At 46.3% G+C, this 144,179-nt stretch overlaps 1 protein-coding gene across 2 annotated transcripts; it reads right to left on the bottom strand.

Moving 5' to 3' along the window:
- Window positions 1–42,376: 42,376 nt before the first annotated feature.
- On the bottom strand, window positions 42,377–121,035 carry DORIP1 (dopamine receptor interacting protein 1). Of its 2 annotated transcripts, none has more exons than XM_086937341.1 (6): window positions 120,874–121,035; window positions 114,576–114,715; window positions 111,085–111,612; window positions 84,696–84,785; window positions 58,746–58,880; window positions 42,377–42,797 (listed from the first exon to the last, which is right to left on the bottom strand). In XM_086937341.1, the coding sequence occupies exons 3-6, from the start codon at window positions 111,603–111,605 to the stop codon at window positions 42,614–42,616; spliced, it is 930 nt and encodes a 309-aa protein (XP_086793467.1). In that variant the 5' UTR covers window positions 111,606–111,612; window positions 114,576–114,715; window positions 120,874–121,035; the 3' UTR covers window positions 42,377–42,613. The 2 variants fall into 2 exon arrangements, with proteins under 2 accessions (XP_086793467.1, XP_086793468.1); XM_086937342.1 differs by having other exon boundaries at window positions 114,576–114,712.
- Between the last annotated feature and the right edge of the window lie 23,144 nt (window positions 121,036–144,179).

Below are 144,179 nucleotides of genomic sequence, written 5' to 3'. Positions count from 1 at the left end.
ATTTAATTAATTGTGCCTTGTGGTGTGTTTATTCATTTTCGTTCCGCCTCGCGCTGCACTTATTTAATTAATTGTGCCTTGTGGTGTGTTTATTCATTTTCGTTCCGCCTCGCGCTGCACTTATTTAATTAATTGTGCCTTGTGGTGTGCTTATTCATTTTCGTTCCGCCTCGCGCTGCACTTATTTAATTAATTCTGCCTTGCGGTGTGTTTCATTTATTTATTTCAGCCTCGCGCTGTGTTGGTTTAAGAAATTTTGCCTTTAGCCCCCGGTGCCCTGTGACCCTCCATCTTGTTGTGTGTCCCCTGGCCCGCCCCTCCTCCCTGCTACCGCCTCCCAGCTGCTGCCCCTCCCACCCACGAACAGAGTGCTCCCTACCTCCTCTGACGCGCTGTGATCACCTGGACCTCCTCCAGCACGGTCGCTCCCCCCATGCTCCCTGATCCCAGCTCCTGCTGACGATCTGACCGAGACTACAGAGCTGTAACTGCATTTATTTAATTAATTCCGCCTTGCGGTGTGTTTATTTGTTTATTTATTTCCGTTCCGCCTCGCGCTGCACTTATTTAATTAATTGTGCCTTGTGGTGTGTTTATTCATTTTCGTTCCGCCTCGCGCTGCACTTATTTAATTAATTGTGCCTTGTGGTGTGTTTATTCATTTTCGTTCCACCTCGCGCTGCACTTATTTAATTAATTGTGCCTTGTGGTGTGCTTATTCATTTTCGTTCCGCCTCGCGCTGCACTTATTTAATTAATTCTGCCTTGCGGTGTGTTTCATTTATTTATTTCAGCCTCGCGCTGTGTTGGTTTAAGAAATTTTGCCTTTAGCCCCCGGTGCCCTGTGACCCTCCATCTTGTTGTGTGTCCCCTGGCCCGCCCCTCCTCCCTGCTACCGCCTCCCAGCTGCTGCCCCTCCCACCCACGAACAGAGTGCTCCCTACCTCCTCTGGCGCGCTGTGATCACCTGGACCTCCTCCAGCACGGTCGCTCCCCCCATGCTCCCTGATCCCAGCTCCTGCTGACGATCTGACCGAGACTACAGAGCTGTAACTGCATTTATTTAATTAATTCCGCCTTGCGGTGTGTTTATTTGTTTATTTATTTCCGTTCCGCCTCGCGCTGCACTTATTTAATTAATTGTGCCTTGTGGTGTGTTTATTCATTTTCGTTCCGCCTCGCGCTGCACTTATTTTAATTAATTGTGCCTTGTGGTGTGTTTATTCATTTTCGTTCCGCCTCGCGCTGCACTTATTTAATTAATTGTGCCTTGTGGTGTGCTTATTCATTTTCGTTCCGCCTCGCGCTGCACTTATTTAATTAATTCTGCCTTGCGGTGTGTTTCATTTATTTATTTCAGCCTCGCGCTGTGTTGGTTTAAGAAATTTTGCCTTTAGCCCCCGGTGCCCTGTGACCCTCCATCTTGTTGTGTGTCCCCTGGCCCGCCCCTCCTCCCTGCTACCGCCTCCCAGCTGCTGCCCCTCCCACCCACGAACAGAGTGCTCCCTACCTCCTCTGACGCGCTGTGATCACCTGGACCTCCTCCAGCACGGTCGCTCCCCCCATGCTCCCTGATCCCAGCTCCTGCTGACGATCTGACCGAGACTACAGAGCTGTAACTGCATTTATTTAATTAATTCCGCCTTGCGGTGTGTTTATTTGTTTATTTATTTCCGTTCCGCCTCGCGCTGCACTTATTTAATTAATTGTGCCTTGTGGTGTGTTTATTCATTTTCGTTCCGCCTCGCGCTGCACTTATTTAATTAATTGTGCCTTGTGGTGTGTTTATTCATTTTCGTTCCGCCTCGCGCTGCACTTATTTAATTAATTGTGCCTTGTGGTGTGCTTATTCATTTTCGTTCCGCCTCGCGCTGCACTTATTTAATTAATTCTGCCTTGCGGTGTGTTTCATTTATTTATTTCAGCCTCGCGCTGTGTTGGTTTAAGAAATTTTGCCTTTAGCCCCCGGTGCCCTGTGACCCTCCATCTTGTTGTGTGTCCCCTGGCCCGCCCCTCCTCCCTGCTACCGCCTCCCAGCTGCTGCCCCTCCCACCCACGAACAGAGTGCTCCCTACCTCCTCTGACGCGCTGTGATCACCTGGACCTCCTCCAGCACGGTCGCTCTCCCCATGCTCCCTGATCCCAGCTCCTGCTGACGATCTGACCGAGACTACAGAGCTGTAACTGCATTTATTTAATTAATTCCGCCTTGCGGTGTGTTTATTTGTTTATTTATTTCCGTTCCGCCTCGCGCTGCACTTATTTAATTAATTGTGCCTTGTGGTGTGTTTATTCATTTTCGTTCCGCCTCGCGCTGCACTTATTTAATTAATTGTGCCTTGTGGTGTGTTTATTCATTTTCGTTCCGCCTCGCGCTGCACTTATTTAATTAATTGTGCCTTGTGGTGTGCTTATTCATTTTCGTTCCGCCTCGCGCTGCACTTATTTAATTAATTCTGCCTTGCGGTGTGTTTCATTTATTTATTTCAGCCTCGCGCTGTGTTGGTTTAAGAAATTTTGCCTTTAGCCCCCGGTGCCCTGTGACCCTCCATCTTGTTGTGTGTCCCCTGGCCCGCCCCTCCTCCCTGCTACCGCCTCCCAGCTGCTGCCCCTCCCACCCACGAACAGAGTGCTCCCTACCTCCTCTGACGCGCTGTGATCACCTGGACCTCCTCCAGCACGGTCGCTCCCCCCATGCTCCCTGATCCCAGCTCCTGCTGACGATCTGACCGAGACTACAGAGCTGTAACTGCATTTATTTAATTAATTCCGCCTTGCGGTGTGTTTATTTGTTTATTTATTTCCGTTCCGCCTCGCGCTGCACTTATTTAATTAATTGTGCCTTGTGGTGTGTTTATTCATTTTCGTTCCGCCTCGCGCTGCACTTATTTAATTAATTGTGCCTTGTGGTGTGTTTATTCATTTTCGTTCCGCCTCGCGCTGCACTTATTTAATTAATTGTGCCTTGTGGTGTGCTTATTCATTTTCGTTCCGCCTCGCGCTGCACTTATTTAATTAATTCTGCCTTGCGGTGTGTTTCATTTATTTATTTCAGCCTCGCGCTGTGTTGGTTTAAGAAATTTTGCCTTTAGCCCCCGGTGCCCTGTGACCCTCCATCTTGTTGTGTGTCCCCTGGCCCGCCCCTCCTCCCTGCTACCGCCTCCCAGCTGCTGCCCCTCCCACCCACGAACAGAGTGCTCCCTACCTCCTCTGACGCGCTGTGATCACCTGGACCTCCTCCAGCACGGTCGCTCCCCCCATGCTCCCTGATCCCAGCTCCTGCTGACGATCTGACCGAGACTACAGAGCTGTAACTGCATTTATTTAATTAATTCCGCCTTGCGGTGTGTTTATTTGTTTATTTATTTCCGTTCCGCCTCGCGCTGCACTTATTTAATTAATTGTGCCTTGTGGTGTGTTTATTCATTTTCGTTCCGCCTCGCGCTGCACTTATTTAATTAATTGTGCCTTGTGGTGTGTTTATTCATTTTCGTTCCGCCTCGCGCTGCACTTATTTAATTAATTGTGCCTTGTGGTGTGCTTATTCACTTTCGTTCCGCCTCGCGCTGCACTTATTTAATTAATTCTGCCTTGCGGTGTGTTTCATTTATTTATTTCAGCCTCGCGCTGTGTTGGTTTAAGAAATTTTGCCTTTAGCCCCCGGTGCCCTGTGACCCTCCATCTTGTTGTGTGTCCCCTGGCCCGCCCCTCCTCCCTGCTACCGCCTCCCAGCTGCTGCCCCTCCCACCCACGAACAGAGTGCTCCCTACCTCCTCTGGCGCGCTGTGATCACCTGGACCTCCTCCAGCACGGTCGCTCCCCCCATGCTCCCTGATCCCAGCTCCTGCTGACGATCTGACCGAGACTACAGAGCTGTAACTGCATTTATTTAATTAATTCCGCCTTGCGGTGTGTTTATTTGTTTATTTATTTCCGTTCCGCCTCGCGCTGCACTTATTTAATTAATTGTGCCTTGTGGTGTGTTTATTCATTTTCGTTCCGCCTCGCGCTGCACTTATTTAATTAATTGTGCCTTGTGGTGTGTTTATTCATTTTCGTTCCGCCTCGCGCTGCACTTATTTAATTAATTGTGCCTTGTGGTGTGCTTATTCATTTTCGTTCCGCCTCGCGCTGCACTTATTTAATTAATTCTGCCTTGCGGTGTGTTTCATTTATTTATTTCAGCCTCGCGCTGTGTTGGTTTAAGAAATTTTGCCTTTAGCCCCCGGTGCCCATGACCCTCCATCTTGTTGTGTGTCCCCTGGCCCGCCCCTCCTCCCTGCTACCGCCTCCCAGCTGCTGCCCCTCCCACCCACGAACAGAGTGCTCCCTACCTCCTCTGGCGCGCTGTGATCACCTGGACCTCCTCCAGCACGGTCGCTCCCCCCATGCTCCCTGATCCCAGCTCCTGCTGACGATCTGACCGAGACTACAGAGCTGTAACTGCATTTATTTAATTAATTCCGCCTTGCGGTGTGTTTATTTGTTTATTTATTTCCGTTCCGCCTCGCGCTGCACTTATTTAATTAATTGTGCCTTGTGGTGTGTTTATTCATTTTCGTTCCGCCTCGCGCTGCACTTATTTAATTAATTGTGCCTTGTGGTGTGTTTATTCATTTTCGTTCCACCTCGCGCTGCACTTATTTAATTAATTGTGCCTTGTGGTGTGCTTATTCATTTTCGTTCCGCCTCGCGCTGCACTTATTTAATTAATTCTGCCTTGCGGTGTGTTTCATTTATTTATTTCAGCCTCGCGCTGTGTTGGTTTAAGAAATTTTGCCTTTAGCCCCCGGTGCCCTGTGACCCTCCATCTTGTTGTGTGTCCCCTGGCCCGCCCCTCCTCCCTGCTACCGCCTCCCAGCTGCTGCCCCTCCCACCCACGAACAGAGTGCTCCCTACCTCCTCTGGCGCGCTGTGATCACCTGGACCTCCTCTGGACTGACCACAGCTGCGTTCACTTCACCTACAACAAGCCGAAACCCATCATCCACCTCCAACCAACTCTACAAAGAAACTGGAACAAAATCACCACAGAGCAGATCTCCACATCACTCCTTCAAACCTCCCCAGCCCTCTCTTCTAAAGCCAACGAAGCCGCCTCCAACCTAACCCTTTGGTTATCCAACACCGCCGACACATTAGCACCACTGAAAAAACGTCAACACAAACTTGGCATCAAGAAGGCTTCATGGTTCAACGACGACCTCAAGAAATCCAAGAAACTGTGCCGCTCCCTTGAAAAGGCCTGGAAAAAAGACCCATCCACCAGCAACAAGGACGCCTTCAAAAACGCCATCCGTACTCACCACCAACTGATCCGAAAAGCCAAGAAAACAGCATTCAAAGATCGACTTGACAACAACGCCCACAACAGCAAGGAACTTTTCAACATCGTCAAGGAATTTTCCAACCCTCGGCCAACTCCAACGACATCACCCCCTCTCAAACCCTCTGCGATTCCCTAGCCTCTTTTTTCCACAACAAGATTGCTGACATCCACAACAGCTTTGACAACCAACCCGGAAGCCAACCCACCCCACCATCAACTGACCATCTTCCCCCCGTTAACACCCTTAACGCATGGAACCCAATCTCCACTGAGGACACCATCCGCCTGATGAATTCCATCCACTCTGGATCCCCCACAGACCCATGCCCCCACCACATCTTCAACAAAGCAGACTCCGTCATAGCTCCGCACCTCCGAGACGTCATCAACTGCTCCTTCAACTCCGCTACCTTCCCAGAAGATTGGAAACACGCTGAACTCACCGCCCTTCTGAAAAAACCAACAGCAGACCCCACCGAACTCAAAAACTACCGCCCCATCTCGCTTCTTCCATTCCCGGCCAAAGTCATCGAGAAAGCTGTCAACAACCAGCTCGCCGCCTTCCTCGAAGACAACAAATCACTCGACCCCTCACAATCTGGCTTCCGAGCCAAACACAGCACTGAGACCGCCCTTATCGCAGCAACAGACGACATTCGAACTCTACTGGACAATGGAGACACAGTCGCCCTCATCCTCCTCGACCTCTCTGCAGCCTTCGACACAGTCTGCCACAGCACCCTTTTACAACGCCTCAGAAACATCGGAATCCAAGGTAAGGCACTGGAATGGATCACCTCGTTCCTCACCGGAAGAACCCAGAGAGTCCGCCTCCCACCATTCAAGTCCGAGGCCTCCGAAATCATCTGCGGCGTACCACAAGGATCCTCACTCAGTCCCACCCTCTTCAACGTATACATGAGCCCCCTCGCGGCCATCGCCCGCCAACACAACCTCAACATCATCTCTTACGCGGATGACACTCAACTGATCCTATCTCTCACCAAGGACCCCAGCACCGCTAAAACTAACCTACACGAAGGAATGAAAGAAGTCGCCGAATGGATGAAACAAAGCCGTCTGAAACTGAACTCAGACAAAACAGAAGTCCTCATCTTAGGTAAATCCCCCTCTGCATGGGACAACTCCTGGTGGCCGGAAGCCCTCGGAAATGCACCCATCCCGACAGACCACGCACGGAACCTTGGCGTCATCCTGGATTCTTCACTCTCAATGAACAGACAAGTCAGCGCCGTATCCTCTTCCTGCTTTAACATTCTTTGCATGCTCAGAAAAACATTTCGCTGGATCCCCCCCGAAACAAGGAAAACAGTCACCCACGCTCTAGTCACGAGCCGACTGGACTACGGAAACACCCTCTACGCAGGTACCACCGCGAAACTCCAGAAGAAACTACAACGAATCCAAAACGCCTCAGCCAGGCTCATATTAGACATCCCACGCAACGAACACATCTCCGGTCACCTTAAAGACCTCCACTGGCTACCCGTCAATAAGAGGATCACTTTCCGACTGCTTACCCACGCACACAAATCACTCTACGACATCGGACCAGATTGCCTCAACTCTCGACTGTCCTTCTACACCCCCTCCCGCCAACTCCGCTCTTCCAGCCAAGCCTTCGCCACTGTACCTCGCATCAACAAGACCACCATGGGAGGCAGATCCTTCTCATACCTGGCTGCCAAAACATGGAACTCACTCCCCGCTTACCTTCGCCTCACCCAGAATCACCTAGCGTTCAGAAAGCAGCTTAAAACGTGGTTATTTGACAAATAATCCACCTCCCCTTCCTAAGCGCCTTGAAACCCTCTGGGTATGTAGTGCGCTATATAAATGTTTTGACTTGACTTGACTTGACGCTCTAAGCCACGTCTCTACACGTCCAAATTCTTAATGTGTTTACATCTATTATTCAGGGATAGTGAGGTGTGTTTTCAATATCGTAAAACTGGAGCAGCTCACTAATATTACAGCAAAAAAATCTATGTGATCCACCCCCCCCCCCCCCCCTACTTCTCATATGTGAGGTCCTGTTTTGGTCTAAAAGGAACTTTTTTTGTATGGATGTTGCATGAAAAATACACTTTCTCTGCAAAATTTCTGTAATAGACTCTCATACATTAATTACCCAATTAGTAAAGGTCATCAGGGCCAGACTGCAGCACAGAGCTGGCTCTATCAGGTGGCTCCTGAAAACCTGAGGCCCTGCGCCATAGCCCACATTGCCCTTGCCTTAAACGTCTCTGCCCCCGCCCTCCCCTCGACCCCGGGAGGCTAGCCAACCAAGCATAGATCTTGCCATAGGGACTCCCCTTAACTGAGTCTGTGAGAAAGAAGTGGCCAGATTCCTGAGACTAAGAAAGAGGTAGGGTCTGCGATGTCTCGTGTAGGCTGGGCAGTGAGTGGAGAAAATGCTGGTGGGGCACTAGTAGTTTGGGCTCTTCTCTTTTTTGGGGATGGGATAAAGCTGGAGTTTCTCCAGTATCTGCTCTCTTATCTTGAGAATTGCCGGTACTCTCCCTCTCAAAATAAAAAAGTGTTTCGAACCACTGGTTAGTTGAGGGTTCTCCTCAGGACGTGGACTGGGTACATCCTTATCTGTAAAACATGGGGTTCGGTGTAAATATTGTGTTGCGGTGACATTATGCTATGCTCTCTGACTCACTGGGGTTTATGGAAAAGAGATAGTACCTGCAGAGGTCGCGCAGGAACTGCAGGGGTGTTGGATGGCTTCACACAGTGTTGAATTTCTGAAAGAAATACATGGATAGTGGTGGCGGTAAGGGCTGCTGGGCCTGGCCTAGTAGATCAAATTGAACATATAAAATGAATGCTTCTGGTCCTACCTGGACTTGAAAAGAGTCGGGAAGAGTCGAAGACATGTTGGTGGCAACGCTCACAGGTAAGTCATAAATCGAAGGGAATTGAGGGAGGGAGGCTGCTGACCTTTACTCCGTCACTGAGTGAGACATAATGGGCAAAGATTTTTTTAGCCAGCGTACGGAGCCTAGAACTCGCATAAAGTGACGGGGTGGGAACAAATACTCACTCAGACCAGAGCTCGAATGAATCTGCTCCGCAGTCTCCGGCGTGTGGTGGGCAACTCCTCAAGCCATGAGTGTTTGTTTATGCGGAGCGGGTTGAGTTTCCTGAAACAATGGAAAGAGAAAACGGACCCTTCCGGGGGGGAAATAGTAGCCGATGCTGGTACTTGTAGTTCAATATCGGCATGACTATAAACTGAGTCTTTCAGTGCCAGGGTGACATGAAGTACAGTCTGTCAAGGGTAGCATATGGTGGCATATTAGATTAGCGCACTCCTGAATATATCATACGGAAAAATCCTCCGATAGGTACATTGGGGCTGCACAGGAAGAAGCTTTAGGGCAGCTTGGACTAGATCCGTGGAGACGGGCCAGATTAAAAAAAAGTATTTTAGCAAATTGAAACTGGAATGATATTGATGGCTCAGTATGTAGCATTTGGACGAACCATGTACTGAACATAAAGTAGGTTTGAACTTATTCAGAAGTGGCTAGGCAGAGCCGCGGTGGGAGGTATTTAAAAACTAGAACGCCACAGCAGCGCAGCATTGGTTCATACACGGACAAAATCCATGAATGAGGGAAAAGTACTGATGCCAAATTGACTAGTGGGGGATAGATTGATCTGCAGTACGGCCAAAGCAGCTAAAAATTAGCACAGACAAACCGTGGACCAAGGGACCACAAGGCATAGATCGGTGACAGAAGGGGAAGGTTACAGGTTGTCCAATTCAGATAGTTTGTTCAGGCCCGAATTGGCTGTGTCAAATTTAAGAATCAGATAGGCTTCTTTCTGGGATAGGCGTGTGTCTTGGTCTCCACTCCCGCCTCTGATAACTGCCAAAACAGTCCATCTAATGTCATTCCCAGAGTGCTTGTATTGTAGAAAATGGGACACCAACGGTGCTGTCATGGTCTTGTTGTTGATTCTGGATCGATGCTGAATGATCCTCTGTCGGACCTCCTGAGTGGTCTATCCAATGTACACCTTTTTGCAGGGACACTGAATGGCGTATACCGCGTTTTTTGCTTTACAGTTCGTATGTTCGTCATGATGCCAAAATTTTGAGCCATCTGTGAAGAGGGTGCCCTCCATTGTGAGGTTGCAGACCGTGCACGTACCGCATTTGCGGTGTCCTTTGACTGGACTGGCACCGGAGATGGTACTTTGATTGTCCTTTTTGGCAGGTGGACGTGTAGATGTTATCAGCTGACCGATACTACGGTTCTTTTTCAAAGCAAAGAGTGGTGGACCAACATCAGGCAGGATTTCCTCGACAAGGTGCCAGCTCTTCCTGATGATTTTCTGGAGAGGATAGGTGTGAGGGCCGAAGGTTGACACACACACCATACGTTGAGTTGGTAATCTGGATCTTTTTTCCAAAAGATGCTCCCTAGGAGTCCATCTTGCTCTTTTCATAGAGTGCTTCAGCAACTTGCGGGGATATCCTCTTTCCTGCAATTTAGCGGTCAACGCATGGCCGTGAACCTCAAAGTCTTGCACTCTCGAGCAATTCCGCCTCACCCTCCGGAACTGCCCGTAGGGGAGATTGTTCCTGAGGCTCCTGGGGTGATAGCTCCTGTAGTGCAGTGCATTGTTCTTGTCGGTCTTTTTTTAGTAAAGGGAGCAAGACAGACCATCAGATGTTGCTGTGATTTCCACGTCCAAAAATGGCAAAGATTTGGGGTCGTAGCAAAGGCTAAACTTGATGTCAGGACTTCTATTGTTTAGCGACACGTGAAACTCCTCTAGCAGTTGTGGTGCCCCACTCCAGACGCACCACACATCGTCTATATATCGGAGCCACTGCTCAATGTGATCTCGATATGGATTGGTGTTATACAGGAACTTTTCTTCGTATTGGCCCATGTATAGAATAGCCATTTCAGGTGCGAAAGGGCAGCCCATCGCTGAACCCTTAACTTGCAGGAACATTTCATCCTCAAAGGTGAAGAAGTTTCTTCTGATTGCCAATGATGCGAAGGAAACAATGAGGTCGGTTGGGACCCTATGCGGACGGGGTCTGGTTTGCAGGTACATGTCGATGACATAGAGGCCATCTTGCTGAGGGATTTGCGTGTACAATGAAGACACGTCCATTGTGGCCAATAGTTGGATCGAAGGGTCAAACTTGAGGCCTTCCACTTTATTGATAAAGTCCATAGTATCCCTCAGGTAGGATGGGACCTGGACGATGAGGGGTTTTAAGAAAATGTCAACGAATTGAGAAATAGGCTCAAGGATTGAGTCACACAAAGACACAATGGGTCGTTCAGGTGGTCTGTTGGTATCCTTGTGAACTTTCGGCAGAAAGTACAGGTGGGGAGTCCGTGGATGTTTTTTCACAAGGTATTGTGACTCCTTGGGTCCCATTATTCCCATGTCTCTAGCATCATTCACCAGTGCGGATATTTCGCTCATTATCTGTGGTGTGGGATCTTGTGTGATGCAACTGTACCATTCCTGGTTATAGACATGGCTTCGTCCTTCTGTTCTGTAAAGATCTTTGGACCATAGGACCACTGCACCTCCCTTATCTACATGTCTTATAATAGCATCCTGCTAATTCTTTAGCTCCTGAATAGCTCATCAATAGAGCATTGCCTTGGGTGTACGTCTCTGGAGACAAAGTTTGTGTATTTTATGTTGTTGTTGCCGGTCAGTCTGTGTGAGGCAGCCCAATGCTGGAAGTGATTATGAAATGCAGGAGGAGTTCCTACTTTTGGCCTTGTTGATGCATCCTGCTCGACAGGTCCACAAAGTTATTGGTGTAAGTTGTGACAAATTGCCCTGTGCTGTATCCGTTCCACGAGTGCTAACAGTAGGGGAGATTGTGTATCACCGTGCTGCTGGAGGTTATGTGGTCTGTCTTAATGCCCTGAATTTTCTCCAGGAAAGCTTTGTGAGTGAGGCATGTGACCAAGAGCTAGAGGCAGTTGATGTGGAGTCCACAGTATTGAGAGGGCCACAACCCATGTATTGTCATATTGTCTAGATATGCCCCCAGCCGGAGAGAGAGGCATCCCTGGTAATGGTCACCACAGCACTAGGCCGGAGAAAGGCTTGCCCAGTAACAAGTTTTTGCTTTACCAGCACTGCAGAGAGTGATGGGCGCTGGACTTTAACATCCTTAGATCTTCCTGATAACCTTCTGGTTGGGACTATTGCGCTGAGACGCCTTCCTGCAATGGACACACTTGGACCCTGGCCTTGAGCGCTATTTTGATGCATGAGGCCGCCATACCCAGGATGCATATTACAACCTGAACATAAGTTGACGATTGGCCTGAAACAGGAAATAACTACTGAAATACCACAAGCTTCTCTTGGTTTGGTTGCCTGTAATGATGTTTACGATGAGCTAAAGGAAAAGCTGGACCTGTAGGGGTTGAAGGTTGGACTTGGTGGCATTTATGGTGATTCCCAGACTGGGGAGCAGAGAGATTGCAGATTGAGTGTGGGCTAGGAATTGCTTTCTGGTTGGGGTCATGATCAGCCAATCATTAAGGATGGGGAAAACTTCAGTGCCACCATTTCTTAGATGAGTGGCCATCATCGCCAGGCTCTTTGTGAACACCCTTGGGGCAGTAGTAACTCTAAAGGGCAGTAATTTGATTTGGTAGAGTTGTGCACTGACCACAGAGCAGACTTATTGCTGGTGGGCATGCTAGACTTGGCTTTTACAGCGGGTTCACCCCAAGACATTTTGTTTTTGACCTTGTGTTTGTTGGTTTTAGGACTCTGGGCACATTACCACTGCTATTCAGTGCTAAAATGCATATTCTTTCCATGAAAATTGTGTTTATGGATTGGTGTTTCCATGATTGGCTTATTTGATTTACTACTAAGTCCCTAGTACAGTGCACTGTGTGTGCCCAGGGCCTATAAATCAAATGTGGATAGTAGGCTTGCAGCACTGATTGTGCCACCCACACAGGCAGCCTTTCAAAAGTGTCTCAGACCTGCCACTGTAGCGTCTCTGCAAAGATTTTATTGCCATGTCGACCTGGCAATTGCACCCACTTAACATGCCCTACCCATCCCTTTTCATATAAGTAAGACACCCCTCAGGTGGGCCCAAGGTACCCCTATGGGCAGGGTGAAGTGTATGTGAAAGGTGGGACATGTACTGGTGTGCTGTACATGTCCTGACTGAAATACTGTGCATTTCGTTTTCACTGTTGAAAGGCTATCTCTCCCATAGGCCAACATGGTGGCTGCTTTGTTAACACTTTTACAAATGTAGCTGGCCAATGGGAGCTGATAGAAAAGTGAACTTTAGTATGCCTGAACTCAGGATTTAAAAATGAATCTTTTAGTAAAGATGATTTTTATATTGTGTGGTTGAAAATACCACTTTTAGAAAGTGGGCATTTTCTTGCTTAACCATCTCTTATGCCTCTGCCACTTGTGTATTCGCTGCCTGGGTTTTAAACTGACAGGGGCTGGTTTGTGCATTCATACTAGGCAGACACAAGTTGGTTTGAGGTGTGTCCTGCCTTTCCTGGGGGACTCATTGCCAGGCTGAATTGACCTGGCTGCATTTAGAGAAGTGGGAGGAGTTGTTGCTTGCACCTGAATGGACTGTGTCTGTCTTCCACAGTGCTGTCTCCCCCTCCTGGTATGAACCAGGCCTGAGCCAGGCTTAACTGGATTATGTTTGCCAGTGAAACTTTGTTTGTGCCAACTTCAAAGGGAAAAGTGGTATAAATATTTGGCCATTGACTCTAGAACTTTAGATTACTGCTGGATTAAGGAATCTTCCAGGAAGAAGAGCTGGAAGAGCTGTGAGGAGAGACTACCACTTTGCTGGGTTGGCCTGCAGTGGCTGCTTCTGTCTGGGGCAGGGGAAGGACTGAACTGTTCTTTCTGCACACTAAGGGGCATATTTACAATCCCCTATCGCCACCACAATGTCCCTTTACACAGTGTTGTGGTAGCAATAGGGGCTTTGCCTTATTTACTAGGTAACTTTAAGCCACTTACGTGGCTTAACTCTCCCTTGTAAATAAGGCACCCTTTCACGCTACACATATCGTGAAGGGGGGGAAATGGGTGTTGAGGTGGGCGCTCCACCACAACACCCATTGATTTTGATGCTGCCCCTTATTTACAAGGGTGCCGTAAATATGGGACATCGCCAAAATTAAAGACCAGGGAAAACCTGGTCTTACCATGGCGCAATGGGAAGAAATTTTTAATTTCTCCTCGTTTCTGCTGTTTCCATGTGTGCTTAGCAAGCAACAAGTTCTCAACAGATATTATTAAAGGGCAATTTTCCTTAAAGAAAGCATGTACAAAAAAGTTGCAAAAAGGAGGAGACGGGGAGACATTAATAGTTGAGGCAAATAAATACAAGAAATGGTCTGTATTCAAACAGAAATAATAACGGCACTCAGTTACGTTGAATGTCCATTTACATTCAATATAACCGAGTGCCGTCATTATTATCCTTCTTTTTTCTTATTTCTGTTAATTTTAGATAAATATTGCATGAAGAATGCAGTCTTCTCCTTTGCATTTGGTGCCAAAGCAGTCTGCAGTCTACCAATATTCCCTAGTCCGATCCAAGGTGCTCAAATACTTTTGCAGAACCTAACTAATCCACAAGCTCATCTGCTATTGGGATTGGATGGGCATCAGTTTTGGTTTCTTGATAGAGTGTTTGGTAGTCGGCACACAACCACGAGTCAGTAGACCCTTGCTTTGGAACTAGTCTACAAGTCTAGCCCACAACTACAAGTTATTTCAATGACTCCGAGGTACAAGATTTTAGCAAATTCTGCCTTAATGCATCCCTGAACCGAGTCAGACATTATGCCCTCCCTGGCAGATTGTCACCAGTGTCATGCACACAGACAGGTGTCAGCCCTGGAGTCAATGAGAAGAGGTTGACAAACCATCCCAACACTTCTCTACACTCCTTCTGTGACTCACGCACTAGCTGAACACCTTCCACTGTGCCATTACTCATGTCATAAAGCAACAGGTCACTGTCTTCCTCAACTTTCTCTTCCAATGCTATGACATCTCTGGAGTTAATGCTTCAGCAAGTTCACATGGAACACCCTCTTGGGTTACCTTGTGGAACCTGTGTCCACCAAGTAGTTAAACTCAGAAATCTTTTGAACAACCTTGTAAAGCCCACCACATTTGTTCTCCAAAGCTCTTAGACAAGTGGGCTTCAGCACCAACACCTCCTGACCTTCCCGAAACCCAGTCAGTGTAGCTTTCCGGTCATGCCATTCCTTCATCAGTGCTTGGCTAGCCTGAAGGCTTTACTTTGCCTGACTCATGTATTGTGCCATCAACTTTCTGAGGCCAATTACATAGTCCATCACATCCTTCTTTGGAAACTTTGAGGTTCCTTCCTACCCTTCTCTGACTCAGGTGAGTAAACACTGCATTCGGAGTTCATACAGAAGCTCTAAGGGACTGGACCATACTCTCTTCTGTGGGATCTCTGTGAAATCGCTCAGTAGGCAAACAGGAGACATTGAAGGAAAATATCCCACTACCTCCTGAGGTTCTCTGGTAGAGTTTTCTTCATGCTCCTTAGTGTCCTGTTAAACCACTACACCAAACCATTGGTCTGTGGTTAATAATCCACGGAGAAGTGGTATGACACACTGGCTTGATCCCACATCTTTCTCATATAAAAGGAGATGGAGTTGGTTGCTTGGTTAAAAATTACCATCCTAGGAAATCTAACCCCAGAAAAGATCCCCAGGAGAGCTCTTGCTACTACTTGTACAGTAAAGCTCCTCAGCATTACAACTGATGGGATGATTCACCACAGCCAAGATACTTGTTGCTTGACTCTGGTGGAGGGGGTCAAATTGACCAATTATGTCTTTGCCTCAAACGGAACACCTACAACTTAAAGAACTACCAACTGTGCCTTAATCCTCCTTCCTTTTTCCCCATTCACCTGGCAAGTGGGACAGGTTCTACAGAACCTCTCTGTTTCTATGCGCACCTCTAGCCAGTAGAACAGAGCGTCCAACCTTTCCTGGGTCTTCCTAATCCCTAAGTGCTCTGCTAAAGGCACTTCATGGGCTAGTGACAACAGTAAGTTCTTGTGCACTAATGGAACCACTAGCCTCTTGCTATTTCCTAGCTCAGAATTCACTGGCTCTCTATACAGTGGGCCATTCTCCCATCCAACGTAATGTTTCCACAACCACTCCTTTGCTGACCTGTTCCTGGGCTTCTTTCTGAAGTCCAACAAGCATAGGGCACTCCTCCTGTGCCTTGCGGAAATCGTCCGGGGCAGGCCCTCTAGCAGCTAGCAAACCCTGCTGCTCTGGAATCAACTCAGACTCCAGCACCTGGTCCTCTGCAGGAGCCTCATCCTCCATTCCTTCTGGAGCAAAAGTGATTAACTTCATGGTTATTGCCTTCCTGGAGTCTGCCTTTTCTTGCATACTGCCTTGCCCTGAACCCTGAAAATATCAAATAACCCCAGTCCTTTTCTGAGACTGATGTGCAGCAGCCTGTGCTCTGGTCAACAGAGCTGAAGCGACCCAAGCCATAGAGGGTTCTGGTCCTGGCACCAAACCAGAGGCAATCAAGTTATTGCTCAACAGACATCAATAATGGCCACCTTGCCACCTAGCTCAATCTCATCCCTTGCAATTCCATAGTCCATGACCCCTCCACTAGCTACCAAACCTATATCCTTGGTACCAGGGAGTATCTCCTCATTCTTTAAGTATTTCCACTCAACCATAGTGCAGAAGGCTCCTGTATCTATCAGGGCAGGCACTATTCTATCATTTATACTAAGTTCCTGCACAAACCCCATCGTGTTAGGGTGAATGTGCTTCAGAGCATCTGCAACCCTCTACAAATTTCCTTTGCTACTAGGTTGAGAGCAACCATGCTCTTGTGGGTCCCTTCACCCATATGTATAATGCTTGCTATCATGGGTGTTGACTGGTCAGGGTTTTTTTTAAATCTGACAATCCCTCTTGAAGTGTCCCACCTGATGGCACTTGCAACACTCTGGACTTATAAGAACTTCTCTGTCCTCCCTTCTCATGATGTACCTTCCTGAACACACCATTCCCATTTTTCTTGGGCCCTCCTTAAGTCCCATGGGAAATTCCCTTACCCTCTGGTTTGGAACCAGTCTGTGAAGGACTCATCTACACCTTTGGCTTAAAACTGTGCTGTTCTAGCCCTTTGTGAACCTTGTTAGCTATGTGTCAGCCAACAGTAAAAGCTTCTCTGGATCCCTCTCTGTCAAATCAGGCAGGCAGTGCCTAAATAGGGTAGAGCACTCTTCCTTGAGTCACTCGGTCACCATCAACTTGTTAGGGACTGAAAGTCCTTGGCTTCCATTCCTCCCACCCACTCATTCCAATCCCCAATACACCATGAATCCAAGTCTCAAAAGGAACACCATACACTATCTTGAAGTCCCAGAATCTCTGAGGGTACTGAGCTGGCTTCAACCCAAACGTCTAATCAGAGCCTCCTTCATTGACCATCTAGTCTGAAACAGGCATCTTTCCAATGACAGATGTCCCTTCCAATGGCATGCGCCCATGAAGACAGCTGCCTTGGACACCTCATTCAAGACCTGCACCTTACAAGTGAGCTCACAGGTACCAAACCCTTCCAAGATGTCCTGACCATCCACATACATATGTACAAAATCCTTTGGAACCTTGGCTACAACTGGGCCTGAATTGGATGTACAGTTTCTTTTCCCAGAAGGGGTTGTCATTGCTGCCATCCCACATTTTTCTCCCTCAAGAGCTATTTTTTCCCTTTCCAGCTCTTTCTTTCCTTTTCCATCTGTTTCTCCTCCCACTCTCTCTGTTTCACCTCCGTTTCTCTTCCCTCTCTCACAATTTCTCTTCCTGGGCCCATTCATCCTATCTCTCCTGCTTCCTTTCCTCTTGTTCCCATTGAGCTAGTCTTAGCTTCTCCCTTTCGAACTCTCTGGCCTTCACTTCTTCCTCAGACTTAACTTTCTGAAGCGCCAGTTGCGAGATCAGGGTCTCTGCTAGACTCAACCCAATCAAGGGATTTATGTCTGGATTTGGTAACAGCAGTACCATAGAAATTCCAAGTGATGTACACATCTGGAGCATTTTGGAAACTACGGGCCTGAAGTAATTTTAAGGGTGTAAAGTTAAAATGTGACAATTTGTGACAGCAAAATGGCTTATTTAAATATATCAAACACATTGCAAATCATGTAACAAGTTACTGAATCACAATTTGGGTTTTAGAATAAACACAGAATCTATATTTGGAAGGGACATGTGAAGGGAGTCCATTCCAAATACAGATTCTCTGGCTTATGCATTCGTGTTTTGTGACCAAAATATGTTTGCAAAACATCAATTTTTTACCATCGAATCAAAAGTGGTGGCGAGCATTCGTAAACGGGTAGGGGTCCCCAAGGGGCACCTTTTCCTTTATGAGTGTCAACAAACACATTTTTTACAAATAGGCAGTGGTCTTTCAGACCACTGCCTGCTCGTAAAAAATGTTTGACATTTGTATTACAAGCATTTTGCTTTCTCGTAATTAAAAAAAAAAAGTATGAATTTTCTTTTGTAATTGCAGCCCATTTTCCTTTTAGGAAATGAGGATGCATTAAAAAAAGATTGCTTTATTTAAAAGCAATCACAGACATGGTGGTCTGCTGACCCCTGCAGGCCACCATGCCTGTGACTTTAACCAATCGTAGAGGGTATTAATTTACAGCCCACCTCATGAATAATAATGAGGTAGGTAAATTAAATTAAATTAGAAGTCAGTGTGCAAATTGCACCCACATCTACCAAATGCATTTTAATAGATTCCTCTTGAACAAATTGCTTAACTTTGGTAACACCTCATTTGGTATACACTCTATCAAGCCACAGATTCCTTACCATAGAATATTCCCAGGTGTCGGACTGGATCCGGAAACTCTCCATGAGCAGTTCCCCATCCGTGCTGCAAGGTGGCTTCATTCAGCTCCAGGTGGCGTCATCCGCTCCAGAAGTGACGTGCGGTGTGCATATTTAGGCGCCACCCCAGCGCGCTGACATCAGTTTAGTTTTGCAACTTTTCACACTAGAAGTGTAGAGGCGTGAGGACCAGTGGCCACTGGTGTGCCAAGCTAGTGCCTTTAGAAGGGGTAAACCCTATACTCTGAAGAATGTTTGCAGAGCATGGAAGATAGGACGGTCCATAAGAAATCTGCAGCTAGGTAGAGCCTCGACCAGATAACGTGGTACTGATGGTAAGTTAGACTTCTGGCTACAGATTCCTTGCTTCAGGATAGTTTCCCAAGCAACACCTCTTCAGAGGTGTGGCTGCAATGTGGATTAGACTAAAAATTCCTGTAGGAGCAAATGGGGAAAGTGACTGTCACGCCGGGCCTGACTATCCAGGCAGTAGTGCTTCGTAAATTTGTCCAAGGAAGCCCACATTGCTGCCTGACAGATATCCAGGACAGGATTTCCGCACGCTAACTCAGTGGTCGCTGCCTTGGCCCTGGTTGAGTCAGCTCACAAGCCCTCAGGCGGGTGCTTTCTGGCCAATGCGTAGCAGATTTTGATGCAGAGGACTATCCATCTTGAGATTCCCTTCTTTGGCCCTGAAGTAACCACCTGGTAGAAAGACAATGCTTTTTTTGTGACAAGCCAGTGGAGTCTTGCCTCTTGTTCAGAGGGTTGAGATGGAGCATAGAAGGTAGGCAGAGTGATAGATTAACCTATGTGAAAGGGTGTTCCCACTTTCAGTAAAAAGGATGCTCAATTCCGAAGGACCAGTTGTCTGGGCAGATGGTAAGGTATGGAGGATGTTCAGACAGTGCCTGTAACTCATTGACCCTCCGGGCAGACATTATCGCCACCAGAAAGGCCGTCTTGATGGTTAGGGCATTTGTGGAGTGGCTTAAAATGAATGCACATCTGGAACGTAAGACCTAAATTCAAGTCCCACTGTGGTATAAAGAAAGGTGCTAGTAGAAACATATATTTGGAGACCTTTCAAGAACTTAAGTACAATAGGGGATTTAAAGAGGGATTGCTGGTCTGGCAGCACCAAAAATGCTGAGAGGGCAGAAAGATAACCTTTCAAAATGTCCACAACAGAACCCTGCTGGCAAAGGAAAGAATAATCAGGAAAACCTGGGAAAGCGGTGCAGACAAACTGTCTGCAGATGAGCTGCGACCACCATCATCACTTTTGGAAACACCTAGGGGCGTCGGTAAGGCCAAAGGGGACTATAGCAAACTGAAAGTACTCTTGTCCCACTATGAACCGCAGATACAGCTGTGGAAAGGCAGGATGGGGATGTGGAAATATGCATCCTGCAAGTCTAATGCTACTATCAGTGGGCGACATGGGTGGAAAGGTAGTCACAAAGAGGAGGGAGTAGCCCCTTTGGATGAACTTTAAAACCCAGCAGTTGGATGTTATTGACCTACAGTGGTGTAGGTGATGGTGTATCCTGCCCCTACTGGATGCCCAGGACAGTCAGAGGGCAAACTAAGGGAGTTTGGAGGATTTGGCAGCTGGGGGATGGTGGACTGGACTGACTTCTGTCTGCCTGCCCCATGTGGTCTGGGGCACCACATCCTTTGCCATGAAAAAACTAGGAAACTTGCTAACTGTGGTGGCTGGTATAGACATGGTTGAAAGCCCATTCAATGGCCAAGAAAGAAGCGGATGGCAGACTGGGGTTAGCCAGGGGCCATAGAAAGGCTCAAGGACCTGGCTGTAGCCCTGCTATCCTTAAAGTGCTCCAGCGTTAAGTCTGTCTTCTCTCCAAACCGATGGGAGCCATCAAAGGACATGTCCATGAGCGAGACCTGGACATAAACCATAAATCCTGGGAGGAGGAAAGACTGCAACTGCCCTTGCGGAGGTCTCGAAGGACGCGGAGCCGCAAGCGGAAGACCAACAAACCTACGGTCTCACAGACAGAGAGCGAACGGAAGGCCGCACTGCAAGCAGTGATTGACTTATCGGGGGCTGTCTTGACCCAATCGGAGAGGGCCTCGGGATCAGAAACTCGAGCTACAGAATCTGAAACTGAACTGTCGGAATTCGGAGGCTCGAAGGGTCCAGAGATTACTCCGCAAACTTCGGGGGAGATTGTCGAGGGATAGGGGGGCTCTGCCGGCCCAGAATGGCCCTACGATGATGGACTTTGACTGACCTGCTGACCGGAGCAGGCTGACCTTGGGACACTGATACTGTGAGTAATACTGTTTGGTGGGCGGGGGGGAAGGAGACTGAAATCCACCCCGGTAGCCAACTCGTGCCTCTTAGGGCCCATAAGGCCTCCGCAGTGCAGAATGCGGATTAGGTGGGGACAAGGGCACAGTTGCCCGCGTATGGTTTGGATGGGAGCGACTCTAGCACAGTTGGGTCCTGTTCTGGGGGAGGGGGGGGGGAGCCGAGGGCGCAGTTACGAGTGGGGGGAGGGGGGCTGTTGTTGTGGGGAGGTGGGTTTGTGTCATCATGAGTGATCGGGTGTACGGACATTGCGGAAAGTACCATACTGCATGGGACAATGACTAATACAGGAACGATAAAATGTGTAACCTGGAATGTGAAGGGGCTCCACACCATGTCCAGACGCCACAAAATACACGCCTACTTGGTTCGAAGGGGGGTCCACATTGCGCTACTGCAGGAGACACATCTAACGAAACAGGAGGGGATAGCACTGCAACGCAGGTGGAGGGGCCACTTGTTTAACACTACATATTCGGCCTTCGCTAGAGGGGCTTTGATCTGGATTAGAGCGGGTACCCCATTCCAAATTACCCGTCAGGTTGCGGATCCAGAGGGAAGGTTTGTGGCGGTGGAGGGGACCCTTAGAGGGCGCCACATAGTGCTTTGCAGCGCGTATGCACCTAATGTAGACCAGACTGCGTATTATGCGCGACTTTCCCGGGAGTTGGCCAGTTACCTCGCAGGCCCTGTCCTACTGGGGGGCGACCTTAATTCGGTGTTAGACGTGGACCTGGACAGATCACACCCTCCATTACACTCGTCCCCAGTGCGCAGATTGGCGAAGTGTAGGTTGGACTGGCAGGGACAGTGGGGATTGACGGATGCTTGGCGCGCGGAGCACCCAACAGAACAAGACTACTCTTTCCACTCAGGCCTCCACGACCTCCACGTTCGTATAGATGCCTTCTTGTGCTCTCCGCTTGTGCTCCCTGCAATCGCCCGCACTGAATACCTAGCGCGCACGATATCGGATCGCAACCCCCTGCTGCTATCGCTAGATTGGATGACTGAAATCCCCAAGGTCCCAACGTGGCAGCTCCGACCGGATACGTTAGATGACCCCCCGTTCCGCGAGGCATTGAGGGAGAGGATTGAACACTATTTTGCCGAAAACGACAGGTCTACTGACTCTAGAGCCACGGAATGGGACGCGCTAAAGGTTGTAATCCGTGGACACTGTATCGGGAAATTTGCGGGCGCCCGCAAGACGTTGCTAGACGACTTGGACAGGGCGGAACGCACTCTGCGCGAGACCGAGCGAGCGCGCCCGGAGCGCCCTGACATTCAGGACGCCCTCTGTACGGCGAGGGAGGCGGTGGCGATAGAACTAGAACGGCTTCGCAGTTTTGATTACCGGACGTATTTGGTGAGAACGCACGCTGAAGGGGATAAAGCGGGGACCCTGCTGGCTTGGCTCGCCAACCCCGCCAGACGGAGCCACCCGATACTGGCCATATCGGGGGGAGATGGCACGCTGCGAACCACGCAATCGGCGATCCTAGGCAGTTTCAGGGCCTATTATGAGCACCTATATAGAAGCGCGCTCAGTGACACAGATCAGGATATAGCGGCCTTCCTAGAAGACCTGCAGTTACCGCAACTAGACCAGGACCAGGCGAAAGTATTGGGAGGCCGATAGAGCTACTTGAAATCAGGGGTTCGATAAAGAAGATGGCCCGAAACAAGACCCCCGGCCTTGACGGACTGCCCATTGAGTTTTATGGACAGTACCTAGACCAGCTGGGCCCCCGCCTGCAGATTATCTACGCAGAGGCTAAGCTTAGAGGACGGCTACCAAGCTCGATGCGCGAAGCACTGATGATCCCCCTATTGAAACCGGGAAGAGAGGGCACTGACACGGCATCTTACCGACCGTTGTCCATGCTAACCACAGATTATAAAATCCTGAGTACGGTACTAGCCAACAGGCTGCTACAGCACATGCAGACCCTAGTCCACAGAGACCAGTCCGGGTTTATACCCAAGCGTAATACCAGCCACAACATTAGGAGATTGACCCGTCTGTTATCTGCCCCACCGCCAGCGGCTGGGACCCCCCTGGTATTGGCGGTGGATATAGAGAAGGCTTTTGATAGCCTGGAATGGGGTTACCTCTATAGAGTCCTGCGACGCTTTGGGCTCGGAGAGGGTTACATACAGTGGACGCAGGTCTTATATGCTGGAGCGAAGGCAAGAGTGAAGGTGGGTGCCCTGGTATCGGACCAATTTCAGGTGCTACGCGGCACCAGGCAAGGCTGCGCATTATCTCCACTGCTATTTGCCCTAGCTGTGGAACCCCTGGCGGCGATGGCTAGGAAGAGCATCTACTATGCGGGTCTGTCTCATGGCGGGACACATCACTTTATCTCGCTATATGCGGATGACCTCCTGCTTTTCTTGGAGAACGCCGACGAGGCACTGTCAGGAGCCGAAAGGCTTCTGAGGCGCTTTGGAGAGATATCTGGCTTGAGGGTTAACTGGGCAAAGACTTGCTTATTCCCCCTGCGAAAACATGAACCTCAGCCCCCTCTCCGTCCCTCCCTACGGTGGGAGCCTGACTGCCTGCAATACCTGGGGGTACATGTTTACCACGATGAGGCGGACACGCTGGATGGGAACGTTGGACGCTGTATCCGAGCCTTGAAAGGCAATATGTCCTTCTGGGCCACCCTCCCGTTATCGGTAACAGGCCGCATATCGCTGCTGAAAATGGTGGCATTGCCTCGCTTACTGTACTATTTCCGGACCTTGCCTGTTTGGATCCCAGCCGCGACTTTCCGGCTGCTGCGGTCACTGATTATTTCCTTCCTATGGGGCGCGGGCAGGCGGAGAGTGGCACTATCCACCCTAACCCGCCCAAAGGACGAGGGAGGCCTAGCTGTCCCAGACTTTGAGCTTTATTATTTGGCGGCTCAGCTCCAGACCTTCACGCAAGAAATTGCTAGAGTTTACCGCGGACCGGAGCATGACCGAGACAGCGGCATTCCCCGGCATGTACTGGCCTTTATTGCCCTACGGCAAAAATTGCCGTTGAAGGACCTGCCCTTGGAAGAACGAACTCTCCGCCTCTGTTGGAACCGTTCGGCGAAACGTGCAGGGATTCGATGCCCTTACGCACCTGAGATTCCCCTCGGTATGTTAACGGCGCTTCCCCACGGGGGCGACTTGTCACACCTGCAAGGATGGGAAAAAGCGGGGCTGCAGGTGGTGGGAGACTTATATGAGGACGGAGCGTTGATCCCATATCAGGCGCTGCAAGAAAGTTTCGACCTCCCACGAGGCGACTACTTATTGCATGCGGCAATAGTGCGTGCCATACAAGGCCATTGGGGAATGGGTTTAGCAGAGCCACCGACAGCCCAGGCCTGCCAGTACGTCATGATGTCGGCGGGCACTTATAAGGCGGTTACATGCCTGTATTCGAGGATGCTGCGGGAGCCACTGCAACCACTGACTACTTTGAAAGCCAAGTGGGAGCAGGATTTGCAGATGGAGATCCCGGACACCACATGGCTGCAGTTGGTAAGACGGGCTAGGAAGAGTACGAGGAACGCACGTTTCCAGCTTATCCATTTTTATATCCTCCACAGGGCTTACCTTACCCCGGGCAACATTCAAAAGTACTTTGGGGCAGAGGAGGCCGCTTGTCCGCGCTGTAACGCACTAGGGGCAGATCTGCCTCGTATGCTCAGAGAATGCCCCCACCTACAGGATTATTGGCGGGAAGTCGGCGACACTCTGAATGATACCACGGACAGGGACCTTCACTACACTACGGCAGTCAGCGTCCTGCATTGGTTCCCGCATACACCCAAAAATAGGATGTCGAGCAAGTTCATAGACATGGGCCTTCTATTGGCCAAACGGGAATTGACGAGGGGATGGAAGGCGAAGACGAGCCCGACCCATCGGAGATGGCTCGCTGAATTTTTGAAATGGGCGGCGAGCGAGAGCACAATTAGCGCAGGAGTGCAGACGAGCGAGCCTTGGAGGCGGCTATGGAATGGGAACTTTTAGTGCAAGCGCTGCGCGATAGCACACTGGAAGAGGAGGAGGAGGAACCTGAGGAGCAAACTAACACCGCCATCGACCAGGGGAGGCCCCCATCCACACCAGTGACAAACACACACACACACAATAGTTAATTGGAACCCACTGATCACGGTTCTCCAACCTCAGTTCCTGACCGAGAACGACTGATGACACACGGGAAGGGAGGGGGGTGACTAGGGTATGGGGGGGGAGGGGGGACTCCCGTCAAGTAGTGTAGTTGGGATTTAGTTATAGGCACTACAAGGTGGGGGGGTTGGGGAGAAAAATTAAAAGCAGACAACGGGAAGCCCCACAGAAGTCATGCGATGTCCTTTGAAAGCGCACACTGTATTGCTCTGAGATTCCGCCGCCCAACCCCCGGGCTATGGGCTGAACGGCTGTGTACATCTAATGGGATCCTTAAAACGAATAGTGGGGGTCATCTCGATGTTGATACTGATGTGATTGGTTATACTGTGCTTGGTTCTGCAATAAAAATTGTTTACAAAAATAAATAAAAATAAACCATAAAGCCAGTGGTTCATAACCAGATGTGGTGCCTAAGATCCACCAACGCAGTTTCTCTGCTCACCGAGTCTGGTGTGTCCAGCCCTCATCTTATGGTGAACTTGGCTTCATCCCTCCCATCAGCAATAAGTTTAAAGAGTATGACTTGGGTTTCCTCCAAGACCATGGGCAGCACTTGTGCAGCCACGTCCCAGATCACATGGAAGTATTGGTCCAAGAGACACGTGGTGTTTACTAACTGCAGTGTCAGGCTGGCAGAAGAGAGCATCCTCTCCCCGCAGGTATCCCGCCTTTTGGATTTCCTATCCAGTGTGGTGGTAGGGAATGCGCTGGGGTTGAATTTTAAGGTGGAGGCTTGGACTACCATGCTCTCTGGGGTGGGATGCTGGGTGAGGAAACTAGGGTTCCCTGGGGGCATGGTGATGGTGGCAGGCAACTGTCTGATGTACAGGAGCCCCTGTGTAGAGCTTGGACCAAGCCCCAGGAAAGATGTCAGTAAGCGCTTTATTTGGTGGGAGTAATGGTTTGGTCTGAGCTAAAGCACCTCCATCAAGATGTTTGTCTTGACTGCCTCTGAGAGTAGTGTAAGGTCCAGGACCTCAGCCACCCTCCGCACCACCATTGCAAAAGGAGGCACCCTCCTCTGTAGCCACAGTAGGGGGAGAGACCAGGCCAGTGTCTGGGTAGGCGCCCAGTCCACTGGAATCTGCTCATTCCTCATTCATGGTGTCCTCAGGATCTTCTAATGGTTGGTTTCCATAAGGGTCTGCATACCCCTCCCAATCATCACCCAATCCAGGCACTGGCTTTGACATGGAGAGTGTGGGACGCAGCCTGTTCAACTCTGTGTCAGAAATGGCACTAGGCATCAGTGGCACCGGGGGCGTCAGCACTGAAATGGGCTCCGGGGAAGGTCGAGGCCACTTGACCGGCACCACTCCGGATCTGTTACTGGATCCTTGGGGCTTGCCTGGGGCATGAAACCAGTAGAGGCCCATCCCGGAGCCGTGGGGCATGAGGGCACTCCAGAGGGGTCAGGCCACCTGGAGAGGAGGTGCCTGGCACCATAAGTCATTTATGTGGGCTGGGGTCGCTATGGCTCCCAGAATTCTAGGGAGATGCGGTGACGACCCAGGGTCAGGCTCCACGACAGAGCTAGCCCTTGAGTGCCTGCAGCTCCGCGAATAGTCTGAAGACTTGCGCAGCAAAGTTGAAGACCTCTTCAACTTCCTCTTTTTCTCAGGGGACACACCCGAACACACAGATGGCTTGTAGTGGGACAAAGATCACCTGGTATGATTCAGTGAATGGTCTTGGGAACTTCCTTGTGACCGAGATCTGGAGTGCTGTGGGGTCGGGCAGTGAGGAGCTTGGAAGACTGCTCTCTCAGCTTCTTAGGATACATGGTGTGGCAACCCGGCCTCAACATCTTGGTGTGGTGATCGTGCTCCAGACATCAAAGCAAACCAAATGCGGGTACGTCACCAGCATCTGGCAGTGACAGGCACTGCATGTCTTTAAAACCTGCCTCTTTGGTGGGCATCCTTTACACCGGGAGACAAAGTCTTGAAAAATATCTGACAGAATGTTGAAAAAAAAAACAGTCAAAAAGTGATGGGGGGGGGGGGTGGGGGGGGGGGGGGGGGAAGGAGCTTCGCGCGTATCCAAGATGGACGCGTGAGCACAGGGCTCCCGAGACCCTTTCCGCCTCCCGCATCTATCCTGCAAAGTATCCTGATTTGGACGACGGGTACTTTACACTGATGCCCTGCTGATACAAAAACTTTTTTCAAAAATCGATTTGGCCGCCGAGAACCGGACTTACTGCACTTTGAAAACCTGCGGCCTATACCGAAGACCACCCACGGGCTTGAGTCCCCGAGGTACCCAGGTGGCAATTGAACAACAACGGCTGGTGTGGCACGTCCGCTGCCCCTGTGGTACTTTCGGTTTCGCTCTTGGTCATTGTTGACGGCGATTTGCTGCCGATCGGCACGGCTGACCTGATTCTGCTGCCAGTCCTACGCTTGGTTTTGATCCTCGCCCTCTCGCCTCTACAGGCTTGCCGCGAGGGGAATCATTCTGACCAGATCCCAAAGGTTCCGTCAGAGCTCGTCCCCCATCATGGCGGGCAAGGCGGATACCGAGAAGCGTGCCACCAGAGGCTCATACCGAGGAGGGGTTGCCCAATCCCAGACCATAGATCGCTTTACCCGCCCGAAAGGATCCCCTGGCGGAGCGAGCAAGGTCTTTGAGGAGACTGGTGATGGTCCTCCTGCAACTGAGGAGCCGACTTTGAAGGATGTTATGGGCGCCATTGCGAGTGTTCGGACAACTATGGGCCAACAGTATGATACCCTGGCAGCTAAGATAGACACGGTGGCGATCGAAGTCAATCTTATCAGGACGGACCTGGGGAAAACCAATGAGCGGGTCAAGTCCCAGGACATCAAGACCGCGAGCCTGACCACGGATGTCTCGGATCTCCAGACCGAAGTCCGTAATCTCCGTACGTCCAATGACTTGCTTGCCCGTCGGCTGGATGATTTCGGGAGCCGGGCCAGACGCAACAACGTCCGCATCGTAGGTGTTCTGGAGAACTCCGCAGACTTGTCTACAGACCTTCTGGTGGAAGACCTCGTTTTAAAACACTTGGCACCAAAGGGCCTCAGTAACTTTTTCACGGTGGAGCGTGCTCATAGAGTCCCCGGTGGGAAGCCCAAGCTGGGGGCCGCTCCGAGGCCTATAATAGCCAGGATTTTTAATTTCCGGGACAGAGACGCTATCCTGCAAGCCTCACGTACCAATGGTCCCACTAAATTTGAGAATGCGTCGATCAGTTTTTATCCGGACTTCACACAGGCGGTGCAAAAACAACGTATGGGCTTTACGGAGGTGAACAGGCGACTCAGGGACATGGGACTGAAGTACGCCATGCTTTTTCCCGCCCACCTGAGGATTGAATATGAAGAACGTGCGCTCTTTTTTGACCGCCCCGAGGTGGCCAGTGACTGGTTAGACACTCTGCCGACACACCGTACCAGTCCAGAGAGTTCGAGGGGCGCCGAAGGCGGCTTAGAAGAACAGGAGTAGTGAGTCTGCGCCGGCGAGCCAATTGTATGGACTAGTGGCAGTGGCTCTGTGACTGTTATGTCTATATAGTGTGGATACCCGGGGTGGGGACAATCGGGACTCTTCCTCCTCTGGGGACTTTTTTCTCTCTTCTTGTAGGTTAGTTTAATGGGGCGACAGGCACACTGCAAGTTGGGGTGGCTTTTTGGTCTACCGCAGGGGTGCAGGGTGGGGGGGGTGTGTTTTTGAGGGTTCTATTGGGGGTGGTCTTTTCTTTCTTGTTTGTATCGAGGCTGCGCGTTGTTCCACATTTTATCCTATGTGCCTGTTTCGTGGCGGGGGGGGGGCAGAGTGTTCATTTCTGGGATGGGTGGTAGGGGGCTGAGGGTGCTGAGCTGGAACGTCAACGGTCTTGGTGATAGGATAAAACGGGGGATAGTTTTGCAATACTTGAAGCGATGCTCCCCAGATGTGGTTTTACTCCAGGAGACACATTTAGTAGGAAATACATGCCATGCACTGAATAGACGGGGCTACCGTCTGGTGGCCCATTCTGGATTTACCACTGGGTCGAGGGGGGCGGACGTCCTAGTCAGGAACTCCCTCCCCCTGGAGATAGATAACACGGTGCTGGATGATAGAGGCCGCTATGCGGCTATTACGGGTCGGTGGGAGGGGAAGACGATCTCCATTTTGTCTGTGTATGTTCCGCCCGGTCTACAGTCCATCACATTTACTGATTTGGGTAGGGTGGTCCTAGGGTTCCCTGACGGCATGTTGGTTGTGGGTGGCCATTTTAATTCAGTTGTCAGTGGGGATGAAGATCGTAGCCCCCCCAGACTCCTCCCCGCATCGCAGCAATGGCTGGGGAATTTTTTGGACAAGTTGGGCCTGGCGGATTGTTGGAGGCAACTGCACCCTGGGCAGCTCCAGTATACCTTCTACTCGGGGGCTCATGGGAGTCTCTCGAGACTCGATTATATTCTCATGCCAGCGGTGCAGATGGTCTCTGTATGGGAAATCAAGCATTTAGCTAGGGCGATCTCCGACCACTCCCCACTCTGGCTCACTATTGACGTACAGCTGGGGGCTGGGGGTCGGATTGCCCCGATCAACCCTTGGCACCTTCGTAACCCCAAAATTAGAACGGAGGTGGTTAAGTGTATGGATTACTACTTTGCTGAGAATGAGGGATCGGTGTCCTCCCCGGTCTCTTTGTGGCAGGCTTATAAAACTGTGATCCGTGGTCAGACTCTATCCTTGATTGCTAGCGAGAGGAAGCGCAAAAATGCGGAAGTGGTGGGCTTGGAAAATGAAATAACTGGGTTGGAGGAACAGATGGAGTCTGGGGCTACTCCTGAGGGACTACATTATTTGGCCCTTAAACAATCTGAATATAGAGCTCTGGTGACTGACGCGGCCAAGGCAATGAATCGTGAGCAACAGGGGCGTTTGTATGATGTTGGTGACAAAGCGGGAAAGTTGATTGCTTGGCTAGACAAAAGAGATAGATTGAATCGGGTGGTGCCTGTTGCTGAAAAAGTGGATGGTACGCGAGTGGTGGACCCGGTTGAGATAGTGGAGGTCTTTGCCCAGCATTTTCAGAAGGTTTATGCACCGGTCTCAGATAGGCCGGAGGAAGACTCGCACTTGTTGCTTCGGGATATCGCGTTGCCTAGCCTGTCGGAATCGGACAAGGAGCTTATGGAGGCGGAATTCTCCACCGATGAAGTAGCACTCGCTATCCGCTCACTTCGCTCGGGGAAGGCCTCAGGTCCGAATGGCATACCAGTCGAGCTGTACAAGCTGTGCCCTGAGAAAATGGCGCCGCATCTTCGCTGGATGTTTTCGGCATCGCGAGATCTCGGGTCCCTTCCCAGGGACCAGAGACTGGCATCCATTGTGGTCATCCATAAAGATGGCAAGCCCCGTGAACACTGTTCGTCGTATTGGCCGATCTCGCTTTTGAATGTGGAACCCAAGATCCTGGCTAAGCTTTTGGCAAACCGGCTGATTACGGTGATCAGTGACTTGATACACCCGGACCAATCTGGCTTCATCCCCCATCGAAACACCGCGCTCAATCTTCGCCATCTTCATGGCGTCTTAGCGAGGGCGGGGTCTCTTGATGAACCGGCCATCTTGGTTTCACTTGATGACTCGATGGCCTTCGACACGGTGGAATGGCCATATCTGTGGGCAGCCCTTGCTAAGTTTGGTTTTGGCCCTAAGTTCATCGGGTGGGTCAGACTTCTGTATTAGCAACCGCTGGCTCAGGTGGTGGTCAACGGCAGGGCCTCTGAACCCTTTGTTCTCGGACGTGGCACGAGGCAGGGGTGCCCTTTGTCGCCACTTCATTTTGCGCTTGCCCTTGAACCCTTTGCCGCGTGGCTCCGATGGGAACCTTCGCTCAAGGGCATTCGATGGTCCCCTGACTTTGAGGATCGTATTTCGTTATACGCCGACGACATATTGTTGTACCTTACCTCTCCCTGTAAGTCACTGGGTGTCCTGTTTGACGTCTTGAGTTCCTTTGGTAAAAATTCCGGTTTAGTCATCAACTGGGCCAAGTCCTGTATCTACCCTCTCACAGTAGAATTACCTTCTCTGCCTCGTGTTTGCCCGATACCCGTTTCTAGAGTTGGCTTTAAGTACTTGGGGATCTACATTTCATTGGAAAAAGCCAGTTTCCGTGACGTGATTATTTGCAGTCTTCAGTTTTTAGAAGGGAACAACTGTGCGTTCGTTGTATTGGCATGTGTTGAAAAAGCCAGTTTCCGTGACGTGATTATTTGCAGTCTTCAGTTTTTAGAAGGGACATGTCAGGCACTGTGCTTAGATTTATTTTGAAATAGTCTAAAATGTCATTACACAACTCACTGCAAAATGCTCTGCCTCTTACAGTCAGGTGCCAGCTTCAAGTATTTATCTGCGCACACATCCCTCGGATGCATATTTGTGTATGACATGGGCATGGTCCAAAAAGGACCTGGAAAAGTGACAGACATTTGTGACCCAAGCACGGACATCTCTAGTTGTCAGCAATAGGTCTTGTCTGGACCACATATTCTGGGCCGAAAATATGAATGTGCCCTTGAGTATTGTTGCATGGTTCAATCTCCAGAGATCTATCAAAGCAGGATCGCTGATCTGTTTTTGGACTGCAGAAGCGCCCATTGCGCATCTTGTCAGCTGGCGTGACCTATCCCCATACATGGGACGCCCATCTGGCATGCAGATGTTTTTCTGTAGCTTTTACAATATGTCTCCGGAACTAGACGCACTGATGTATTGTGTCTAGTGAGGTAGGCATGGACTGGTCTAGTTTTTCACGGGTTGTATAGCCCCATTACGTTCCATGTTAGGCATTTGAGTGCAATTGTCATTTGATCAGGAGCACTGTGTGGAGAGGTACTGCGTATTTGCGCTGCAACTTAAGTAGTTGCCTGTCGGAGAAGACTTAGTGTGTATGCATTAGCATGCAGATATGTATATCGTGGGCATATCTACATGATGAGGCACACACACCACCCCTGAGGTAGTTAAGACGTGCAGTCCAGCGCACAAGGTATTGCCAGCTCGATGGTCTTTGTAATCTTCGGGTTCTGGTTGGCACCGGTGGAAGGCTTCAGATCTGAAGAGGAACAGTCCAAAGGTGTTGATCCCTTTCATAGGTAGAGTCCTACTTGGCTCACAACCACCGACAATCTGCAAAATCACTCTATACCGGTGCCCAAGCCTCTGTCAATTCCAAAAAACCATGTTGACTCAAAGTGCACTGTCGACAGTCGGCTTGGAGGATTCAGAGCAGCCCATCCTGCAGTCTCCAATAAGAGCTCGATGCAAGGCAGAAGAGCCTCTTCATTCATCCTGTTACCATAAAAATATCAACCAAGCCACCTCTGCCGAAGCCAGCAGAGACTTTAGTTTCACACACTAGTGGGGCTGGACACCAGATGGCAGAAGCATGTGTATCTACAGCCACTCATGCTGCGAAAAAGTAGTTCCCTAAATGTTAGCAGTGGAAAGGTTAAAGCAAACAAAAATTGTTGGAAGAAGGCTATGATCCAGGGGAAGGACAGAACAAGAAGGCAAGCCATTGAGTAAGAAACAAGCAAATGTTAGTGGCAAAGCCAACTAAGGTAAGCAATGGGTGGGCTCAAATTCCACTGTGTTTTGGTATGGTCCACCAGAACCCTTTCCCTAGAGAAAGCTAAAAGCTCTTTGGTTTAGAATTCTTTTGGGCCTCGTCTACCAATGTATATCAACATACTCCTAGTCAATCAGTCAGAGCAAACACCACATAAGCAATAAAACTATAAATGTGGATATTGAAAGAAGACTTTTCACCATGAACGCCTTTCTCCCATATATGCACATTCTGTTCTTCAGGACAGCTTTTCACGTTGTTACCGTCAGTCCAGTTGGGCACCCAGACAGAAGAAGGCTAATCAAAACTTAAAAACAGAACCAAACCGTATTGTGAAAGAGAAACCTGGCCAGAATGTAGTGTGTTAATTACAACCCTTATGGACAAGGACTGATGATGATAAGTTTGTTTAGTTGTGTCCTTTTCTGAATTCCCAGATCTGAAAGTGCCGGTCATACTGCCATGTGCCAGAGTTAGGCCCTGTAAGAATTCGCATCATTCTTGCATGTACACAATTCCTTTTTTTACTAAAGTTGCTTTCTCTTTGCCACATAAGGTTGGCCACGCATTTGGCATTTGTGACGCTTGGACTGGTTTCCCAGAAACATTAATCGTGCTAACACAAAACGCTATGTGAGAATACTATCACACTGCCTTGGCATTAAAAGCAAGGCCTCTCACAAGGGAGGCTTCTCCAGGGTGGGGAGGGCATCGACACACAAAAGATAACCAAAAAGTTCTAAAAAGAAAATGAAAAAACAAACAATCAACAAAACACACGGTGAGGAGCAAAATGGGGAAAAAAAGGAAGAAAAAAAAAGTTCTAAAAGTAATACTTGAGGGGTACAGAGCCCCAGATGAAAGATACGAAGACCAGACCAATGATGTTGGCTACCGGTAAGAGCGGGGAAAAATCTTAACATGGAACACAAACGGTCTGAGAACAGAGGTACGGGAACAGTCCTTGAGTGTGTTATCCCAGGTATGCAGGAGGGCTTCACCCAAAGCGGATTTACCAACTTCACACTCTTGGATCATCCTCACTTAACATCTTGTCCTGGAATGTGGCTGGTCTGGAAAATAAATTGATCTGTCCTGACTGGAGTTCATTCATTGAGGGCAAGGACATATGCCTATTTCAGGAAACTTGGTCCAGAGAAGCAGTAACTCGAACAGGCTTCGCTGCTTTCTCGATCCCGGCGAAATGGGGAGGGAAGGGTCTCCCTTCGGGAGGCCTTGCAACTTGGGTAGCTGTTGACCTGGGATGCAAGGCTTCTCCCATTCCCTCAGTCTTCAATGACATCCTTGGGGTCTTGCTGGAGTGGCCAAACGAGAACAAGCTGATCGTGGTAAACATCTACTCTAGACCAGTAAATATCACAACTGATTCAGAAACCATTGACCAACTCTCGGCATTCCTAAATGACATCCCATAGGGCATACCATTTTTGGTGGGTGGCGATTTCAACTGCCTCTTCGAGCCCCTCCCAGGTTTATTGGACGGTCTATCACGGGAGGAGGATGCTGTATGGTTGGTACCTCCTTCGGTAGCCCCTCCACCTAGAGCCTGGACACCTTTAGCCCTTCAAATTACAGCACTTACCCTGAGGTGGGGCATTCGGGCATGTAATGGACGTGTGGGTGCAGACATTCCACCAAAATGCACTTACCACAGAGAGGGCAGGGAGTCCAGACTCGACTATATCATGGTCCATCTCTCCATGTGGCCAGATATCATTGACTTCCGGGTAACATCTCGGGAAGATAGCGATCACAACGCCCTAGAACTGGTTTATGTGGTTCGTGACCTGGAGGATAGAGGGGGTAAACCTGATGACGTTGCCCTAGGGCTCACCCTGGCTAATAACAGACGGCGAGTGAGGTGGGAGAAGTTGGCTTCTAATATGGAGAAGCTCGGTGAACTCTACTCCCGGCTTATACCGACTCTTGACAAGGTGTGCACGATAATGGAGCTCACCACGCCCCAGGATATACATAAGGAGCTAGGGAGGGCACACGTGAACCTCATTGAGTCTGTGGCTGAGGTTCTCTTTACCTCAGGAAAGAGGCGGCATTTTGATCGACCCAACTGGTATAACCAGGCTTGCCGGAAAGCAAAACTGGACCTTCTGACATCCATTAAGGACGGTGCAGATAGGTCAGTGGCCCAGGCAAGAAGAAGGGACTATAAACATTTGATCACTAATGCCAAAAGCGAATGGGAGCATGAAAAGTGGGAAAACCTTGTAAGAACACTAGTTACTAGGGATTCCCGCAAATTCTGGTGTATAGTTAATACGGGGTCCGAGGAGCTAGCTCCGGCAATCAATCCCAACATCTCAGCCAAGTTATGGCGGGACCATTTTTACTAGTTATAGAAGGCCCCTGACGACGCTACTGCTGATACACCACTGATCACTGATACAGTAACCGAGGGTGAACCTTTCACAGAGGCTGGCAACAGGCAAAGCGCCAGGACTGGATGGCCTCCCGGGCGATCTATTCAAGCACGAGCCTGATGTATGGGCACCATACTTGGTTGTGATATTCAATGCTGTCCTAGAGGGTATGGAGGTTCCTAGTACTTGGCTGGGAGCAGAGGTCGTTCCCATATTTAAAAAGGGATCACCTCTGCTCCCAGCCAACTACAGGCCTATCAGCCTTATCGATGTTCCCCAGAAGTTATTCGGTAGGCTGATATTAGATCGCCTCCAAAACTGGATGGAGGAAAATTCCATTCTTAGTCCCTATCAGGCGGGATTCAGAAGAAGGGTTTGCACTATGGATCAGATATTCTGCCTGAACCTTCTCTATAGGAAGATTGCGGTACTCGAGGGTGGCAGCATGTACACGGTCTTCGTGGACTTGCGAGCCGCCTTCGATCTAATACCCAGAGTGAGACTTTGAACTGTATTGTTCGAGTTGGGTATTCCGGCAGACATCCTGACTATTCTGATAAGGCGACACCAGGGAAATTTCGCACGAGTCAGGTGTGGTAGAAATGGGGCACTCTCCGACAGGTTCCCCGTTGACAGGGGGGTGAGACAGGGCTGTGTGCTTGCACCGACCCGGTTCTGCCTCTTTGTCAACGGGGTAATTGACCACCTGACCAGGATCAAAGACATCGATGCCCCTAAATTGATCGGCAGCAGGGTGCCCGCAATTATGTTTGCGGACGACGCCCTGCTGCTGTCCAAATCACCAATGGGTATACAAAGAGTCCTGGACAGGTTCTCAGCGTTCTGTGCGGAGCGGGAGCTTGAGATCAATGCGTTAAAAACCAAATTCATGATTCTCAGCCCCGCCCCCCCCCCCCCCACTAACACGCCCCAACCCTACTATTGGCTCAACAAGACTAGAGAGGGTTTTTACCTTTGAATACCTGGGCGTAACTATCAACCAGGACATGACGTGGGACACGCATCGGGCAAAGGCCCACATGCAATTGGTCCAATTATCCGGAGGTATTTCTAGGATGATAAGCAGATCGACCTACAAACCCTTTAGTGCTGCCCTTGAAATTTACAAAATGCAGGCCAGAGGGGCAGTTTTATATGGAGGCGAATTGTGGGGTTACTCTTCTAGCCAAAAACTACAAACAACTGAAAATAATTTCATTAGGCAGATTGCGGCCCTACCTGCAAGTACCCCTCTCCTCCCGCTGAGACTTGACTTAGGTCTGAGACCCATTGTGGAGGAATTGGGATTAAGACCAATCATCTTCTGGCGCCGCATCTGGAGCACTTCAGAACTTGCGAGCTACAGAAGTGAGCTACAGGAGATCCTCTGTCTACCTAAATCAAGACAAATTCCATGGTTGAATTACATCAAACAAACATGTGAGAAAATAGGCAGACCAGAGTTATGGCTAGATCCAGCTCACACTTGCGCTAGGACCTCACGCAAACTCATAGTGAGAGATTTTCGCGAGATGAGGCTCACTGTTACATTGGGAAAACCACGGGAGGGGTCCTTGACAGACTGGTTTCTCAAGTTTAAGGAAGTGTATTTATTTGAGCGTGTGCTAGACAACATTTCCCCGGTCCTTACAAGGAAAATCTTTTTACAATGGCGATATGGCACACTTCCTACAAGGGCTTTTACAAAACATTGGGCCCAGACTTCATTGAGTGAGCATTACCCGTCTTGTTCGCACCATTGAGAAGATGATCTGCACATTATATTCTTCTGCAAGGCCTATCGAAGACCCAGGAAATACTGGCTTGTCCCTATCCTCAAAAAATTGGGCTTCACAAGATACCTACCAGCTTACAGGATTTTAAAAACGGACCTCTCACCTATTATTGTATTTGGGGTGGCTAAATTCTTAACTGCGATGTGGCATATCCGTAATCTATTTTTAAAATTTGAGCAAGAGCTCGCATAAATGAAATGTTCTGATTTTATGTAAATCTAATATTCTTTTAAATGTTGCGTAATCTCGGCTTGACCGTCTTGCTGTTTTAACTGTATGTGTTTTGCATATCTTTTATGATCTAAAATTGAACGAAATAAAGATGGAAATGAATGAATGAATACTTGAGGGGTACAGAGCCCCAGATGAAAGATACGAAGACCCGACCAATGATGTTGGCTACCGGTAAGAGTGGGGAAAAATCTTAACATGGAACACAAACGGTCTGAGAATTAAAACGCGGAGGATAAAGATACTAGAATACGTAAAAAACTGCGACAGTGAAATAATTCTAATACAAGAATCCCACCTAACAAAAGAGGAATGGGAGCAGATTCGTAAAACCGAGGGTTGGATAGACCACTGTATCTGCACAAACCAAAATTGCAAAATAAAGGGTGTGGCAAATATTTTCAAAAAATCTATGAAAGCAGTGATTGAAAAAACTGACACTGACAGAAAAGGGAGATGGGTCATTGTGACGTCAAAAATCCACAAGAACTCCTATACTGTGGTGGGATACTACGGCCCAAACACTGACGACCCTGACCCTCTTCAGAAGCTGTATACTAACCTCCTAGCAACTAACGCCCGATAATAATGGGAGGGGACTTTAAATCCCTTAGAAGACCGATACCCAGCAAAAAATCTCCCCAACTTACCTAAAATACGAGAATGGGTTGGGCGTTGCATGAAAGACCTAGATATGGCAGACGTCTGGAAAGAAAAAGGAAACAAAAATCTCCGATTCACCTTTAAAAATAAGAGACTAGGACATGCTTCTAGAATAGATTTAATCCTCATTAGCAGGAGTCTAGTTGAGCAAACAATAAAAGTTGAACATATCCCAGCCCACATCTCGGAACACTCAGCGGTATAACTCAGCCTAATGGTAAAAACCTCAACTCTTCCTCAGGGGTGGACAGTGGACAGACTAAGACCATGCCTGCAGCGAAAAACTGGCAGACTAAACAAAACAGTTTTTTGACTTAAATAGCACTGGAACTACAAAACAAACTGCCTGGGATGCATACAAAGCGGTTATCAGAGGTCAAATATTCAGTATGGCAGTTCATAGGAACAAAGAGAAGAAACACTTCATTGAACAGATCGAAAAAGATCTGCTATCATTAGATACAGGGAAGGCATGGCTTGGCTGTTCGGGCTAGACTGTTCCCATGAGGCACAGGGCCAGACTAATTTGCATATGACCATGTCTTAACTGGGGTGGCAGAGTGGGCTAAAGAACGGTGATGGATTAATCCCAGATCTGTTGACTGGGTGTGAGTGTTTGATTGATTCAGATGCTCCGTCCATCACCAACCCCTTTTCTACCGCTTTGTTCGCCATAAGTTGGCATGGTATGCTCAGACGTGAGTCCCTTGCTCACTTTGCCACTGGATTCAAGCAAGCCTTGCTGAAGACGGCTGGAATGCCAAAAACCGGTACTAGGAAGCTTGTTTCCGGTCCAGGGAAGGCATGGCTTGGCAGTTCGGGCTGGACTGTTCCCATGAGGCAAGGGTCAGACTGATTTGCATATGGCCATGTCTGAACTGGGGTGGCAGAGTGGGCTAAAGAACGGTGATGGATTAAACCGAGATCTGTTGACTGGGTGTGAGTGTTTGATTGGTTCAGATGCTCCGTCCATCACCACCCACTTTTGTACCGCATCATTAGATACAGAGCTGAAAACTGCCAAGTCCAGCCAGTCAATCTCTGAAATAGAAGACAGTATAGGAAACAAGACAACAGAGCTGAACGATTTCTTAAAAAACAAGAATTAGAGAAAAGTGGGAAGCCAGTAAACTCGCTCACTATGAATACGGAGAAGAATGCGGGAGGATCCTGGCATGGAAAGCCAAATCTGAAAGAACTAAAAACAGGATCACAAAGATACAGAGAGAGGACTGTCCAGTATACACCTCAGAAAGAAGCGAAATTAGGCAAGAATTTAAACGCTTCTTTGATGATCTTTACACAGAAGACTTAACTGGAGCAGGAGATCAAATACAGAACTTTCTAACAAATATCACGACCTCCCAGGAACAGAAGTCAGCTCTCAACCAAGAGATCTCTAAAGATGAAGTCAGGGCCGCAATTAAGAGCTTAAAAAGAGGTAAAGCCTCAGGCCCGGACGCCTTACCAAACGAAATCTATTTACAATTACAGGAAATTCTGGTAACGCCTCGCACAGAACTTCTAAATTGTATATTCATAGGAAATCAAAAGCTCCCAAACTCCTGTAACGACGCAATTGTCAGTATCATCTTAAAACCAGGGAAAAACCCAACCAAATGTGAATCCTACAGGCCTATTTCCTTCTTGAACGCGGATTACAAAATATATACACAGGCTCTGACTAAAAGATTAGGGGCAGTGGCAGGGTCCCTAATACACCCAGACCAAAAGGGCTTCATCAAAGGCAGGCAAATTCATGAACTATCACACGAGCTCATAGCCGCCATGGACATTGCAACTCATTACACAGTTCCTCTATCAGTAATAACTTTCGACGTGGCAAAAGCGTTTGACAGAGTCAACTGTTTTTTTTTTAGCGCAATCTTAGCAAAATATCTGGGAGACAAAATCGAAAACGCTATAACTAACATCAATGCAAGTCCTACTGCAAAAATACTAGTAAATGACGCTCTTACTGACAGTATACACATAAAAAGAGGCACAAGGCAAGGGTGCCCCCTGTCACCCCTCTTATTTAACTTTTACATTGAACCATTGGCCATTCTACTGGAGGGGTGAAGAAGGAATTACAATCTTTAAACATCAAGGATGGGCAAAGAAAGTCGCACTATACGCCGACGACCTGATGATATTTACCGATAACTTAACCTCTTCCCTTCCCAAGATAGAGGAAATTATTGCCCAATTTGGAGCAGTGTCAGGTTACCTGGTCAACCAAGCCAAAACAGAAATCCTTGAGTGGAACACCGCCTCAGGAAACCCTCTAATTAAAGACAGAATTAAATATCTAGGAATAGAATACACAAAGGAATTAGACGAGCTAGCCAACCTGAACTTTTCTAGGATACACAAAGTAGTAAGGAAATTATTCAAGGCCTGGTCAGGACTGCAACTATCTTTCTTAGGAAAGTCTAACCTAATGAAAATGATCATAGTTCCGAAATTTACGTATCTACTCAACTCCATCCCACTGAGCTTCAACACGGAGCAAATTAAAAAACTCAAGGGAGAAATATCAAAGCTTCATCTGGGCAGCCAAGGGGGTCAGAATCGGATGGAAAAAGCAAAGCACAAGGGGGAATCGCCAGCCCAGACATACTGGAGTACTGCAGATCCTTCCAGTTTAAGAACTGTAGGAGACTATTGACAAAATGGGGAAACTGGCCCATGTATCTGAAAGACCTCAGAGGCCCAGAAGAAGACCACTATTTATACAAATTTGGCCACCCCAAATTCTTCAAAAAGATAAAGCTAAAGACGATAAAAGCAGCTGCAAGATCATGTTTTGATATAAGGAGAATCTTAAGAATTCCATATCACAGCAAGTACGCCCCAATTTGGGAATCACCAGGCACCCCAGAATGTCTAAAAGACGCCCTAGCAAACCCACTAAGGAAACACAATATAGACTACTGGGGGCAACTGATAGAGAATAACCAGATAGTGCAATAGGACACCCTATATGAAGAAACGGAGGGGTCACTATCCAGATTCAAATTCTACCAACTAATCAGCTGGATAAAAACATTAAAAGAAAAACTTCAAGGAGATGAGGTCATGGAGCAAAAACTCCTTAACCCAGAACCCTTCAAAAAAGAAGTTTCCTACTGGTACTGGGCCCTTATAAGAGCAGGAGAAGCAGAGTACAAAGCCCCACAAGACATCTGGAAGAAGGACATGCCGGGGCTAGACCTCTCAACGCTCTGGCTAACCTCTAACACAATTATGGGGCATGTAGTAAAAGCCGCCGCCCTGAAGAAAAATCACCTCTTCACGATCCACAGATCATACTTGTCTCTAAAAAGACTATCTAAGATGGACAGTAACTAACCAAAAATGTGCCTCAAATGTGGAGAAGAAAGAGCTGACGACTTACATGTTACAGGGCTGCATAATGTTAAAAGACTACTGGGACCAGATTGGCAAGACTCTCTCTGACGTGATAGACCAGCATATAGAGGTAAGCACAGAAATGGTTATATTTGGGATTCACCTTAGCGCACTATCTCTGCCATTATCTAAAGATCAAGAAAAAATTCTTTTTATATTGATACTGTTAGCCAGAAGGGAAATCTGCATAAATTGGGTTCAACAATCCCCACCAAAACACTCAGCCTGGTTAAACTCTATATGAAGGGTGTATAAACAAGAGAAGCAAAGAAAAAGAACTAAGAAAAACAATTTCTGGAGTCTAAGGAAAAGATATAACCAGTTAAATATTAGGGGGTCCAATCATTAAGGCAAAGGAAACAACGATCTCAAGTTGAATCTAGATTAGAGTAGTCATAATGACTAGCTCCCCCACACCCGAAAATCGTTTACCTTTGGATGGACAGAAGAAAGCCCCATAAAGACAAGGCATAAAAGTATCCCATGCAGAGCAAATCCGGTCCATCCACTTCTAAGCACTGAATGGATACTGGGGCTGTAGACTCGTCCATACCCCAAGGAAATTTGCTTGATGAGGACAAAAAAAAAAAAAAAAAAAGTGCAAGGCCTCTCACATGCCTAATACAAATGTGTTTATTATTACATTCTTATGGAGACACAGCTATGTGGAGAACACAATAAGAATGCCATTATCAATACAAAGCCTTGTTTCCTGAATCAGAGGAGACACTTCTTCTGATCTTGATGCGTCCCTGCATGCTGAAGCTTTCACCTAGCAGCTGACTGACATCTCTGTGAGGGGTGTCCAGTCATGACCAAGACGGGGGCATACACAGTTATGCACCAGGTAAAGGGTTTAGATTATCCAGTATGGGGTTTTCTTGGCAGACCATACATTCACACTAGACACTTAGGTTGTATTCTCTATGTTGACACTCATAACTTTTATCTGCTTCAGTCTATAATCATTGCAGCCCATATATGCTATACAAGAATCACTCTGGTTCAATAAACATTGAATACACCCCTCTGTGTATTCTTCGTATATTTCTCTGATCGTAGGAAAGCAAGAGTGACTGAGCGAAAGTTTGAAGTCCTTCACCACGGTTCCTGAGGTAACAGAGTTGTTATGTTCAATGATTGCCAGAACGGTTTGCTCCCTGTTCAGGATTAGGGGGACTAGCGGTGGCACTGCGAGCTAGCTGGTCCAAGGGAAAACATATCCTACGGGGGTAAATGAAATCAGTCTGGCACCATCCTAAGTTTATGTCTTACCCACATGTGTAGTTCCTACCGATTGGTGGAAACTACACGACAATACAACTAAAACTATCTCCAACACCTCTAGGTGCAAGACTCACCTATTCCATTCTGTGTATTTCCCAGTTTACTCACAAACATTGCTAAATGAGCAATGCAAAGGAACAAGGACAACTTTACAAGGAAAGAAGCATAGCTTTTATTCCAAATAAATGCTCTGTACAAAAATATATGATACACTGTAAAAAGCAATACAAACTTTTGCATAGTGTTTTTATCTAGGAAAATGCACCTGACAATACAAGAAAAGAACTACTATAGTCCAAACTGTTTACTTGGATGCCAAGTGTACATACATGAAGAGGGTAGAAAAAAAATATTTTGCATAATCAACCGAGCTTTCAGGCATTAGTTATTTTTCAGCTGCTCGAACATAAACTAATGATGACAGAAGAAGAAATTCTGGGGGTTTATTCAGCAAAATTAAGTTGACATTTCTGAGGCCGTCATAGTGCATCCAATATCCATCAATCTGGAAAGCTGCAGAATAGTGGTGTTCCTCTTTATTGAACAACGTCGCACCTTCCAGCAAGTACCTGAAAAGACAAATATTTAAACGAAAGGAAGTCCAGATATTTCAATTGGTAAAATGCAAATAATAAGAAAAATGAAATCTTACAACAAAAGGCTCTAAACAATACGTGCTCATTTGAATGTGCATTCTTGGTTGTGAATTCTACGGAGAGATAAAGGGCGCTCTTGTGATTACAATACCTCGATTTTCAAATATCTTACCCATGATATTTTGTCAAATTTATTAAACATGGAGATGCACAATTTTGAAAAAGTTAGGAGGTTGGGGATCCTGGCCAGCATGATGGTCAGAGAGACGTGATTGCGTGTTGCTCCATTCTACCCTGATAATATAGCTTTAGTAATCTGATAATAGTCATTTAGAAATCCACCTACATCACTGCATTTGACTTGTGAAAGTGCCCTAGTCACTCCTGCAAGGGCCCTGCTGACGGGACAAGCGACCCCACCTAGATTGAGCAGAGTGCCGCAGGATGCCAGGCTCCCAAGACAGACTAGGTGAGATAAAGACCATCTGAAACGCTGCATGGACTCAGCAAAAACAACAAAACGGGCCTAACAAAGGACAGTCTGACCAAGAGCAAAGCGTTCTGGTTCATAATAAACAACAGGCACTGAGCGGAGGTCTCCATGCAAGAGACACCAGAGAAGGAAAATGCTACTTACCCAGTATGCATCTGTTCTTGGCATGTAGAGCTGTAGAATCTCATGCTATGCATAGATCGCCATCTAGTGTTGGGTCCGGATGTTTGCACTTAGTTTTTCTTCAAAGAAGTCTTCCTAGTCACAAGGTAAGTGACTCCTCCTTCAGGTGATAGTGCGCATGGTCATCGACTCCATCTTCAGATTGTTTTCCGTAGAGGATGAGAGAATGGAGTAGTAGTAAAGAATAGAGATGTCCATGCATATGTATATGTATAATGACAAGAGAACTACAGCAGCTACAGGAACCCGGGGAGGTGGGTAGGCGCATGAGATTCTACAGCTCTACATTCCAAGGACAGATGCATACTGGGTAAGTAGCATTTTCTGTTCGAGGCATGTGAGCTGTAGATCACATGCTATGCATAGACAATACAGCAGTCTCACCCAAGCGGTGGCTATTCTGTAACTGATGGAGTTCTCTGAAACAGAGTTTTAAGTACTGCTTGGCCTACATTAGCTTGTTGTCTGGCTAGCACATCTACACAATAGTGCTTGGTGAATGTATGTGGTGTGGACCATGTTGCAGCTTTGCAGATATCAGTAATAAGGATGTTCCTAAAGAAAGCCATAGTAGCCCCTAGCTTACGAGTGGAATGCGCTCTAGGGGGTACCGGAGTCCTTTTGGCTTTTACATAGCAAACACTGAATACATTGAGCGATCCGCCTAGCAATACCCAATTTGGATATAGGATTGCCCTTATGAGGTGGTGCAAAAGCGACAAAGAGTTGTTTGGTCTTACTAAAAGATGTTGTTTTCTCAGTGTAATACAACAGTGCTCTTTTAACATTCACAGTGTGTAGAGCTCGTTCTGCAACAGAATCAGGTTGAGGGAAGAAAACAGGTAATTCAACCGACTGATTTATGTGACATGCAGATACTACATTAGGTAGGAATTTGGGATTGGTACGAAGAACTACTTTATTTTTGTGTAGCTGGAAAAAAGGTTCTTCTATGTTTAAGGCCTGTAGTTCACTCACTCTCCTTAATGAAGTGATGGCAATGAGGAAAGCTATTTTCCACGCGAGGAACGGTAGTTCACATTTGTGCATGGGTTCAAATGGTGGGCCCATTAACCTTGTGAGGACTATATTAAGATTCCACTCTGGGGCAGGTGGAAGTCTTGCTGGTATTACTCTTTTTACTCCTTCCATAAAAACTTTGATTACCGGCACTCTAAAGAGCGATACATTTTGTCTATTTTGAAGATAGGCTGCTATTGCAGCGAGATGCAGTTTGATGGATCTATAGGCCACTGCTGCAAATGTAACAGGTTGTAGAGAATGTTTCGTATAGAAGCATCAAGAGGGTTGATGTTATTGTTATTGCAGTAGAGAACAAATCTCTTCCATTTGGCTGCGTAGCAGGCTCTTGTGGTAGGCCTTCTGGCCTCCTTAATAATATTCATACAGTCCTGTGGAAAGTTCAGATAACCAAACTAGGACTTCAGGAGCCAGATAGCAAGGTTCAATTGTTTGGGATCTGGGTGCTTGATTTCTCCATGGCTCTGTGTGAGGAGACTGGGAGTTATATGTAATTTTTGATGAAGTACCAGAGAGAGTTCCAACAGCCTCACCTTCCAAATCACCGAAGCAGGTAACTCCACCCGAGAGCTATTTAGGGTCATAAAGGCCTTTACTAGTCCAGCAATGTGTGAGAGCCCTGACACCTTCTCCCAAGACCTCTGCAATAATATCTCCCAGTTTTTTGAAGATAAAATTGAGGGGATATATAAGAAAATCATGCAAGTCGCAGGCCCACTAAAGAATGATGCCTCTGAAACCCCCCTTATGACGACTCCTGGGAATACCCTTAATGTAATCCCAGAAATAACCCTGCAGCAACTGGAAACACTCATTAACAAGATGAAGACCGGTTCACCTAACGACCTGATCCCTGCTAAATTGATCTCTTCCTTGACAGAATCCTTAGGCCCATCCATCCACAAGATAATAAATCTTTCCTTTGCCGAAGGAAAACTCCCACAACACTGGAAAGAAGCGGTCGTGAACCCTATTCGTAAAAACACCACTCTACCCTGGTCAGAGCTCTCCAACCTTCGCCCCATCTCCCTCCTCCCTTTCATTAGCAAACTGGCTGAGAAACACGCGAATACCATCATTTCCAGCTTTATCGAGGCGACAGGGGGCCTGGACCAATCTCAATCTGGGTTCAGGCCCAACCACAGCACTGAATCAGCCCTCCTCTCGGTGACTGATAAGATCAAAATGTCACAGGACAGAGGGGGCTCCATGATTCTAGTGCTGTTGGACCTGTCTGCGGCCTTCGATACCGTGTCCCATGACATTCTTCTCAGCCGTCTGCAGGGAGTGGGGATAGGAGGCCTAGTACTATCCTGGCTGGAGAGTTTCCTTTCCGGGAGATCTCAATCTATCAGCTTGGGCCCCTATAGTTCCATCTCGAGGGTGCTCACGAAAGGGGTGCCACAGGGCTCCTGTCTTAGCCCTACATTATTTAATGTTTATGTGGCCCCCCTTGCTGAGATTGTACGAAAATATGGGTTCACACCTGTCTCCTACGCTGACGACACTCAGCTCCTCTACCCTTTCAGCTCCCTTGACCATAAAGTCAAGGAAAACTTTGCTGAGGGTATGAGGGCAGTGTCACATTGGATGGCCGCTAATTACCTCCAATGCAACGTCACAAAAACAGAGATCATGCTCTTCGGCAAAGCAAATCTTCTGTGGTCTCCTGACTGGTGGCCGCTGGACCTAGGTCCAGTCCCAACATCAAAGCCACATGTTAAAAACCTAGGGGTAAAAATTGATCAAAACCTAACCCTCAAGGAACACACTAACCATATCGTGGGATTGTGCTTTCAAACCATCGGCCTCTTAAGACGAGTCTTCCCGTACCTTCCTGATACCTACAGGAAGACCCTCGTACAGGCCCTGGTTACTAGCCGCCTAGACTACTGCAACGCCCTGCTGACACTTGCCAATGCAGATGCGGTGGGACGTTTGCAGGTAGTCCAGAATACGGCGGCTAGACTGGTCATGAGTGCACCACCCAGGACTCCATCCAAGCCTCTGTTAGAAGAGCTGCATTGGCTCCCTGTACGGCAGCGAATCAGCTTTAAAATATGCTGCACGGTTCATAAAATTCTATATGGAGATAGTCCTAAATATCTCTCCCAATCATTGGAGCTATATAAACCCTGTCGGTCACTTCGCTCTTGCAACCAAGCTCTCCTGAAACCACCTGTCACAAAAAAATCTAGACAGGGAGATCGAGCATTCTCTTCAATTGGCCCCGCTCTATGGAACAAACTTCCCTCTGATTTAAGACTGTCTACTAACCACCTGTCTTTCAGGAAATCCTTGAAAACTCTACTGTTCCGAGAAGCATTCCCACCACAATAATCACCTACATTGTAGCTGTAAAGTATGCTTAGCCTTGGAAGAGCAAAGCGCGGAGATACCCTTACGGGATTGATTCCTGCGCGATACAAGAATCTAAATAAATAAATAAATATAAACAGGGTTGTGAAACAGGGTTGACATGCCCATGTTGGAGCTACTAGAATTAGTGTGAGATGTTTGCCTGAGTTTCCGAACCACTGATGGAATGAGTGGGGGAGACGTAAAAGCGTAAGCAAATATCCCGGACCAGTTCATCCATAGAGCATTGCCTTTGGATAACGGGTGTGGGTACCTGGAGGAGAAGCTTTGGCATTTTGCGGTGTTGCAAACAGATGTATGTGAGGGACTCCCCAAGCTTGGAAGTACGGAAGGAGAACTTGAGGATGAAGTTCCCATTCGTGTATTTGATACCTCTGCCTGCTGAGGTCCGCAATCTGGTTGTTCACTCCTAGGAGGTGTTCGTCTAGGAGATGGATTTTGTGGTAAATAGCCCACCTTCAGATGTCTTAGGCGAAGTGGGACAGCTGGAGAGAATTCCCCCCGTCTTTGTATGTAATACATAGCTGTCATGTTGTCAATTTGAACCAAAACAGCTTTGCCAGACAGGCGATTTTGAAAAGCTTTGCGAGCTACAAAGATTGCCATCAGCTCTAAATGATTGATGTGGAGCATCATTTGCTGTTGACTCCATAGGCCTTGTATTGTGTGTTGCTGAAGAGGAGCTCCCCAGCCAGTAAGGGACGTGTCCCCTGTTAGTACTGTCTGTAGAACTGGGTCTATGACGGGCCGTCCTTTGGACACATTTTGTGTGTTCCACCACTGCAGAGAGCGAGGAGCACGGCGGCTTACCAACACTAGATCGGTTAATAGACCGTGAGACTGGTTCCACTGACTGGCTAAGCATTCCTGAAGTGGACGCATGTGCAACCTGACATGGGGAACTATCATGATGCAAGACGCCATTACTCCCAGAAGCTGCATCTAAACTCGAGCTGGAAGTGACTGATTGGTCTGAAACTGAAGAACTAACGCCTGAATGTTTTGAATTCTGGCTGCGTTTTAAAAAGTCAGAGCGTTTTAAGTACCTAAAGTGGCTCCTAGGTAGTTCTGCGTTTTGGCTGGATGCAGATGTGATTTTAACACATTGACTGTAAACACCAGTTGGTGAAGTAATAGAATGGTTATAGAATTATGCTTGAGGCATTGTTGGTACGTACTTGCGTTGATGAGCCGGTCGTCTAGGTACGGGAAGACATGAATGCTTTGTCTTCTCAGATGAGCAGCTACTACTGCCAGACACTTTGTGAAGACTCTGGGAGCAGTAGTGACTCCAAATGGGAGTACTTTGAACTGGTAATATTGACCCGCTACCACAAACCTGAGGAATTTGCGGAGAGCAGGGTGGATTGGAATTAGAAAGTAGACGTCTTTCAAGTCTAGAGTAGACAGAAAGTCGCCTTTTTTGCAAAAGAGGTAGTACTTGTTGAAGTGTTACCATGTGGAAATGGTCTGATTGAATGTAAAAATGTAGTTCTGAGATCTAATATTGGTCTGAGCCGTCCTTTTTGGGAATTAAAAAGTAAAATAAATACATGCCCGACTGTGTTGTAGTGGTACGGGCTCTATAGCTCCTTTTAGTAGTAGGAACTGTACCTCTTGTTTGAGGAGGTGTAGATGATCTGGTGAAAGTTTGTGTGACTTTGGGGTAATGTTTGGAGGACTGTTGATGAACTCCAGGCAGTAACCAGGACGGATCATCTGTAGAACCAATTTGCCTGTTGTGATTGACTGCCACTTTGGAGGGAAATCCGACAGTCTTCCCCCAACAGGTGTTAAGTGGCCCGGGGCGAACTATGGGCAAGTGACTGCTTTGTATTGGGGCGGGGGGGGGGGGGAGGGGAGAGGGGGATAAGTGTGCCTCTACCTCTGCCTTTGCCATTGTTCCCTCTATAACCCCCTCTGATATAGTTTTCAGAGCCTGAGGGTTGGATATTGCCCTTATAGGTGGATGCAGTTTCCGAGGAAGTATTTTTGGACCCTGCCCGATAGAAAGAACGCCAAAAGGAACCACAGCCTTGTGTATACTTATGGGCTCCCACAGATTTAGCTACTTCTGTATCTTTCTTCATCTTTTCAAGTGAAGAATCTACCATTGGCCCAAAAAGGTGTTCTTTATCAAAAGGTGTGTTCAATATGGAGAGGTCTGAACCTCAGGTTTGAACCCGGATATATATAGCCAGGCGTGTCTTCTCAAAAGAACACTAGTGTTTACCGTTCCGGGAGATGTATCAGCAGCATCTAGGGAGCACCTAATTTGGTTGTTTGAAATTACTTGTCCCTCATGTACCAGGTCTTGCGCTTTAGATTTATGTTCTAGGGGTAGAAATTGGATGAGTAATTCCATTTCATCCCAATGCGCACAGTCGTATCGGGCAAGCAATGCTTGTGTATTAGATATGCGCCAGAAGTTAGCTGCCTGGGAGGCTACCCTTTTTCCTGAAGCTTTGATTCCTTATCTGGGGGTGGAACGTATTCAGTTGTTAGGGAGTTTGCCCTTTTGCGTGCATTGGAAACTACCAACGAGTCTAAGGGTAATTGTCCTTTTATGTACACTGGATCAGATAGTGCAGGCTTATATTTTTTATCCACCCTAGGGGTGAAGATACATGACCTAACAGGATCCTTAAATATGTGGTCTACATGCCTGGTCATTCCCTTCAGATTGGGTAACATATGTATTCACTTTTGTGTGCTGTTCAATGTTTCAAAAAGGAAAGCCTCTTCAAGGGATTCTTTGTGGAGCTGCACCCCATAGTAATTGGCAGCCCTGTATAGCAATTCAATATGGCCTACAGTTTTGTCTGGAGGAGAGGGCCTGGTAGGATAATGGTGAGGATCAGTGTCTGTGGGCCTGTCAGTGTTGCAGTCGTCCCACTCATCTGTAGGTCCTGGCTGACTATCATCATTCCCATCCTCATCACCCTGATTGTCAGGTGTATGTGATAGTGAGTGATCAGGTGAAGTTGGCACAGGTAGAGACGAAGAAGGTACTGATGGAAGAGGAGGAGGGGAAGGGTTAGTTCCAATAGTTCTCTTCTTTAAGAGAATAGGATATTCCTCTTCAGTATCAGTTTTCCTCTTTAGAGTCACTTTAGTGGTAATGTGTCCAGTTTTAAGATGTATGTACAATACTTTCTGTTTCGCGTCCGGTTTTCCAATCAGATCACCAAAACTGTGCGATTCAGGTGAGTTTGATGCATCAGTCCGTTTCGGCACCGAAGTTTGATGCCTACGGCTTCGAGGTTGGTGTCTTCGGATCCGAAGTATTTTTCGGTGTCGCGTGATAAGGTTCGGAGCCGGACTTCGGCTTCGATCCCAAAGGCTTTGGCTCGGTGCTCGACTTGGAATGGGGCTTTTCGGAGCCGGAAAGCTTTTAGGCAGGCTTCGGTGCCGAACTGGAAGGCGCGGCGTCAGAATCGTTGTCTCGGTACCGACCGGGGCCTGAGGCTGCGGTTTGGTCTGGAGCCTACTTTTTTGGTTGACTTCATCCTGGTCGGAGCAGTTCTCTGAACCGGATCCGGTTTGTCCTCGGTCCCAATAGCGTAGCCAGCTTCTTCTTCCGAATCAGGTCCGAAGAGGTCCGGAATGGAGCCTGAGTGTTGGCTCTGCATGTCGCGTAGTCGAGCCCGACAGTCACAAAGCGTCTTTTTGGAGCGGATAGCCTTCCACGCTTCGCAGTCCAGTTTTCTGTGTTCTGGTGGTAAACACTGGTAGCTGACTTTGTGAGAGTTGGTGTGAGGGTATTTCGAGAAGCACAGAGGGCAGAATTTAAAGGGAGTTCATTCCATTGACTGCGAGTTGAATCGAGGCGGTTAGGCCCAACGGCCTACCACTAGCTCTCTGATCGAAAGAGAGTTTTTCTCGAAATAACACTATACACGCAGAATGGAATACGCAATTAGAAACAATACCGTTGAGGGTGTGAGTTCTATGCACCGAGGGAAACAGAAGGATCGGTGTCGAACCGAAGCCCAGCGAGTAACATCCGAAAAAAACAATCTGGATGGAGGTGATGACCATGCGGAGTTGATGACCATGTGCACTATCACCTACAGGAGGAGTCACCTACTTCGTGACTAGTAAGACTTCTTCAAAGAAAAACGAAGTGCAAACATCCGGACCAAATACTGGATGGCGATCTATGCATAGCATGTGATCAACAGCTCACATGCCTCGAACCTTTGTTCTTTCCACATAATATACTAGAACTCTCCTAACATCTAATGTGTGTAGACTTGTTCTGCTACAGAATCAGGTTAAAGAAAGAACACTGGTAACCCAACTGATTGATGTGAAAAGCATAAACCACTTTAAGTAGAAATCTGGGATTGGTTCGATGAACCACTTAGAGTTTGTGAAGTTGAAAGAAAAGTGCTTTTATAGTTAGTGCCTGGAGTTCACCAACTCTTCTTAAGGGAGTGATTGCAATAAGAAAAGCAACCTTCCAAGAGAGGAATTGTAATGGACACTTGTGCATTGGTTTAAAAGGCAGACCCATCAGCCTTGTAAGGACTATGTTTAAGTTCCATACTGGTGCAGGTGGAACTCTTGGCGGTATCACTCTCTTTAGTCCTTCCATAAAGGCCCTAATCACTGGTACTCTGAATAGAGATGTGTTGTCAGTTTTTTAAATATGCAGCTACTGCTGCTAAATGCAAGCAAATGGATGTGTAGGCTAGTCCAAATTGCTGAAGTGTAAGAGGTAACAGATGATGTTCTGCACTGAGGCATCAAGGAGATTGATCCTGTTATTGGTATTTCATTTTGCTGCATAACATGCCCTAGTGGTAGAACTCCTAGCCTATTTTAGCATGTTCATACAGTCGGGTAGTAATTGTAAATAACCAAACTCTATGACCCCAGGAGCCAAATCGCCAGGTTGAGCTCCTTGGGATTTGGATGCCTGATTTCTCCATGGTTCGGAGTGAAGAGACTGGAATTGAGATGCAGCTTTTGGTGTGAAACTACTGAGAGCTCTAACAGGGTGGTGAACCAAGGTTGGCGTGCCCATGAGGATCCGTTTGAGGGACGTTTGTCTGAGCTACCTAACTACAAGCGGAGTGAGTGGGAGAGGCGGAAAAGTGTAAGCAAATATCCCTGACCAGTTCATCCATAGGGCATTGCCTTTGGAGAGCAGGTGTGGGAACCTGAAGATGAAGCTTTGGCATTTTGAGCTGTGGTGAACAGGTCTATGTGTGGAAATGCCCATTCCTGAAAATAGGGAAAAGAACCTGGGGATGAAGCTCCCACTCGTGGATTTGCGGTCTCGGTCTTCTGAGAAGGTCTGCAATCTGATTGTTTACTCCTGGAAGATGTTCTGCTAGGAGGTAAGATTTTTTGATATATGGCCCATTTCCAAATGGCTTGTGCTAGGCGTGACAGTTCGAGAGAGTGTGCCACCCCCACCTGTTTTACTACATAATACATATCATGTTTTCTGTGTGGACTAGGACAGTTTTACCTGTTAGGTAAGGTTGAAAAGCTTTGAGCGCTAGAAACACTGCTAGTAGCTCTAGGGGATTGATATGGAGGCGCTTGTATTTTAAAGTCCTCAATCCTTGGATTGCGTGAGTCTGCAGTTGAGCGCCCCAACCAGTGAGCAATGTGTCTGCTGTTAGCAGTGTCTGTGGAACAGGATTGAGAAAAGGCTGGTATTTGGATAGATTTTGTGGGTTCCACCACTGTAGAGAGCAATGGGTGCGGCAATCTACCAATACTAGATTGTTCAACAGACCATGCAACTGGTTCCACTGACTTGCTAAGCATTCTTGAAGCGGATGCAGCTGAAGTCTTGCATGACAAAAATAATAATTCAAAACGCAATCATCCCCAACAGTTGCATGAATACTTTTGCTGGCAATGCTTGGTTGGGCTGAAAATGAGTAAGAAGGGACTGATTATTGTGAATCCTGGCTGCATTGGGAGAGGCTAGAGCTTTGTGATAGTCTATTGTGGCTCCCAGATACGTTTGTCTGTTGGAAGGCTGCACGTGAGACTTCAACACATTTACTGTAAATCCTAGTCTTTGAAGTAAATGAATAGTGGTTTGAGTGAGTTTAAGACACATTTGGTAAGTGCTGGCTTTGATAAGCCAGTCGTCCAGGTATAGGAAGATATGGATGTGTTGTTTCCTGAGATGTGCTGCGACTACCGCGAGGCATTTGGTAAATACACTGGGAGCAGTGGTGACTCCAAATGGTAGTACCGTGAATTGGTAATGATGACCAATATGGAAATATGCATCTTTTAAATCCAGAGTAGACATAAAATCACCCGGTTTTAGAAGCGGGAAAACTTGTTGCAGTGTCACCATGTGGAAATGCTCTGTAAGTATGTAGAGGTTTAGTTCTCTGAGGTCTAGAATGGGTCTCAAGGGGCCGTCCTTTATGGGAATAAGAAAATAAAGGGAGTATTTATTTATTTATTTATTTCAACGGTTTTATATAGCGCTGCTGGACCCTGGAGTATCAGAGGGCTTTACAACAGAGTTAGACACAATAAGATAAAATAGCAATATATGCAGAATTAGCAACGGGAAACAGTATTGCAATACGTATATGATAAGGGGGGAGTGAGAGACAGGTAAAAATTAAAAATAGGCGAAACAATTAACAGGGGAGATAATGTTGGTTTCAGACAAGGTGGGGGTACAAGAGTAGAAAGAGTGGATGCTAGGTACCCCAATATTTGTTGTGGAGAAGTAGTTGGAGTTCTTTTTTGAAAAGAGAGTAAGAGGGGTACACACCTGTCCCTTGATGTTTTAACGGCACAGGTTCTATGGCTCCTTTGGAGAGGAGAGACTACCTCTTGCTGAAGTAGATGTAAATGTTCTGGCGACATTTTGTGAGAATGTGGTGGTATGTTTGGAGGAATGTAGGTAAGCTCCAGGCAATAACCATATTGGCTAGTTCTGAACACCCATTTGTCTGTGGTGAGAGATTGGCAAGGAATTGTAGAAGACGTCCCCCGACAGGTGTTAAATGATCGGGAGGAGGTGTGGGCAAGTCGCTGCTTGTTGGGAGAGGGGGAATTGTTGTTGTTACCTCTATATCCCCCTCTAAAGAAACCTCTGGTAGAGAAAGATTGGCTGTTGCCTTTGTAAGAGGTAGCAGTATTGTCTGAGGACATGGTTTTAGATCCCCCCCCCACGGTAGAAGGTGCAACAAAAGGAGACCTTCGAGCTCCCATAGCCTTGGCTACCTCTGTCTTTTTTCATAGTTGCTAATGATGTATCTATTTTGGGTCGAAGAGATGCTCCTTGCAAAAGGAGTATTTAATATAAATAGACTGTTGCACTTCTGGTTTGAACCCACAAATCCTTGACCATGCATGTCTTAGTAAAACACTAGTGTCGACCTCCCTAGCTGTGGTGTCTGCCGCATCTGAAGCGCATCTTCTTGAGGAATTGGATATGAGCTTTCCTTTCTGGACCATATCTTGAGCCTTTTGTTTTTGTATTCATCTGGGAGGTGTGGCAGCAACTGCTCCATTTCGTCCCAGTGTGCCCTATAGTATCTGGCTAGTAGGGCCTGGGTGTTGGCAATGCGCCAATGGTTTGCTGCTTGGGCAGCTACTCGTTTACCAGAGGTGTCTAACTGTTCTGACTCGTTGTCTGGAGGGGGAGAATCACCTGTGGTCTGTGAATTGGCCCTTTTATGGGAATTGGAGACTACCAAAGAGTCTACTGGTAGCTGACAGTTAATAAAGACTGGAGCTGAAGGAGCAGCCTTATATTTTTTTGTCACTTCTGGGGGTAAGAATGGAAGCCTGCACTGGATCTTTGAAGAGGTTGTCAGTATGTCTCATCATGCCTTTAAGCATAGGCAGAGTGTGACTAGCTCTATGTGTGGTACCGAGGGTTTCAAATAGGAAATCTTCCTTGTGTAACTGCACCCCATGATATTCTGCAGTTCTAGTTAGCAACTCTAGATGTCCTACAATGTCGTCAGGAGGAGAAGGCTTTGCAGGGTAAAGATCTGGGTCGTTATCTATAGGTGAATCTGTGTGATAGTCTTTCCAGGGATCTATCGGTACAAAACTGTCCCCCCACATCCCCATCATCATCCTGATCATCAGGTGATGGTGGTGGAGTGTTAGTTGGTGTGATCAATAAATGATGTAAAGGTAGAGAGGCTGGTCAAGGGGAACGTGGTCAAGTAGGAGATGGGGGAGGGTTAGTATCCACATTCTTCCTCTTGAAAAGAATAAAGAAAGGTTCTTCTTGTGACTCAGCTTTATGTTTCCGAGGTGACTTAGTAAGAACACGTCCTGTATCAGGATTTATGTAGAGTTCCTTTTGCTCTGGGTCGGATTTGGGTGTTGGGGCGCCGAAATTTGGACCCTGCTGCTTCGGAGACACAGTTTTAGGTTTCAGTGCCTAGGATTTCGGTGCCGGGGTGCAATCAGTTTATGAAGTCGAAGGTTTTGGTGCCGAAGGAGGCTTTGTCTTTGTGTGTCAAGGATTTCGGATCCAAAGCAGATTTTGGCTTCAATCCTGAATGCTTCGGCTCAGTGCCAGTCTTTGACCAGCTGGATCCCAAGCCGGAAGGCTTAGAGATGTGTTTCGGTGCTGAGCTGTGCCGACCGTGGCCTGAATGCAGGGTTGGACCGTAGCCTTTTGTTTTGGGTTAAGGGGCATTCAGTACTCACAGTACGCTGACCTTGCGGCAAGTCTCCTTCCGACTCAGAGTCCGATTACGGGATGGAGACAAGTTCCTCTTTTTCTTCCTCATCCCTTTGTGCGTCGAATTCCTGCTTGGATTCTTTGCCGAAGATGTCTGGAATGTATTCGACATTTTGGCTTTGCATCTTGCGACGTCGAGCCAGACGATCACAGAGCGTTTTCCTTGATCGGAACGATTTACACGCTTCGCAGTTTTCTTTGTTGTGCTCCGGAGACAAGCACAAGTAGCAGACTTCGTGCAAGTTGGTGCAAGAATACTTGGCGCGACACCGAGGGTAGAATTGAAATTAAGTCCGTTTCATCGACTGCGAAGTGGACCGACGCGGTTAGGCCGGACAGCCTTCCCAAGAACTCCAATCGAAGTAGAGGTTTTCCTCTACGGATACGATACACGGAGAAGTGGGATACACGTTCGAAAACAATACCGACAAGAGTAGAGTGGATTGCGCACCGAAGGAAACCCGAAGCAACAGTTCCTAAGCGGAGCGCAACGATACACGTCCGAACCCGATGGCAGAAAAAACAATCTAGCAATGGAGTTGTTGCTAAAGTGCAATATCGCCGAAAGTAGGACTCACCTACCTCGTGACTGGAAAGACTTCTTCGAAGAAAACTTGCAAACATCTGGACCCAACATTAGAAGGCAAGAGCATGCAAAGGATGTGATCTACAGCTCACATGCCTCGAACATCTACATATATGTGACACGCTAGGAAAGCTTGGGAGTACTATAACTTGCATTTAGAGTTTCGTAGGGAATCCGAGCACTGCATACCTGTTTACAGCCAAGAGCTATAATTATCAATAGTTGGGAAGGGTGTCTTTCCAGTGAAAGGCAAACATGTGTCGGATCAACTCCTTTCCTCCCGAACCTGGCTAGATATGCGTTTTCAGTAGAAAGTGCGATGCAGTCAAGATCTTCGCTGGCAGTATCTTGTGCGGTAGTCTGGGGCAAAGGACATCTCCTGACAAGCAGTCAAGTGTCAGGACATTTATACTATCTTAGCTAAGATGGGAATTTTCCATATAACCGTAGGAATTTCTGGCATAACCAATATCAACCAAGACGCTAGCCTAAGACGCATTTTCAGAAACGGGTAAGGTAAACGTACAATGACAATTCAGGCTACACTATTTGGACTATTGTTCTTGTTTGACATTAAAACAGAGCTTAACGAGGCAAGTGTTCGAGACCGGTGCCCCATCCGGTGCCTTATCGACCTCTATGTGCGAGAGACTTCACACTTTCACAGGTACTCAGATAAGGACTAACGACAACTGGGTCAAAAGGCAGACATGTTGAGGATTCTGTAGAAATACAGAAAATGGAGTAATGGCCTGCATAAGATGGAGTTCGGCCTTATGGACTTTAAGTCACTGCCTGCCTTCCGTGAAAATATATTACTTCAGGGTAAGGAAAAACTATTCTGAAGAACAACATAATGCCTAGGAAAATCCCCAGAGAGTAATTGAATCTCTGTGACCATTAGAACTAAAGCGGAAAAGATTAACTGCCATTTGATTCTTCATGTTTGAGTTATGCAAATGTTAAAAAGGAGGCCACATGATCCTCTATAAGCAAATAAGCCGGCTCTCAGGATTGATTTGGACTCCTAACAGGAGTAAAAAAGTGTTAATGGGTGGGGAGGAGTTTGACTTTAGGGGTTGCGGTTTGGGTCAGGGCTGTTTGGTTTCCAATATGGTTTCTGTTCTTTAAGGACCTGCTCAAGCCTCTGTTTCTGCCTTCACATTGGGACTCTAGAGCTCTACTGACCACCAGAGGTCTCAAAGCAGAGGTGTTGGTAGTGTGCCTATTGGGGGTGGCGAACGTTTCCGCCTTTGCAGGAGATCACCAGGGGGATAGTCTTGGCTGTGGTGCAACAGGGAACAAGTTAGTACTAATCCCTCAGGATTCCCCCCTCCATTTCCCCATACCACATTTTGTGAAAGTGGGACAGCCTCTGGAGCACAAGACTGTAATAGAGGGTACGTCTGGTGCACTGAAGTGAACTGCCGCAGGTCAGATCCAATGGCGGATAATCTTGTGCTTAGGAGAGATGGCAAGAGGAGGCAGAGGCTAGTCAGGGAGGACTGATAAAAAGCAAAATCAGTGCTAGCTCTCTACCTGATGTCTTCTTAGGTTATAGGCATAAAATGATGGAATATGAACAATGCGATAGTTGTCTTGGATTCATAGAAGAGCAACCTATGAGGTAATGTGGTCATCGAGTAGCCAAATAGATCCTTGATAAACAACTCTATCCAATATTGATGTGCCTTTACCATCACAAAAACAGTATCACAAAAATTATACCTGCAAAAGGTAAACACTAAGCAGAAAAAAACAGCAGAAGTTGAAGAAAAAAAAGATGAGAAATATAAACAAATCTCAAGCCCAATCAACCACCACAGGCACTTGCACAATTAATTAAGTTTATAGAAGTGGAGAAAAAAAATTGTGAAAAGTGAAAATTTGGGTGTATATTGTACATCAAGGGGAAGATACTAGAATAATTTGCTGTTAAATGCCTGCCCCATAGCGCAATTTTGATGCTCGAGGGACATTAAACGTTCTCTATTTTCTCACCTTAATAGTCTTGCAGGAAAAACATGTGATGAATTAAGCAAGAGTCCTGTGCCACAACCAAGTTGGGCTTTTTGGAATACAGTTAACACTGATTTCAACTATTTGACAAATTGACAGTCCATCTAGTGTGTTTCTTGCAGTGATCCAAGTACCATACTTGGATTCCTCCTATTTTCTACTGTGTAAATTGCCAATAAATTTAGCAGGAGCAAGATGAACAGTAATTCATGTAAGAAGCTCAACATAGTTCTTTCTCACCATTACTTCACTGGAAGACATTTCTGTATATAAAACTGGAGGGCCCTGCTTCCCGAAGTCCACACCTTTACCCCACTGGCTTGATTCCAAACCTTGGCTTAACTACAATTGGAGGTTAAAATAGGATTGGTGGGAGTGCAGGGCTGCCGCCTAGTGTCTTAAGGTAACAGTGACAGATTGGGTGGATCACAAAACTCTACCAGCATGGACAGAAAATATATAAAAGGTGAAAAGGAAAATAGGAAGAACGGTAAAGAAAGGATAAGCAAAACTTACTTGTGATCGGATAACCCCAAGTAATAAGGTACATATGCAAGTTCTTCAGACTTCCACTGCTGCATATTTAAAATAACAAAGGGAGGTGCTCCATGACAGAAAACCCGCTGAGAGAATTCTCTCAATCCATCACACCTATTTAAAACATTAAAGAGAAAAAGGCAGGCAATTTACTCTTTTCTGGAACCTCACAGTCTACATTATAAATCTGACTTAACTAGGACAGCAGATGTGTTTCCTTTTACTCTAGTTTAGATTAAAAAGGTACTTATTATCTACCAGCACCAGCATCAATTCACACACTTACATAAAACTTTACACATGACTGCATTAAACACTTAAATGCAACAGGCGTTGTTAGTCTAGCCATTTCATTTCTTGCTGGATAGGCCTGGAACTCCACTAACCCTACAGGGCACCATATCTCACGAAATAGAATGAATAAAAGCTGTTTTAGCCACTAAGATGACCTGCAACCTTTGTGTGCGGTTATGAAAGATACTGGATTAGAAAAAGGAAAATGCTACTTACCAGTATGCTTCTGTTCTTGGCATGTAGAGCTGTAGAGTTGTATACTTTAGCATAGATCGCCATCTGGTGTTGGGCTCGGATGTTTGCACTTTGTTTTTGTCGAAGAAGTCTTTATAGTCAGGGATAGATGACTCCTCCTTATGGTGATAGTGTGCATGGGCATCGACTTCATCTTTAGATTGTTTTTCGCCATAAAGGGTTATGATGGAGTTAGTAAGAGCATAGAAAAGGATGTCCATGTGATGTATTTAAATAAGATAATACTGCAACAGGTAAAGGTACCCGGGGAGGTGGGTGGGAGTATAAATGTAAATTTAAATTGATACTTGTATAGCGCACTACTCACCTGCAAGGGTCTCAAGGCGCTTGTACAAATACCGCTGTGGAACCCATCCTGGCTTTCCCTGTGAGGCGTCCACTCCTGGGCACCCCCAAGGTGGAGACCAGGCATCGTTAGCGTTGTGGGGGCCGTTGTGGAGATTAAGCAAGCTATTGCCCAGAGTTGCAGAGTGGGACTCCATGATTGAAATAGGCACTGAGGCAAGAATTATCATGTCCGTGGAATTTTTTGTGCCCAAGACCCGCCGAGGCGGGGAATTGAACCCTGGTCCCAGGCTAGACCTCTGCATCAGGGTCTGCCGCTCTAATCATTGAGCCACACTTCTCCACTGTATACAACTCTACACGCCAAGAACAGATGTATACTGGTAAGTAGCATTTTCCGTTTGAGGCATATGAGCTGTAGATTGTATACTTTAGCATAAACCATAAAGCATTTTTCCTCCCTAGCGGTGGCAACCTGTATCCATTGCAGTAATTTGAAAAAGTGTTCTTAATACAGCCTGGCCCACAGTAGCTTGTTGCTTTGCTTGCACATCTACACAATAGTGTTTAGTGAAAGTATGTGGTGTAGTCCAAATTGCTGCTTTGCAGATGTCATTTAGGGGAATGTTCCCTAAGAGTGGCATAGAAGCCCCTAGTTTGCGTGTGGAATGAGCTCTAGGGGGAATAATTAATGTGCGTTTAGCTTGGAGACCGCAAATTTGGATGCATTTGACAATTCATCTTGCAATTCCTGTTTTTGAACTGGGATTGCCTTTGTGAGGTGGGAAGAACGCTACAAAAAGAGGTTTTGTTTTTCTAAAACTTGTAGTTCTTTGGATGTAGTAGAGTATCCCTCTTTTAACGTCTAGCATGTGGAGAGCACGTTTTGCCACGGAGTCTGGTTGAGGGGAAAAAACTGGAAGTTCAACCGACTGATTAAGGTGAAAAGTAGATACCACTGTAGGCAGAAATTTTGGATTAGGCCTAAGAACCACTTTACTATGGTGTATTTGTAAAAATGGTTCTTGTATGGTTAATGCCTGGAGTTCACTAACTCTCCTAAGTGATGCGATAGCTACCAGGAAGGCTACTTTCCAAGTAAGGAACTGTAACTCGCATTTGTGCAGTGGTTCAACTGGGGGAACCAGGAGTCTGGTGAGGACTATATTGAGATTCCATACAGGAAAAGGTGGAACTATAGGTGGAATGGACCAGTACCACCTCACCTTCAGGAAACACCTCAAGACCTGGCTGTTCGAGCAGTAGTAGCACCCCCCCACCCCCTCCTCAGCGCCTTGAGATCCTCACGGGTGAGTAGCGCACTTTATAAATGTACTGGTTGATTGGAATTATTCTTTCAAGTCCTTCCATAAACGCTTTGATAGTGGGTACTCGAAACAACGACAAATGTCTGTTTTGAAGGTAAGCAGCAATTGCTGCAAGAAGCAGCCATAGAGATGTATATGCGAGGTTACATTGTTGTAGATGCAAAAGAGAACATAATATTTTGGATGGAAGCATCTAGCAGAGCGATTTTGTTATTTGTACAATAAATGATAAAGTGATTCCACTTTGCTTCATAGCATACTCTAGTAGTAGGACGTCTAGCCTCTTTAAAGATGTTCATGCAGTCTGGCAGGAGATTAAGGTAGCCAAACGAGGACTTCAGGAGCCAGATCGCAAGATTGAGTTGATTGGGATATGGGTGCCTTATCTCTCCTTGGTTCGGAGTGAGGAACTTGGGGGAGAGGTGGAGCTTTTGATGAAGCACTACTGAAAGTTCCAACAGGGTTGTAAACCATAGTTGGCGTGCCCATGTTGGAGCAACTAGGATCATTGTGAGGGTGTGTTTGAGCTTCCGAACCAGTAACGGAATGAGCGGGAGAGGCGGAAAAATGTATGCAACTCTGCCTTACCAGTTCATCCATAGCGCATTGCCTTTGGACAATGGGTGTGGATATCTGGAGGCGAAGCTTGGGCATTTCGCGCTTTGGTGAGTGGCGAACAGATCTATGTCTGGATGACCCCACATGTGAAAGAATGGAAGAAGAACTGGAGTATGAAGTTCCCATTCGTTGATTTGCTGTGTTTGACAACTGAGCAGATCTGCAATTTGATTGTGCACTCCTGGTAGATGATCTGCGAGGAGGCAAATGTTTTGAGGAATGGCCCATTACATGCTTTGTGCTAGTTGTGAAAGCTGAGGAATTCCCCCCCCCCCCATCCGTTTTTGTATGTAATACATTGCTGTCATGTTGTCTGTATGGATCAAGACAGCTTTGCCTACTAGCAAGAGTTGAAAAGACTTTCGTGCTAGAAAGATTGCCAGTAACTCCAGGTGATTTATGTGGAGTTGTTTCTGTTGATGGGTCCATATACCCTGTACCGTTTTGGAAATGAGCTCCCCAACCGGTGAGTGCTGCGGCTGTGGTTCGCACTATCTGTGGAACTGGGTTGAGGAACGGCCACCCTTTGGATAGGTTTTGTGTGTTCCACCACAGCAGAGAGAGATGGGTGCGGCTGTCTACCAACACCAGATCTGTTAACTGACCTTGAGCTTGGTTCCACTGATGTGCTAAACATTCTTGTAAGGGACACATCTGAAGTCTTGCGTAAGGAACGATTAGAATGTAAGAGGCCATCATTTCTATTAACTGAATGAACATTCGAGCTTGAAGGGAGTGTTGAGGTTGAAATCTTGATATGAGAGCTTGCATGCTGGCTATCCTGAGTGGATTGGGGTATGCAAGGGCGTTTGAGGTATCTATTGTGGCACCTAGATACTGAATGAGGTGGGACGGTTGCAGGTGTGACTTGGGTAGGTTTATCGTGAATCTCAAGTTGTGGAGCAGCTGGATTGTTCTGTGTGTATTGTGTACACAGTGTGTGTGTGTGTGACTTGGCTTTTATGAGCCAGTCGTCGAGATAAGGAAACACGTGAATGTGACATTGATAGTGCTGTCCGTCCACTGCAAACCGTAGATATTTTCTGTGAGCGGGGCGAATGGGAATATGAAAGTAGGCATCCTTGAAGTCTAGAGTGGCAAGGAAATCGCCCTGTTGGAGCACCGGGAGAACCTGTTGGAGAGTGATCATGTGGTAGTTGTCCGACTAAATGTACAGATTTGATGGTCGGAGGTCTAGTATTGGTCTGAGAGTACCGTCCTTCTTTGGGATTAGAAGGTAAAGGCAGTAAACCCCTGTTCCTTGACGAGATAAGGGAACCAGTTCTATTGCGTGTTTTTGTAATAAGGAGAGAACCTCTTGTTTTAACAGGGTCAGATGTTCTTTGGACATTGGGCGCTGTTTGAGGGGTATGAATGGAGGAGTTGCAATAAGTTCTAAGCAGTAACCATTCTGGATAATTTGTCTTAACCACTTGTCTGTGGTGATGGAGTTCCAGACAGGTAGGAACTGTGATAGTCTTCCCCCGACTGGAGAGGAATGGTCGGGGGGAAGTGGAGGGAAGACACTGTTTTGTAGTTTGAGAGGTGCAGGTGTTATTACTGTTGCCTCTACCCTGGTTGTTGTTGCCTCTATAACCTCCTCTGAAGTAACCTCTGTTAGGGGAGGTTTGAGTAATGGGGGGGGGGGGGGGGGGGGGAGGGGGTAAGGGGTTGGCCTAGATGGGTAGGAATCTGGGTCGGAGAGATCTGCGACATCTGGTGGATTATCATAATCCTCCCAAGGATCAGGTGGTGGGAGAGTAGTGTCCACATTATCCTCTTGTGGGTTTTCATCCCCACCCGCTCCCCCAAGGGGATCATCATCATCTTGTGGTGTAGGTAAATATGGAAGCACTTGAGAGAGTGCTGGAGAAAGTGGTGTTGTGGGGATATTTGGAGGAGAGGATGGTCTGGCTGGAGAAGGTCCCATGTCTCTCTTCTTTAAGGCTATCTTGGGTTCATCTGGGGAGCCCGAAGGTCTCTTTTTAGATAGAATTGTCTTTATATGACCAGTTTTAGGGTCAATATGAAAGGTTTTTGTTAAGGGTACACTGGATCTAGTTGAAATAAGTCTTTTAGCCCAGTATCCATGTTCGGCACAGATGACTTTGGTTGTATTGGTTTCAGTTTAGAAGGGTTCTTTGTGTCCTTTTGCTTTGGAGGAGCTGTGGAGTAACGGGACTTTTTCAGCTCTGAGGACTTTTTTGGCTCAGAGGATTTATGGTATTTTATCGGTTCCGAAGATTTGCTCTTTTTCAGCTCCGAAGATTTGCGGTCTTGTTTCGGCTCAGAGGGTTTATCTTGGTGGGATTTCGGTGCCGAATGTTTGGGTTTCTGTACCGGGGATGGTAGTTCGGTACCAATGCGTGGCTGACTCAGTCCTGAGTCACCTGAAGGCTTGTTTTTGGACTTCCGAGCCTAGGGCGTGGCGTCAGAAGTTTTGTCACAGTATCAACCTGAGCCGGAAGGCGAAGGTGTTACCGGAGCCTTATGTTTTTGAGAAGACGTAGGGGTGTTGATGTCGGTACTCACGGTTCGTTACCCGGGAGTAACCGTGTGATCTTCGGTCTCTGATTATTTGGCCTCGGAGACGCTGATGTCTTCATTGTCCGGTTCTTGTTCTTCGGGAGCATCAGGGCCTGCATCAAAGATGTCGTCCGGCACAGAGGTAGTAGATCGAGACATTACGGGACGTTGAGCCAGGCGATCACGTACGGTTTTCTTCGGAACGGAATGAAGCACAGGCCGGGCAATCTTTGTCCTCGTGTTCTGGAGAGATGCAAAGGTTACAGACCTCGTATAGATCAGTGTGTGGGAATTTTGGCACCATACAGGGGGCATTTTTTTTAATGGAGTTTTTTCCATTAGCTTTATGGCCTAATGGTGCGGATAGGCCCAATGGCCCGCGTCGCCGGCTGGAATTGAAGGGGTTGAGATTTTGTTGGATCCGCGTCGAGGAGCGCGATAGAGGAAACAATACCGTCAAGCGATGAAGGATTTCGCGTCGAAGCGGAATGGAATACAACACCGACCCAGAGCTCAGTCCTTTACATCCAAACCCGATGGCGGAAAAAAAAACAATACAAAGATGGAGTCGATGCTCATGCGCACTATCACCATAAGGAAGAGTCACCTATCCTGTGACTACAAAGACTTCGACAAAAACAAAGTGCAAACATCCGAGCCCAACACCAGATGCGATCTATGCTAAAGTATACAATCTACTGCTCATATGCCCCAAACCTATAGTTACAGCTAAGTAACTTACTTTTTTTCCAGTACTGAACATTAAGTTGATCACTTGCATGGATGGGATTACTATTAACAAGAAAGAAAAAACAAAAACAAACGAACAAAAACAGGTTTGATGGGCATGCAAGAAGCCTGGTAATATGTAACTTGCATCTGCTCATTAATGCCCTTACAACAATCGGAGATTACTGCTCCATTCATTATCCCCACTCCATTTGCGCGCAAGCCCACCAATTCTCTCAGTGCCCCTGTTTTGCACGACCATGAGAGTGACCAAGCCAGAGCCCTGGCTCCAAGCACCCACGCCGAAACAATGTTAATCCAGATCTCTCCCACTGTAGCTGGTGCCCAGGAAAGTGGTGTTATTATAGCTCTCCTCCCTTGCTCGATGCATCACCAGGCAACAGTGGAACACTATGGATGTGCAGCGCTCATTCCCTGAAGTGGACGAGGAGCTGGTCCAGAGGTAGCATTCTGATGCTACAAGTTGATAAAGATTCAGCAGAGATATATTTAGGAATCTGGGGATGAATTGCGGATTCTTTCAATAATCTATATTGATTTTCATTTAGATGTACTACAGAAAAACATTACAGATGTATTCCTTTTACCCCCACCCATCCATTACTCCCTAGAGCTACATTTCTAGACCCCTCTCAGAATAAAGAGCACTGTGTGAGAATTGGCTACTTCTAAGTAGCCAGTTCTCACACACAGTGCTCTTTAGTTCTCAGGTTTTGCCTCCCAACTATTCTTACTTTCCTACCTTGCCATACAGATTCTTGGCACACAAATTTCAATATTTTATTATAATCCTTTCAAATACACACGAGGAAAGTGTGAAGAATTTTTCAGGAGAAATTACATTTTGAGTGCTGTGATGCACCCTACCCAGGAGAGCGTTGTGCGTTTGCTCAAGTCTGTTTTAACTGCTCTTATGAGACAGTCCTATTCCTTTCTCTCATTTCTAGGAGTTTACTAGTCAGGAGAATGCCTCAGTAATCAATGGTTGTTTCAGACCGCTAAATGGGGACCGTCTGTATTATTCTGTAGTATTTCTCATAATCTTGCAATTCCCTTAACAAAGCTGGTATCGACCTCTCCAGCTTTAAGAATGAAGCAAAGATATCATCAGCGAAAATGGTTAATATGAATAAATCTGGACCTAGTTTATGCCTTTTATGTCACCATTTGCTCTCATATGTCGAAAGAGGAGCCCTAGGGATATTGCGAAGATCAATAGGAAGAGAGATAAACAAGGCCTTGTCCGTGAATCTGTTTGAATCACTTCCATTGACTCCTATATGAGCTGCAGGATAACATAGCTAGCCAATGTTAACCTCAGGAATATCTTGCCCATTCCTACATTTGTCAATGTACCTTTTAAAAATACCCAATCCACACTGTCAAAGGCTTTTCTCGCAATAGACAGACATTCCTTTCGCCCTTTCTTGGAAAGTTATCAAGAAATAGGGCTTTATTCATATTGTCCACAGTATTTCTGTTCTGGATGAAGCCACTATGGTCTGGGAGAAGCAGTCTGCGTAAGTGTAGCTGAAGCGTAATTACCAAGATTTTGGTCATATCTACGGCAAGTAGGAAACTGGTGTAACGCCTTCGGATAGGAAGGGTTTAGTTAGAGTATGAGTAGGGTTTTTAGTAAATACAAATTCCCTCTGGACTGTCAGATTTCTATATAATTCACTATACACACCTTTCCATCATTCAACATGTACACATACTAGGAACACCTTCATAGGAATACACAACCACAAAGTATCAAAAAATATACAATATCCATTTAATGTGACGTCACAAAATCAATGCGTTTAAAAGTACAACATATCATTAAAAACAATTTATCACAAAAAACATTGCAAATAAATCAGGCAATGAGAAATCACCAGACATGAATACATGAAAATGACATAGCTAAAATAATACATGGAAGGAAAAAACTGGGGCAATTCAGAATGATAGTGAGCAGGGTAACTGGCATATAGATTTATTGCCTCTGTGCAGCCTGTCCCAAAGTGAATTTAACCGAGGTCTAAAGCGTCAACGCGTTTCAGTGGTATCACTCAGATAAACCCGTTATGGACAGAACATTTGATTATGTACAAAAGGTACATTGATGATCTATTCATAATATGGAGAGGAGCAAGAGAAGACCTGGAAAACAACATCATTGCACTCAATGCATGTAATGAACGGATCAAATTCACTCACACCATAGATGAACAATCTATAGCATTCCTTGACGTTAAAGTGGCAATTGTAAATAACACCATCAACACGAACGTTCACATCAAGAAAACAGATAAAAACTCTTCACTATGGTTTCAAAGTTTTCACCCTATGTCTTTGAAAAAACACTTACCTACTTCACAATTTATAAGAATGAAAAGAATCACCTCCAATGAAGAAGAGTTGACTAAAGTTTTGCAAGAACAAGTAATTAAATATCAATCAAGAGGATATCCTAACGATGTATTGCAAACATCTTTAAATAAAGTGGCAAATCGGACTCGAACCAGCATGTTAAAAGAGACAATCAAAACCCAAGAAGCTAAAACTGTATGTGTATTGAATTCTCAACAGATGCACCTAAAATCAAAAAAATTGTTAACAAACATTGGAGACTCATCCAGCAAGAGCCAGATTTAAAAGACCTTTACAATGAAAAAATAACCTTTGCGTTTCAAAGGTCCAAAAATATAAAAGAACTGTTGAACATTCCGAAAAAAATCCACTATGACCGTTCGTGGAATGCAAAAATGTCAAAATTGTACCCATTGCGGAAATGTGATCATGGGAAATCAATTTACCCACCCCACCAAAGGGCATCAAATTGAATTGAAACAACAGTACATGCGACACTATAAATTGTGTATATGCCATCAAATGCCCTTGTGGCAAAACATATGTTGGTCAGACCGAAAGAAAAGTTAAAACACGCATAACTGAGCATAAGAGCAATATTAGACTCATGAATTCCAAATCCACTATCGCATGCCACTGGCTTGAAGCTCGACACCAAATTTCTCAGTTACGATTCACGGTTTTGGAGAGAATCTCCCCACGCAGAGACTTGGATCCTTCTAAGCAAAGACTTAGATGCGAATATTATTGGATCAAAAAACTTAATTCTGCCCACCCCATTGGGCTTAATGACCGAATTGAATATTCATGCTTTTTGTAAATTTCTCAACTATAGGCTTGGACTATATCCGTGACCCTTGAAGTGACTCTAGAAATCCTGATTAAGTTATTTATTTGTTCATTTTATTTTTCATTTTATTGTAATTAGGTTTTGCATATACACCATGTCAATATCACGTATATGTTTTGATTTTCTATGCACAACATATCGCCAGCTCTTAGTTTGTTTACATAACCCACTTCCTTGAAGTTAATATAGACCCCGTCACATGACTCGAGTAGAACACTGCCGTGATTGGAAGGCTTTCCGATCACGTGAGCGGAACTTTACTCATTAGTTTGCCCCTTAACATTTGGCGCGTAACTTTGAGAACGCCAATACGACAGTACACTGCGTGTAGCAGACCGAACGGCCGCATGTAAGTAGAACGGAGTGTTTATCGTATATTTAAAGCCAGGTGATCCTAGACCGCACTAGAATTTTCTTTGTGAGGTGGTGAATCTCATATCCTTTATCTAGATAAGTTGGATATCAGGATAGTGATATTATATTGTATTAGACGAGCTAGAGCTGATTATAAATGGACCGACTTAACATTTGTATGTAAGATTTCAGGTAGTTTATTTTTATTTTTGTGCTAACTGTATTGATATTGTGAATACTGGACAGTGAATTAATTGGTCCTGTTTCCTTTCATTCCATAGTCCCCTGACGAAGGGTCTATTCCTTTGGACCCGAAATGCATTGGGTGCTAAAGATGTATTGACTATTGGCAAGATAACCTGCAAGAAATTATGAAATAAAAAACAATAATCATATGGATTACTAAAATGGATCATTGATTTGTAAATATATGGAAGAAATACGGATGAAACTTTGAAAAAATGTGGTGAAGGAACCAATGAGTTTCATTGCAAACCAGCGCACTCATTTGTAGGAGGGAGTTTCCCTCCACACTACTTACCAGGTTCTTTAAGACAAGGGAAGGACGCCTTGTGACATGAGTCGCGCTAATTGTTAATTCAAGAACTACTCGTTAAAAACATTGTAAAAATTAAGAGTGCACAAGGATAACAACTCCATAATCACTCAGATAAAGCCACCATCTTCAGGACACAAATAGATAGCGTTCCTTCCTTCAATTCAATATGTATAAAAATACCTGAACTATACAGCGATCTGGTCTGTTATCGTTAGCACGATAATAAATTTGGTGTCTCCCTTATAATAGCGTGTAGGGCTTCAATTTTTAAAAACATGGGGCATTTCCTCCATACCGAATATGCTACTTACCAGTATGCATCTGTTCTTGGCATGTAGGGCTGCTGACATTCATATCTGTGCATAGATCGCCGCCTAGTGTTGGGTCCGGATGATCGCACATTGTTGTCCTGGAAGAGTCTTCGAAGTATCACGAGATAGGTGGCTCCTCCCCTGGACTACAGATCGCCAGGTTGAGCTGTTGCGGATCTGGATGCTGAATGTCACCATGGCTCTGCGTCAAAAGCCTGGGTGTGAGGCGCAGCCTTTGATGCGGTACCACGGATAGTTCTAGAAACGTGGTGTACCATGGTTGGCATGCCCACGTCGGAGCAACCAGGATGAGAGTCATCGAGTGTTGCTTCAGCTTGCGTGCCACCAGCGGTATTAGAGGTGCTGGGGGAAAAGTGTACGCAAAGATGCCTGACCAGTTCATCCATATCGCATTGCCCTGCGACTGTGGGTGTGGAAACCTGGCAGCAAAGCTTCGGCATTTGGCGTTTTCCTTTGTGGCGAACAGGTCTATCTCTGGATGACCCCACCTTTGGAAGTACGGGTGGAATACTGATGGATGTATCTCTCACTCGTGCATTTGGTGGCTGTACCTGCTGAGCAGGTCCGCCATCTGATTGTCCTTGCCCGGGAAGTGTTCCGCCATGAGGAACATGTTCCTTTAAATGGCCCACTTCCCCATGCTCTGAGCCAGATGAGACAACTGTGGAGAGTGTGTACCTCCCTGCTTCTGAATGTAGTACATGGCCGTCATGTTGTCCGCCCGGATCAACACGACCTTGTTGCACAGATGTACTTTGAATGCTTTCATCGCCATGAATATAGCCATCAGTTCTAGAACGTTGATGTGCATCTTCCTGCGTTGTCCGTAGTCCCTGCACCGTGTAGTGGAGAACATGAGCTCCCCAACCCTGGAGAGATGCGTCCGTCGTAAGAATGATCTGTGGCACAGGCTCCTGGAACGGTCGTCCCTTGCAAAGGTTTTGTGGATTCCACCAATGCAGAGAGTTGTATGCACAACCGGTTACCAACACTAGGTCTTTCAACTGTCCGTGAGCCTGATTCCACTGACGTGCTAAGCACTCCTGAAGCGGACGCATATGTAGTCTCGCGTGCGGGAGTATGAAAATGCAGGAGGCCATCATGCTTATCAACTGCATGAACACTCGGGCCTGAAGCGAGTGTTGAGGTCTGAATTTTTGCATCAGAGATTGAATGCTGCTGATCCTCACTGAATTTGGCTGTGCTTTGGCTGCCAAAGTGTCGATGGTCGCACCCAGATACTGCCGTATGTGGGCGGGTTGCAGGTGGGACTTTGGGTAATTCAGTGAAAATCCCAGATTGTGAAGAAGGTGAATGGTGTGGGACATGTGGGCGGCACACTGCTTGGCCGACTTTGCCTGGATAAGCCAGTCGTCCAGATAAGGGTAGACATGAATGTTCGGTCTCCGTAAGTGTGCTGCCACCGTCGCCAGGCACTTTGTAAACACCCTGGGTGCCGTGGTGACTCCGAAAGGTAGGACCTTGAACTGGTAATGTTGATTTTGGATGGTGAACCGGAGGTATTTTCTGTGTGACGGGTGCAGTGGAATATGAAAATACGCATCCCTCAGATCTAATGTTGCGAGAAAATCTCCTTGACTGAGCAACGGTAGGACTTGCTGCAGTGTTAGCATGTGAAAGTGCTCTGATAGAATGTACTGATTGAGGGGTCTGAGGTCCAGTATGGGTCTAAGGGACCCGTCCTTTTTTGATATCAAGAAGTACTGTGAGTAAACTCCTGTGCCTCTTTCTTCCACAGGCATGAGCTAGATTGCTCCTTTTTGCAGCATGACGAGTACCTCCTGCTGCAAAAAGTGCAAATGCTCTGTGGACATAGGACGGTGTCTTGGGGGTATGTTGGGTGGAGTGGATGTTAACTCCAGACAATAACCGTACTGGATGAGCTTTGTGACCCACCTGTCTGTGGTGATGGACTTCCAGACTGGCAGGAACTGTTGAAGTCTCCCCCCGACAGGTGTTGTATGGTCGGGGGCAGTGACAAGGCGTCACCGTTTGTTAGTGGCGGAGGACCTGGAGCTGTTGTTTCCACGACCTCTGCCCTTGGCGCCGTTTCCACGATAACCACCTCTACTTTGTTTGGTGCATGTGGTTTGCACGCCACCTTTATTGTACTGTGTTTGCTTGGACAGTTGGCCTCTGGAAACACCTCTATTGCCTGTGCGACGAAAAGAACCACCCCTGAACTGCTGCGACTGTAGAGCCCCCATAGACTTTGCAGTCTCAGTGTCTTTCTTGATTTTCTCCAAGGTGGTGTCCACCTCTGGGCCAAATAGATGATCAGGGTTTACTGGCCGATTCAGAATTGTGGTCTGTATCTCTGGCTTGAACCAGGAGATTCTGAGCCAGGCATGTCGTCTCAACATGACACTAGTGTTAACGGCTCTGGCCGCGGTGTCTGCTGCGTCCAGTGCACATTTTATAGAAGCATTTGATATGAGCTTCCCTTCCTGTATGAGCATCTCAGCTGCCTCCTTATATTCATCTGGCAGGTGCTGTAACAGGGTCTCCAGTGTGTCGTAATGGGCCCTGTCATACCAGGGTAAGAGTGCCCGAGTGTTTGAAATGCGCCAGATATTGGCCGCTTGAGCCGCCACCCTTTTCCCTGATGCCTCTAGCACCTTAGATTCTTTATCTGGGGGAGGAGCATCACCCGTTGTTTGTGAATTAGCCCTCTTCCCGGCATTAGAAACAACAAGAGAGTCCAACGGCAACTGTCCCTTAATGTAGGTAGGGTCCCCAGGCGCCGGTTTGTACTTCTTTTCAATCCTGGGGTTTATCACCCTGGCTCTTGTAGGCTCCTTAAATATTTCCCCAGCATGTTTCAAGACACCCTTCAACATAGGCAGAGTCTTGACAGTCCTCTCGGAGGTGGAAAAGGTGTCGAACAGAAAGTCTACTTCAATAGGGTCAGCATGGAGCTGAACGTCATGATTCTTGGCTGCCCTTTCAATGAGTGCATTAAACGCCGCCGAATCCTCAGTAGGCGATGTTTTTACAGCATACACATGAGTGTCTGGAGCAGTGTGTGGATCTCCAGGGTCAGCAGCATCTGCCCAAGGTTCATTAGTATCATCTGGATCAGTGTCCACAGGATAGCTGTATTCATCATTATCACCTTCCCCAGTTTCCACATCTGAATAAGTGGGCGAGACATCATGGCCACGTGGAGATACAGGTTCTACAAGATTAGTGGGATTTTATAGGACTCCATTGGATGTTCCGGGGCGATCTTTCGTTTATAAATAGAAAGTCTTCCTGTCTCGGCATCGATAAACTGTTCCTGTTGCTCTTCAAGCGAGGACTGTCGATGCGTTGTGGCTGGGACCACAATTGTTGGCTTCGGCACCGTGGACCCCTTCTTGGGCACGTCGACGGCCATTTTAGGAACGAAAGCCTTCTGCACCACTTTCGGTGGCAGCGTGAAGTGGATGGGCGCCGACGTCTTTTGAGGCTTATCGGCAGGCTTCGAAGGTGGAGGATCCTTAGGTCCGACAGCCGAAGCCTTGTCCTTGATGCGCTTCAGGGATTCTGCCACCTGCTTCGATAAGGAGGCGGATGGCTGCGTCGACTCAACGGAATCCTTCGAGGCACCACCAGGCGTGGACTCGGGGGTTGTACCGCTTTTGGCCTTGTCAGGCCGACGCGGAGGCTCGAGAACCTTCTGATCACAGAGTCCTTTGTCGGTGTCGACTGTCTTCGGCGCCGTTATTTTCGGGTCGACGTCCTTGACCTTTGCCTTCGGCGTGCCAGACTTTGGCTCGCCGCCCGTAAGCGGCCTCTTCGGGTCGATAACGCTCTTCTGCTTCGTCGGTGCCGATAGATCCGAGGACTTCGAGCCGACCAAAGCAATACGCACTTTCGGTTTCGATTTAGCCTCCAGTGCTTTTGGTTGCGTAGACACCGGAGCTTTCACTTTCGGTTTCGATTTCGCAACTTGCGGCTCCTTAGACATGTCCGAAGGCGGGGCCGTAGAACTTATTGGAAGATCTTGGGTAAGGCCCTGTGGCGATCCCTCGACCTGAGCCTTATGAAGTGTTTTGGCCCCAGTATCAGTTTGTGGGCCTAGCTCCTCGCTCGAGCTATCTTCCATGGCCCCAAAGGCCCCATCGTCGTCTCCTACCTCGTCGACGACATCTTCCGCATCGAGCATCTCAACATCAGCGTCGTAGCTGGAGTCGACCTCCGATGCGGGATCCAACAGGTTTTCTCGAACCTCTCGCCCTGCTCCTTCATCATCCCCGGCATCGAAGATGTCCACCGGTTCAGGTGCCGTCTGCTGGGCTTCCTTGCGTGCAGCGCGCCGATGCAGAAGTGTCTTCTTGGATCGAAAACGGGAACAAGCCATACAGCTGGCTTCATCATGATCCGGCGACAGGCACTTGTTGCACACCGCTTGGACGTTGTGCACACGGGACATCTCTTGAACGGGCTCCGTTCCATGATGGTTCGTCGATAAGGCCTCTGGCGTCGACAAAGCCTTCAGCGTCGAAAAGCGAGCAGCTCTTCTGGATATCCGGCTCGGGAACTGAGCTGGAACAGAACTGGGCACCGATCGCAAGACAATACAGACGAAAAAACTAAAGGCCTTTTGGCCTAAAGAAACTTTATCGATTCCGACTTGAGTGAACCAATATGCATCCGAACCCAATGGCGGAAAAAACAATCTGAGGATGGAGTCGATGCCCATGCGCACTGTAGTACAGGGGAGGAGCCACCTATCTTGTGATACTTCGAAGACTCTTCCAGGACAACAATGTGCGATCATCCGGACCCAACACTAGGCGGCGATCTATGCACAGATATGAATTTAGCAGCCCACATGCCTAGAACATCTATTTATCGATGATTGTGGGCTTATTAAATGATCCAATTTATTTGTACAGTAATCTTCACACTAATGATTGCATCCACAGTTATATGTGTGTCAGCGTTCCTTTTCGTTTTTGATAATTTGCGGCGCTCCTTAATACAGAAAGTGCCCGTGATCAAAGTTAGCCCGTGCTGTAGAGACCGTCATAGACGCACCGCGTATCTTCGCCGGCATTTTCGGGGTTTTCAATTATAACTGATAAAACACAACTGAAGTTAAAATGATTTTCTGAGGAGAAATCAGAAAACACACAATTTTGCTAAATTTTTACTGTTTTGGGGTCCTCTAGTGTCAGATGTAGAGACTGCTCTTTTACTGATTTGAGAACTTCTCTGTGATGGATGCTCCCACTATAAGCCTTTTGGGCCATGGTAACTCAATCAATATGTCCTTTGACCATCTGCAAGGCCCCAGGACTCCCGGAATCCTCGTCTACTCATGCTTTGGGAGCATAATTTACCTCATATGGATTCAGCTCACTGTTCACAGTACATTGCTGTTTAATAGCCAGACTCAAGTGGAATTATGGGCAGCATCTCATTCCAGGGAAAGAGGCACCACCAGGAGGTAATCCTCTTTCACTAATAGCGGGATGGGGCTTTGCTTTCTGAAAGCTTCAGTATCAAGATTGTGACAACAAAAGTCACTATGTATACGACAACACTAAAATGAAGATCTTCACATAAGGCACTCTAAATAACCCTTTACAAATGGAGTTGTTTTTTTTATTACCACCTCAGGCTCCAAACCCAAACAATGGCCAAGTAAATATAAGACATACATTTGGTAGTCATTTATGTTATTCCTGTGACCCAGTATAAAAATATCAAGGAAGTTAGCTGGAGGTACCAAAATTTGAAATTAGATTGCATAATACAGATGAATTAGTAATATTCAAAATCATGGGTAGCGGTCATCATTGTGATTAGTGTTAACAAAAAGTTATGTATTAGTCCAAATTATTTAGGCTTGGAACTTTCAAGACTGAAATACCCAGTGTTCATGATACAGTGTCATATTTCAATACAACATGTAGTTGTACAAGCGATCACTAGTGACAAAGCAAGCATCATATGTGTAAAGGAAAATCTGGTTAAGTGGACATTCAGTGAAACATGTGGTAAAGTGATTTGAAAATTTCCCTTTTATCACACTTTATTTGTGGGAAATTGATAGAAGAGGAAGGAAAGAAATTTGGGAAGTTTGGAGAAAAAGAGGAAGAGAAATAAAGGAGACAGAAAAGGAAGCTGGTGTCAATGAAACATCAGTGCATTGTTTTCCAAATCTTGAAAAATGAGAATTTCATATGTGGCAACTATTTAAATTACATGTGGAAATGGCTGTAACACTCCTACTCTTAAATGTATAAGATTACATTCTGCAAGCCCTTCCTCCAAAGCAGAATCCCTTCATACAGAAGGACAAGGACAATGTCATAAAAATCTTCAGCAACCAAGAACAGGGTCATAAGTCTATGCACTGCTTTTGCTGAAACTGAGCTGCCCACAGTGCTAACATTAACTCTGAAAATATAAGCGTCCGTGTATAAATTGCAGACAGTGTGGCTTAGAAACAGGACGGGACAGCCACTGCTCTCTAATTACAAGTATGTACTGCAGAAGGCACTATCTGAACAAACAGGATGCACTGACCTCTTCGGAGTCTGCATACTGAATTGGAACATGTCCATGATAGTGACCGAGGATGATCAAGTTAAATTTCATTCCTACTGCCACCATGTCAAAATGAAGCTTGGAAACTAAAGTGGTGGAAGAAGACTTAGACCTGAGGAAATAACCAGTACAAAATACAGTGATGGATTGAATGAAATCAAATTGATCTGTGCTCATTCGCCCCCAGCATTTAGTCCTCAAATGCTGCAAGAGGTGAGCTTAACTGTTCCCATTTTACCCAGTAAACTTTTAGGGTCTGTCACCCATCAACCTAGCCACCTTAGCAAGGTTGCCTAGGCTATTTTGCAGCCTGGAGATTTCTCCCTGTCCCAACCCCTATAAACTAACCTCAAAATAAAAAATTAAATAAAAAACAACAACAATCTCTACACATATCTCTGCAACCCAACCTTCAAAAAGATTCTTTGCCCCCACACTTTCCATCTAAGTCTACAAACATTTTCTAGATCGAACGTTTCAGTAGGGTCGAAACTGCTCCTCCTTCTCTCTGCCCCAATCACTTCTCTTATTGTGCCACATGGCTTCAGATGTCTTTGTGGCTTAGGGGAGTAGTCCATATTCTTCAGTTGTGCCCTATCTATATAGCATCTTCCTATCAGATTATGGGTTACTTGTTCCTGCCTAATCTGGTTCCCTTGTGCCTCTGCTGACCCTCTAGATCTGTGGGATGTCTTTTTCATTACAAAAATTCCTGCTTGAGCGCCTCTGCGTTGTCATCTTCCAAGTAGGATCATTTATTTTTCAAGCTTTCCCTTGTTACTTAATGTTTTCGGGTTGGGTTCCAGTGTCCGGATGCTGCAAGTTTTGTTACATTGTAGGTTCCTTTGCGATTGGCAGTTTTCTCTCCTTCAGTATGGGCCTTCCAGCTCCATTTTGCTATAATCCCATACATCCAGGTGATTAGTTTTCCTGCTGCTGACAGATTCTGTGTTTTCAGTTAACTGCCTCCTCTGTCTAAACTGCGCTTTGATCAGCTTCCATTCCCAATGTTTGGGAGTTTGCTGGATGGAGTGCTTTTATTGTGGCCAGAGAGGAGCTCTCAGCTTCTATGCCCAACCAGTTTGTAATCTGGGCAATACAACTCAGGGCTTTAATTTTTTTTTTATTAATGTGTGGTTGTTTTGAAAGCAACAGAATCTCAACAGTAGCTATGTTCACAAAAAGATCTTTAAAACAGGAAATAAATTGACAAAATAACTTCTTATCTATAAAAAGAAAGGTAAGCACATTTATTCCAAACTCTGCTTATCACTTCTGTGAAAGTCACATTTCAATAGCATTCCTTCAGTGCTTGGAGTCCAGACTCATCACCCCCACAGTCCCTCAAGTTGGAGGGTATCCATCACCCCCACAGTCCCCCAAGTTGGAGGATATCCATCACATCTTCCCTGGCAGTCCCACTGAAGACCAGTGCGATTTGTTTAAGAAAACAAAAACAGTAGGAATAAAAGGGATGAAGGTTGGTAAGAAGGGAAAACCAAGCTAATGGGCAAGGGAGACAGAGTGAGTGGGGAAGGAAGGGGAAGGGGCTACACTGTGATGGATAAGCTAGGTCCATGTGCTAGGCATCCATAAGCTGAAGTTTCAGTTTCTCGTCTTCACAGAATCTGCCTTTTAACAACATCCCGAAATATTAAGAGCTAATCATGTCTCTAGAATGACTGGGGTCAGTGGACCCAACATCTTATAGGGAAGACATTTCTCCATTAACAAGTGAGTCTAAGAGACTCAGGGCATCAAATATATTCCCAAAAAGAGATTTATTATCTTTTACTAAGCTCAGGTGCACAGATTAGACTATTCTGGATTGTACACCCCAAATGCCTTTCCCTCTAGTCTCCTCTCAGTGGCCAATTGGTATTGTCACACCAAATCCATTCATTCCGGAAGGTCAGAGCTATTCTTTTGGACAAATTTCTTATTCTCAGGAATGGCTTGAATCTAACTCTTTGGCTGCTGTACTCTTCTCTCCAGTGCCATACAACGTTCAATGGGTGGCAATTTGTATCGCCCGATGCCAGAGACCGATTTCTTTCCTGGGCAAGAATGTTTAATGTCTGTTTTGTCTGAAGGACAACTAAACATTGAATTGCGGTAAGCCAAAACACATCTAGGTCAACCTGGTGCTCGCAGAAAATCAGCGAGTACAGAGCAGATTCAATTATGGGCTGAAATGTGAAGCAGCCTTCAACTGGCCAGACAGTGATAATGGCAGAAAAGTCTGGACTGGAAGAGGGATCTTCAACTCACCAGTAGCTACATCTTTCCTTCCTGTTGATGAACCTTGTCCAGGTGTGGGCACAGGGGGGAGCAGTTGGCTGTGGAAAGAGGCCTTTTCTTTAGTTTCCAACAGCACAAGAGAAAACAATGGAGCATAGGCATGCTGCTCCCTACAGTACATCTACCCCACTTTCAGATAAGAGGTAGTCTGATCTTTTCTGCTTTAGCCCGAGCCTCTTGCTACAGCATCTATACTCGGCCAGGCCTCTCATGATGTCCTCTCTAATGCCTTTCATAAACTTTAGATTCCGTTTTTCAACCTCTCATGCTGCCTCTTGGTCTCACATTCTTGTGTTTTACTTTCTCAGTACACCAGATGTCAAATAAGGCAGATGCATTACCCAAATTTTTCTGAAAAATAGACACCGAGGGGAGTACAGTGAGGTGCGGCTGGCTTGGATCTCCCTACATTTTACTACCCAGAATCCCCTGCAAAGCTCAAATGTAGCTAAAGAAAAGAAAAAATAATAATCACATTTTCCTCACATTTGTGGCTAGGATCACAGTGCTGGAACCAATGTCCTACCCTCAGTCTTCCGAAAAAACACTATACCTCATTTGTGTGGTTGGGCCAAGGGCCTGGGAAGGGTCAAAAACGTAGGGATTGAGGGGACAGCACAGCACATTCCAAGCGCTATATTTTTTTTAATTATGTTTTTAGGCGATTCTGCTTTGGACACCCACACAAGTGAGGTATAATTTTTATCGTGAGAATGAGGGTAACGCTGTGTGGTAGGACATTTGTGCCGGTACAGTGATCCCAGACATAAATGTGAGGAAAATTTTATTTTTTCAGCTAAATGGGAGGTTTGTATGGGATTCTGGGCAGGGAAAACGTTGGGGAATCTACGCAAGCCACACATCCCTGGACTCCCGGGTGTCTAGTTTTCAGAAATGTCTGGGTTCAGTAGGTTTCCCTAGATGGCCGCCGAGCCAGGGACCAAAAACGCAGGTGCACCTCTTGCAAAACCAGGTTGTTTTGTGATTGTTAATTTTGATGTCTCCACAATACGTTTTGAGCCCTCCTTGCCCCACCCACACAAGTGAGATACCATTTTCTTTTTCAGGCGACCTGGGGGAATGCTGGGTGGTAAGAAATTTGTGTCAGTCTGATGATACCACAACTTTCCCACAAAGAAACATGAGAAAAATGAGATTTTTTTTCAGCTAAATTTGAGGTTTGCCGGGGATTTGGGGTGGGAAAATGCTGGGGGATCCATGCAAGAAATACCTCCTTTGACTCCCCTGAGTGTCTAGTTTTCAGAAATGTCTGGGCTTGGTAGGGTTCCCTAGATGTCTGCCAAGCCCGGGCCAAAACTCAGGTGACCCCCTTGCAAAACCAGGTCACTTATCAATGGATAATTTTTATTTTTTGTTTTTCACATAGCTTTATTAAAATATAAGAACAACAAGGGTACAACTTACAGCATAGATAAAAAGTAACCAGAGAGACGTAGTACAGAAATGTAAAGGTCGTAATACAAATAGATTATATATATAATCAATGAAACAATTAACAAAGAGTAAAAAAGTCAAAATGGGGGGGGGGGGGGAGATGTACCATATTAACATAGCATTTTCGATATTTCTATACAAGGAAAAAGAATTTAAAAAAAGAAAAGGGACATACATAAGAAAAATCCAGCGTTATTTTATAAAAAAAATTTAATGCAACTTCAATAATTGCACAGTGAATGTTCATATAATGCAAAGGTTACTGAAAATTTCTAATATGTATAGTAGGGGAAACTTACAACTGTAAGGCTCGTGGTGGTTGAAACACAAAAGTGCTATCTTGGGTATGAGTTGAACGAGAGGATAGGTAATTAGTAAGTGGGAACCAAAAGGTCTCTTTTCGAAGAAGTTGAAGGCGATAGATAATTTTGATGTCTCCAGAATACGTGTTGGGCCCTTCCCTGTCACGGACACTTGGCCCACCCACACAAGTGAGGTTTCAATTTTATTGGGAGACTTTGGGGAATGCTGGTTGCTTGGAAGTTTGTGGATCCACACATATTCTAGAACTTTCCATCACAGAAATGTGAGGAAAATGTGCTTTTTTAAAACAAAAATTACAAAGTTTGAGGTATGCAAGGGATTCTGGGTAACAGAACCTGGTGAGAGCCACACAAGTCATCCCATCCTGGATTCCCCTGGGTGTCTAATGTTAAAAAATGTAGAGGTTTGCTAGGTTTCCCAGGGTGCTGGCAGCACTAGGGTACAAAATCCACAGCTAGGCACATTGCGAAAAAAGGTCTGTTTTCAATTGACAAATGTGTTGTGTCCATGTTGAGTTTCAGGCCGTTTCCTGTCGCAGACACTAGGCCTACCCATACAAGTGGGGTACCATTTTTATCGGGAGACTTCGGTGAAACAGAATTGTAGAATAACTGTTATTACCTAAAGACTTTCTATGCATTTCTGCCTTTCAAGTGTAAGAGAATGTGTAAAAAAAGAAGTCACTTTGAAAAATGTCCTATAATTCACATGCTAGTATGGGTACACACAATTTCGGAGATGTGCAAATAACTTCTGCTTCTAAACTATATGTTTTACCCATTGCAGAAATGCATAGGTGTCCTTGATACCCATGTTTCACAGTCTCTATTTTACCAAATAATTGTGATATATCTGGTACACAATGAAAAACCATTGCAAGACACAGCTCAGTTGTTGGCTCTGGGTTCCTCAGGTTCTTGGGTATTGGTGGCTCGAAGGGGTATTATCAGCCACGGGCAGAGTGCACATCCTAGATCACATGTGACGAACAGTAAAGAGTAATGTGTAGATTTGTGTTGCAGTATGCTCTGTTGTCAGGCTTTACCAGTATAGTAGTATGTCATATGTGAGACTTTCAGATTCACGTTTGACATGCATTGCTTGACTGTAATGAGTTATCACTGTGTATGATGTAGCCTCACTGCTGATCCTCCCTCCATCCGAGCACAATCACGTGTGCGCTTCGCGATAGCAACACTTTCAATAATATCACACACCATTGACATGCGTGTCTGCGCATATCCACAAGCTTGACAACGACATGTGATGTTGGCCATTCAATGTTTTTGGACAGCATCTCATTAGCAATAGTTGCCACCCTCACGGTACATGCTACATTAATGTAAATTGCGTATTGTGCGACTTCAAAACTGCAACAGGGACACACACATAAGTACACTTCCTGGCCAGGCAGGAACCGAACAACGCCCAGGTCCCCGGAATAATTATTCACATCCTTACGCTGGCCTGGCGTACGCAAGCCCAGCACACTTTCTGTATGTATAAATAGGATAACGCCGCCGCCACATGTCCCAGTTCTTCCACACTGCCTCAGGTGATATGGCAGCATCCACCTCGCATATCACAATGCGCAATAAAAAAAACGGGATCTATGAGGTGTACACGATCCTGGCGATCAAAACTTGATTTGAATTGTGAACCCTGATGGCCGTCGTGTTTGGACACACAACAACGACAGCAGATGTGGGGCCTGGGTGCACAGGGGCTGCAACTGAGCGTGATGCGGCGGGAGAGGTGGGGTGCATCAGCCTGGGTGCGCAGGTACGAACAAGCGATGTTGCCATGCTTTAATGATGTGATCTCTGACCTCATTCAGTCACATCTCCGTCTCATTTTAAGGACCTGCTGGACCGTACTGTAGGCCTGAGCCACCAGGCAGCGCTGCCTTACAGACACGTAGCGTTGGCTTTTGAGGCACTGCAGTGAGCTGATTACTAAGTGTACATGCACACAGGCTTGCGCCACTGCATTACACCTGCACATTATGCATCTAGCATGCGCTCTGTTCCTTTGTATGTGAACGTTGGCATAACATATTATTTAACCTTGTGTATTCTCATGCACTCCAACTCCACGATTACCACCAACAGTTGGTAGATCGTACTTCAAGAAGGAAGGATGTACTCAACTGGTGTTCTCTATTAAGCTTGAAATAAACCTTCATTTACCTCAACACATTTCCAGCATTATATTAGGTCTCCCTTTTCAGACACAGAGTTGGTTGCGCCAAAATGGGCGGAGCGGGTGCTCAGCCCGTGATGATGCCCTGGGCATTCCAACGTTTTCCATCGTGGTATCAAGACACCGTCCCCAAACGGAGACCTGCTGTGCCACCCTGAGAGAAGCACCCCGGAGGCGGAGCTCACACCGGCACGTCGTTGGACACACCGGTGGTGGCAGGTGAGCATTGAAGCCTCGGTGCGCAGGAGCTGCAATTGAGCACAGTGCGGGGGAAGGGGCTGGGGTGCAACAGCCTGGGTGCACAGGTGCAGGCAAGCAATGTTTCTGTAGATAATAATGTAATCTCTGGCCTCTTTCATATCTTGGTTTCATTTTAAGGACTTGCTGGACCGAAACTCCCTCGCGGACCCCAGAGACCCAGACACACGGGTGACGGGAGGTGAACAGTGAGGGCTGGGTGCAATAGGCCGACGCTCTGTCTCCTCCTCCCTCTGTTCTTTTGACTCTCCCTCTCCTTCTCCCTTCCACCAACTCGCTTGCTTGCTCTCTGTCCCATTCTCACTTTCTTCCTTTCATTCTGACTACCTTTCTTTTTCTCTTGGACATGGCACACATACTTATTGTCTTGCAGGGTTTGTACGCTGCTTCTGGAGGAGACCCACCCACTTAGTTCATGTTTTACTGTTTGTTCTAATAAAGTTGCGTTCCCATTTATTTGTGCTCTTTTAATAAAGGTTTTTTTTACCAATAAATAAGTAAGTGTATGGGTCTTCTTCTTCTGACAACACTTGTCTGCAGTTTATTGTGAAAATCGGCGGTTGATAGGAGGTGAATGAGGGAAACATTTGTAATTTTGCCGTGCACCTACCAAAATATAAATCAGACTATTACATAACTGAAGCCTGGGTAGTTCTACAACTGTAAGGGTTCTATGAGTGTATCACTTTATAACACCATGAGTACTGCCCGTATGATTACAGAACCAATAAGGCACTGCCTAGGGCCATTGAGGCTTCAGAGACTGGAGAGGCCCACCCTGCATATTTAAATAAAGCCCCAGAGGGTGGCGATCCCCTGACTTGAGTTGGCCTCGAAGCCGCCCCCCCGAACAATTAGTAAACAATACCCGGGGACGTGGCGATCCTCTAGGCTGCAAAACGTCTCTGTGCCCTCCCGCGCCTAATTTACATGTGAGATTTAAGATTCTGAGTGCTGCAGAGACCCCGCAATATAATAATAGGATTGGCCCCAGAACATTACCCACCAGGGGGCTCATTTAAAGGAACGGGTGATACCCCGCTTCATTTTTTTCCCCATTTTTACCATCCGGATCCGCTTTATTGAAGCGATACCAAGTTCTCACGTGACACGGGTGTAATATTGTTAAACAAGCATTTACAATGCAATGGTCTCGTCTTTGTTAAAGTTAGAGCTATTGGCATTGCAAATGGCATTTTTTTCATTTTTTTGTTTTTTTCAGACATAAATAAATGGTATTGTCATTTACAATGGCAATAGGTGAGTAGTAGAGAGTATTAGCAGACACAGAGCCAAACACACACACACACACACACAGCCACGCACACAGAGAGAGCCACACACACACACACACACACACACACACACACACACAGAGAGCCACACACACAGAGCCACACACACAGAGCCACACACACACACACAGAGCCACACACACACACACAGAGCCACACACACACAGATCCACACACACACACACACACAGAGCCACACACACACAGAGCCACACACACACACACACACACAGAGCCACACACACACACACCTCCTGAACTTGAAATGGCCATGTTTCTCTTTGTAAAACAACAAAAACTCAATAAAGAAAGTTTTTGAAAAACTCACTTGCCTCTTAATTCACAAATGACATTGCTTTCATGCTTGGGGATCGGAGGGACATGAACAGTTTTAATTTCATGTTTAAAAACTGTCTCTTTCAATAAAGGATCCTCTCCATGCAGTGATATAATATGATGTACTAAGTTGAAACACTTTTTTTACAGGTTTGTATTTTATTTTGAGTTTTGCGCCATAATTTTATATGGTGTTTCTTTGACAGCTTCAGTTCCAAACATTTTCATGGCTCGGCTCGGGCGCAGGCTCTTAGAGCCCAGCCAGACCCTCTGCCCCGCTCTGGCTCGACTCTCCCTGTTAAATTGTTAGTCCGCCCACCTCTACTCGTTAGTAACATTTCCCATCCGAGTTGTGGGGGGGCTGGTAGGAGGGGGTTTCGGGGGGGGGGGCGGCAACGCGAGTTGTTATCAAGAACAGATCAATGTGATAAATGACAGACTTTACCATGCGTTAACTGTGTTGCTCTAAAGTGACTAAACAAAGTAAGTCTACATTTACTAGCCTTGTGGCTATTATCAGTTACTGGCAGATGAACATAAAACATGGTTTGCATTGAAATTCTCTTTAAACCAGTCAGCGCCGGGACACTCTTTTTGAGTAGCCGTGCGCTCTACAAAAGCCATTATAACATAACATAACATTTAAACAACACACAAGAACAGCAGCATTTTGTCAAATACCTACCCGTACTCATCGCATAGCTCCAACTTGGAACAGAAAAGCTCATCCACTGCCAGCTGAATCAAGTCTCTGTGAGGAATTTCATGCGGAGGACTGAAAGAAAGCATTGATAGAAGCACAGTGAGCATGGAACCCTTCTCAACTAACGAAAGAGGCTTGTTTTCAACAACTACCAAAAAAAGAGCAGTGTAAAACTTCAGAAAAAATTTCCACACGAGGCCAAAGAACAGTATACGGCAATGTTAATTTTATTGATGGCATAGAGGACAGCACTCTGTTTCTCAGGAATAAATTATGTGCTTGGTGAAAGAGCATGCCAAGGCTTACATTCTTTCTGCTGACAAATCAACCACTAAGGATTCAAAAACCTCATGTATGCCATGCTAGTGACAGTATAGTTCAAAACCCGATATTTAGATCAAATGTGCATTCAAACTATTATTACCATAATGCAAAGGTCAATTTATGATTAACAAAGTAAAGCAAAACCGACATTATAAAACTCTTTACTACTTCACATAATGCCTATTACAATTATGTAGCATATGGCAACAACTAACAATTACGAGGCCTCTTCAATGAGATTTTGCCTTACTGTACAAATGTAATCTCTTCCTACCGGATTTTGGTTGAATACAATAAATATATATATATTGTTTAAAACACACTCAAGTATACTATATAGTAGTGGTCTCTCACCAGACTCAATATTAGCAATAAACATCATATCATACTATGTACATTTGTATATATATATACTATTTATTTGCAAAGTAATAACTTGCAAGCAGGTGTTGTTTTAGACAACATATAAAAGGAAAGTAGAGCTTAGTCAGTTGTGGTCCCATGTAACTTTAAATGAACATCATCTTTTGAGGAATTGAACAAGATTTTCTTATCAAACGGGAGATCAATGACATTTTCCTCTGCCTATGGTGCAAATACTTGAGCCACAACTGCAGGTGCATGGCAGGAGTTCATGGCCCTGGAAGCCATGTAGTGGATGTCCCCGAAGATCAGCAGCTTCTGGTTGAAAGCCTCTTTTTACATGTATAGTATGAACTTTAACCCTCCATATGCATAGTCTGGAAGCAAGAAGATATACTTTTATAAAACTGAGCCAGAAAGTCCATCCATAGCTAGCCATGAAGGTGCTGGACAAAATTGTGTTGGCTTGTCTCCTGGACCCCCTCCAGTTTGGAAAATTCTTTTCCTGTGAGAGTCCAGACACATGGCCTCCTTACCCATGTGAGAAAAGGTCACTCTACCCATCAAATATCTCCTGAAGGGTTCTATGGGCCTGATGTGGTCTTAACTTTAAAATGGTAGGCCTAATCCCTTGAGCCTGCCGAGAATCTGTGGTAAGCACTACGCCATACCCTTGGGTAACTTAAAATACAGGCAAACATTTAGCCTGCTTCAGATGGAAGCTAAAAGATCAACTTTGGAGGGCACATCAAATGCACCCATGGACAGAACTTGCTGGGAAGGAACCTTCTTGGGACATTAACATTCGTGTGCTGCCTAAATCCAAGCCTGAGGAACACTCAAGAAGAATTAATATTCTGGACTTGGTGGAGGCCCTTATGCACACCGCCCCAGTGAAAGCACAAAACTTGGATGAAGCGGTTGATAATTTTTCATCCTGGATAGACTCTTCCATTAGATCACTACCAGAGTGTAAAGGGAAAAATAACAGTAGGGCCACCCCCACATCCCCTTGGTATACTGAACTATTAAAGATTTTAAAATTAGGATGTAAGGCGCGAGAGCGAGTATGGAGAAGAAATTATTGTCCCATTGCAAAATTGGAACTCCGAGCAGCTCAACAAAATTACTATGCAGCAATTAAGACTGCCAAGGGGGAATTCTACGCGGCTAGAATTCTTAAAGCTAAGTACAATAGCCGAGAAATGTTCTCCATTGTTAAGAGCTTCACAGCCCCGGTGGCAGAGAAGATGTCAGCCCCGATCTCTACAGATTGGTGTGAGCAACTATCCACCTTTTTTATTGATAAAATACAAAAAATTCAAGATAGCTTCAAACCCTCTGACCAGCCACCCCCTCTGCAAGCCGATCAACTTCTACTCGATCGACTACCTTCACCTTCACTATGCCAAGTAACAGAGGTTAAAGCCGAGATGTCTAAATTTACTTATGTTGAGGAGATGGATGTGATGGCCATACTAAAAGTACTGAAGTCAGGGTCCCCAGCAGATCCATGCCCTGCGAGGGTTCTGAGTGGAGTGGCCGAAGTAATTACCCCTATGATTACTGCTCTGGTCAATGAGTCACTAGCTTCAGGAATAGTGCCCTCCCAGTGGAAGCAAGCTAAACTCCTCCCTCTGATTAAAAAACCCACTGCAGATCCACCGATTACATCTAACTACTGGCCCATATCCCTTCTCCCAGCCCTTGCCAAAGTATGCGAGAAGGCCGCATTTCGGCAGCTGGAGAGGTTCGTGGAATCCTCTGGGGCACTTCATCCGACCCAATCGGGGTTCCGTACCTCTTTTAGCACCGAGACTGCACTTGTGGAGATGGCAGAGGCCATCAGGGAGTGCCTGGACGGAGGCAGCAGAGCAGCTCTAATTTTATTGGACCGCTCTGCCGCGTTCGATACGGTGCCTCACCTCCAGCTTTTGTCTAGGCTGGAGGATATTGGCATCTCGGGCATGGTCCTTGGGTGGATCAGGTCTTTCCTGTCTGACCGGTCCCAACAAATTTGGTTACCTCCCTTTCATTCTTCTAACCGCAGGGTAGAGACTGGAGTACCACAAGGGTCGACCTTGAGTCCCCTTTTATTTAATGTCTATTTAACACCTTTGATTCTGCTGGCAGAGAACTTGGGTGCGAAGATAATGGCATACGCCGACGACACCCAACTTCTCTTTACCTGGAATAAGGAGAATATCTGCACTTCAGGAGCTCGCCAATGCCTATCCTCTGTATTTGCTTGGATAGCAAGAGCCTGCCTCAAGTGCAATGAGGACAAATCGGAAATCTTGCTCTACGGCCAATTTCCAACTGACTTTAGGGAGTCCATTTGGCCCAATGGATTACCTTGTCCTAAGGGAGAGGGTGGGATAGCTAAGAACCTTGGAGTCTGGTTTGGTGTCGATCTGTGTTTCCGTGACCAGATTTCTAGACTGGCTGGGACTTGCTTTGGAACTCTGACCACCCTCCGAAGATTCTTTCCCCTTCTCCCCCAAGCGGCCAAAGAAACAGTAGCCAGAGCATTGGTGCTCTCCCGCCTGGACTACTCTAATGCCCTTTACATCGGGGCATCTGACTTTCTGATTAGAAAGCTACAGGTAGTCCAGAATGCGACGGTGAGACTCCTCTAGAACATCCCGAGGAGGCTCAGCGTTCGTAAGCAATTGAGGGAGCTTCACTGGCTTCCAGTGGCCCAAAGAGTGCGTTTTAAGGCTCTAGTACTCGTTTATAAAGCCCTGCATGTACCATGTCCACCCTACCTTGCAAAAAGATTTGCCTTTTACCTTGCGACCCGTCAGCTGCGATCTGCCTCCCGAAAGCAGGTGGTCGTCCCCAGATTTAAGAGAGTTCGCCTGGGGGGCAATCTCTGACGGTAAGGGGAGCTCAGATGTGGAACGCCCTTCCTGATGCTCTAAGACATTCTCCCAATCTGAGCAATTTTAAAAAACTGTTAAAAACTCACCTTTTTATACATCATGAATAGCGGTTTCCCGAACACTCTGATTCAGTTTCCTCACTGCGCCAGGACAGTCCAGACTAACAGAGCGCGTTATAAATCAACATATAACATAACATGTAAAGCTCCTCAGCTGAAAAGGCTTGAAAATTATTCAGGTTCCTATGAAAGGAGACAGCACTCTGAAGGCAGTCTTCCGCATGAACAATTTCAGAGCACTAAACACAAAGCTTTGTCCATTTCTTGTTGATGATGGCACTGGTTAACTGACTACTGAGCAAGGTCAGCACTTCCATGCGGTCAGAGGAGACCCACAAAAGTCCAAACACTAGGACTGTAACAGCCATGCTTGGAGAGACAATGGCCGGGAATGAAGTTTATTGGCTTGTCCCTTGCCTAGTGTTATGTTGGTCGCTGAAGAGTGAGGGCATTCTACTGCAAGGGTTAATATGGCATTCCTTATCTGCCATGCCCAGTTTGGTGCCAATAGATTTATGCAACAACTAAACTCCAAGAGTCTCCACACCAGGCAGTGGAGCTGGATTATAAACAACACCTGAGGCTGCCACAGGGTTCCCCCTCCGGCTCTACCGGGTCTGATGGCCGAAACCACAGGCGCTCTTCTATTACAAATGTTGGGAGTAGCCAATCTTTGGATAATCAAGTAGGAGCCCTGTCTGAGGCAGTCATTGCCCATAATTTAAAACTTCAAATTATTAATTTACCGCCAGCATCCTGTTTCTGTGTCATGATTCTATCAAGTGTACCTGCAGTTAAAAATGGGCCAAAGAGAGTTGCAGGAAGATCTGTCAAGTGTCTGCACTGAAATAAACATTTTCCCCTTGCAATGGCTGGCAGCATTCTTCTTACTCGAAAGGTGAATTGGATAGGTAAGGGCCGTATTGATCAGCCTGGCAACTGTTTTATTATACATTATAGGAACCCTCAGTTTGCCTATAATTTTCTGTTAAGCAAATCAGATATGCAGGAGCCAAGTTCGACCATTTCACTCTTACCCTTGGGCTACTTCCATAGACCCCGTTATATGGTACATCTAATTCTTTTGCCGCAACGCCACTGAGTACAGCTCCAATACAGGGGCATTCTAACTCCCGGATGCCATACACTAAAAGGTACCGATAGCCAACAGATTTGACGCATTGGAGAGAGTTGATTGACTGAATGGCATTGGGGCTGGATATGAATACCGGCACAACGTGGGTGACCCCGACCTCTTTGTTGGTGGGATGGAATGGCAGTGGGCAAAACCTACTACTAGAGGCAGAGAACATACTCTTCAATAAGGTACTCTTATCTAGATACCATTATCAGTGGTGGAGTCAATATGGTAGCCCCCTCTCCTCAACCCACTCGACAGCATGTGGTTAGTATACCATGGCTGGTCTCATTTCAGAATTTTACATCCCTAGTCAAGAGTTCCACAATTCTGACAGCATTTGAAGCTCAATGGGTCATAATGCAGGGAGGCATCAGTTCTGGTTCTGAATGGTTTTACAACTATGTAAGGAATCCCATGGCAGGGGGAACAGATCAGGTGGATACACAATTGCAAGCGTGCAATGAACTAGATGGTGCTGTGGAACCAACAGGTACTCCACTAACCCCAAATACAATTAAAGTGATGTCATGGAGCACTGCTGGCCTAAAGGCCAAACTTGACTGGAGTTCATTTATAGATCAATAGGATACCAGCTTACTGCAAAAAACCGGACTGATTAGGGGAGCCCAGTGTACAGGTTATGCAGATTACTCTACGGCAGCAATAGATAAGGAGGAGGTGTAGACCCTCCGGGGTACTGTCCACTTGGATAGACACACATTAAGGCTATGTGGTTAGGGTAGTTGAGACTCTCACAATTGATATTTTAGGTCTCATTCTCAATTTTCCACCTAGCATAGATGTTTACCTGGTCAATGTATATTCTAGACCAGTTAGCATAGGGCATGAATGTAACATCATGGATCAATTAGCTACCCTCTGACCAACCTTCCGGAAAGTGCTTACAAGGTGGTGGGTGGTAACTTCAATTGCTAATTTGAGCCCCTTGAAGCAAAGTAGGATGATACATTAACTGAATAAAGTATTATGAGGATGGGTGGGTTGTGGGCTATTCCATCACGGTCCATCATTCCCATCAAGAAATGGTCTCCCCAGGCACTTCAAATTAATGCCCTTACTTAAAACAATCAATCAATCAATCAATCAATCAGGCGTTTGTTAAGTGCAACTACTCACCCATAAGGGTCTTAGGGCGCTAGAGGTTGTAGGCTCCAGTCCATCAAGGAGGGGGTCCGAAGAGCCAGGTTTTGAGGTTTCTTACAAAGATGGGAAGCGAGGCGGTCTGCCTGAGGTGGAGTGGAAGGGCGTTCCAGGCCTTGGCTGCGAGGTAGCAGAAGGAACAGCTTCCCAATCTGTTTTTTTCTGGTGCAAGGGACCATGGCGTAGGAGAGCTGGGCTGATCGTAGGGTCCTTTGGGGTGCGTGGAAATGGAGTCGGCTGTTCAAGTATGCTGGTCCAGTGTCGTGGAGGGCCTTGTGTTCGTGATTGAGCAACTTGAAGGGGACTCTTGCCTCGATGGGGAGCCAGTGCAGTGTGCGCAGGTGCTGGGAGATGTGGCAGCGTTTTGGCAGGTTGAGGAGCAGTCTTGTGGCGGCGTTCTGGATGTTCTGTAGCTTGTGGGTGAGTTTTTTGTTTATTCCAGCATAGAGTGCGTTGCCGTAGTCCAATCTGACCAGCACGTGAGTGACGGTCTTTCTGTGTTCAAGGGGGATCGATTTGAAGGTCTTACGTAGGAGGCGGAGGGTGTGGAAGCAGGAGGACAAGACAGAGTTGATCTGGCGGTCCATTTTGAGCTTGGAGTCCAGGATGATTCCCAGGTTGTGTTCATGGTCCGTGGGCGGGTTTCCGAGGGCCACCAAGTGTCGTTCCAGGCGTTCCGTCTTGTTGGTGTTTTGTTGTAGGCAGCTGTTCTTCATCCATTTGATGACGGCTTCCATGCCTTCTCGAAAGTTGTGTCTGGCGGTGTCAGGTTGGTTGGCTAGGGAGAGGATGAGTTGGGTGTTGTCTGAGTACGACACCACGTGGAGTCCGAAGGCTTTGACGATGGGGGCCAGCGGCGTCATGTAGACGTTGAAGAGAGTCAGGCTGAGGGAGGACCCTGGAGGGACTCCGCAGGTGGTTGGTGTGGGGTCTGAGAGGAAAGGGGAGAGTCTGATCACTTAAAGCACTCTATACATGTCTGCAATGGGTGAACTAAGTCAGATAGCCAGGAGTCATATAGGTTTAATCGAGCTGGGTGCTCATCACTGATGGACTACATCCTTGTTGATGTAAGGCTAAGACCCTTTGTGGCAGATATGGAAGTCCTGCCCAGACACGATAGTGACCATCATACCCTCTCTCTCGGCTTAGCACTCTCAAATAGAATGGCTACAGACACATGAACAGACCACCTGGAGTGTGCTGAAGCAGTCCCCTGACTCAATTGAAACACTCCATAGAGCAGTGGGTATACCTCTAACAGAATTGAGCAAAGTAATCGCCCGAGATGGCAAACCCACCCAACAGGCAAGGGTGGCTGGGATTCATTCAACGCTAGTCGGAGAACTTCAAGAACTCTTTTGTATAGAAGCACAGTGCAAGGCTTGCATCTGAAAAGGTGCCCGCTCTAATGTTTGCCAATTATACCATACTCCTTTCAAAGACTCCAATGGGTATCCATAGGGTTCGTGACAACTTTAACAAATCGAGGGGCCTAGAAATGAACATTAGCAAAAGCAAATTCATGGTCTTTAATCCATCTCATTCCACTCGTCCAAACCTAAGTCTGAATTGGATCCAACTAGAGAGGGTCTAAACTTTGAATATCTCCGGATAACACTTAGTGAACGAATGAGTTGGTTGTTTCACATTGCCAAGCAAAGACTCAAACTGGTGCAAAACACTGGCGGGCTCTCTGAGGTCTATGGAAGGTGTTTTTACAAGCCAATCATCTCCACTATTGAGATTTACAGACTTCAAGGCCTGAGGGTCTCTAGTTATGGGGCTGAGCTATGGGGTCACAAGTCTGTCAGTGGTATCACGCAGACAGACAATAGTTTCCTTAGGCACTTGCTGAATCTCCCCCAGTACACATTTGATTCCCCTCAGACTTGACCTGGGCATTAGGCTTTTCTCAGAGGGAATCAGCCTCAGACCTCCTCCTCTATTGGAGAATAATCTGGGTCACAGCAGAACGGATCTGTTATAGATCGGCTATAGAGGAGATATTAAGGTCATTGGGAGTTTGCTGAGGCTATATCACTTTAGGGAAACCCTAAAATGTATGGGTATTGTTTGCATGTGGGATAATCCTGTTGAGGCCTGTCCAACCGTTTCTAAAATGGAACTTGCCAAATGTTATAAGAACTTTAAGCTGGCATCCTTCCTAATGAATTCTTCTGTGGGATCCCTGGCCCTTGGATTCATAGGCCAAATGGATACCCATAGACTGGAAGGAGTCCTGGACGAAATTCAACCTTTAGCAAGGAAGCTTTATGTGCAGTTCAGGCATGGAACCCTTCCCATCCGTACATTTAGTAATCACTGGAGCTCTGGGGGGCCATGAACTGAAGCAGAATTGTCCATACTGTGGCATAGCTGAGGAAACGGAGGCTCATGCTCTTTCCTTATGCCCCACATACAAGAAAGTTATGTCCAAATGGTTAGTCACACTGTGTAAGAACATCGCATTGTGTCTAGGCACTCAGTCTTGAAATTGGATACCCACAGACCTATTGTTTTCTCTGTTGCCAGATACCTATTCTCGATTTGGTGTATACGTAAAACAAGTTTGATTGTATCTACATGGTGCAATTAGTCCAACCAAATTATTACGGAGTGTGATAAAATGTGTCAGTATTTTCGTCTTAATGTGTTTTCTGCTCAAATTGCTCTTGCTCTACTGGTTACATTGCTTAGTTTTTAAATCGCGCTGGATGAAATTTGTTTTTAAACTTTTAATTATTTCAGTGAATAAATTATGATTTTAAAGACAATTCATGAATTAAAAAGGATTTTCTATGTTTGTAATGTACGTTTATGATTCTCAAACCAAAATAAAGTGAATAAAGAGAGATAAAAACCACCCAGTTCACACTTGTGAGACTCAGACCTTCCCCAGCTAAGGTAAACTGCCCTGATGTCAGACTCTGGGCAGGTGGTTCACAGTGTGGCTGATTTTCAAAAGCACGCAGGAAATGTGGACATGGGCTGCTAAAATTGAGGGAGCAAGAAAGGAGTCCAGTTTATGTGGCTGGATTGTCTTTAGGGTGTATGTGACCATCCGGAGTTCGACTTGCTTCCTGGAAACTGCTACCCATCACCATTATCGAAGACCTCTGATCCAAACAGAACTCAGATATGCACCCCAGCCTTTGAATGAAGCATTCAACGAAAAAGTTTCTTACCTTTTGGTAGATGTATTTTGGAGCTACATATTCTTCCTGTGGATTCCTCACCATAGGAGCCCAACAATAGCTATTTGGCCTCCGCCACGATTGCACCCCGGATGTGTGGACACTGGAGTATATAAGCCACCACCTGGTGTCAGTTCTTGTTTTTCAAACCTCTCATACTTTGGTCAATAGTGCTTTTCTTTGATTCACAGTCAAAATGGATCCGCTTTCATCACCAATTAGGTAAAATATCTCTTCCTAAGATCTCAAGAGTTGAAGCCCTGTCACAGGTGTTACAAAAAGATATCCTTATCAGACCCATATGATACCTCGATGTGGCATTTGGGCTCTGAAAACAAGCCTGTGGCTAGTGTTCAACAGTGCACCCTAAGGGCAACAGAAAGTGGAAGGCCACCTATGTTTGGCAATGGCACACAGGGATACATTGTAGCATTCTACTTCAGATAAGTTCCTTCAGAGAACCATTTCACAAAAGATTAACCCATGAACCAAAAAAAAGGAAGAAAAAACAAAACACACTACAAACAACAACAAAAAAGACAAAAAACTCATTAACCCTACTGAACTGGGATTGTAGTAGTGATGTCACAGGAGGAAAGCAGCAGGGGATGTTGTTGAGACTACAAGACCTATCCTCTACCTTCACCTCTTCAACCTGTTCATTTAGCAAGAAATGCACCAGATGATGTCCCTGAACCAAGTCCTGCTGCCCCTCAATGCAAAGTGGGCGGAGGGAAACTGAGGGGGTTGACTAGCATCACTGCAAGTTCAGGACAACCACTTCCCTCTTTCAATATCCAAGCCCACAGACATTACCCGAGGGTCACTGTGGGGCCCCAGCACCATCAGTTCACAGTCCTACCGCTTGGCTAGACCGCTGCATTACATTTTCAAATAAAGTGGTGGGAGTTTCAATATGGCCATCAGAAATCCATGTATTCATGAATTTGAAAAACTGGTTGGGGAGGTCCTTCAGCACTGCTCAGGGCCTACATCTTTGGCGCATTATGAACACTGTCCACAACTTGGGCTTCATAACAACTCAAGAAATCTCATGTTCCACTCAAGCAGAGCTTGACATTTGGAGGCGCGGTTCCAGGCATGACCCACTTGAATGCTGTTCCTTCTATTCAGAGGCTTGAATAAAGGAAGGAGAGGATTCTATTGTTTCTATATCAGACGTCGGCTGTCATTCTACCAAGTCCTGAGCCGGTTAGTTCTGAGGTCTCGTGCATTCCAAGATGCCTTGTGTTAGCTGGAACATCAAAGTCCTTCAGTGATGCTGTATGGAGCAACTGCTCCAACAGCAGATGAATCTCTCTGCTAGGCTGCTTATCTTTATGTCAGTTCATCCAGATCCCTATGATACCTCGGTGTTGCATTTGGGCTCTGAAAACAAGCCTGTGGATAGTGTTCAACAATGCACCCAAAGGCTTGAAGAAAGGAAGGAGAGGATTCTATGGTTTCTATATCAGACGCAGGCTGTCATTCTACCAAGTCCTAAGCCGGTTAGGTCTGAGGTCTCTCTCGTGCATTCCAAGATGCCTTGTGTTAGCTGGAACATAAAAGTCCTTCAGTGATGCTGCATGAAGCAACTGCTCCAACAGCAGAGGAACATCTCTGCTAGGCTGCTTATCTTTATGTCAGTTCATCAAGATCCGCAATGGTGGAGGTGTCCCTTCATTTCCACAGAGATGCGGGCTAGGTTACCATAGTCAGACACCTCCTTATTGGGCTGGGTCCCTCATCTGGCGGACATGATGGAGCAGGGTCTTTGTTGTATGTATGACACCGCCTACCTAAAGATGATAGAGCTGTTGGAAATCCACCTTGCCATGAAGGTCTTTTTTCCTTCCACCTCAGAGAGCATCATTAAGTTTCTGTCACGCAAAACCACTACCATCAATTCTATATTCAAGCAGAGTGATGTGGACATCATGGATCCTGTGTTGGGACGAAATTTGTCTGTGGGAATGGATACCAATTTGAAATATTCTCCTAGTTGCGCTGTATACAGTAGGTGGTAAGACATGCCGCCATCAGAGGTGGGCACCGGTTTAGGCTGTGCAGGTTTGCTTTCTTGTGGTCAATCACTTGCACATCATCTGGTAAAGCTCTAGTAACATGCGTCCAGTGCACTGCTATTCCTCCTCCAGAATGTGCATCATGAAGTGGCATCATGGTGGTGCAGAACATCACGAATCCTTGAGGTGCCATAACTGTCTGACTGTTACCACTCATTACTACTTATCAAGGTAGGACTTTTCTAGTAGAGCTCGCACACAGTGTTCTGCAGACTCGATTAGGCAGCATTTAGTGGCGCACCCAGGAAGAGTATGGGCCCAGACAGGACAATCTGAAAATTTGGCAAAGTTGATTGAAAATACCAGTTCCAGAAACAGCTTAGGACACACCTGAATGACGTTCACTGCCTTTATTGAAGCCATCATGAATTAATCATCCAGGTAAGGGTGGAGGCGGGAAGAAGTGGACCACTGTTGGCTTAGATGTGTTACAACTGGTGCCAGCCACTTTATACAGAGTCTAGGTGCAAAGGTTAGCACCTTGAATTGGCTGTCCTCAGCCCACTCTGAACTGTAGCAACTCTACATAAAAGTACGTATATTTGATGATGACCACCGCTCCCACCCCCCCTCTCCCCCGGACCCCCCCCCAATCCAATCATAAAATATTACTTCCTTAACTGCTTGGCAACCAACTTGATTACAAAATGCCTCTTCTCTATCATTTCTTCTCAATTCAGTGCCTCCCTAAGGTGGTTGAGTCGGCTAACCTTCACAAACAGGTAACACATTCCATTTAATGCAAATCTTAGATACTGCCTGCAACACATAATCATTGGAATATGGATATATGGTCTGGAAGGTTCACAGAGATCATACAATCCAGGACAGATTGAGAGCACCTGCTGCAGAGTATCTATTCTGAATTTCTTACCCAAGAACTCGTTGAGGGCAGGGCAGGTTGAGAACAGGTCTCAGACATTTCCCTTTTTGTGTTTAATAAAGTGTTAAACATTAATTCATACAAATTCCTAATTAAAAATCATTTCTTCTTTCTGGAACCAATTCTATAGCTCACTTGCATAAAAAAGAACCAATAACTGTCAAGATATTGTACAGGCGGGGTCGGGGAGGTGGTCAGAAATGTGGGAAACTAGAAGAGGAACAGATGGTGGTTCTGGTTAGAAATGGAAAACCATATCCTCTGCTCAACAATATGCAAAACCCCAGTGGTCTGAGGTAACATCTCATCATCTGGGAAAGAAAAGGCAGGCAATCAAAAATCTGTGTCACATGACAACTCCTCTACAAGAGGTCAAGATGTTTTCAAGTTGCAGAAATACAAGAGGAAGATAAGGTTTGCTGTTTCCCTCACCCTCAGTCTCTTCCTCCCTAATGGTGAAAATCCGGAGGCATTTGTTTAGGGGGATTAGCACCCCGTTAGCCTTTTCACCAACCAAGTGCTAACCATCAAATGGCATGTGCAAAAGCAAAGCTTAGACACCCAGTAAGAAGACAGTTTACCTCATTCAATGGTAATGGAGCTGCAATGAAAAAAAACTAGGAACAGACAAAACAACATTTACCAAGATTCTATAAGAGACATCCCAAGACAAAGACTATCCATACCAACTGAACCTTTTTGTATTGCCTAAAAAGATGCACTGGCTGTAAAGTATTCTGGTTTAATTTTGCAGGGCAGAATTATGAGAAGAAAATATCAGTTCTTAGCAGTAAACCAAGACCCAGCTGGTATGAATCAAACATTCTCCTAGACTGCTTATACAGCAGCCACTAAAGGCTTATCAAAAGGTACAAAATCTGTAAGAATCCAGATTTGATATTTGTTGCTAATTGTGTGGCCAAATGTCCAATGGTTCAACGGTATTCGAACCACAAGTGAAAAGGACACATGCTCAGAAGACAAGTGCCCCTCCAAAACTGGTAACTCAGATAATTCTAGGGACGCATCCTAGCCACCTGTACTAAGAAAATCAAACATGAGGCATTCTGTGGAGTACTCTGGTAAAGATTACTTTTCCACCTCAGACCATCATAATCCTTATTAAGGGATGGGCGCTGTAACTAGAAAACAAGAAGTCAAAGCCATCAACAAATCTTTTAAAGGGCTTCTTAGTGGTTCTTTTCCTAATGTAAGATACATTTTCTTCAAGGTTAGAAGCAGTCTTTTTAATTGTTTGCAATACAGTGGCCTAGGGAGTCTTTGATACAAGAAATGACTGTCTCCAGCGCACATCTCCAATGGAGTCAGTTGTAGAAATTCATAAGAACCTTGTGTAGTCTAAATTGAAGCCACAGAGTTAGTCAGCAAGAAGCGCATGTTCTTCCTCAACAAGGATTTTCCTAATGGGAATGTAAGGGGGTTGGTGTTTGGAACTGCAAATCCTGTTGCACGACCTGAACTTTATTAATTTTGCTGCTTCAGGGCGAAGACCATGTTTTTTTTTCCTTGCTTCCAGTGCTTACCCTCTGGGACCATCCAAAGAGCCTAATATCCCTTTCTGATGGCCTAATTCAAAGCACCTTTAGGCTCGTGTTATGGTATGGAACAAAATGGAATGGTTGTCACTGGTGCTGGATAATATTAAATCAATGGTATAACCAACAATGAAGCTAGGTAGATCAGCGGCCGAAGCAGAGCAGAAGAACATGGCATGGTCAAAGAGGTACTGCTTCGAAAAAGTCCACATGGGGTCTGAAACTGGGAATGTTTTAAATAAGGGATCTGTGGAAAGGAAGATCAATTAAAACACTGGCTGGTCACAGAACTCTGGATGAGCCACCTTATAACATACCTTATGTGCATATTTAATCGGTGCCTTTACAGAGCCAAATAGTGATTGTTAGACCTGTCTGGCTTTTTGGCGAAGTCCCTCCTAATTTTTATTTATTTTGTCCCCTTTTTGCCCCTCAAACCCTTATTAATTTTTGTGTCTACTGACTTTTTGTAGGTGTTGGCCAGGGGGATAGGTGTTCCCTCTCCCCCTCATAGTTTTTTACCTCAGGTCCAGAGGCCTGTTCTGACAGGAAAGTTGGCACCACCTAAAATGGTGGCCACCAACTGCCCCAACTGTCACCAACAGAACTTGGCCATAGCCTAACATAGGGCATTCCAGAACCTTCTGGTCCATTCTGGACCACTGAGAGGGCAGCCTATATAAGGCGGAATGCTGGACAGCCATTTTGTCTGTCAGTGAGGAGCAGCTAGAGTGAAGGCTGAGGTCTAGTGGGGGTAGGATTCTGAAGGGTGGTTCCCTCTACAAGAGTAGCCCTCTGTCAAGGTTTTTCCACCTCCCTTGTCCTGTTGTCCTAGCCAAGTTAGCTCATCCTGCTGATCCTGGACAGATAGATTAAGGGGTTAACTTTAGTAGTCCTGGGAGCTGAGCTGAGAGTTCCCCTGTGCCCCTAGTCTGCCCAGTAAGGAGGAATAGGGGGTTGGTGCTGAGAGAGTACAACCTGGCTTTATTCTGAAGGAGCCCCCCCCTCCCCTCCTCTTCGTTTTGGTGAAGGAAGGGAATAAACCCATTGAACAACTGACAGCATTCCCTACCATCGACTGGTCCTGTGGCGTGTGGCCAATCCCCCTGCCAGCTGAGTAGAAGGTGTGAGGGGAACTGTGACCTTGATATCTCCAATCGCGCTCTGGGTCAGCACCCCCCCCGGGATCCACTGAGCCTGGGAAGCCTGGCGAGGCTTCCCTTTGTGAGCGGGACCCCAGGGGCATTGATCGCGCTGGAGACGCGTCGCCTGTCCTGAAAGGAACCGGAGGCGTTACTGCGCACGCCCGTCTGTGAAGCTATCCCCGGAAGGAGGGGCCGTGAAGTGAGCAGGCCCCAGCGAGCAGCGTCTCTCCTTGAAGCAGGACCCGTGGGAGGCGGCCTCGGCGAGAGCGCTCCCGCGCATGCTCACCGGAGGAGTGTTTCCTTCGCGCTGCGCTGAGGGAAGGCGCCGGAGGGTTCTTCAGCCCGCCATGTGTCAGGTCGCTTCCTCCTGCTTGGGCGCCGTGTGGAAGAGTCGGCCTGAGCAGGGAGGGAGAGCGAGGAGGCCTGGCAGCGGTGAAGAGGGTTGGGGTCTGCCCAGAGGGAATTTTCAGCGCGGAGGTAGCGCGGAGGAGCAGGCTCACGTTAAGGAGTCAGCTGAGGCGTGGGAGCCTCTCTAGCCTTGCTTTTCCCCCCAGCCCCTCGCGCCAGAGCGTTCTTGTCCCCTGAAACCGAACTACCTGCACATCTACCTGATAAACAAGTAAGGAGGAGTCTGAAAGGGGGAGAGTGACGCTGGTGAATAACTTAAGGAAACCTTCAGTGACTGGGTATTTTGAGTATAGTGTACTACAAAATCTTCCCATTCAGCTACTTTTGGGGCTTAACTAAATGCTGATGTAAGTGAATCTAAAACAATGGTATCAAAAGAGGTTTAGTAGAAAAACTGTACTGTTGTCCATGCAAAGGGGTGTTGCTCTGATCTGATTTAAGTGCTGCTCTTGCCAACCTTTAAAGCAATGCTGTGTTAAGAGATAGTATAAGGTGCGCAGAGTACAGTAAATGTATAGCTAACTATCAGGAAATCTAGTGATGTGATGTGAATTTTTAAGGTCAGTCTACCTGCTTAAAAACGAATGCTAATATTGTGATGATATCTGCTTTGGTTTACAGAAAGTAGTAGTTTCCTTCCAAGGTTCTAGCGGAGTAATACTTAGCCTGATTGATTCTAAGATACAGTTTATCCTAATACAAAAGTGTGATAGGAGTTCCAGAATTTAGTAACTGCTTTAAAGACAACGTGCTGATCCGCTAGTAACTTAAAAAGTGTAACTGCTGAACCTAAAAGTGACTTGAAATGTGCTGAGCTATTTATATGTGAGCTACTAATGTTTGACAACACAGAGAATATTATTTTTATATAAAGCAGTACGTATTTTCATATAATTTTGGTGTAGTGTTTTCTTTTTGAGTGCTATTGCGTGGAATTACTTTTGGGTGGTCTGCAACCTTTACACTGTGCCTCTGTTATGCTAGTCTTGCCCTAGGCCAGGCTACCTAATTCCAACAGTGATGTCTGTCATATTTCCAAGGTCAGACCTTCTATTTGTGGGTCGAAAGAGTTTTATATCAGGAGGATCATGTGTGGAGTCTTGGTTTAAGGAAATCTACAGCCCTCATACACAAAGGTACTCTCCGGCAGAAGCGCGGACACATATGAGAAAGTGTGGGTCTACACATAATGGGTGGCTGCTCACTTACTGGGCCAGGTACTGAATTTAAGTCAACCGGCTTCTCTTAGGGAGACCAAATTCAATGGAACCAGCATGGACAATTCTCAGATTATATCACTTCTTTCACAAAACAGTCTATTAGCCAAGTGATTTGTTAAACATCCTCACATTCCAACAAACTTTTTCTCACAAAGATTTTCATGTATACTGAATCAATGTGGGGGTCTCGAGTGATACCAAGATGCTGCTAGAAGAGAAAAGATCTAAAAAACACAATACCTTGTCCAAGTTGATCTCTATTTAATCATGAATGAACTCTAAACTTTCAAATTCCCAAAACACCTCATTTTTAAGCACCTTTAGAAGGATTTCCTTTAGTAGAGAATAGGGGCAACCTCGCTGAAGTGGATTCTTTTGAGAAGGGGTCAGCTGTGTCACACTACATAACAAGTAAGCCCAACGCAGTTTACATTGCACACCGTTTCTTAATTACTACGCAGAGCATTAGCAGGCGCAGTTGGAGAAAATGTTTTGGGTTATATCAGAAGAAAAAGGAGAACAATGCAATCCTTGATGGTTTGTTATCTGCCAAGCTTGTATGGGAATGCCTCATCCCTATTGACGATCTAGTTTACATGATTTTGCGTTTGTGCATGAAGTTCATCAGGGAAACCTCAAATTGGAAGGTCAACCATTATACTGGAGTGTACAAGTTACTTACATGTGACACATAACTCCTTTACAGTTCTTTGCCAAACAGTATACTTTCAGACAAAAGGAGAAAGGAAATTATTGATAGCAGCCCTACTTTTTTGGCTATTTTAGTTAACAGTACAAAGTAGAATAAATTAGACTACAATTGTGTCAAAGCACATCCAGTTGTTTAATATCACCTTAGAATAAATCTGGAAGACAATCAATTATTGATGGGCTGTGCATCAAAGAGGAATAGGACTCTGAATAAATTCTAAAGGATGTAAGTATGCTGGAGCAGGACACTCAAAAGCGCAAAATTAGATCTCCACTCTGTTTGTCTTGTCTAAAGTTGCATGCTGTTAGCACACTTACTACAGGAAAAAGTCATTAAGCTTGAATCCCTTTAGCTGTAAATACCTATAGTTTCTGTGCTAAATACAATTCCCATCTTTCATTAACGGATAAGGTTATTTGCAAAAAGGCATAAATAGGGAGTCGGAGAGGGATTTCTTAATTCAGGGGCTAGTTATGAGAAACAACTTAGAGGATCCAGAACACAGGAAAACAAATAAAAATAATCGATCACAATATCTGGCATTGAATCCAACAAAGAGGCAAGTCTTTTGGAAACTTTAAGAAAGCTTTCCTAAGGATTAAATAGCCGTGTTGAATCAGGGCTTTCCATTGTAGCAGTTTGAAAGTGAAATCAACCGCAATTCAGGATTCTTAGAAAGCCTGAAACATTATTTGAGAAAAAAAAACCCAGAATAATAAGGCTCAACATGAAAAGTACGACTGAATTTGACGCAACTAGAGTCTGAGAACATTATCACAAGAACTGTTAGCAGAAACAAAGTTTGAAAGTGCAATTAATGAGACCTCAGAGTTAAATGCAGAATCAGATCCTTCCAGTACTTAGGTTGGTGCTGCCAGATGTCCTTCTACTTTTACTCCGGTTTTTCCTGAGGGTAACTGCATGAATAATTTCCATTACTTCAATATTTACTGGCTCAAAAAATCGTGGGGTCTGTAAGTAACAATAAGACAAATTTGTAAATAGCAACAAAGGGCGATCTTCATGAAATTTCCCAAGACGATGATGACTCGATTATGACCTAGTCAGATGAAAGAAGGTTTTAGAGACGTTGAGCAGAAACAATATGGTAGAGGACTAGTAAGCTTTAAAATATCATAAAAAACAATCCTGCCTGAAATGTAAAAGACAATTTACTTAAAGTTATTACTCTAGAACCAAGTTGTTTAGTCACGAGTTTTTAAATGTGTCCAGGAAGGCTTTTCCTTTAGGCCTAGGGTCAACTGGTGATTACTGGGCACACTATGTAGTTGGTATTGTCATTATAAGAGGTGTCCCAGAGAATCAAATCTCACTACACTCAACTCACTGGATAACCACATTGATGAGCAGAGAGATTAATTACTCAAGGAAGCGGAAGTTGATCGGGAAATCAGATATCGCATGACATGTTCAATCGAATCAGAGCAACAAGTGGAAAAATAGGCGAGAAAGGTTAAAATAATAATGCATAACCACCAGAATGCCCTGGCACATTCAGGTGCTGACATACAACACCAAATGCTAAATCACTTATGCGATAAGGCACCATAATAAAAAAACATGCAGCTCCATGGCCAAGGTCAGTCTAATGGGATGTTCTTGGTAAGCTATGTGAACTTTTGGTATTTATTATAACATATGGCTACTTTAGCCATTAAACAGGGCTGATCGGTCAGATACGTGCCACGGATGCCAAGGTGATTATGTGAACTAGTTGGTCAGTGGTTCTGAATGAAGAGCTCACCCATTGGGGATCAAGGTTACTCAGGTGTTCACTTTCCAGCAAAACCCCAGCCCCACAACACAAACAAGGATAGAGCCTCCACAAAAGTCTAAGGTGATGATCCCAATAGTCCTGTTCATATTTATGTCCAGGGATATATAGTCCAGTAGTAGGTATCCTTATCTGGCTAAAGTTCAAGGAAATACCAAATAGGGAGTAAACTGATCACAAGTCAAAATAGTAAACTGCTTGCACTGGAATAGATTAGCACCAAAAGGATATCACGCTGTAGTACCCAATTCAAGGTCATGTAGTCTAAATCTGGCCTGGACAACATTTCTAGCTAGCAGTGGCAATAACAGGACAGTACCCACAAAACGGCATGTTTACTAACTGGGCCTGGAGACCTGAAGATAATTTTAGGGTCATAACCCAATCTTTGGAACAAGGACTGCGGAGACCTTATCTTGATAAGGAACAAACACACACAGACACCCGAGCACACACAGAAAAACACGAGCACACACAAACACGAGCACACACACACACACACACACACATTCACAAACTCGTAATATCTAATAAACAAGGTGAAACCATTCCTCATAGAAAGTGACTTCAGTATGCTGTTCAAGTTCTCACATTCTCGTTTAGGGATGGTGACAAAGCGCTGCTTTTAGCCTTTCCAGTGTTCACACTACCCTTCCCTCCCATTCCAACCTATGTGCCGGTCACTTTGTAATTTGGATCTTTAAAATGAGGTTCTTATTTTAGACCTGCTTTTGAAGACAAGAACTTTGGTATTATTGCTAACGAGTTTTAAACAGTTACAGCATAAATACGATTGAAAAACTCGGATTGTGTAGCAAGCACTTCACCACTGAAAGGGACTACAATCAGATATGCAATATGCGCAGGGCAGAGATCATAAGGGGAACTAGAGTAGGTGGCCTTAGCCAGGGACAAGGTATATACAAATGACAAGATGAACTAATGATGGTAGTTATGTCTGAGATTAACTTGCTGAGAGGCAGGGCAGCTGTAAATTAAAGCAACCTTGTGACAGTGTTATGTTAGGTAGGTACCCCGGGTGGGGTAGGGGCAGGTGTTGGGGTTAGAGGGTTTAAGGGACATTGGAAGTCTAGAGGATGCAGTGAAAAGGTATAGCAATACCGTGAGGTATGGAACTCTTATCACTCAAGGTCAAGACATATTGTTGGGGGGGGGGGGGGGGGGGGGCGGGGTCAAGGATAACAAGCCTTCTTATTTATGAATTTCAAAGGTGTGGATCCACCCACTGCAGCAAAACCCTTTGAATGGACGTTTATAGTACCATGGTGCAGTTACAAGATAGGAGGGTTCTCTACTGCTAATGCAAGATATGTAAGCTTTTGTCGGGTAGTTCCCCACTTCCCAGTAGGAACTGCACGTTTGCTGGGCAATATAAACCTAGGAACGGTGCCCGATTATATTGTGCACCACGCAGGATATGTCACCCTACTGATTAGCTGGCCCACCGTGCCATCATATGCACCCCTAAACCTAGACAGGTAGCTAACGGTTTTGTAAATTGATACTTGTATAGCGCACTACTCACCCGCAAGGGTCTCAAGGCGCTTGTAGGAATACCGCTGTGGAACCCATCCTGGCTTTCCCTAGGAGGCGTCCACTCCTGGGCACTCCCAAGGTGGAGGCCAGGCATCCTTAGCGTTGTGGAGGCCGTTGTGGAGATTAAGCAAGCTATTGACCAGAGTTGCAGAGTGGGACTCCATGATTGGAATAGGCACCGAGGCGAGAATTATCAGGTCCGAGGAATTTTGACACCAAGACCCACCGAGGCGGGGGAATTGAACCCTGGTCCCAGGCTAGACCTCTGCATCAGGGTCTGCCGCTCTAACCATTGAGCCACACTTCTCCACAGAGATTGACATCCCGGAGCTCTCCCAGCAATTGTGGTAAGAGATCTAGGACCCTTGCGCTCAGTTACTTGCGCTCACTTTCTCTCCAAGAAATAAACAAGGAATACACAATGGGGTGTTTTCAATATTCATTGAACCATTGGGATTCTTGTATAAAAAGAATGAGCTGAAATGATCAATAGACAGAAGCAGATGAAAGTGATAAGCAATGCGATGACAGTGAACAGGATGAAAATTTCCACCATCTTGCTAAGACTATGTATATATGCAGGCATATAAAAATTATATACATCTGTGCATTGCCTAACCTGAATGCCTACGGTGTATTTAAGTGAGCCCTTCACAATCGAGGAGCTCATGCAAGCTAGAAATGCAATGGACGGGGGGCGTGGCAAAGACGGCAAGCATGGCGGACGCAGCTTAAGGGAGCTCCGTCCCGCCGGTGCAATATCCTTCCCGATATCCTGCACCACCCCGACCTAAAGACGTCCAGGCTGGGCATTTGACTGTCGGTGGTAAAGAGTGCGGCCCGGCGGCACTTTGGGCGAACTGGGAGTGCGAATTCTGGCAGCTTGAGTCCCGAAGTGGTGAGGCCTGCGACGCACGCGGAAGCCGGGACCTCGAGTCTAGTGAGGTCCGGCCGGAAGTGCAGCGGCACTGGGGTCGGCAAAGAGGCGTGCCGGCGTCCCGGAGCAGCGGATCCTTGCGGACGAACAGTAAGGCAGGTGAATGCAGAGGGATCCCGGTGCTGCCCTGGACTTGAGACATCGGCGGATGCGGGGTGAGCTGCGAGGGGCGAACAGCATCGAGGGGGGGGGGGACGACTCCCTCAGCAATGGGCCGTATTCACTCGGCGGTCGAATCGGACCACGGGAGCCCAGTGGACCGGGAGAACTAGGGGGCTCCCATCTTCGCCCCCCCCCTCCCAAGACCTCCAGTTTCTCCCCCCCCCGGCGGATGCGTGTGTTGCTGCCGAGAGTGGCGACTTGGTGTGGGCCCCGTCCGGGCAGTGGGCCAATGCAGTGCACCTAGGAGTGGCCCTCACTCGGGGCTAGATCGAGCCGCGAGGCGGAACTGAAGCCTGGGACCGGCTAGTGGACTGGGTGACAACGGTTAAAACAGCCGAGGGGAGCCCCGCTTATCTCCCACTGGCCTTGGAGCTGGAAGGGCGCGCAAGCCTATACGATCTCGTGGTGAAGGCCCTTACCGGGGGACACTCAACTTCTAAGACTGTGGCTGGGTGTTTGTCCAGCGCTGGGGGACATACTATCGTAAATGGCACCGATGGATGGGGGTGTTGCTGTGGTGGACTGAGTTGATGAAGCAACGCGCATAGCCACACTGATACCCTTGAAATTGAGACGCGAACCCCCACTGATCTTGAAAGAGCGGGAAAGATCCTTTCGGAGGTCCCCGACCGGAGTGGAGAAGGCGGCTACCCGGCGCCACGGCGGCAGGTTGGGTCCCTATACTCATGACGAGGGGCAGCAATAGTGGAGGCACTACGAAACAGGGCCCCATCGACAAATTTACAGGGCCGAGCGGCGGAGCGGGGGCTTCCGGAGGCCAAGAGGGACCGGATAATGCGGCCCTTATGGCAGCTATAACGCAATCTAGAGACATGCTAGACGCTAAGATTGGGGCAGTTGGGGCCGATGTCACATTGCTCAGTCAGGATTTGCGTAATGCTGTGGCCCGCATAACTGAAACTGAGACCAGAATCACGGGAGTGGAGGATGATGTGGCGATTCTCAAGAAGAAAGTGGCAACTATGGAAGGGATTCAGAAGGGCCTTGCTCTCCGGGCAGAGGATGCAGAAGGGCGGGCCCGGAGAAACAACCTGCGGTTTGTGGGATTTCCGGAGGGCAGCGAGAAGGGCAATATGGAGGCATTCCCGACACAGTGCCTGGAGGGGTGGCTTCCCCCGGCCGGAATCCCTCTCGCGCTGCTTTGTAATCGAGCGGGCACATCGAGCACTTCTCCCAAAGCCACCGGTGGGAGCTCGTCCCCGACCAGTAATTGCCAAACTCCTCAATTATCATGACCGCGACACTATACTGAGACAGGCGCAAGCAAAGGAGCCCCTAATGTATGAAAATCACAAAATACTGATATTCCCGGACTACACTAAGCTGGTGCAGCAACAACGACAATCCTTTACTACAGCAAAGGCGTTCTCAGAAGAGCCAGCCTCCCCGGGATGGGGAGACGGGGGACGCCAATACAGATGACACTCCGGCTCAGGTGCCATGAGGCCCAGTGCTACTCTAAAACTTTCTAGTGCAAATTCCAGATGGATGCAGACGGATCATGATCCTACCGGGAGCGACGATAGCTCTTGAAACTCACCACCAGACTATTTGCTTACATTTAAGGTACACAGGTGGGACGTGGGTTGGGGGATGCCTGAAGGAGGGCGGACATGTGGGTTGGGGGGATGCCTGAAGGAGGGCGGACATCACCCCGAGGTTAGCGAAGTTAGTTGGGTAAGGGGTAAGTTGGGTTCGGGTGGGTAGTTTATGGGGATCCATTGGAATAGTGGGTCTTTAGCCTCACGTTGGGGGCTGGAGATGATCTATACCGCGACAGATACTTCAATGTTTCTGAGGTATGAGGGGGGGGGGGGGAAGTTGTGGGCAGGGCTGGAGGCGTTGGAAGGATAGGGGGCTGTTGGGAGGGTGCGAGTCTGGGTGGAGGGGGTTGGAGGGGGGGCTGGGGCAGTTTGTACCAACACAGTGTCCATTCGAGTCCGGTTGCAATTCTATGTGTGTGTGTGGTCCCAGGTACCCGGGTTCCTATTTTATATGCCCATCGATGGCGGTTGACACCCATGGGGCAGGCCTTCCACGGGCGTCACTGCGTGTAGTGAGTTGGAATGTACGGGGAATGCTCGACAAAATAAAGAGGTGCAGTATTGCAACTGGGGAAGAGAGAGAAAGCGGATGTGCTGCTCTTACAGGAGACTCACCTCCTAGGCACCAAAACACTTAGCTTACAACGGTATGGTTATCAGCAGGTGTTTCACGCAGGCTTTGTGAGAGGGTCACGAGGTGTCGCAGTTTTAATACATCGCAGGCTGACCTATGTACATGAGACACAAAGGGTTGATACCCATGGCAGATTTGTTTTCATCAAAGGAATGGTGGTTGATGAGCCAATGGTCTTTGGTAGTGTGTATGCCCGCCCCCACTGCAAGAGGCCCTCATTGAAAAACTGTTTGACGTGTGGGCAGAAATCCCGAATGTGATGGCAATATTGGGCGGTGACTGGAATGATGTAATAAATGGACATATGGACCGTTATAGGCCCGGAGAGGGTCTTATGGCGGATGCCCCCACTAAATTGAGTAGCATGGTGCAGGGGATGGGCTGGATAGATGCATGGCGGTACCAACATACTCACAGCCGCGAATATACATATGTCTCTGCGGTACATAAGTCCTTTTCCAGACTCGATTATCTGTTTATCCCTCATACCTGGATAGGGAGGGTGGCCTCCATGTCCATGCTCCCGCGAGGCCTGTCGGATCATTCCCCAATAGCGATGGACCTACATCTAGATAGGAGGCGGCAGCCCTTTAGGTGGCGCTTGTTCACATGGCATCTGCAACAAGACGGCTATCAGTCGCATATGCTGGAGGCCATATCTCAGTATTGGGACAGCAATGACAGGCCTGAAACGGATGACTTGACCCTTTGGGAAGCTTTGAAACCCGTGCTCCGTGGTGTGGATATTGCCTGGTATGCGGCAGCCCGCAGGACTCGTAGGGAAGAGATAGAGGAAGAGATAGAGGAGGCGGCGAAGCAGGTCCGGGATCTGGAGGAGGAATGCAATACAGGGGGGAATGTAGATGCAGTTGGGCAGCTGCTACTGATGCAGCGGTCATATACTTCTCTGCTAATGGACGAGGCTCGCCAGCTGTGGTTGGCTACACAAAGTAGACACTATTTTAACCCCTATGAAAGAACCCCCAGCATGGACTGAATTGATATTTGTATACCGCTTTTCAGCCACTGGCGAGACCCAAAGCACTTTCTGGGTCGTCCTTCTGTATTATGTATATAGCGCTTCGTACACCTAGCGAGGTACTAAACGCTCCCATGTATCAGGTTCATGGGAGTCACTGAACACAGCTGGGAGGCCGCATCCCCGGTGTGGCTCCAATTATAGGAGCTATGTCCGCATTACTGTCCAGTTCTGGAGGCGACTGCTGGAAAACCAGCTGATAATAGACCCCTGTCCCTCCATTGAAACCCGGACTCCCCGCCGCCTCATTCAACATGCCACATATCTATGATAACTTGAACCCTCGAGTGAAGGGTAAGTTAAACAGATGCTTCCAGACCCCGTGGGGTTCCCAAACATCCCCCAGCTGTCCAGAGCGGAGCCCCGCTGACAGAGCACATTTTCATGTGCAACAAAACAATATATTAGTGTTAAAAACTGACTCACCTCTGCAAGCAAATCGCCCTGCACTTCGTCCTGACTCCAGCGAGAGATCGTGGTGGCGTGCTACGTCACTGCTGCACTTTCAGCAGCACAGCGCGGGGCAGGCCAGGGCCGTCATTGGTAGCGCTTTCGCACGCTACAAGATTGACGGCCCTGGGACCCACAGAAACAATAGGCAGTGCACCATACCACCATCACTAAGTTAGGTGGTGTGTGCATGCTGCCCCCTAGAGCCTTCACCGCGCACCGCACCACCACCAATCATGCTGCCCCCTAGAGCCTTCACCTGCTACTGCAGTGCCCTGCCAATTAGCACTCGCCAGGTCGGTCAAGTAGACCTTGAAACTGACTCGCCCTTGCGAGCGTTCGAGTACATTTTTCGACCCCTGCTATGCTTCTCCAGCACTCGCAAAAAACGACCAAAATTTGTCTGGACATAGAGTGTACATACATATAGATAATTTAATGGTTTGGGAGTGCGTTGTGGTTTTAATCATTTTCTTCACTCACATTCAGCACTTGGATGGTGTGGGACACTACAATATTTTTTCCATATAATCTTCGCTGAAATATGTGCACAATTATAATATTTGTTTAAAGAGGTTTTTTGAGAACTTTATAATGAACTGAAAGGCCTTTATGTTAACAGGAGCGTGCCATGTCATACTGCAATGTTCAATTCATTTGAAAAATCCCTATGAACTAGCTACTACGTATATAGTGTTACCGATGTTATTAATAGCGTTGTGGTAAAATTAATTTGAATCAACAGTGGAGGAGGTTGCCTACTTTTGTTTGTATTGTATCTGCGGCCCAATGCCCCAGCTTAACATGGGCTCAACCCTTTTGTATAAACGTTTACAAAACAAAGTCAAAAATGATGTGCTTTTCAGTCAGTCTCCTTTCAACGTACTTTAAAATTAAATGCATTTAATATCAATGTTATATTTGGAAAGTCTGTAGCAATGTGCTTTGAATAAAATTAAATGTTACTGCTTGTGCTACTTTGCATACAATTCCCAGTTTTGAACCACTGCAGAAACACATGCTATATAATAATTATTTGCAATATGAATAACATTATGATTAAGAAAGGTTTTTAATAGGTTTCACAAACTTACTTTATGTTTATTGTTCGTTGCTGGCTTTCCTTCACGCGGGTTGGACATCTTAGGTTTGAACAGAAGCTTTCCTGAATTGTCACCATCAGGTTTTCAAGGTTCCTTGTAAAGTTCTCATGTTCGTTTCCAAACAGATCAATCTCTAAAGAAGCTTTCTGGATTTTGGAATTGTACTGACGCTTTTTCATCTTATCCCAGATCCACAGTAACTTCACTGAAGTGAAACTGTAGGAGTCCATTAACTGAAGAAAGCATTCGACAAACTCCTTTCCCAGGTAATGCGATAGTTCCTTTGGGAAAGAGTTGTTTTCTCGTAGTATAACGTACAGCAACATTAGGAAGCCATCAATTGTACATGTATTTTTCAGAGTAATCTCAACATAAAACGGTGTACAGGACACAGCTTTACGGCCTGCCTTGATGTTAAATATTCCTCCCCAGGGAAGAACAGGCCTCCAAAAAGAACGGTCTATATCATTATTTTTAACTGATGCTTTGATATCCTCAAACAATGTCTTCATCCTGTAACTAATAAAAATAAATAAATCAACAAATAATTTTAAAAAGAGATGTTCAAAATGACAATCGGTTAGATGTGATAAATTTGCAGTATGCATTTACCAAGTTGTGCAAGATGTCCAAGCCATTTAACAAACCTAAGTGCAGCTTGTGTAACTGCACAGTAGCCGGTCAATATTAATATGCATGTGCAACATGATATGTGACCTCCTTCTCTTACAAGTCCTCATGGCCCAAAACTTGCGAGTCTTCGGATTTATGGGCACTTTCATGTGTTGCACCAGAGGCTAGCCCACTTATAATACCCACATCAACAGTGGTTTATCCCTATAGGGTAGGGTGAACATAAGCAGGGCCCTAAAGAAATGTGGTCAACTTTAAATATTGACGAGATTTTCACTTATCACACTGAAACACTCACCACAACTGAAAACCCAATCCACTAGCACCGACAGTTAAAAGACCTCCCAATATAAGAGCCCCTCCCTTAGGCTGTGGTGTCCCCTAACCATTGTACCGCCCATAAAGCGTGGCACTGAACCCAATGATGAAGCATGCCACTTAGGTGGGTGAGGGTTAATATTTCAGAATACAGGATGCCCTTATTAGGACTTGTTAAATGAATGGGGACACTGAATAAGAGTTTTCTAACAAAACCTGTGAAACAAATATTGACTAGTTGGCTATTCTGGAATGTCACATCTATTGACTTCTTAATTAGCTTAATGAGGATACGTGGCAGGCCATTCACAATCTCCTGAACTCCTTTTGTTTTTGTACTGTATCACACCCCGTGCTCCTTCGTCCCTACCAATGTGGCACGCCCACTTGCATCCCAGTGGCCACTCATGGTGCCTCCTGCAAGAGACTATCAGATGCAGAAACTGGCCATGTGAGGGAAGGGGCAGAAGCAATCTGGGATAACAGCTCCGGAGTGGAAGGGTAAGTTTAAAAATAAAAATGAGAATGTGTGCGCACATGAATGTGAGAAAGAATAATGCACATTGCCCACCAATGTGCTGGCATCTATGTCATGATGCCCAGCCCTGGTAAAATGCTGGCTCCGACACAATGTTGGTATATCCTGATATTATGCCCACCTGTAGTATGATGGGTCCTATCACTGGCCAATGTTGTGAAATGTGCTCTATGTGCAAAGAAAACAATTCAGAGGCTGTGAGTAAGCTTAATCAGAAAAATACACATACAACACAGGTCCACCATCTACAACCACCCCACAGAAGAACTGGAACATGTTTCAATGCCACGTGGTTTTTATCAGCAGTTGGTCATCTATCAGCTACTCACTCCAGAACCCACCAATGCAGACACACTGTACTCTAATTTGAGATCTAGCAAATGAGATCCCCTCGTGCTCGCCAAAGAATTTCCTATCACTTATCTTCCATTTCCTTTGTCCTTCTGGTTAACAGGAGTATTTTTTTTATTACATTTCTTATTGGTAGACTGTAGGAAGCTGGCCCCTTATGTGATATAATACTGGTTGGTTATATCATGCAAGGAGTCCAGAGATTCCCCCAGAAGTGTACAGAGATCAATGTACAGCCAAAGTGCTCTATTTGTGATGGTGTGGTCGAGAAGTCTTAGACCTAACATAGAAGAGTGCAAGACATTTGTTATACACACAATGACTAATAAATGACACTTCACTCAAAAAGGAGATCCACACCAAATTTATAAAAATAAGTTTCTTTCAAGATTTATTTTACTTTTCACTTTAAAAAGTGGACACTGTGTGCAATTTCAGTTCAGCAATGTTAACCTATGAAAGGAAAACAAGAGTGAAGTTTTGAAGGTTAAGTACACGACTTACAAATCCAGTACTCGGGTTTCAGGCAAGGTTCAAATTAGTACTAAGACTGCACCACCAGCGGCCCAGGGGTGGTCGGGCGCAGAGGTCAAATTCAGGGTTAGGCGCACCTCCTTTTCTCACTAAGTTTTCCCACCGGTTCTCCTGCCAAAAGTGGGTGGTTGAACTGGGGGCTGCCATCAGCTGCTAGCAGCAGAGGTTGGAGTCGCATTACAAAGGTGGCAAGGCCTTTGAAGCTTCCCTCTCAATCATCCTGGAGGAGGAGGAGGTGCAACACAAATGCCCAGGATGGCCTGTGTTTCAGGCCTCAAAGAGCAAGGTCCCATGACCCAGGGGTTCAGAAACATGTCTGGTGGTGGCAGGCTGCCTAAAGCCAGTCAGAGACCAAACCAGGGTTGGTAAGTTTCCAGGGGGCACCTGAGGTGCCCTCTGAGTATATGTTTTGATAAATCCAACACTGGCATCACTAGGAATGTCAAGTGAAAAGGTCTGTGGGTCCAGACTCCTGTGTGAATTTCTATATAATGTGAAGCGCGCATAATACTTAGTTAAGCCCCCTATGCAAACACACAATTCTTTTTCTCTCCACATAGAAATTATTTTTCCACAGTGAAAGGTCTTCCTCTACACTCCAAGAAATTTGGGGGAGGAGATAACCTGCACCCCTTCCTATCTTGGAAGGGAAGTTACTCTTGCTCTTGGCTTGAGTAAATCTCTGACCAATTCCATGGTGAAAAGGGGTAAGATTAAATTTGGAGAATGTCCATAAACAAGAGTTGGAGGGCATTCTCAAACTTTTAAGGCAAACTCCACCTTGGAAAGCACATTTTACACTCTCTGAGCAGGATTTACAACTGCAGATCTCTCCACATTTGAGCCATAGAAGTCTGCAGAAGCAAATGCAGTTATGCCTGCAGGAATCATTTTGTGAATTTTTGGCAGATGTCAATGTTTTATCTGCAGTAAATTGATACTTCAGTAAGAAAATAGATTTGTGAATAACCCCCATTATTAATGTATGTCTGCACACAAGAAACAATGACAAAAGATTGTGTGATGCTAGAATTAACAGTTTAGTAACAAGGCATGACTTTTCTCATTGTTCTTCACATACACTAAAGACAGACAACCAAGGTCTTACCAGGTGGACCACTGTAAACTTCAAATGACAATCGGAAGGACTCATGAGAAGTGTCTAAGAGGAGCATTCCCTTCAAAGGGTCCAGCAGACGCGACCGGTCTGTGATGGACGAGTCCACTATCCAACTGTGGTAAAGTCTACTGTATGGAACAAAACAACAGCATTTTAAAAAAACACAATCACAGAATTGTCACTTTTGTAGAAAGCTATACAACCATAAACATTTCAAGTATGTGTAACTAACCCTCAACTATCTGAAACAGTTATAAATCGAAAACCAACACTATTAAGAGTAAAAAAAAAAACAGAAGAGTAACAAAAAGGAATGCAGACCAGATAACAAAGGTTAAATGGTCTCCCAAATCACACTATAGCGTTTACAAAAAATAACGGTGTACTAAAGTGTTGGCGATTTTTTGGCACTGCGTTCAACTCTAAGACAACCGTTTGTTCGTGCCTTCATGCATTCAAGAACTTAAGCATCTCACATACTTATTAGTCTAGCCAAACATTATCTGCTTCTATCCGAATTCACGTCGTTTAACAGCCCATTTTATCCTGACCACCATGGAATGAAGCAAAACCAAAGGGGATGATGGATGGAGTGTTGAACAATGCAAACACTCACCCCCAGTCAACTATTCTGGGTTTAATCCATCACCATTCTTTAGCTCACTCCGCCACCCCAGTTCAGACATGGCCATATGCAAATCAGTCTGACCCTGTGCCTCATGGGAACAGTCCAGCCCGAACTGCCAAGCCATGTCTAACCCTGGACCGGAAACAAGCATCCTTGGACCGGTTTCTGGCTAATCAGCCATGGAATTAAAGCAGATTTCACCCAACAACCATGCCATCCCTTAAATAACCACCAAAACAATGATTTCTTCCCCAAAGCTACCCACCTCACATAGAGAGGCCAGCCAGTTAACAAGCTCCAGACACCTAAAGAGTTCTCAGTCCAGAAAGGGCAGTAGGAATACTGACAGACAACGGTAATTGTTGGTTGTAAATTCTGCTCATTACTAAAAGCAGACAGGACCTGGTAGTGAAATTCACTCAAAGGTTACATTTTAAGGGTAGGATTACTGACGCCATTTAATGCCTTAGCGCCAGCAGTCATTAGAAAAATATTACTTTAATTAAATTAACTGCCCAACCAAAGATCAGTTCTGGGAAAGTTTTAAAAATAAAATCTCATCACAGTTTCCCAAACGTGAAGCTTTAGTAAGGTCTGGTCACTAAATGCTCAAGTAGCGCCTCTGCATATTTTATTGATTATAACAGTGGTCAACTTTACGCAGACGTATATGTCTTTATGCATATTATATAGATACATACACACACCGAAGTCCTAGTGACTCAACAGCACTATGCATAACACCAGAATACCAATCCTACCACGAACTGGATGAACCCACTGATAAACCATAATCCGACTCTTTTGTAATCCCTGCATAACTGAATCACTTCCAGCCAGGCACAAAAAACATTCTACATTTTTAATTAATAGCCTGCAACTTCTTTCCCTGTCTACAGTTGAAGAAAAACAATAAAAGCAATTGTTTTACTTCCAATACCTCCCATGGGACTTTTTATTTAGATGTCAGCATTGCATTCCATAGGTGTAGGGTTATTTTCCTAAAGAAGACTGACTGTCTTTGCCTGGTCCACCTAAAGTATCTGTATTTATATTTATATTTATTCATTTGTAGAGCGTTACACCAACGGAGTGTCCCCGCGCTGAGGCAAGGACAGAGAAGAGGTTGTGGGAGGTGTGGGAGGTGGGTACTTCTTACATTTTATCCTCCGCGTTGGAGAATAGCCAGGTCTTTAGCTGTTTACGGAACGTTTTCTCGTTGGGTTCCATCCTTAAAGTTCTCGGCAGGGAATTCCAATTTTTCGCCGCCAGGAACCTGAAGGAGCGTGCTCCTGTGCGGGCTTTGAAGATTCTGGGGACTTTTATCAGTGCCTGGTCAGTGGACCTAAGGGTACGTCCAGGAACGTATTTTGTCAGCAAAGGTTGCAGGTATTTAGGACCTTTTCGTGCTAGTATGCGGTGGCAGTAGCACATTGCCTTGAACTTGGCTCTTTTTTCCACTGGAAGCCAATGGAGAGTCTCCAGGGCCTTACTAGTGTTAGTCTTCCTCGGGAGGCTGAGCACCAGACGTGCAGCAGCATTCTGCACGCGTTATAGTTTGGCTAAGCTTGTTTTTGAGGCCCCAAGGTAGAGAACGTTTCCATAGTCCAGTTGAGAAGTAACAGCTGCATGGACTATGGTTTTTCTTGTTTGAGTTGGAAGTAGGTCTATGACTTTCCTAAGGGTTTTTATGATGCCATAGGATTTCCCGGTTACCGTCTGTATCTGGTTATCGAAGGATAGTTTGTGGTCCAGCCACATGCCTAGGTTCTTTACCTCCTGCTTAAAGTGGGGGACTTGTCCTTGTACTTCCGGCCACCACACAGAGGACCAGATGGTAGGAGTCTTTCCTACCACTAGTACCTCCGTTTTATCCCCATTTAATCGGAGGCAGTGGTTTGACATCCAGTCAGCTACTTCCCGAAGACAGTTACCAAAGCAGGCGGCCGCCTGACTTTTGGTTTGGGATAGCTTAACAATAAGTTGCGTGTCATCCGCGTAGGATACTATCGCCACTTCATGCTTCTCCACACATTCCGCCAGTGGGCCCACATACAGATTGAAAAGTGTGGGGCTCAGGATGGATCCGTGGGGGACTCCCTGGGGCAGGGGGTAGCTATTGGACAGGTGTGATCTCTGGGCCACTTGGAAGATGCGTTCGTCTAGAAATGAAGTCAGCCATTTAAGGGCTGTCTTCCTAATGCTGCAGGATTCCAGTCTCTGAAGTAACAAAGGGTGTGAGACGGTGTCAAACGCCGCACTGAGGTCTAATAGGATCAGTGCAGCTGTTTGACCTTCGTCTACGTGCTGCCTCAGGGCCTCCGTTGCCATTAGCAGTGCCGACTCAGTAAAGTGCGCCGTTCTGAATCCTGACTGTGAAGGATGTAATAGGTCATTGGTGTTTATGTGCTCCACTATTTGTTTATTAATAATTTTCTCTGCGATTTTTGCCACCAAAGGGAGTAGTGAGATCAGGCGCAGGTTGTCCAGCCTAGTGTAGTCAAGGGTGGGTTTTTTTCCTTCAGCGGCCTCACAATTGCTTGCTTCCATTTTTTGGGACTACACCAGTTTTGAAGGAGAGCGCAATAAGTTATTTAATATAGGGTTGGATGATTTCCAACCCTTCTACGATTTTCTCCGGTCGTGCTGGGTCTCTTGGTGAGCCCGATTTTATTCCTTTTATTATGGCACTTAATTCCGTGCTTTCTGGTATCTTAAAGCTCTCTAAAGGGGAAATGACCAGTGCTACAGGTGTGACATTTTGTTTGGTAGTCCCTAGTCTTGGCTATCTCATTACAGCTTTCTTTGGTATCTGGAATGTCGGCTGTCTTTTTTTCTGAGTTTTGAGGGATTTTAGGATAGAGAACAGCTCTTTGTGTGAGTTGTTCGCAATGTCTATTTTGTGCGTGTAGAATTCCCGTCTGACTTTCTTAATAAGTGCGTGGTAGTTTTTAAGTTCTATTTTGTACTCTTCCTTGGCTTTATTGCAGTAGTCTTTCCTCCACGTTCTTTCTTCCTTTTTGGATATTTTCCTAGCTTTCCTCAGTTCCTCATTGTACCAAGGTGCGGTTGTGTTAGGTCTTTTTGAGACTCTCGTGCTCCGGGGTGCTACTTCATCAAGGGCGTTTGTAATCCAGCTCTCTAACTGGTTATTGGCTAAGTGAATATCCTGGTCTAGTATAGGCTTCTGTTTCATGAGAGTGCGCGAAACATTAAATAACCTTAATATTCAAAGCCAAATGTGTAGATTATGAACTAACATCAATTGCAAACAATTCAATAATATGTGTCCGAATCCTCCTTTTTTTGAAACCCCCGATTTATGCTGCTTTCATTCCAGGCATAAATTGCAAACAGATAGGAATTTAAGACTTCATGCTAGGTTATTAACACTCTGAATGTTGGATTACAAGGTTTTGAAAAAGAGTCCTAAATCTGAATTGCTAATATGCAATTCTGCTATCTGGTTCATATGTTATCAACAGATATTATGAACCGAATGTTGCAAGAATGTCCGCTTCAGGACCAAATGTTTTTGCAAATACAAGTGATGTGAAATAGTGATTCAGTGTTTCACATAGAAGGCATGTGGTTAATTTGCGGCCACCTGAATAATCTCAGTGGTAGGCTCTTAGGGGATAGAGCAGAATCTTATTTTGACTACCAATCTTTGCAGAGGAGCTTCACACAACTTCTTGCTAGCCTCACCTTCGGGTTATTGTCACCCAACTGTTTTTCCTTTTTTCCCCCCATACGTGGGATTGTCCACTGCAGTTCAGATTTAAGTGGAATTTTTGTATTTATTAATACAGGCTGATTTTACAGAGTTCTTTTTGGTGCTGAGTAACAAAAGCAAGTTTGGGGTTATCGCAGGGTTCCGCGGCTACTGTGGTGTATTGAATCACAATGTTATCTAAAGTAAATGAGTCGGGACAACGGTTAAGCGCGAAACCATGAGATATGGGCCTTCATCTACCTATCCAAATATGATCCTATAGTTTGATCCTGTTAAAGTTGTATAAATCGAGGATTCATTTGTCTGGTCGTACAAATGTAGATATGTTCATCCTTATAACTTTTTTAGTGTTTCGGGAGGGGGGGGGGTATTGACAAAGCTAAAGAGCAAAGGTCTTCAGTTAAGCCATACAACTAATTTATACATAAGAGGAAAGGAAGAAAATAGATGGTTAAGTATTGCACAGAAAGGTCAACAAGTGAATCGGCTCGGTACCACCGAAAGGATAAATCCCAACTCTTATTCGCCGTGCTGGTCTTCCACGCCACACCTTCCTGCTCCGACACAAGCCACGTGGTCGTGGCTGCCAGTGCTAAAACTAAACACTGGCAGCTCAAGCGTCAGCGGGGACAACGGCGACTCAACAGCTGTCGTTGAGGGAAATCGTTGCTGCACATTCTTGAGGCAGAACATCGGCCACTTACACCGCACACGGATTACTGCGGCGGTTCCTTTTAAGCGTGTATTGGACTGCGATTATCCTGTAATTTCTAAAACGCAAAGCATCCTTCACTGCGACTTCAACACAAGCCAGGCCTGTAGAGGGTGTGGAGGAGGGGGTGGGCAAAGCGGTGTATATTATATTAAACAGAAAGGGTGCTAATATCCCGTCCAGGCCTGTGCCAGCAAACACATAAAGCCGCGACAGCCGCCTACTCACACAGTGATCTACAGAAATCAAACCGCGACCGCACCTTAAGCTTGCACAGAGAAGCAACGCCCCTGCTTCGTCGAAAACACCTCCAGAAAAGTCGATCCATCAGGTGCAAAACAGCTCCAGAATTCATCCAACGGGAGCAAAACATCTGCGGCGCCCCCTCATCTGGGCAATGCACCCCCGGATCATACTTGCAGAGCACCCTCATCTGGGCAATGCACCCCCGGATCGTACTTGCAGAGCACCCTCATCTGGGCAATGCACTCTCGGATCATACTTGCAAATTCAAAACACTTCTAAGCTGCCGTGCTGAACCAAAACACATGTACAGTCCCTTGACACCTGACCAAAACACCTGTACAACACCCCCTCATGAGTGCCGGAAAAAACATATACGACCCGCCCCCTTTACTTGACGGGGAAAAAAACCACTATATCCCCCGTGCATGACAAACACTTGTATAACTCCGAGTCATAACCAACACACATATAGCCCCCACCAAGAGGACCAAAACACGTTACACCCCTCCAATAGAACTTAACATTTGTACACCCCACTTCTGCATTACCGTGCACATCTTGCAGGGGAAAGAACCAGTTTCCCACGGGCCTCTCACCTGGTCTCCTATGCATTTTGATTCTTTTTGCCTGCTTTAGTAATAGGATAACACGGGACTACAGATCCCAGAATACAAATAAATAAAACAGACTGGATCCTACTCGTGGACCATTGAAACTTGATCATTCTCACATGGCAAAATCATCCTAAAACACTCGATCAGCACACGCTGGGTTCCATGATCCACAAAACAGCCTAACCAAGCACCGCCAGTCATCCTTCTTCGGGACCAGACATATCCAGCGCAAATACTCGAAGTCATGGTAGTCCAATTCCTTCGCAAGAGAAGTCCTTCTCGTCATGGTGTCATGTACCTCCGACATAATCAAACCCCTCTAGGTGCTAACTGCGTATCCACAGACGCACCTATCAGAATCCTCCTTTGGTGCTCCTTCGTCGCTTATAAGGTGAGGGTCAAGGGACCCGCGCGGGGCCCCTGTATGGCTCCATGGCCCCACTCGCCCTCAGCTCCAGCGCGGCCTACGCCGCCTGCCCTCAGGCACGTTCCTTGTTATTACGAGAGGCCCCGCCCCGTGACGTCACCAGCGCTCGTCCTACACAGACAGGGAGCACCGCACATGCGCACAAGAGTCTCTACACGCCCCCACCCCTCCCGAAGGCGCTCTCTGCTTCTGGAAGCAGCTCGTGCAGCTGTATTGGTTAGTCAGTGTATAGTGACAGGAGAAATGGGGACGAAGGGGCGAGGTTTCTTGCCGTAATTAACGGGTTCCCATGGTAACAGGTCATAACGCTAAAGAGAGGCTGTTCCCTGGAAAGAAAATTATGTGATTATGGAACAAAATTGAGACGCGGAGTATGTGTGGCTGGTAAATTAAGCATAGCATAGTGGCCAATATCGGCGCCGCAGTGACAGCAGGCACGTCGATGTGCCTGTGCTCACACTGCCATCACGAGAAGTTACGGCATGACGTCATGCCATGTGAGCGTTGTAGTCGAAGGAAAATCCTTTGAAGAGAGTAATTTTCTCTCTGGATTTCCCTTCTCTTTTTGGAAGTAGTAAGTAAAAATTTATTGTACAAGTTAATAAAAACCTTTACGAAAAGAAGAATAGTGCACTCAAATTTCATCTTTTTTGCAAACATTTAAAAAAGAAAGAGCTATGGGAGGATTTGGCCTGGCCCAGTTTTTCCTTTTCATATTGGATGAGCCTTCCTCTGACAGAATGTCTATGCCAACAAGTGTGCTTTAGACAATCCTTAGTCCAAAGGTTGTGATATAAAACATAGATTAAAAGAATTTAAGAATTGCATTTATATTTAAAAGTCACAGAATTAATAGTTGCATTTATCAGGATTGTTTACATTTTTATGATATAGATACTACTGGTCCTTCTTGTCCATGGCCTTTCCAAAGCCAAATAGTTTTCAAGGCAATGAAGAAAAACTTTATTGTGTCTAGAAAAGAAGAGGCCAATCTCGGGACCAAGCAAGGTAAGCCCTTAATTTAGAGCTGTGTTATGGTGTGCCACATCTCTTCATTTTCTCCTCTGCCACCAGGGCTTTAAGTGGGCCGGGTCTCAAGGGGTCTGAGCACCGGCAGTTTTTTTAAGGTGGGCTCGAAACGGGTCTCTATCGGGCTCTGTTTTGAGTCCTGGCACAGGCAGTCTTTTTTTTCAGGACTGCAGTGACAGCAGTTTGCTGTCACTGCAGTCCGGAAAAAAAGTGCCATGGCGCAAAACAGCCCGATATAGACCCATTTCTAGACCGCAGGCACGTCTATGTGCGCTGCCCACACTACTCACTTCTAACTAGTCAAGAAGTTACAGCATAACGTCATGCCAGGTGAGCGCTGTGGAGGAAGGGAAATCCTTTAAAGAATCATTTTCTTTCTGGATTTCCCTTCTCTTTCTGAAACGCAACAGCAGCAACATTGTGGTAGGGTCACCAGGAATTTAAATGGAAGCGTTTTCAATGTTATATGTAACAAGCCATACTTGCAGCTAATAATCGTTGACAAAGCTTATAGTCCTTACTTGTTGTAGGTATGATGTTACTTGTTGTATCACATATCTGGATGCAATGACAAACAGCAAAATACAAGTCGGGTGGCACACTATGTTAAACACAGATGTTTAGCGTAAGTGTTTTAAAGCCACGCCCCCAATTACACTGTCCACGCCCATTTGAGAGACCCCCCAGTTATTTCAGTCCACTTAAAGCCCTGTCTGCCACCACCATAAATTGTACAAACCGGCATGCCAGCTGTATGTCTCCTCCTCCAAGTAAGTAAGTAGTAAGTAAAATTTTTATTTGCACAATTAATTAAAATCATTGCAATATATACACTCAAGAATGACCGTTAAAGAAGAAATGATTGTCACTGAGAGAGGGCTTACCTGGTTTTCCTGCATCCTTCCTGGCCAAGTGCTCTGCTCCTTCACACTCACTCCTCGCGGCCCCCGCTGCGCGGGAGCCGCTCGAGGCCAACTTCACCGGGGATTTACCGACAGCGAGAGGACACGCCTGGAGACGCTTTCCGCCCTTACGAGACTGCGAGGACCAGCGGGCGTTGCGCCTGCTGAATCGCCGCAGCTGGTCCTCTTCCCGCCCACCCCCCGCCTGAACAAAAAGAACTGCGGGCTAGGTCCTTAGTGCTTGTCACTGAGAGAGGGCTTATGTGGTTTTCCTGCATCCTTCCTGGCCAAGTGCTCTGCTCCTTCACACCCACTCCTCGCGTACCCGCTGCGCGGGAGCCGCTCGGGGCCAACTTCACCGGGGATTTACCGACAGCGAGAGGAGACGCCTGGAGACGCTTTCCGCCCTTGCGGGACTGCGAGGACCAGCGGGCGTTGCACCTGCTGAATCGCAGCAGCTGTTCCTCTTCCCGCCCACCCCCCGCCTGAAAAAAAAGAACTGCGGGCTGGGTCCTTAGTGCTTGTCACTGAGAGAGGGCTTACGTGGTTTTCCTGCATCCTTCCTGGCCAAGTGCTCTGCTCCTTCACACCCACTCCTCGCGGCCCCCGCTGCGCGGGTGCCACTCCAGGCCAACTTCACCGGGGATTTACCGACAGCGAGAGGAGACGCCTGGAGACGCTTTCCGCCCTTGCGGGACTGCGAGGACCAGCGGGCGTTGCGCCTGCTGAATCGCCGCAGCTGGTCCTCTTCCCGCCCACCCCCCGCCTGAACAAAAAGAACTGCGGGCTGGGTCCTTAGTGCTTGTCACTGAGAGAGGGCTTACGTGGTTTTCCTGCATCCTTCCTGGCCAAGTGCTCTGCTCCTTCACACCCACTCCTCGCGGCCCCCGCTGCGCGGGTGCCACTCGAGGCCAACTTCACCGGGGATTTACCGACAGCAAGAGGAGACGCCTGGAGACGCTTTCCGCCCTTGCGGGACTGCGAGGACCAGCGGGCGTTGCGCCTGCTGAATCGCTGCAGCTGGTCCTCTTCCCGCCCACCTGCCGTTATAACTAGGAAGCGTTTGACGCGCATGCGGGTCGCGCGCAGGACAAATCACGGGGCTAAGCCCGGGCAAAGGGCGGGCCGTTTGAGGCCGTTCGAGGACCGGAGAGACCGGGCCCAGGCCACCACCCCTGGCCGGACCGACATCATCCGGCCTATTTCCATCGGTCTTGTTCCATTAAGACTTCGTGATGAGCACCAGGAAAACAAGAAGTAAATCCGCACAGGCTGGAGCTGGAGCTCCAAAAGGTACGATTGACAACTACTTTGTTAAAGCTGGCTCATTGTTGATAGATGAAATCTCCGTTCTTGAAAGACGCATTTCCCAAGAAATTGACTGGGTGAGGAGATCATCAATGGGGCCAATGGCTCTGGCTAAGACCCCTGATGGAAGGTTAGAACCTTACAGCACCACTCAGAAGGGCTTAGAGATAAACCAGTTAGTCACCAACCCAGATTTCACCATGGAGGGCTTAAATGATCTGGAGGATATGAGCCTCATGAACTTACCAACGATTCAAACAACATCTGTCCCGCTCCCAACCTCTAGCAGAGATCTGGTTACTCCCAGCACTAGCGAGAACACCCCTGATTCACAGAGGGGAGTAAGGGAGGGAGCTATTCAAAAAAAGAAGAAAGGGGGGCAAACCAAAAGTGGTAGCAAGTTAAAAGCATCTGAGCTTAAGTCTGTGAGTGAAGCTGCTAGTTCTGGTGGTAATACTCTGGGGAAACCACCTACTAATATTATGGATACCCAAACAACTGCCACTCTATCTGCAGATATCCCCTCCTACCCTACTAATACTTCCATAGACCTTACGAACGAGGATGTCACCCTTGCAGATATAGGCTCACTGATTAGGTCACTCCTAAGCCCCTTGGAAGCCCGGCTGATAAAGATCGAAGCAAGGCTGGTCAATATAGAAAAATCAACAGTCCAGCTGGCAGACAGTCTTAAGTCAGAAACCAAGGGTACCAAAGGAGGGTCAGACAGTATGCCTAAAAAGAGTACAGATCATATAACTCTAACGAATAAAACTGGTATGTCCACTTCCCAAAACACTAAACCTAAATCCAATCATAATAAGACCATCGAAACCCCTGCTACTGCGAATAAAATCATACCGCCCATACAAACCCAATCATCCACACAAATTCCAGCATCCATATCTACACCATCAATTACAGCCATTAAACCTACAGATAAACCTGATCCTTCAGATAAAGCCAAGAGCGTTACGAGGCCCCCAGATAACATTCAGATCAATTCTCGGAAAATCAAACCCGTAAACTTACCACCTGAGGCGTCCCCCTACACAGTGATCATGGTGGGTGTGCCTGAACTATCTCCCAATTCCATTGAGACGACAGCCTCTCTCAAGAACAAAGTCATCAATTGGCTGTCCATATATAGACCCCTCCCGCAAGGAACAACTGGCGATGTACTCATGGTGAGACGCGTCGCCTGGGTGGACAACCTGAGAATGACAACTAGGGGTGATTGCATTGTGGTCAGTTTTAGGGAACCAAGTACAGCCTCGTACATTTGCAGTTGGGCCCCCGACGATCAAGGGAATCTAATCCAGGCTCTCCCTCTCTCATCCTTCTACCCATCAAGTATCTATCAATCAGAAGATCCAAGATGGGGGCACCATCAGGAGTTATTGGGAGAGTGGGAGTGCATTAGTGCAGGTAGGAGGGAGCCTTACTATCATATGAATATGCTGTCTGAATATCCACCGCCATACGAAGAGGGGGAGGGTTGGGAGTACCGCACTAGGAGGAGGGCGAGATGGGGCGGCAGACTGAGAGGCGTCCCTGGCCCACACAGAATGCACTATCCAGTCTACCTTCCAACTTCGAACAGGTATAGTAGCCTCGAAATGGTTGATTGACTGGTTGACTGCAACACCAGGGTGGCAGATCCGCTTGCTCTAATAGATCATAGGGAGGATAGATCCATCTCATGAGACCAAACCCAGTCACAAACAGAATTAAAAACTACTCCTGATATAACTAAACACTCCCAAGATCCCGCGAACCGCACAGTTGTTGCAAGGGACAATTTTACTAACCCAGAGGACGAACAGGGGGAACTGTCACAAAGTATAAATCTTAACCCTGACCCCACAGAGAATAACCTATCCAACACCGACCTACTACCTCCAAGACCTGCTGCGCTTAACATAATTTCATGGAACCTAGCTGGCTTGGGAAATAAAATAGAATGCCCAGAGTGGCTGTCATTTATCAGCTTAAAAAGTATTTGCCTCTTTCAGGAAACCTGGGCAAGAGAGGAGATCACATGCCCAGGATTTAAAGTCTTTACAAAAAAAGCAAAATGGGGGGGAAGGGGACGTCCGTCAGGAGGGTTGGCAACACTGATTGCCTCCCACCTGGGCTGTAAGGCTAGGTGTCTAGCTGAGGATTCTGATGACATATTACCTGTTCAGCTAGAATGGCCAAATCTGGCCAAATTGTTGGTCATAAATGTCTACTCGAGACCCGTGGCTACATCAGGTGAATCAAAAACGATTGAAGATCTCTCAGCTTTTTTAAGTGAAATCCCAAGGGACCTCCCGTACATGGTAGCAGGAGACCTTAATTCCCACTATGAGCCTCTTCCTGGCCTGCTTGATGGATCTTCCCTAGAGGAGGATGTTAGTTGGCTGATACCAGACACGGTGGCTCCCCCACCAAGAGCCTGGACACCCCTCGCATTACAGATAACTGCACTGACCCTTAGCCATGGTCTAAGAGCATGTAATGGGCGTACAAAATCAGACAACCCAAGTAAATGCACTTTTAACAAACCAGGTAGTGAATCCAGACTCAATTATGTTTTAGTCCAATTATCATGCTGGCCACGTATAATTGATTTTAAGGTATTAAGTAGAGAGGATAGTGACCATAACGCCCTCGAACTAGAATATTCTATCCCAGGCATCGAGGACATGGGTTCGAATAATGAAAATGCAACTACTGGGTTACTCCTAGAGAATAATAGGAGAAGAGTGAGGTGGGGGAAGCTGGTCACTAACAGCGTAAAGCTACCCAGGCTTGTGGAGAAGTGTGGCTCAGGGGTTAGAGGCGGCAGACCCGGAAGCTGAGATCGGCCCTGGACCAGGGTTCAATTCCCCGCCTCGGCGGGTCTTGGGCTCAAAAATTCCACGGACTCAATAATTCTCCCTTCGGTGCCTTCTCGACTCACGGGTTCACACTCTGCGACTCTGGGCAATAGCTTGCTTAATCTCCACAACGGCCCCTCGCGGCGGGATGCCTGGCTTTCACCTTGTGGATACCCTGCCGGGGTTACCTCACAGGGGAATACCAGGACGGGTTCCCTAAGCAAGGGCCGGGAAACCCTTTGTGGGTAGCTGTGCGCTATATAAGCTCAAATACATTTACATTTACATTTACTCTATGCCAGAATAACTCCAGTGCTTGAAAAGGCATTTGGTCTTGCCAATAAATTAGATGATCGAGCGAATATAGAATTATTGTGGCAAACCCATAAAGAACTAATAACCACACTAGAGCTAGACTTATTTTCTAAAGCACCAGCTAAAGCCAATGGGTTAAATAAAAAATCCTGGTATAATGCCACATGCCGGGATTCAAAACGTGAACTCCTATCTGCAATAAAGGCGCGTGAATGCCGTGAGACAATACAAGGGAGAAGACTGGCCTATAGGATATTGCTCGCAAATGCTAAGGCCGAATGGAACCAAAAACACTGGGAAGACCTCTCTGGGGCATTAGCCAAGAAAGACTCACGTAAATTCTGGCGATTGGTCAACCACGGGACATAAGATCTCCCCTCGGCTATTGAACCTAATATTGCCCCTGGACTTTGGCAGGAGCACTATCAATCCCTATACGCAATGGAGGATGCGTCTCAAAGCGACACTAATTCCATCATTCTGAGTAGTCAGGAGGCTGAACCTTTCACGGAAAAAGAAGTCCGTGCTGCAATTGCGGGGCTGGCAGGAAAAAAAGCACCAGGGCTCGACGGGGTCCCTGGAGATCTCTTTAAGCAGGAATCAGAGATATGGGCACCGTATCTCTTGCTGATATTCAACGCGATTCTCAGGGGTATGGAGGTTCCCGATACTTGGCTGGGCGCAGAGGTGGTCCAAATATTCAAAAAGGGATCCCCTCTGCTTCCAGCCAACTACCGCCCCATAAGCCTCATAGATGTTTCGCAGAAGCTTTTTGGTAGATTAATACTGGATCGCTTACAGAACTGGCTGGAGGAAACGGACACTCTCAGCCCGTATCAGGCAGGATTTAGGAGGGGAGTCTCCACAATCGACCAAATATTTAGATTAAATCTAATATATTGGAGGACGGCACTCATCGAGGGCGGCACCTTGTACACGGTCTTTGTGGACCTACGTGCCGCCTTCGATTTAGTGCCAAGAGCAAAATTGTGGGAGGTAATGGCAGAACTAGGCGTCCCGAAAGACATTCTTGGAATCTTGACCAAACTACACCATAACAACTTTGCAAGGGTCAGATGTGGGAGAAGTGGGAAACTAACTGACAGATTCCCCGTTCGCAGAGGGGTGAGGTAGGGTTGTGTGCTCGCACCTACCCTGTTCTGCCTCTTTGTGAACGGGGTAATCGCACATCTGACCGGGATTGCCAACAATGATGCCCCAAAATTGAATGGCAGCAGGGTGCCGGCTATTATGTTCGCGGACGACACCCTGCTGTTATCTAAAACTCCGATGGGCATACAGAATGTGCTAGATGGCTTCCTACATTTCTGCACAGAAAGGGGCCTCGAAATTAACCCCCAAAAAAACAAATTTATGATCCTAAATCCCAAGTTTACAAAGCGCTCAAATCCCCTACTTGGTTCAGTACGCTTGGAAAGGGTTTACACCATCGAGTATTTGGGGATAACCCTAAACCAAAACCTGACGTGGGGGGATCACCAGATCAAAGCTAATGTGAAGCTGGCCCAGAAGGTGGGGGGCATTATGAGAATAGAGTCCAAGTCAACCTTCCGCCCCTTGACCCCCGCTATCCAAACTTATAAAATGCAGGCGCAGGGTGGTGTAACCTACGGGGGAAAGATGTGGGGTTATACCTCGTCCTCTAACCTGCAGGTGACGGAAAATAAATTTATAAGGCAGCTGACCGCCTTACCACCCAGTACCCCACTCCTCCCTCTGAGACTGGACTTGGCTCTGAGGCCCATCACAGAAGAATTAGGGCTCAAACCCCTAACATTTTGGCGTCGCATTTGGAGCAGCCAAGACCTCATCTCCTATCGAGCCGAGTTGCAGGAATTTTTAACATTACCCAATGCCACCAAGATTCCTTGGTTAAATTACATTAAGACAATGTGTGAGACCCTCGGAATACCAGAACTGTGGTCACACCCAGAAAGCACGAGCACCAGGATCTCAAGGAAAGCGCTCTCCAGAGTATATTATGAAAAAATGCTTACCCGAGTCCTGGCCAGTGCGCGAGAGGATTCACTGACACATCGTTTCACTGTAATCAAAGACTCATACAACTTTGAAAGTGTCTTGGACGGAATGGCTCCGGTTTTAACGAGGAAATTATTCCTGCAATGGAGGTACGGGACTCTCCCTCTCAAAACTTTCACCAAAGCGTGGGCGGGACAGTCTTCGAGTGAGATGTGCCCTGCTTGTGCCCATACTAAGGAGAATGAAGTACATGTCGTCTTCTTCTGTCAAGCCTATCGTAAAAGCAGACAACATTGGCTGGTCCCACTCCTCAAAAATTTGGGTTTTAGAACATTCCTTCCTGCATTAAGAGTTTTAAAAACAGACTTATCCCCGCCAACGGTGTTCGCTCTGGCAACATTTTTAACAGCGATGTGGCATGCCAGATCGCGGTACAAAAAGTTGACAGGAGACTCTTGAAAATATCTCGTTTTGATATATTGTTATTCTTGTTTTAACACCTTTTTTTAAGAAGAATTTTTTTTTTGATGTATTTATTGTATACTGGTTACGTCAGGCAGCTGACGCCCACGCGCCTTGTATAAACATCCCCCGTTCCCGCCCTAATGACGCACATAAGTGGTTCACTCCACACTTGAAGTCTTTAAAACTGGAAGTACGCCATGAAGAGAGGAAGTGGAGAATCGGCTATTTGACACAAGATAAAGCCAATTATTGCAAGGCCCGTAAAGACTACCAAAAACTCGTCTTAAAACAAAAAACTGACTACTATTCCGAAAAAATATTGAACTCTCATAATAAGACGAAAGATCTGTTCAATATTGTGAATGATCTCAGTAGTAGTGATAGAACCTCTCCATCGGTTACCCCTACCCAGGATCTTTGAAACTCATTGAACTCTTTTTTTTTTAACAAAATTTGCACCATAAAACAGAGTATCTTAAATGCCTTGCCCCCCTCCTTTGGATGACGCTTACTATAATCCTCATACGTTAGAAGCCTTTCTCCCTATTGATGGTAAGACTTTGTCCAACCTTTTTGCAAGGGTTAAATCTGGCTCACCTGATGATACCTGCCCCCCGCACATCCTGAGAGAGGTGGGGACAGCTATTCCTGAGGGCGTGCTTCCTTTGCTAAATGGATCACTTCTACAGGGTAACGTTCCCAACAGCCTTAAGAAGGCCTTGCTTATCCCTCTGATCAAGAAAGTTGGAGCAGATCCGCTTGATCCGTTAAACTATAGGCCTATATCACTGTTGCCTTACAGTTCTAAGTTACTGGAAGCCCACGTCTGTGCAAACGTGTCTAATTTCATAGAACAAACGGAATATCTTGAACCCAATCAGGCAGGCTTCCGTTCGTGTCACTCAACAGAAGCTGTCATATTGGCGGTACAAAATACTTTGAGGCGGAATGCGGATAAAGGAATCCACCAGGCCCTGGTACTACTTGATCTTTCGGCAGCATTCAACACGGTTGACTATACCATTCTGGTCAACCGTGTCGAACAAACTGGCCTCAGGGGGCCCGCTTTGAGTTGGATCCGCTCCTTTATCACAGGCCGCACTCAATCAGTAGGATTGGGCCCTTTTACAGCCCCCACTATCTCCACCACATGCGGAGTACCCCAGGGCTCATCTTTGTCACCTCTGCTTTTTAATTTGTACCTGCGCCCACTACTGTACTCCCTAAGAAATGCTAAAGTTACCATCTTTAACTACGCGGACGATCTACACCTCATCTTCCCTTAAAATACCAAGGACTCTGTGGAAGAATTATATAACACCGTTACACACATTCAGGGATGGATGAGTCGTAACCATCTGAAACTTAACCCAGGCAAGACTGAATTGGTCTTGCCTGGGCAAAGTGAACTAAGTTGGAGCCCATGCTTTTGGCCTTCTAGCATGGGGGCCCCACCTACGAGATCGTCCTCAGTCAAAAGCTTGGGAGTTACAATTAGTGAGGAGCTTTCTTTGAAAAGACAAGTAGGTACTGTAGTGTTGTCCAGTTTCTTTCAACTTAAAAAAATAAGGAAACTAGCTCACTTTCTTACGCAGGCCGCTCTCACCCAGGTCATAATTGCCCTTGTCCTATCCCGACTGGATTTTTCTAACAGTCTCTACTTGGGGCTCCAAGCGGGAGAGTTAAAACGACTTCAGTTGGCCCAGAATCAAGCCACCAGGCTTATTCTGGGATTTACAAGGTGGCAATCTATTAGACCTGGTTTGAAACCACTACACTGGCTACCTGTTGCGCAGCGAATTGCATTTAAAACCTTACAAAACTCAGCCCCGAAGTTTATAAATTATTCCTGCAATGGAGGTACGGGACTCTCCCTCTCAAAACTTTCACCAAAGCGTGGGCGGGACAGTCTTCGAGTGAGATGTGCCCTGCTTGTGCCCATACTAAGGAGAATGAAGTGCATGTCGTCTTCTTCTGTCAAGCCTATCGTAAAAGCAGACAACATTGGCTGGTCCCACTCCTCAAAAATTTGGGTTTTAGAACATTCCTTCCTGCATTAAGAGTTTTAAAAACAGACTTATCCCCGCCAACGGTGTTCGCTCTGGCAACATTTTTAACAGCGATGTGGCATGCCAGATCGCGGTACAAAAAGTTGACAGGAGACTCTTGAAAATATCTCGTTTTGATATATTGTTATTCTTGTTTTAACACCTTTTTTTAAGAAGAATTTTTCTTTGATGTATTTATTGTATACTGGTTACGTCAGGCAGCTGACGCCCACGCGCCTTGTATAAACATCCCCCGTTCCCGCCCTAATGACGCACATAAGTGGTTCACTCCACACTTGAAGTCTTTAAAACTGGAAGTACGCCATAAAGAGAGGAAGTGGAGAATCGGCTATTTGACACAAGATAAAGCCAATTATTGCAAGGCCTGTAAAGACTACCAAAAACTCGTCTTAAAACAAAAAACTGACTACTATTCCGAAAAAATATTGAACTCTCATAATAAGACGAAAGATCTGTTCAATATTGTGAATGATCTCAGTAGTAGTGATAGAACCTCTCCATCGGTTACCCCTACCCAGGATATTTGAAACTCATTGAACTCTTTTTTCTTTAACAAAATTTGCACCATAAAACAGAGTATCTTAAATGCCTTGCCCCCCTCCTTTGGATGACGCTTACTATAATCCTCATACGTTAGAAGCCTTTCTCCCTATTGATGGTAAGACTTTGTCCAACCTTTTCGCAAGGGTTAAATCTGGCTCACCTGATGATACCTGCCCCCCGCACATCCTGAGAGAGGTGGGGACAGCTATTCCTGAGGGCGTGCTTCTTTTGCTAAATGGATCACTTCTACAGGGTAAAGTTCCCAACAGCCTTAAGAAGGCCTTGCTTATCCCTCTGATCAAGAAAGTTGGAGCAGATCCGCTTGATCCGTTAAACTATAGGCCTATATCACTGTTGCCTTACAGTTCTAAGTTACTGGAAGCCCACGTCTGTGCAAACGTGTCTAATTTCATAGAACAAACGGAATATCTTGAACCCAATCAGGCAGGCTTCCGTTCGTGTCACTCAACAGAAGCTGTCATATTGGCGGTACAAAATACTTTGAGGCGGAATGCGGATAAAGGAATCCACCAGGCCCTGGTACTACTTGATCTTTCGGCAGCATTCAACACGGTTGACTATACCATTCTGGTCAACCGTGTCGAACAAACTGGCCTCAGGGGGCCCGCTTTGAGTTGGATCCGCTCCTTTATCACAGGCCGCACTCAATCAGTAGGATTGGGCCCTTTTACAGCCCCCACTATCTCCACCACATGCGGAGTACCCCAGGGCTCATCTTTGTCACCTCTGCTTTTTAATTTGTACCTGCGCCCACTACTGTACTCCCTAAGAAATGCTAAAGTTACCATCTTTAACTACGCGGACGATCTACACCTCATCTTCCCTTAAAATACCAAGGACTCTGTGGAAGAATTATATAACACCGTTACACACATTCAGGGATGGATGAGTCGTAACCATCTGAAACTTAACCCAGGCAAGACTGAATTGGTCTTGCCTGGGCAAAGTGAACTAAGTTGGAGCCCATGCTTTTGGCCTTCTAGCATGGGGGCCCCACCTACGAGATCGTCCTCAGTCAAAAGCTTGGGAGTTACAATTAGTGAGGAGCTTTCTTTGAAAAGACAAGTAGGTACTGTAGTGTTGTCCAGTTTCTTTCAACTTAAAAAAATAAGGAAACTAGCTCACTTTCTTACGCAGGCCGCTCTCACCCAGGTCATAATTGCCCTTGTCCTATCCCGACTGGATTTTTCTAACAGTCTCTACTTGGGGCTCCAAGCGGGAGAGTTAAAACGACTTCAGTTGGCCCAGAATCAAGCCACCAGGCTTATTCTGGGATTTACAAGGTGGCAATCTATTAGACCTGGTTTGAAACCACTACACTGGCTACCTGTTGCGCAGCGAATTGCATTTAAAACCTTACAAAACTCAGCCCCGAAGTTTATAAATTATTCCTGCAATGGAGGTACGGGACTCTCCCTCTCAAAACTTTCACCAAAGCGTGGGCGGGACAGTCTTCGAGTGAGATGTGCCCTGCTTGTGCCCATACTAAGGAGAATGAAGTACATGTCGTCTTCTTCTGTCAAGCCTATCGTAAAAGCAGACAACATTGGCTGGTCCCACTCCTCAAAAATTTGGGTTTTAGAACATTCCTTCCTGCATTAAGAGTTTTAAAAACAGACTTATCCCCGCCAACGGTGTTCGCTCTGGCAACATTTTTAACAGCGATGTGGCATGCCAGATCGCGGTACAAAAAGTTGACAGGAGACTCTTGAAAATATCTCGTTTTGATATATTGTTATTCTTGTTTTAACACCTTTTTTTAAGAAGAATTTTTTTTTTGATGTATTTATTGTATACTGGTTACGTCAGGCAGCTGACGCCCACGCGCCTTGTATAAACATCCCCCGTTCCCGCCCTAATGACGCACATAAGTGGTTCACTCCACACTTGAAGTCTTTAAAACTGGAAGTACGCCATAAAGAGAGGAAGTGGAGAATCGGCTATTTGACACAAGATAAAGCCAATTATTGCAAGGCCCGTAAAGACTACCAAAAACTCGTCTTAAAACAAAAAACTGACTACTATTCCGAAAAAATATTGAACTCTCATAATAAGACGAAAGATCTGTTCAATATTGTGAATGATCTCAGTAGTAGTGATAGAACCTCTCCATCGGTTACCCCTACCCAGGATCTTTGAAACTCATTGAACTCTTTTTTCTTTAACAAAATTTGCACCATAAAACAGAGTATCTTAAATGCCTTGCCCCCCTCCTTTGGATGACGCTTACTATAATCCTCATACGTTAGAAGCCTTTCTCCCTATTGATGGTAAGACTTTGTCCAACCTTTTCGCAAGGGTTAAATCTGGCTCACCTGATGATACCTGCCCCCCGCACATCCTGCGAGAGGTGGGGACAGCTATTCCTGAGGGCGTGCTTCCTTTGCTAAATGGATCACTTCTACAGGGTAAAGTTCCCAACAGCCTTAAGAAGGCCTTGCTTATCCCTCTGATCAAGAAAGTTGGAGCAGATCCGCTTGATCCGTTAAACTATAGGCCTATATCACTGTTGCCTTACAGTTCTAAGTTACTGGAAGCCCACGTCTGTGCAAACGTGTCTAATTTCATAGAACAAACGGAATATCTTGAACCCAATCAGGCAGGCTTCCGTTCGTGTCACTCAACAGAAGCTGTCATATTGGCGGTACAAAATACTTTGAGGCGGAATGCGGATAAAGGAATCCACCAGGCCCTGGTACTACTTGATCTTTCGGCAGCATTCAACACGGTTGACTATACCATTCTGGTCAACCGTGTCGAACAAACTGGCCTCAGGGGGCCCGCTTTGAGTTGGATCCGCTCCTTTATCACAGGCCGCACTCAATCAGTAGGATTGGGCCCTTTTACAGCCCCCACTATCTCCACCACATGCGGAGTACCCCAGGGCTCATCTTTGTCACCTCTGCTTTTTAATTTGTACCTGCGCCCACTACTGTACTCCCTAAGAAATGCTAAAGTTACCATCTTTAACTACGCGGACGATCTACACCTCATCTTCCCTTAAAATACCAAGGACTCTGTGGAAGAATTATATAACACCGTTACACACATTCAGGGATGGATGAGTCGTAACCATCTGAAACTTAACCCAGGCAAGACTGAATTGGTCTTGCCTGGGCAAAGTGAACTAAGTTGGAGCCCATGCTTTTGGCCTTCTAGCATGGGGGCCCCACCTACGAGATCGTCCTCAGTCAAAAGCTTGGGAGTTACAATTAGTGAGGAGCTTTCTTTGAAAAGACAAGTAGGTACTGTAATGTTGTCCAGTTTCTTTCAACTTAAAAAAATAAGGAAACTAGCTCACTTTCTTACGCAGGCCGCTCTCACCCAGGTCATAATTGCCCTTGTCCTATCCCGACTGGATTTTTCTAACAGTCTCTACTTGGGGCTCCAAGCGGGAGAGTTAAAACGACTTCAGTTGGCCCAGAATCAAGCCACCAGGCTTATTCTGGGATTTACAAGGTGGCAATCTATTAGACCTGGTTTGAAACCACTACACTGGCTACCTGTTGCACAGCGAATTGCATTTAAAACCTTACAAAACTCAGCCCCGAAGTTTATAAATTATTCCTGCAATGGAGGTACGGGACTCTCCCTCTCAAAACTTTCACCAAAGCGTGGGCGGGACAGTCTTCGAGTGAGATGTGCCCTGCTTGTGCCCATACTAAGGAGAATGAAGTACATGTCGTCTTCTTCTGTCAAGCCTATCGTAAAAGCAGACAACATTGGCTGGTCCCACTCCTCAAAAATTTGGGTTTTAGAACATTCCTTCCTGCATTAAGAGTTTTAAAAACAGACTTATCCCCGCCAACGGTGTTCGCTCTGGCAACATTTTTAACAGCGATGTGGCATGCCAGATCGCGGTACAAAAAGTTGACAGGAGACTCTTGAAAATATCTCGTTTTGATATATTGTTATTCTTGTTTTAACACCTTTTTTTAAGAAGAATTTTTTTTTTGATGTATTTATTGTATACTGGTTACGTCAGGCAGCTGACGCCCACGCGCCTTGTATAAACATCCCCCGTTCCCGCCCTAATGACGCACATAAGTGGTTCACTCCACACTTGAAGTCTTTAAAACTGGAAGTACGCCATAAAGAGAGGAAGTGGAGAATCGGCTATTTGACACAAGATAAAGCCAATTATTGCAAGGCCCGTAAAGACTACCAAAAACTCGTCTTAAAACAAAAACTGACTACTATTCCGAAAAAATATTGAACTCTCATAATAAGACGAAAGATCTGTTCAATATTGTGAATGATCTCAGTAGTAGTGATAGAACCTCTCCATCGGTTACCCCTACCCAGGATCTTTGAAACTCATTGAACTCTTTTTTCTTTAACAAAATTTGCACCATAAAACAGAGTATCTTAAATGCCTTGCCCCCCTCCTTTGGATGACGCTTACTATAATCCTCATACGTTAGAAGCCTTTCTCCCTATTGATGGTAAGACTTTGTCCAACCTTTTCGCAAGGGTTAAATCTGGCTCACCTGATGATACCTGCCCCCCGCACATCCTGAGAGAGGTGGGGACAGCTATTCCTGAGGGCGTGCTTCCTTTGCTAAATGGATCACTTCTACAGGGTAAAGTTCCCAACAGCCTTAAGAAGGCCTTGCTTATCCCTCTGATCAAGAAAGTTGGAGCAGATCCGCTTGATCCGTTAAACTATAGGCCTATATCACTGTTGCCTTACAGTTCTAAGTTACTGGAAGCCCACGTCTGTGCAAACGTGTCTAATTTCATAGAACAAACGGAATATCTTGAACCCAATCAGGCAGGCTTCCGTTCGTGTCACTCAACAGAAGCTGTCATATTGGCGGTACAAAATACTTTGAGGCGGAATGCGGATAAAGGAATCCACCAGGCCCTGGTACTACTTGATCTTTCGGCAGCATTCAACACGGTTGACTATACCATTCTGGTCAACCGTGTCGAACAAACTGGCCTCAGGGGGCCCGCTTTGAGTTGGATCCGCTCCTTTATCACAGGCCGCACTCAATCAGTAGGATTGGGCCCTTTTACAGCCCCCACTATCTCCACCACATGCGGAGTACCCCAGGGCTCATCTTTGTCACCTCTGCTTTTTAATTTGTACCTGCGCCCACTACTGTACTCCCTAAGAAATGCTAAAGTTACCATCTTTAACTACGCGGACGATCTACACCTCATCTTCCCTTAAAATACCAAGGACTCTGTGGAAGAATTATATAACACCGTTACACACATTCAGGGATGGATGAGTCGTAACCATCTGAAACTTAACCCAGGCAAGACTGAATTGGTCTTGCCTGGGCAAAGTGAACTAAGTTGGAGCCCATGCTTTTGGCCTTCTAGCATGGGGGCCCCACCTACGAGATCGTCCTCAGTCAAAAGCTTGGGAGTTACAATTAGTGAGGAGCTTTCTTTGAAAAGACAAGTAGGTACTGTAGTGTTGTCCAGTTTCTTTCAACTTAAAAAAATAAGGAAACTAGCTCACTTTCTTACGCAGGCCGCTCTCACCCAGGTCATAATTGCCCTTGTCCTATCCCGACTGGATTTTTCTAACAGTCTCTACTTGGGGCTCCAAGCGGGAGAGTTAAAACGACTTCAGTTGGCCCAGAATCAAGCCACCAGGCTTATTCTGGGATTTACAAGGTGGCAATCTATTAGACCTGGTTTGAAACCACTACACTGGCTACCTGTTGCGCAGCGAATTGCATTTAAAACCTTACAAAACTCAGCCCCGAAGTTTATAAAAGATCTTGTCTCTAGATATAACCCATCTTTAAATCTCCGCTCTGCTCAAAAATCTTTATTGATAATTCCATCTTACAAAAGGAAGCGCCTTGGTGGCAGCTGCTTCGACCATCTTGCAGCCACCTTTTGGAACTCGCTTCCCTTACAACTGAAATTGAGTGGAGACCTTCTTAGCTTCAGACATTCTCTTAAAACCTGGCTGTTCTTGCAGGCCTATTGCTGAGTTGCATTTCACTTTTAACTGTTGTGTTGTATTCCCTTCCTATAGCGCCATGAAGCCCCCGGGCGTACGTGCGCTTAATAAATATATATTAACATAACATAACATAACATAACATAACATATATCTTTTATGATCAATCGATCGAAATAAAGATTTTAAATTTGAATTTGATATTTAAGTCAGTTAAAAAAGCACAAAGAAAAGTCACTAGGAGGGGATGGAACTCAGACTTGGTCCAATGGTAGGTTCAGGGAATTGATTTCCGTAATGAACTTTACAAAACGTGTCGCCAACTGAGGTGAGTCTCCCCTCATACATGCATCTAGTGCTTCCTGACATGTCCTGATATTAAGAAGGAGCCAAATTGGTCGCAGCCAGAAATTTCTTTGAGCTCGAAGATTTTGGCAGATGCACAGAATATGGATAAGGTTTTCCTCGTCCAGGTTACAGAAGCAGCATTGGGAGGATGCTTCTTTCTTGTATCCTTGGCCAAACTTGTATGCTTTCAGCGGAATTAAGCCGAAGTGGAGTCTCATTAATTGAAGTTTTGTGTGGACTTACATAGAGGATGCCAGGTAGGGCGGTAAGGTTTTCGGGGCATATAGTTTGAAGGCCCAGGAGCCGTGAAAGAGCTGAAGTACCCGTTGCTCATCGAGATCGTTTGATAAGATTTTTGCTTGCTTGGTAAAGAGTTTTGTTTTCGCCTCGATGAGCAGCGGGGTTGACCATATGTCCTTTGCTTTAAGGGATTCGAGGCAAGATGTCAAATATTTATTCCACGATGTTTTGGGGTTGCTGAAGACTAGCCATATGCAGCTTTTTAAGGTGGGAGGGCTAGCTTGTTTGGTTTTTAAGCAGTAGTTGATGTATCTTGCACTCATAATCCAGTAATTCTGACTCTATGCAGCGGACAGACGGTACTGCGGCCTGTCTGCCCACCAATCAGTACTTCGTGCTATTCAGGTGAGCACAGCGATTGCGCCCAACCACCCTTGTGAAATGGTCCTTGCCCTACTCTTCGCTCGATAATCAGTTCCGGAGCTGAGATCCCCTTTTTAAAATTGCACTTGACACACAAAGGGTTTAACATACGCCATGTAGCAGCACCCACCACGCACTAGAGAATGGTTTTAAGACACATTAGATGTCATGGATGTTTTAATAATAGGCATTTGGCCGGGAACTCCACGACAAACACACGCGGCGGGCAGGCACACCGATCACTCTGAGCGAAGACTGTATTTACAGTGCACTTCGCACCCGTTGTTCCTATTAATTGCCGATCAGCGGCTCGCACCATGGGCACAAGCGTGGCTTTAATAGCCCATTGCACATGTGTAGGCATGAAATATTCATCATTTGGTCATGCGGTTTTAAGAAATACCGCCCCCTCCACACCTCCCTCACCCACGGTAGGGTACTTGCCCTCCCTCCTGCACATCCCGCACTCCTGCGGCCTTGTAACTATCGGCACTCTGCCGGAATCCTTACACACGCGGTGAGCAGAGACTTTTGTCACAGTGCTCTTCACAACCACTGTCTCTAATATTCGCCGATTAGCTTCTCTCACAATGGACAGAACAGAAGCACACGCGCAGGCTGGAATTAACCCCCGCCTACTCACTCGGTTCTAACACACACCGCATCACGGTAGGGAACTTGTCGTCCCTCCACCACAGCACCCATGCCGGGTTTTAATAATCGCCAGCCAGCCGCCACCACTACCGCCTACACACGCTGCCTTAAAACTCATTTCTACCATTGTTCTAAGATGCACTTCACAAGCGCAGTTTTTATAACAGGAATATAGATTTCTCTCACCACACGCACTAGCACGTTTTTAATACACTCCAACCTAGTGGTATAACCATATAGGTACCACTGCTATCACGCCCTGGGCTGTCGCACTCCCTGATTAGAAGCAGGATCACACGCACGCCCAGGGGTCACCATGAGTTTTACTGGTTTATCCTTAGTTGGGAACTTGCTATCCCTCCACCCCAGCACCCATGCGGGCTTTTAATAATCGCCAGCCACCCACCAGTACTACAGCCGATATACACGGCTGTGAGACTCATTTCTACCATTGTTATTAGATGCACTTCACTAGCGCAGTTTTTATAACCGGAATATTGACAGCTCTCACCACACGCACTAGCACGTTTTTAATACACTTCAAACTAGCGGTATAACCATATGGACACCACTGATATCACGCCCTGATTAGAGGCAGGATCACACGCACGCCCCATGTTCACCACAAGTTTTCCTTGTTTATCTTCAGTTGTTTGCTCCCCGTGGTCCCAATTCTGAACCACTATTCTCACCTCTATAGAGCAATTATCGCTTGAACCCAAAAATTGAAACTTTCGTGAGTGTCCCTCAGACTCCGGCCCAGACACGTCTGGCCCATCTAGGGTGAGTTCTGTCACCCTATAACTCCTGTGCACCGTCCTGAGCATACCCGCAACCTCATCTCATTGATACGCGCCTCCTTTTATGATTCTAGGCTGTCACCGTTCCATTTCCAACACACTATCCTGATGAAGACCATGCATGACCTCCAACTGGGGTACATTTAGGGTTGAAACATTGACGATTACTCAAGGCCTAGACTAACCAAGACTACACACTGAAAGAAAGGAGTCATTGGTCGAAAAGCATTATCTGGCCTATCCCTCACCTGTATATAAAAGCTCAACCACCTTGTATATATTGTTCACTTGTTAAACACTGATCACCTACGTCACAAGATCACCTTACATCCATGTAAATATTGTTCCCATATTGACAGCTACTCTTTACTGTGATTATCTATGAATGACGTAATTCTGATAAAACGAAACAGTACAAAGCATCTAGATTTCTGTTGCCTTTTTCCAAAGAAAATTGTTTTACTTTATAGGCGCTGTGAATAGTTTGCTACCCGATTTTAACAAGTGCATTATGAGCACCATTAAGTAAACGTACCTTCTACCCGACAGAACCGTTTGTTATTTATCTCTACATTTTCTTCGAGCACAATCAATGGTTTATGTAAAAGCGTGGTAGGAGAACGTCACAAAACTGAAAGACATATATGCATTCGCATAACTCCAGGCCCTGCATTGTAATATTGCGTCGACTGTGCAGAATGGACATCATAGACCTCTCGTTGGTTGAAGCAAGCTTAAGCGGTAGATAGCCAGAATAATGCAGGAGCGGGCAGAATTGAAAATATGCACCAAGCACACTCTTTAAATCACGGGCCCACAAAAAAGAGCACTGGCATCTGCAACACTTATCACGCGCCAGGAGAGTAGCGCCCACAAGAGTGCACATGCTTTTTTAAATTTAAATGCTGAATTATAGCACAGAGTTCCCGAACAAATAATGCTGCTTCCTACCGGTCATTAACTCCACAAGTACCGAGGGCGAAACTCACCAACTTCTAACTGTGCCCAAATGCACCAGATCAGCCTAGGTTCGCCGCCGAGCAGGTCAACATCACCTAGGAGGCTAAAGAAATTGCCCCAATGGGCCCTGGACTCACCGCCTACAACACCAACGCTGCCTACCGCCACCAAGGTGCAACGTAGTGCCGAGAGGTCAGCGTGTCCACAAAGAACTGCGGACACCACCAGTGCAATCCTCCCATCAGTCGCATAACCTGTGCCCCTCCTGGGGCATCAGCTGACCTTCGGCTCGGCAGGCCGCCCAGGCCTCCAGCAAACCTGTCGGGCCCGACCAGGCCAGGGGCCCCCAACAAACAGCTCTCTTGCCCCCCCCAAAACTGGTGAAAACAGGCAGCACTCCAGCACCCGCAGCCACCACACACAAACGGACCAGGGAACCCAGGCAGCCCCAACAAGGAGGCTGCTTGGCCCTGACAAAGCCCCCTCATGGCCCACACTCACCTCCTACTTCGACGCCTGCGATGTTGACGACCCCGGAAAACCTGGACAGTGTGTCCAATGGGGACAAAGTGAGTGGTCATGGGGTGGGGGCAAGTATAAGTGGCTGGCCCCATCCCACTGCGTACCGGAAATGACGCCACAGAGGCGCCAGCCGTAGGAGGGACTCCCAGAGTAGGGTGTCCCTGCAACAGGGCGCAGGGAGGGCCATAATGTGGCACTAAGGGGGCCGCCCTCTTACAGGGCCTACTGCGTGCTCCGCTGTTTGCTGTATTTCAGTTGTTGAGTTAAGAGACCATAGGCTGATGGATGTGAATAATTGTCGTCTTTTCTGCAAATTTCCCTCTTTCTACCGCACACACACCTAACGACAGAAAGCCGGTGATTGCGTCAGCGCCCAAACCAGTGTCTTACTTTACTCCTTGATAAGGGCCAACAAACAACTGAACCGGGAGTGGTGTGGTCCCTATCGGACTTTGGTGCTTCGTGCTTGATCCTTCTCCCTATTTATAAAAATGTACACTTAGGATATTGGGTTGAAAACATTTCAACTTTAAGAACGACAGACAAGGGCTGAAGTTTAAAAATGTACTTAAAGAATAGCAGTTATGGAAATTCATAACCTGGGCCATCAATCATTTCATCCATTTTGCTTATAAGTCATTTAAAGGTACAGCAAAGAACTCAGTAAAGTTCTACTAAAATCCAGCATAGATTCACCTTCTAAGACCCTGATATTGATGTGTTTGGTGTATTTTGACCTGTGCTTAAATCCCTGTTTACACATGGTTTGGAATTACAAGTTAAAAGGTATTTGATGTATCCGATAATTATTGGATGTGTTAAATACCTAAAGGCTCGTTAAATTTCGGCAAGTCAAACCATTAAAGGCGGAAAAACATACAGTACTTACTGTATCATGCAGATTTTGGTGCGTTAAACACAAAATCTGCATGTTATTCCCCATAAACTCTTAATAGGTGCTATGTATAGAACCCGATAAATAACGTACCCTGTGGTATCGTTATTTATCAGGTGCACTAATTAGCACCTAGACTTGTAATTAGGGCCAAAGAAGGGGAAATAGGGGGGCAGGCCCACAGGAGGACCGTCAAACTCGTAATAAGGCCCTTAGTCACTTCGTAGCAAAGCCTAAAGTCTTTTATCACAGCAAAATAATAGCAACAGAAATGATCATGTGGTATACTACAGTGTCGTATCCAAGATGGATGGCAGAACAAAGTTGGCCTAAATTAGTGAAAGCTCAATTTCTTGTGTGTTATGCACTACTAATAGAAAACAGATCCCACAACGTCCCCTCTGATGACTCCTAAATCATCATATTAATTAAGTTATTCATTACAAGACAGTCGTCATCAATCTGGGATTCTTCTGCTTGGATCTTTCCAACTCTTTCATCGTGTCATAAAGTTTACTCTGTATCTCCTCAATGTTTAGGTCTGCTCTTTTCCGATTCCTTCCACTCTTTGCTGACAGCTTCTTTTTGACGTGGTTCAACCCACCATTTGATGAAATTCTCTTGCAAAGTTTTAGGAAACAAGCACACATGCAGTACCAATTAGTATGTCTAAGACAGGGGTCAAAAGAAATTTTAGTATTCCTCCACCTATACTTACTATCTATTCGCCTATTCTGACAAATCCCTATCCCGTAGACCTGAATGCTGAGCCTATTCCTTCTCAGGCACCTGCTCTTTCAGTTCAATTAGTTCATGGTGATGTTAGTGATATTGATACTATAGCTGTTAATCTTGCTATCTACTTTAGAGATGTACATACAACATTCCCTCGCATAAATTGCTTTGCAAACTCAACCTTCCTTTGTGAGTAGCATGTCTAT

This window comes from Lissotriton vulgaris, chromosome 9, assembly GCF_964263255.1.
Source record: "Lissotriton vulgaris chromosome 9, aLisVul1.2, whole genome shotgun sequence".
NCBI classification, from domain to species: Eukaryota; Metazoa; Chordata; class Amphibia; order Caudata; family Salamandridae; genus Lissotriton; species Lissotriton vulgaris.
The sequence above is the reverse complement of the archived record's forward strand: the minus strand, read 5'-3'. Positions and strand labels throughout refer to the sequence as shown.

Coding starts and splice junctions, on each gene's coding strand:
- DORIP1 (XM_086937341.1), bottom strand. CDS start 111,605: ATGAAGACATTGTTTGAGGATATCAAAGCATCAGTTAAAAATAATGAT. Junction 84,786..111,084: donor CAACGAACAATAAACATAAA/GTAAGTTTGTGA, acceptor GCTTTCTTTCAG/TCCTCCGCATGAAATTCCTC. Junction 58,881..84,695: donor GAGCTATGCGATGAGTACGG/GTAGGTATTTGA, acceptor TGTTTTAAATAG/GTGTGATGGATTGAGAGAAT.